Source organism: Cryptomeria japonica, chromosome 3 (genome assembly GCF_030272615.1).
Source record: "Cryptomeria japonica chromosome 3, Sugi_1.0, whole genome shotgun sequence".
Taxonomy (NCBI): Eukaryota; Viridiplantae; Streptophyta; class Pinopsida; order Cupressales; family Cupressaceae; genus Cryptomeria; species Cryptomeria japonica.
The window spans coordinates 728,124,231-728,268,409 of record NC_081407.1 but is presented as its reverse complement, the minus strand read 5'-3'; the positions used below and the strand labels follow the sequence as shown (position 1 = coordinate 728,268,409).

The 144,179-nt window shown below is 36.5% G+C and overlaps 3 protein-coding genes across 4 annotated transcripts; 1 reads left to right on the top strand and 2 right to left on the bottom strand.

The window, feature by feature from the left end:
• Window positions 1-44,634: 44,634 nt before the first annotated feature.
• Window positions 44,635-46,862, bottom strand: LOC131032462 (uncharacterized). Its single transcript, XM_057963438.2, has 4 exons — window positions 46,509-46,862; window positions 45,377-46,365; window positions 45,166-45,256; window positions 44,635-44,937 (listed from the first exon to the last, which is right to left on the bottom strand). The coding sequence occupies exons 1-4, from the start codon at window positions 46,860-46,862 to the stop codon at window positions 44,635-44,637; spliced, it is 1,737 nt and encodes a 578-aa protein (XP_057819421.2).
• A 4,011-nt stretch (window positions 46,863-50,873) lies between these two features.
• On the top strand, window positions 50,874-126,577 carry LOC131032471 (AMSH-like ubiquitin thioesterase 1). 2 transcript variants are annotated; one of them, XM_057963449.2, is made up of 14 exons: window positions 50,874-51,120; window positions 51,287-51,351; window positions 78,551-78,611; window positions 78,710-78,913; window positions 79,055-79,161; window positions 80,455-80,560; window positions 82,588-82,634; window positions 82,791-83,097; window positions 83,301-83,390; window positions 83,602-83,664; window positions 83,835-83,909; window positions 95,644-95,706; window positions 125,632-125,684; window positions 125,774-126,577. In XM_057963449.2, exons 1-14 carry the CDS (start codon window positions 51,013-51,015, stop codon window positions 125,946-125,948), a joined length of 1,524 nt encoding a protein of 507 aa, XP_057819432.1. In that variant the 5' UTR covers window positions 50,874-51,012; the 3' UTR covers window positions 125,949-126,577. The 2 variants fall into 2 exon arrangements, with proteins under 2 accessions (XP_057819432.1, XP_057819431.1); XM_057963448.2 differs by having other exon boundaries at window positions 50,876-51,120; window positions 78,551-78,626.
• Window positions 126,578-128,725: 2,148 nt separating this feature from the next.
• LOC131032461 (uncharacterized) lies at window positions 128,726-129,142 on the bottom strand. Its single transcript, XM_057963437.2, has one exon. The coding sequence runs from the start codon at window positions 129,140-129,142 to the stop codon at window positions 128,726-128,728; it is 417 nt and encodes a 138-aa protein (XP_057819420.2).
• Between the last annotated feature and the right edge of the window lie 15,037 nt (window positions 129,143-144,179).

Genomic DNA, 144,179 nt, shown 5'->3' with positions numbered 1-144,179 from the left:
CTTTTGATTTTGTTTTACAATTGCCCCAATAGGTTGAGAACTACAATGCAAAAGACTAGCAAGATAGATCTATGCAATACAAGTGCCAAATTGGCCAAAATATGCTGAAAGTACAATTTCTACCCAAAATCGCTACAAACTGATAGCATATTATGAAAGTAGAGGAAATAGGTGTGGTAGGTAGGAGAAACAATAAAATATTCCACATGAGATGGATCACCCATCGAAGGTGGAATTATCACTCCATAATAAGTGGATATGATAGAGTAGTAACAAGATCAACACCATAAAAGGTGGGATTTCTCCTACACACTATCCTAATGTGGCACAAACACCCAAGTGTCTCATACCCAAACTACTATGATATGCATTATCCTAAGTAAACTTAAGTAAGGTGTAATAATATCCAAGATGAATAATTATTTACACCAACATGAAGAGTGAGGTAGGGAATGCAATTAGACAATCAACTTGGAGAATTTGAGTAATGAATTGATTCTTTTTGTGAAGAAAGTATCTATACATGAAATACAAGATATAATCAAAGAGAAAACAATTAGGACATTTATAAATTAGAACTGGAATTTAAAAACTAATGCAAAGAAAATTAACCAGAGAACACTATACGGAAAAGACCCATAACATGTTTGCAATCAAGTGAAATTCATAAAATTATAGTTGACTTTCATTTCCCTTCCAACTTAGCATTTAACAAGATTGAATGTTTGCACACACGAAGGGCTTATATATTCATTTCCAACAACATTTAAATCACTCATAGTTTTTAATAATTTCTTTTGTCACTCTATGAACTACAATTACAAAACACTTACCCCTTGCATGTGTTTCAAACTAGATTTCAAGATTTGTTGCTCACATTCTTAGCACATGTTGCTTTTTAGGTCTAAAGGTTATCTTTCACTTGAGTCTAGTTAGGATTTTTATAGGCCCTCATTGGTTCTTCTTGAAATTATGGTCAATCGTATTTAAAACAAATGGAAGGTCCTGTTTTTTTTGTAATTGTAGATCATAGAAAGGGACAAAAGAAATTATAAGAATGAATTATTCAAATGACATTGGAAATGAATATATAAGCCCTTCATGTGTGCAAACATTCTATCTTGTTAAATGCAAAGTTAGTAGGGAATTGGAAGTCAAATATAATTTCACAAATTTAGTTTAGTTGCAAACATGTTATGGGTCTTTGCCATGTTGCACATCAAGCGTTGAAAGTTAACGTGAAATTTATGAATATTTCTCATTTTTAGGGTAGTTCCAAAGTTTCCCAGTATAGTTTTATGGAGAATATAAGCTAGTATGAAGTTTAAAAAAATTGTTTGGTTGCTAAAGATTTTCAAAATCTATGGTTATAATATTATAGAAATTGGAAGAATAAGACCAATTTGCAAAAACTGCTCAACTACATAAAAAATCATAATTAGAACTCAATATAAAGAAAATCTCAATAAAAAATTTACAAAAATGCTTGATTGCATGGAAAACCTAGGGTTTCACTTTAAGCTAGAACACACCTCTTCCAATTCACAAGAGGACAAAATTTGGAAACGACTTTGTTTAAATTTTATGATTGATTTAAAAATAATTTGAGTCTTCTTACAAAAAATGATGACAACATATGCTTAAGAGGGAAGAAAAAGAGCATATGGAGGAGATTCCAGAGAGGCAAAAGAACTATCACAAGGTGGAGAATAAATGGCTCACTAAGTACAACCTCACACAAATCAAGGCTTCTAGATGTATGAAATAGATTTAGAGATAAAAAAGTACCCAAGTTACTATCATATGTCACAAAAGAGGCATCATGATAAAATATAGTTGCAAAGGAAGTGATCTTGGTACGAAAACGAGAAAATAAATTCATGATAAAAAAGATGAAAGTGTGTATGGGAGGATGGTTGGGTATGATAATTAAAATAAAGAGCCAACCCTAATCAAGATATTGGAATGAGACAAGAATGAGGTAGTACCAAATTTAAACAAGTTTGAAATAAATATATTACATTCATATGTAACAAAAATAGAGATTGCAAGAAAGGTAAAAAACCCTAGGGAAAAACCCTAGAGACATTCAAAAGTTAATTCACAAAAAAGTGTAAGAGAAAATACACATTATTACATAAATATCTAGGCTAATTAAATAAATAAAGCAATTAAGCAATAATTAGTTCATTGATAAATGAGTTGTGATTGGAAATAATAAGTACTAAAATTAAACATAAAAAAACATAAACTAGGCTTTGGAATTTTGGGATCGATGAAGATAGGCGAATGGTGGTGTTGTGGATTCGCACAGGCTAGGGCTTGCCCAACTTGCATTTTTTTTTCTTTTGTTTCCTGCATTTTGGGGTGGAGCTTGGGGTTTTTGGTTGTGGTGAACGTGTGGGGAGGGTTGGTGTGGGCATGTAGGCTGGTTTTGTTCCATTTTGGGGGTTTTTATGCTACTCATTTTTGGGTGGGTGTGGGTTTCTCTTCCAACAATAGGTTTGTTTTCTAATTTCATCCTCTTAGGCTTGAGGAGTGCAAATGTGATTTAGTTTGGAGGTTTCTTTCTTTTTCCTTTGGGTGGGGTGTTTTCCCATAATTTTGTTTTTTTTAGTGTTAACTCTTTTGATTTTGATCTAGGGAAGCGATCTATCCATCATAGAGAGTGGGGTTTCTTTGAGCTTACTAGCATCTAGTAGTAAGGGCTTTGTAGATCCAATTTATTCTTTGCATGCAAATTCTAAGGAGCAGTTGAACAAGATTTCATCTGGCAATGGTTCTTCCTCAGCAAAGGGTTTTCCAAGAGTCAAAGAAGTGAATGGTTTGGAGAGATGCCAAGATTTTTGTATTTTGGTAATTCAGCCAAAAACGGTCGTGGAGGATGTTACGTATTTGTGCAATCATGCTCTTATTTGCAAATTTGTGGGGCTCTAACTTTTAGATGCTTGTTCTGGAGTCTTGGGTGTGGGGAGTCTAGAACCCTAAAGGTGATATGGATCTAATGATGGTTACAAATAACTACTTCCTACTCTCTTTTTTGTGCATGGTGCATAGGAAGAAGGCCTTTAAAGAGGGCCCTTATTTTTATAATCGAGTTGGGCTCTTCATCAAGGCCTAAAATGTAGTGCTCAATTCAATCTAGGATCTTCTCTTGAAAGTGCTTGTATGGGGTTGTCTTCCTAGGCTCCCACTTGAATTTTGACGAAGTGATATTCTTTACTTGATTACTCTCTTACTAGGCAAACATATCAAATATGTGATTTAGACTCAAGTTAGGAAGGTAATCTCTTATGCCCAAATTTGTGTTGAAGTTGATTTAAATAACCCATTACCAGATTTTGTAGAAATATGCCTTGGAAGTTGGATCCTCTTCTTGGATTTAACTGGTAGATTATGGAACACTTCCATTCAGATGTTGGATGTGCCATGAGTATGGCCACTTACAAAATAAACACCCTCATTCTAATTTGATAGCTAGTGTAGCTAATGTTCCTTCTAGTTTGGCTCTTATGGTTGATAAAGGAAAGGATCTTGTGATTGATGGGGGTGTGAATAAGGAAGAGTTTATTCTAGTTAAGCCTTGTAACAAGAGGATGGGACAAAATAGAACTTTTAAGGATAGGCAAAATGATGAGACATTTAACTAGTTTGATGCTTTGGATGATTTGATCCAAGAAGAGGGAATCCCAATTGGGTTGCATTCTAGTGTTGGGTCTTTAGATGTAGCTTTGTCAGAGGATGGTAGGAATGATAACTAGAATTTTCCTTCGGTGGATCATGAAGATAGGCAAATGGAAACAAATTTACCCTATCATAATCCAGATGGTCCAATACCAAGTGGAACTCTTGTCCAAAAGGATGTTAGTGCTATGACGAATCCTGCCTCTCCTCCAGAGAAGGAGAGATTTGAGCTCGGTAAAAACAATGGATCCCCTCAAGCCTTGGGAGTGCACCAAAAATCCATTATGAAGGCTCCTCATGAGAAATTATCGAAGGCAAGATGTAAGACAGGCTAGGTTAAGGTAATGCTAGTTTGTGAGATGCTGGTGGAATCTGGGTCAACAAAGACTATTGAATCCCACTTCTTTTAGTCTCATAGACGATTTTCATATCTTGGAATGTGAGGGGTATGAATAACATCCCTCAACAAAAATGTTATTTGAGAGTTAATCGACTCTCATTCTCCAGACATTGTTCTTATCCAAGAAACTAAGTTAGGTATGGATGACTTGTTAAACAAAGCTCCCAGAATCTAATCTAACAGCTCTTGTGAGTGTGTTGGGGTACATGGTAGCTATGGGGGTATTGCTTGTTATTGGAACCCAAAGAAGATTATTCCTTTGTGGTGGATTTTGAGTTTCTCCTCTATTTCTTTGGTTTCTTCTATTTTTTATTCTAGTGAAAATTGTCTTTTTACTAATGTCTATGCTGCTGTCGATCTCTGGTTCCCCTTCTTCCTTGTATTGTGGCCAATCTCAACTCTAGTCTCACATTAGACTTGCCTGATCTCTGGTTCCCCTTCTTCCTTATATTGTGGCTAGCAACATTAATGCAATTTCTATTTTACAAGAAAAAAGAGGTGGTTTAGCTAGGTTGGACCATTCTACTAATCTCCTTAGAGATAATATGAATTTATTGAATTTAATTGATGTGAAATAAATTAATGGCATCTTTAATTAGAATAACAAGAATGGAGAAAAGGCTATTTTAGATAGGCTTGATAGGTTTCTTATTTCTAGCTAATGGTTGGGTGATAGGTGAAATACAGGCTCTAAGATCTTAGAGTGGAGAGGCTCAGATCAATAGAAAATCAAACTCTCAGTTATTTCATTTTAGGACCTCAAAAAACGCTTCCTTCAAGTTGCACCTATGTAGTTGTGGGATCTCTCTCTAAGACCTAATGACTAAATGGTGGCAAGAAGGGAAGCCTACTCATGGTAGGGCTAATTACTCTTTTGCTAAAAGAATGTTATACATGAAGTATAAGTTCAAGAAGTGGAATAGACAATGCTTTGGTAAGCTTTAGGCCAATAAATGGCTAACCCAATCTCATCTTAATGTTATTACTTATTTGATCCAAGATCAAGGATTGACCTTGAATTTGAGTAAAGAGGAATCAATAGCTATCAAGGAAGTGGAAGAATGGGAGCTTTGTGAGGAGATTTTTTGGAAGAAATTTTTTCGCATTGTTGGCTTCAGGAGAGAGATGGGAAGGCTTTTTTAATTCATAATTCTATTAAGGCTAGGAGGAGTGGTAATCTTATTACCTCTCTCATGTCCTTTGAAGGCTCCCATTTATCTTGAAAGGGAGATATTTCCAGGGAGGCTTCTCAATATTTCTCTACTTTGTTTACTAAAGACTCCCCGCAAATATTGATGCAAAAATCTCTATTTTAGATTTTTTTCCTTCATTGGTTTCTAATGAGATGAATGAGGCCCTCATGTGTCCCATCTCATTGCAAGAATTGGAGGAGGTTGTATTCCATATGAAAAAAGGTAAATCCCTAGGTCTTGATGACTTTCCTATTGAATTCTTTTAGGAATTATGGGAGATTACCAAATTGGATCTCTTAGAGGTGGCTCAAAAGTTACATAGGAATAAACAAATGTTAAAAGCTATGAATTCTACATTTCTAGCTCGCATTCCTAAGAAAGATGATGCAAATAGTTTGGAACAGTTTAGACCCATTGATCTATGTAATGTGACCTACAAAATTATCACTAAATTGATAGTCAAAATACTTAATCCATGCCTCAAATATTTGATATCTAACAAGTAAGATGGTTTCATTGGTTGTAGGCATATTCTTGACAGGATTGTGCTTGATATGGAGGTCATTCATTCTATGGTGTTTTTTAAGGAGAAGGTGATGTTTATCAAACTTGAGATGGAAAAAGCTTATGACAGAGTTAAATGTTCATTCTTACAAAGGATCCTTCTCACTTTTGGCTTTGGGGGTGATTGGGTTAATTAGATCTTGAGTTGTGTTACATCCTCCTCCATCTCAATTCTTATCAATGGGGAGCCGCCATAGTTGTTCAGTGCTTCTTGAGGTCTTCGACAATGGGATCCTCTTTCCCATTATCTATTTATAATCACAACATAAGGATTGGGTAAATTTATCAAGTCTTGTGTCAGATAAGGCTTGATTCAAGGTTGGAGCTAGAGAAATAGTATGCCTCCTCATTCTCGTCTCTAGTTTGTGGATGATACAGTCATGATGGGTATGACCAAAATCAATGAAGCAATGAATTTTATGAGAGCCTTGGATACTTCCTTGGTTGCCTTGGGCCAAAAAATTAATGGAGATAAATCTTCTATATCTTTCCTTAATACCCCTCAACTTATTCAAAGAAGGATTGCTTGGATTTTTAGATTCAAAATTGGCTCTCTACCTCTAGTTTATCTTGGGATTCCTCTAGTCGTTGGAGCTCAATGCATGGAGTTTGGAAGGAGTTTTTGGATAAGTTTCATATGAAAGTTAGCCATTGGACTTGTGGATGGATTTCATATACTAGGAGAGTGATCCTTTTGAATTCATTGGTGCAGGCTTTGCCTATTTACATGTGTTTTTTATAGGTTGCCCCTTATAGCTTCGTTAAAGAGTTTGATGCTCTTTCTCATTAATTCATTTGGTATAGAAATTTTCTCCCATTAAATTGGATCCTGGTTAAATATGACTAATTTTTCGATTGAAGTGGGAGGGAGGTCTTGGTCTCTAGCCAGTGGGCATAATTGGTCAAGCTTTAGTTGCTAAGTTGTACGACAATGGTGTACTTGTCTAGATAATGAGTGGGCTAGAATTATTACTCATAAGTACCTTCAAGGTGTGAGAAGCTCTATTGTACCTCAACATAGCCTTGTGGGTAAACGTTCTATGATCTGGGACACACTCAAAAGAGGAGGAAAGCTTATCAAGGAAGGCTTGTTTTTATTTGTAATAAGGGTGTTGATTCTCTTTTTCTACTTGATTCTTGGGATGGTTATCCCCAAATTGTTTCATAGTTCCCCCACCTCCAGTCTCTTTGTAGCATCCTATCTGAAGATGGCTAGACTAGGGTGGAGGATTTCAAAACTATTAATATTACTAGAAGGATGCAAATGGTATTATGGAAGACTATCAAAAATTTGCTAGGATATTGGCATATAGGTTATGTAGCTCCTTGAAAGGGGGGGTAGTTTGGCCTATAATGCTGATCCAAAGGGAAAATTCTATGTGGCCTAAGATTATTTGGAGTTGGATAGACAACTCGATGGGCAAGTTGGTGTTCCTTGGTGGAAGCAGGTCTAGAATAAATTCTCTTGTCCAAAATGTAATTTTTTCTTGTGGCTAGCGGCAAAAAATAAGTGTCTTAGGAGAATTTTCTAAAGAGGGCTTTCCAAGGTTCTTTTATATGCGCTCTCTATTGTAATAGTGAGGAATTCACTTCACATATTTTTTTCCAATGTCAATACTCTAGGGAGTTTTGGCATTGGTGATGGGAGGTAGGGCAACATGCTCGTGTTCATGCCACTTCTTTAGTTGAATTCTAGGAAAGTCTGGGTAGACCTTTGGCTAAGACATATTTTATTCAAGTTGCTTGGGCTATTGGCCCTCCATTTAGTATTTGAAATATTTGGTTGGAAAGGAATCACATGATATTTTAGGATTGCAAACTAGTGGGGATTACTTGTGGCAAAATATTATTAGTAGGCTTTAGGAGACTATTTCTACTAAATGTGACCATTTTATGATAATGGACCCTAGTGATTTTGCTGTTATAAGGAATTTGAATTTGTGGGGTAATGGTTTGCATTTTTTTGTTGGTAGGAAGCCTCAATCAGCTAAACAAAAGATTCATCGAAGAAGGAGATGGTCTCCTCCTCTTGTGGGAATCTTGAAGGTTATTATAGACGAGTTATCCAGCGAGAATCATAGACAAACAAGAATTAGTGGCAATGGTAGAGATGATGGTGGTGGTGTTGGGTTCTTTTTCTTTGTTTACAAAGGAAATCACTCTAACAATCTGATTGGAGGCTCTTGCAATTTTGTTTGTTGTTGAGAGAGGGAGATCACTCGGTCAGAGGAAATATTATTTGCGAATTCAACTCACAAATTGTGGTGGATTTTCTAAATGAGAAAAGACTAGAGGGAGTTAATTGACAACTAGCCTTAGTGGCAAGTAGATCTTGAACCTTGATTATTCTTTGGATTATATTTCTTTCTGTCATATTCCCAGGGATTGGAATAGAGTGGTTGATTTCTTGGCTAAGTGGGATTCTGAGTAATTAGTGGGTTGGGATGTTGTTGACTGGGGGTTAATAACCCTAGATTATTCTGGGACTCTAGAAAATTTAATCATGGAGGATAGGAATATGTAATGTTTCTTTTGGATTGTTCCATTGGGAACTTATTTGGGTGGTTGTTTTGTGTCTTTGTTGGGCCCAAGGCCTTTCCTAGTGTACTTCTGGCTTTATATTGAATAATTTTTTAGCGCTTTTAAAATGAAAAATTAAATAAACTAAATGGCGATAAATAGTTAAAGTTTGAAGATGGGAAGATGAAATTGAAAATGCTTAGAATTGATTTCCCTCATTATAGATTATTAGGGCTTGCTCGAATGGACAATTGATAATCTACAAAATAAATATAACTTGATCTAGTTTAGATTTGTTCTTGTAGGCTTGATCTTTGTATTTATGGAATTGAACTACAATGTGAAACTTAATGTTGGGATTAAGGTGTCTCAACCTTCGAGTCCTAGCACTGAATATTTAATTATTTGGTGTAGAATTGATTATCTTAAAGTATTAACTTTCTTGTTTTCCATATCACTTTGTGGGACCTCTTGGTGAGGTGGCATCATACATGGTAGGTGATGTGTATGACACGATCCCTATTTTTAAGGAAGTTGGTGCTCGCTCATAAGGACCTATTTTTAAGGAGGTAGGTTTCATAAGTTTCTATTCTAGAGCTAGATAGATTATGGCAACTTTCTATATTAACAAATTATGATAGTTATAAGAGTTTGAATTAGTAGTTTTCATAATATGAATGAAGAGGAATTAGTTGTGAGTCTTGCATGTGAAGAGGAAGCTTTTGCTTGGAAAAGTATGCTTAACAAGTTGAGTTGATTGTTTCTAATATAGTAGGTGACAATTAGAAATAATGTATGTTGTTATACTTCAATGCTGACATAGTAGGATAAGGCTAATACCTTGCATTTGATGTAGATTGATTTTGTGCATAGAGGAAAGTTTAGGATGTCTTTCATGTCGAAGATTGTGATATTTGATTTAGCAAGTTAGCTTGGACTAGTGCACGTTCTCTGTTTTGTAGTTTGATGCATGCAATGTTTGTAGAGACGAAACATGGTAGACCTGGGTGCTCATTCTTGTGTTCTATATATACTTGTTGTGTTACATCATTTTGTAGTGTGGGTTGTTGATTTTCAAAGATGCTATTATGCTACCAAAATTATTCTAGAATCTTGTTGTATTGTGAGATCTCTTGAAGAGCATTGGCTTTGATATTGTATTATAATTGTTGTTGTTGCTTAATAGTATAACTGACTTGGGTATTTTAGAGTCTGTTTTTTTTCCCTACAAGGATTTTTCCCATGTAAATATTGTGTTATGATTTTATGTGTTTATTGCATATCTATTTATGATATTTTGTATGTTCATATGAAGCTATAGATATTAAGGGATTTATTAAATTTTTGCTTTTCTATCTTGATTAGTTTGGTGTAGGAAGCATATTTCATGCACCTGACTTCCTTTCATTAATCTTGTACCTATATTTTTATTTGCAAATCTACATAAGGATTATAGGTTTTTATGAACACATTCTAGGAAATCTATTATTACAAGAGTCATATTCTCACCCGTTAAACTTGTAGTCAAACTAGCTTTATATATTTGAGAAAAAAAATTGGAGACAACAAACAAGCATGTAATGAACCTAGGATGACTTGTGCTAAAGTAATCTCTACTAATGATGCTATATTCATTTATCCCTTTTGCAAATCAAATTCTAATTGTGCTCAATATATTCATAGCTGGTATTTCATGATTTCTAAATGAATGAATTCTTTAAATATAACAAACTAACATTCAAATCAACACCAAATATGTTTTAAGTTGGCTTATAACAACTAGTGAAATAGTTAGTACAAATGCTTTTGGATGTATTGTGTGAGTTTTTTTGTATTGACATTTTAGATAACTCTTAATGCTTCTAGATATAACAATGTGACCTAGACATACTGATTATTGGTGTTTATGAAAACCTTTGAAAAATCCACCCCCAGTCAAACTAGCTTTATAACTTTGAGCAAACAAATTAAAGATAACAAACAAGGTTGTGATAAACCTAGTATGACACTTCCTAATCTAATATTTGATAATAATGCCATGTTCATTTTATCCATTGAGCAAATTAAATTCTAGACATGCTTAATAGATTCAAAGGTGGCCTTCATGAAATGAATTCCTTAAATATAACAACACAACACTCAAATTGACACCAAACATATTTTAGGATGGCTTATAGCAGCCGGTAAAATGGCTAGTACAAATGCTTTTAGATGTAATTGTGTCACTTTTTTTGTATTAACAATTCAAATCACTCTTAACATTTGTTTAGAGCTAGATGTAACAACATAATTTTTTTATTCATTGTTTTGAATCATAAGTATTGATTTAAAAATTGACACATAATTACATCCATAAGCATTCTTGATCACTACTATGAACTACAAAAATATTACATCTCTTAGTGAAAATTATTGACAATGTATAAATTTGAATTTAAAATATTAATATTTTAGGGTTCAAATTAATGGTTGTGTTAGTACCTTGTGTCAAGTTTGCACTAAATGATTTAATTTGGGGTGATGAACATAGGTGTTGGAACTTGTCCTACATCTCCCCTTAGGATTCGTGACATGGTTTTAATAGCCTCCTATGAGATCCTTAACTGGAATGGTAGCAATTTCCTAATTAGGTGTATCTTTTGGAAAGAATAACTTGCTCAACTCCCTACAAGTGGTATTAGAGCGAGGTTGTAGGTTTGAATCATTTCGGCTAATGCTGAGAGGGAGATTGTTGGAACATGTCCAACGTCTCTCTTCAGGATTCAATGCATTGTTTAACAACCTCTTGTGAGATCCTTAACTGGAATGGTAGCAATTTTTTAAATAGGTGCATCTTCGGGAAAAACAACCAATTTATCTCCCTACATTGTTAGACAGTTCAAATAACTGGAAGACAACTGAAAGGGTGGGGGGTGAATTAGTTGTCACAGATTATCGGAACCATTAGCAATTTAAAATTTAATATCGGAACCTAAAACATTAATACTGGAATAGCAGTTAAAGAAATTAAGCATAAACAATAATCACAGAATAAAAGCCATTCACATAACACCAATATTTGTATGTGAAAAAACCGGAAAGGGAAAAACCACGGTGGGAAGCCTACCCACAGTCAGATAATATTTTTGCAGTAAGTATGTGAATTACAATTAAGGGGCCTTCATTTGCAGGAAGGCCAACAGCCTAAAGCACATTGCTCATCAAAAAAGGAGCCTCACTGACTATATAGAAATCCAGACTACAATCCAAAGAAGTGTTGAACTGCAAAAGATAGCATCTCCTGTGCATGAGTACAATTTCGGTTAAGCTCAATACCAGAGGACTAAATTCTCTTACATAAACCCAATTCGATCTCCAATGATCGACCAACTCCTCTCCCTGAATGATATTACATTATTCGCAAATTACATTCCTTGACCATGACCTCATACATAACCATGATGATCTACAATGAGATCTTACATCTATATATACAAATCCTTGACCATAAACAATCAAGTCGGCCACCAGACAATAAACCAATTATATAATTACAAACCATGTTGGTCTTAAACCAAACAAATAATATCCAACACATTAGACATCCCAGAAAGACATCGATAGGTCCAATCCACACGTTACATTAAAGTCGGTCCATAACCTAGATCAGTCGGGCAATGATCTCCATCCGCCAAGTCTCTAACATGATCACCAACAACATCCTGAAACTCCACAAGAAGCTACACCAATACCGCGTATGCAATTCATCAAAGATCTTCACAAAAAGCTCTGCCGGTGAAACCTTTGCCGGAACTAGAAACTAAGCTTCTAAACAAAGAGGATAGCATCCGATCACCAGACCAAAACCAACTGACCAAATATGAGAATGAGTATCATGAACAAGCCGATTCCATCACCAAACTATACCGGATCATGTCAGACCCAGATCAACCAGAAACCACTCAACCTACCGAAACCAGAAGGGTGTCGGTAAAGCATCCAAACAACTAGTGTTGGCATCAATGACAAAACATCAATGCAACACATAATCAATTACACCAAATGGCCAACAATCTCCCCCTTTGGCATTGATGGCAACACTAGATGTGTAAAACATCTAAGTACCAAGAAATGCCAAACAAGTCTCCCCCAAATGGAAGATAGCCAACAATCTCCCACATACAACTTTGAATGTCAATATCTCTCTCTTTACTCTTTCTTATTCATATCTCTCCCCCTTTGACTTTTTCTTTTTCTTTCTTTGTCTTTTTCACATCAATATCTCCCCCTTTGACATCAATGCCAGAAATCTGACAAAAATATCAAAGCAAAAAAAAACATAAACCACTGAATCACAAAGCTGACTACTCCCCCTGAGTAGTAGCATCCCACATTAATGTTGAAATGAATAGTATCTCTGATAGTGCATGCCAAATTGATGCCAAACCACATCAATCAAGTCTCTATCGGAGGGGAAGAAACTCTCAATCTCTCTCAGGTACTCAAATGATTCCTTGGGCAAAGGTTTAGTGAAAATATCTGCAATCTGCTCTTTAGTGTTCACATAAACCAGTCCAACTTCATTTGCTTCCACCTTTTCCTTCAAAAAGTTATACTTTATAGATATGTGCTTTGTTTTGGAATGAAATATCGGATTCTTTGATATATCAATAGCAGCAGATTTATCACAGTGAATAACTATCGTACATCACAATCCACCTTTATATCCTTCAAGATTTGTTTCATCCATAAAAATTGTGTACAGTTAGTAGCAGCAACAACATACTCAGCTTCAGTAGTAGATAAAGAAGTACATGACTATTTATTGTTGATCCATGAAACCAACTTCTTTCCGAGAAAGAAAGCTCCACCTGAAGTGTTTTTCTGGTCATCAAAATTTCCAGCCCAATCAGCATCTGTATATGCACATAAAGTAAAGTTGTCATCCTTAGGGTACCATAAACCATATTTTGATGTACCTTGTAAGTATCTAAAAATCCTTTTCACCGCACTCATGATTTTCTCTAGGATCACTTTGAAATCTTGAAACAATACAAACAACATTCATAATGTCAGGCCTAGTTTGAGTCAAATAAAGCAAACCTCCAATCATAGATTTGTATTTTGTAGGATTTACTGGTGCAGAAACATCTTTTCTTGTCAATTTCTCACTTGTAACCATAGGAGAACTTACCGGTTTAGAATCTCCCATACCAAACTTCAACAATTCCTTAGCATATTTAGTTTGACAAATGAAAATATCTTTGTCAGTCTGAGTAATCTGCAAACCTAAGAAAAATTTCATCTCACCAATCATAGACATCTCAAATTCTTTCTCCATATTCTCAGAAAATTCTATGCATAACTTATCTTCACCTCCAAAATTAATGTCATCAACAAATACTTCAATAATCAGTATATCATCATCAGTGATCTTATAATATAAATTACTGTCAACATTGCCCTTAGTAAAACCAAGATTCAAAAGATATTTATCCAACCTTGCATACCAAGCTCTAGGTGCTTGTTTCAATCCATATAAAGCTTTCTTTAACCTGCAAAACATATTTGTATCATCTGATAGTGAAAAACCATTAGGTTTCTCAATATAAACTTCCTCATCAAGATCTCCATTAAAAACTACACATTTAACATCCATCTGATAAACCTTGTAGTTTTTATATGCAACATAGGCAAGAAATAATCTTACAGCTTGAATCCTAGTTATAGGTGCAAAAGTTTCTCCATAATCAATTCCTTCATTCTGAGAATATCCTTTATAGACCAATCTAGCCTTATTTCTTATAACTTGACCATCCTCATTCAATTTATTCCTAAAAACCCATTTAGTTCCAATAACATTTTTATTTTTAGGTCGGGGAACCAAGGTCCATGTGTTATTTTTCTCAATTTGATCTAATTCTTCTTCCACAGCTTTCAACCAATATTCATCTTTGCATGCCTCAATTACTGATACCGGTTCAACTTGTGAAATTAAACATACCTCATTAGTTGTCAGTCTTCTTCTTGTCATCACTCCATTGCTCTTATCCCCAATGATCTAATCTTCTGAATGATTCAATCTCACATATCTAGGACTCTTCTGACTTTCTGTTCCTCTTCCCTATTCTTCAGTTACCATAGAATTCTCTGATACTGTCGGAGTAACTGGTTCAACACTCTGTTCTGGCAAAGGTGCTATTGGTTCAGATATAATTATTTTCACTGCCGGTTTCTTCTCATAAACTCTGATTTGACTTCTGTTCAACTCATCTACTTTGACATTAGCACTCTCCACAATTCTCTGCAATCTCTTGTTATAACGTCTATATGCTTTGCTTTCATTAGAATAACCAAGAAATATGCCTTCATCACATCTAGGATCAAATTTCCCAATGATATCATCTCTCCTGATATAACATTTACTACCAAAATTTTTAAAATACTTAGTTGTAGGTGTAATGCCAAACCATAATTCATAAGGTGTCTTACCGGTTTTTCCTTTGATATGTACTTTGTTGAATGTATAAACCGTTGTGCTCGCTGCTTCTCTCCAGTAGATATGAAGTAGACTAGCTTCCATCATCATTGTTCTAGCAGCATCCAAGATAGTTATGTTCTTATTTTCCACAACTCCATTTTGCTGAGGTGTCCGGGGAGCAGAAAATTGTCTTCTTATACCATGCTTCTCACAAAATTTATTAAACTCGTCGGATGTGAATTCTCCACCATGATCTGACCTCAAACATTTAATTTTCAATCTTGTCTCAGTTTTCACTTTAGCCTTAAAGATTTTAAACTTTTCAAATGCTTCAGATTTTTCTTTTAAAAAAGTAACCCACATCATTCTAGAATAATCATCAATGGTTAGCATGAAATATCTATCACCATGAAAACTTTGAACTCTAGCAGGGCCACACAAATCAGTATGAATAAGATCAAGAACATCATTTGATTTATCTTGTATACTTCTAAAAGAGGTTCTGACTTGTTTACCCATTTGACATTCTTTACATACCGAAGTATAGGGCTTCATAATCTTAGGTATATCCCTAATTGCCTTAATGGAACTGATCTTCACAATGCAATCAAAATTCACATGACACGGCTTTTTATGCCATAGCCAACTCTCATCAATCTGTGTAATCAAACATGTCTTCTCACCAAAGTTCAAATGAAATATATTAGCTTTTGTCTGTGTATTGGTTGCAATCTCCAATCTAGATCTGTTAATGACTTTGCATTTTCCATCCTTGAACTGTAATTGAAATCCCTTATCTACCAATTGTCCTACACTCAAAAGATTATGCCTTGAACCTTCAACATAATGAACATTGTCAATATTGTTCGTACCATCCAATGATATAGTTCATTTTCCTTTGATCATACATGCTTTGTCATCTCCAAATCTAACTAGACCGCCATCAAATTATTGCAAAGACAAAAACTTCACTTTATCTCCAATCATATGATGTGAACAACTGTTGTCAATTATCCAGTCATCTTTGTCTTCAATTTTAGCAGCATGTGCCTTCTCTTCAGGTACATTCTCTTCTCATGCCGGATCATCTTCTTTGATAGCCAGGAACACTCATTCCTTCCCATTGTTGGAACCACTAGCAAAGTCTTTTGTCGATTCATCACCAGAATTAGTAATGCCTTCCTCATCCGCTATGTAGTATGATTTGTCTTTGTCTTTCCTATATTTATACTTGTTCAGATATCCAGGGTTAGGCTTAAATGGTCTTCTAACTCTTTCTTCAAATATTGAATTCCTTTCAAGACATCTGGATGCAAAATGACCAATCTTATTGCATGCAAAACATTTAAAAGGTGTTTTTCCTTCATACTTACTAATTATCGTTCCTTTAGGTACTCTTCTAGCAAATAGTGCTTCAAGTTGCTCAAACTCATCATCTTCTCTCTTCATATCATCTAATTCATTTTCATACAAAGCTTCCCAGTCTTGCTTACCGGTTGTAGATGTAGATGCATGAAAAGAAGGTTCAGTCTTCACAGCTCCAGAAGGTCCAATTTCTTCAAGCTCAAAAAAAGATAGTTTCCCAACCAAAGTATCTCTGTTGACAGATGTATTAGCTATTGTTCTCAACTCATTAATAGCAGTAGCCTTCATTTTGTAAGCCGGTGGTAGGGCTCTGAGAACTTTAGAAACAATTTCATCTTCGCTCAGAGTTCCACCACAACATTGAATTCTCATAACAATCTCATTTACCCTTTCCATGAATGCAGTAATCCTTTCATCTTCTTCTATCTTCAGGTTTTCATATCTCACCCGGTAACCATCAAGTTTAGCAATCTTCATTGTAGGGTCACCTTCATTAAGAGTCTCAAATTTATCCCATATAGCCTTTCCAGATGATTTGTCGGTTAATCCCATTATTTGTTGATCAGAAAGTGCACACAAGAGGGCTTCTCTTGCTCTACAATCATTCTCAAGCTCCTTGTCCAGGTTTGTCGGAGGAGGATTGCCAGATCCCAGATTATAGGGTGTGACACCATTCTGTGTGATCTCCCAAATCTCCTTGCCAAGACATCTCAGATGAGTTTCCATCTTAATCTTCCATACTGTATAATTTGTTCCATCAAGCCTTGGAATATCCCTTCGAAGGATAGCTCTAGAAGGACTGGATAAACTTGAACTGTTAGTCGCCATAGGATCTTCCTCGAGCGGTTAAGCTTTCTGCAGAAAGGACCAAAGCTTTGAGGCCAATTGTTAGACAGTTCAAATAACCACAAGACAATTGAGAGGGGGGGGTGAATCAGTTGTCACAGATTATCGAAACCATTAGCAATTTAAACTTTAATACCAGAACCCAAAACATTAATATCAGAATAGCAGTTAAACCAATTAAGCATAACCAATAATCACAAAATAAAAACCATCCACATAACACCAAGATTTGTACGTGGAAAACCCGGTAAAGGGAGAAAGCATAGTGGGAAGCCTACCCATAGTCAGATAATACTTCTGCAGTAAGTATGTGAATTACAATTGAGGGGCCTGCACTTGCAGGAAGGCCAACAACCTAGAGCGCACTGCTCATCACATAAGGAGCCTCATTGACTACATAGAAATCCAGACTACAATCCGGAGAAGTGTTGAACTGCAAAAGATAGCATTTCTTATGCCTAAGTATAGTTTTGGTTAAGCTCCATACCAGAGGACTAAATCCTCTTACATAAACCCAATTCGATCTCCAATGATTGACCAACTCCTCTGCCTAAATGATATTACGTTATTCGCACATTACATTCCTTGACCATGACCTCATACATAATTATGATGATCTACAATGAGATCTTACATCTATATATACAAACCCTCGACCATAAACAATCAAGTGGGCCACCAGACAATAAACCAATTACATAATTACAAACCATGTCGGCCTTAGACCAAACAAATAATATCCAACACATAAGACATCTCGGAAATACATCGATAGGTCCAATCCACACGTTACATTAAAGTCGGTCCATAACCTAGATTAACCGGGACCCCAATATAAGTCCACATGCTGCAACAATGATCTCCATCCGCCAAGTCTCAAACATGATCACCAACAACATCCCGAAACTCCATCAGAAGCTGCACCAACACCACTAATGCAATTCATCAAAGATCTTCACAAAAAGCTCTGCCGATGAAACCCCTGTCGGAACCAAAAACTAAGCTTCTAAACAAACATGATAGCATCCGATCACCAAACCAAAACCAACTGACCAAATATGAGCATGAGTATCACGAACAAGCCAATTTCATTGCCAAACTATACCGAAGCCTACCGGATCATGCCAGATCCAAATCAACCAGAAACCACTCAACCTACCGGGACCAGAAGGGTGTTGGTAAAGCATCCAAACAGCTAGTGTTGGCATCAATGACAAAACATCAATGCAACACATAATCAATTCCACAAAATGGCCAACACAATAGTCCATCTAAGGGTCATGATCAATCTTTGGGAATGAGCAATAATGAGTTTGAGATATGATATTGTCATGAACCAAATTCACACAATAATGCACAATGTATAGATTAATTATTCTATTTAGGACAATCAAATCAAATCAATCTAAAAAGTAAAGAAAATGATATAAGTATACAATTTTCACTGTTATATTTCAATCTATATACTTCTTTTTTTATATTGAATCAAAGCAAGATTACAAGTGATAATCAACTAAAAAAGATAGTTGAAAGGATATATAAAGGACCTTCAAACATACATGATAACTTACAATACAAGAGAGATAATTACATAAGCCCACAAAAATCGTGCCTAAGAGACCATACATCAAGACTTCAATTTGAACACTTTACAAAGATCTATTTTGCAGTTGTTCTGCAACATATTAGCCTAATCTTGAATTTGCTGAAGTTGAGCCATGGCCAAAACATTTCTTCTAGATAGATCTGGAAGCTGTGAAAACAAAAAAGCAGCCTAAAAAACTATGTCGGAGTAAAGCTTTAAAATACTAGTTTTCAAAAAATAAGTGCTTGAAAACGTATTAGTAAACCTAGCCTTCCAAATATGTCTTAAAATCACTTGTCTCATAGAATCAACAATACAATTATTATGCAAACCAAGGCCAAAGAGAGCTTCCTTCCAATTCAACTTATGATGAAAAATAGCAGAAAAATTAGTAAAAACAACATTCCATTGTCTTTTTTGCAAAGGGGCAATCCCAAAATATATGTTTCATATTCTCACTGCCTGGGCAAAGGGGACATTTAATTGGTTGAACAACAATACATCTTAGCCTATCTCTAACTGGCAACTTATGATGAAGAACTTTCCAAGCTAGCAATTGAGTGTCAACATCAGCTTTGGATTTCCAAATTTGTGCAATCATTAATATATGTTTCATATTCTCACTATCTGGGCAAAGGGGACATTTAATTGGTTGAACAACAATACATCTTAGCCTATCTCTAACTGGCAACTTATGATGAAGAACTTTCCAAGCTAGCAATTGAGTGTCAACATCAGCTTTGGATTTCCAAATTTGTGCAATCATTAAATTCCACCTCTTGGTACTAAATCTGCATCTCCATTTATAATTGAGGTGAGGAATGATCACAAAATGAGGCAATAGATGGAGATAAATTTTCTTTAAAGGAAGAAGGTGGAAATGAGAAGAAGCAAGTCATTTTCAATCCTTAAAATAATTGCATTCCCACAACGTACAAAGTTTTATGGATAACTTAGGGGGACCAGATGATTGCACAAATATCATAAATTCCCTATACTTGATGTTTAACTGAAATTTCTCTTTGATTTTCATCCAAGGAGCCCAATCAAAGGTATCAAAATCCTAGATATCTTTAAATTGTTGAACCCTTTTTTATACAAATAGTAGGCATGCTTTGGAAAGCAAACAGCTAGTGGCTGATTGTGATAAGTAATAAATTTATTCCGCCAAATTGACAAAGAAGCAAAGTGAAAACCCCACTATAAGGAGTTTCCATTACATTGTAAAAATTGACAAACTTGTTGCCAAGCCTTCCAAATAGACTGTAAAGGAAAAGGCCTTAATTTTGAAAAAGGAAGACATCATAATTTTATCAAACCAATTAACAGATTGTCATTTTTTATACTTTTAAATTTTAATTTTTTTATACAATTTTTTAATGGAAGGTTTATATCAAATTCAAATTATTTTTACATTCTTGTAAAATCATAAACATGAATCTAAATTAATATCTCTTAAACTAAAAATCAAAGATTGAGAACTTTTTATTATATTGATATCATTTTGAATGAAAGTTAGCCTTAATATTTTGAAAGTTAAAACTTAAGAAAAACTAATTCTTTGTACACTCATTCAAAACTATTTTGTAACAAGAGATGCATATGCATCATGTTCCTACCAGTGATGTTAATGATATTGTTTTGATTATGTAAATGTATTTGGTTGTAAAGTTGTTAATTTAGTGTACTTTTTAGATTTGTTTAATATGTTGAACATTAATATAGTGTTACAAAATGTAAATTTGTACATGGCATTATGTATATTTATCTTATTTGTAGTGGTAAGTGGATAGTAGCATACATGAAGAATATTTGAATTTGTGAAATGTTTTAGCAATAATAAATGAAGTACAGATTGAGAATGAGTTATTGAATTAATATTTGTGGTTGGTCTGGTCATACATTGTGACCATAATACTCAATTGATATGACATTATTTGAAATAAAAAATAATGGTATATCAGGTACTAGAGATCGATCATTTTTCTTGTCCCTTTGTCATTTTGTACCTGCAAAGTTATTGTTGAAGTATTTGTCAGAGAACATTATTTGATTTTGTAAGCAATTGCAAAATTTGAACATATGTAAGTAGTAATCGAGATGAATAACGAAATGTATATTTACCTTTCCATTTGTTATTTTGATTCTTGGTGAATTGAACTAGCATTGATAATAAGATTGCTCTGATTTAATGTGAAGTGGCCTTTTACTGAGAAGTCGTGCAACATAAAAATTACTGTTGATTTGTCTTCTATTACTCCTCATATAAAATATTTTGCAGAGTGGGTAGCAACAACTTGATTATTGATTTATCTACAGGAACAATGTAGTGTTTGCTTGTTTTGAGCCACTAGAATGGTTTTCAGATACAAAGAGTAGACATAGTTGACTTCTTTGTCACAACCAGGACAGTGGGAAGTTTTCCCATCAAGGCTGCCATAGTTGTCAAATTTGTAGTTGTAGTTTGGACAGTATACATGGAATGGATTGGAGAGTGGATTGGCCACTTACAAAGTTCCATCAACCTGTAGCATGTGTTAAAATATTATTGATATTGTAATGAATTGTTTATTTAATTGTAAATTTAGAAATATAACAAATTAAATATAATTACCTCGAAAGTTAATTACAATATTCGGTTGAGTTTTTCCAATGTTCTCTTGTTTGTCAACTTGCAAATGAATGTGGATTGAGATGAATGGAGGATGACATCTTTTGTGCGTTTAGCAATATTTTTGAAAAGAATTGTTGGAAATTGATTTTTGCGCAGTTGGTCTTGCATTGTTGTAAAATGGTGTTCAAATTTAGAATGCAAATGTAACTATTTGTCATTGGCAACAAAAATAAATCTTTTTGTTAAGTTATAAAAAATGGAAAAAAAAAGAAAGCAAATTTCAATTGAAGTAAAATTAGAGAAAGGGTAGGAAAGATATTCACACCTTTGCCTTGTCCATGTCGGAATCACCATCTTGATATCAATTGAATATTGGAAAGCTATTTTTTTTGTAGCCAATACCAATGCACCTATTGTTCCAGCTGTATAGGAATTTGTGCTTGAAAGTAGTTGTTTTATTGTAGTACTTGGTATGAAGTTGTATTCTTTGCAAAGCAGGGGTATGTTGTCAACAATGCCTATATCTTTTAATATGATAATACAATCACAGTCTCCACGATTGTAATCAGTTTTTGGAGCAATGTCAAAATCTGATATGGAAATTGTTGATCATTGTAGTATTTTGTCTTCGAATTTCTTGACAAGTTGACCAATTACATTTAAGGTAATTGTCATTTCACCTTTCACATCTGTTAGTTCAACATGTAGCACTTCTCGTGTTTTTGTGGCTTTATCTAATACAACTTTGTAAACCACCATGACATCACCTTCAAAAATATTTCTAGCTTTTTGAGCATTGAGATCTTCTATGGATATGGCATGTGGATTTGTAACCTTTGATTTGTAATTAAACATGCAGTGTAATTGTCTATTTTGGTGTGAATGTAAAATTAAACCATTTGACATAGTCTTCATAATTGGTATTGTCAATGTGCGAATTGTTTTTGTTCATGCGATCCTCCTTTGCAATGGTTGTATACGTAGTCAACATTTGTACAATGATACAAAGTTTCTAAGGTATACCATTTTCGTATGTAGTGAATTTTATTTGGGGGAATTCACTAGTATTTTTTGTTGGCATTTGTATTGAATAAAATGTACAACAAAATTGCAATGGTACGAGAATTACTTTTCAAAAAGATTTATGTTGTAGTAGCATTAGATCAAAACATGTCTAATTAGAATTATTTGAACATTGATTTTGATAAACATGAAGTGTAAAATGTGGTTCTTATGAAACACTGAGTTACATTGTAGTATCGATAGCTTAAGAATTGTTTTGATCAATTATTTCACACTTTATAAAAATTGGATCATGATCAGTCCAATATGCTTTTGATTTGTAAATATAACATGTTTGTATGTCAACATTACTCCATATATGATCAATTAGTGGTTTGTATAGATTGTTTAATTTATGCAATTGAAAGTAGATGCCATTGTTTTTTATGTAGTTTAACAATTTTTGTTTTTTGTTACTTTCTATGGACATGTCAATGTTTAAATCACCTACTATATATATATATATATATATATTGATGTATTTGCAAAAGAAAGTACTTCATTTGTTATTGTTAGAACTTCTATAAGTGATATATTATTATTAACTAATATATTAATTACCAACGAATAATTATTTAAAATTAATTTTTTTATTAAATATTATTATTTAATACAGTAATACAGTAATATACATCAGCAATGTGGCTGATTAGAAGTGGCAGCAGATCCTTCATACTATAGCAAGACTCGATACCTCATATACATCATGATTACATGCTAAATAAGATGTCGTACGATCCTTGCATCATACTCCTTGCATTATGGTGCTCGAAAGTATTTACATCACACTCAACAGATCGTATTTATACACCTGTGGATGGATACTCTGGCAAACCGTTTTTCAAAGACACTAAATGACAGATTGTGGTTTTTTTTAGATCGCAGAACATGTCCCTAGTCAATGCTAATATGTAGTATGTAGCAGATGGTCATTCAAATAATACGTAAGTAGTATGTGTTGAAGATGATCGGTTTCATGAACTATTAATCCATAATCATAATCATTGGTCACGAAACGTTTGTGGGTATAATTAATTATATTCATCAAAAGGTATGTTGGATCGAAAGATGGCAATCGGTGTTAAAGGTTGAAATTTGTTCACAAGAAGAATATGATTCGTACTAAAATATTATAAATGCCTCTTCAAAATGCGATTAATAATGAGGTGCAATCAAAATAAACAAGTTGTTAAGGGAAAAATAAAGGGACACAACCTTTCTATGAAAGGTCATAAGAAAGATATAAAGAAAGGAAGTAGAAAACAGAAACCCCTGGCAGAAAGGATAATCTGAATAGGAGGCAAATTCTTAAGCATCGGGGGCTATCTCATCAGCAATTCCCATTGAATCAGCTTGTACCAGACAGCCATTGGACATATTCTTGTGAGTATTAAACAAGGAACCAACATCATAACAATTGCAGGTAATATCTATTTCACCGTATTAACTTCATACCAATATAATCTTCGATTTAAAGTAATCATTCCATTTGGGACTACCACGAATCAGATTAGTTCATAACTGTTATTAAGTTACAGGCAGTAACATATTTGTTCTTGGGGGTAGTGATGTACCTAATATGAGCCCGATAATGTTTGTATGCAGAATGTAATATTAATAATATTAACATAAACTACAATAATACTAATATTAAGGCATTCATACTTAATAATTTCACATACTGTGGCAGACCAGATCTGTCTGCCACTATAGTTACTAAGTGGAATAATGATTAGTGACTTAGTAAATGGGAAGTGTTAGTAATTTATATTATAGGGAATATAATCTGATTTATTTATTTTATATGTATATATACAAAGGTTGATTAATCAAAAAATATTTTATTAAGATATTCTATAGTAAAACATATAGTGTAGTATTATCTGAACTTAAATATATATATTTATATACAGAAACAATAATTTGAATGAACAAATAAATGTAAGATTATAAATCTGATTGAATTATCAATTCCATATCAGAAAGAAGATTATGTTATCACTATTGAATTCAGGTTAAGATGGTTATGTCTCCTAGTCAATGTAGTTTAAGTCATAAGTATGTTAAGATGGATTAATTCTGGTTAAAACTTGCCTAAACCTAGTAAGGGACATTACAACCTACAATACATATGTAAGTGTTGATATATTTGCAAAGGAAAGTACTTCATTTGTTATTGTTAGAACTTCTATAAGTGGTGTATTAGGTCTTGCATATATATTAGATATATTGATAAAAGTTATTGTTATTGTTATGGCCTCAACATTGGTTGTTTTGTGCTGCCTTGCTTTTGAAATGATTACGTTGTTTTTTATATTGTTTTTTATAAAAGTTGTTACACCATGTATATGATGTGTTGAGTAATAGTTAAAATTTGGTAATGGATTGTTTAGGTCAGTTAGTTGAATATGTGTTTCTTGTAAACAGAGAACATATGGGTTTTCTTTGTGCTATTGCTTTATATATAAAATGCAGTTTCCTAATTTTTGATGGGGATTGCAGATTTAATCATTTTATTTAAGAATTGTAAATTTATTATCCTGAATTGAATTGGATGGAATCATATTGAAATACAAAACAGATGGAAAGGATTGTGGAATTAAGTGTGCTATTGTGTCATTTAGATTTTGTGTACTTGTTTATTGTGGTGATGGTTTAATTGTTTTCAGGTTTGTGTTTGATTTTATCATTTCTTGTTAACTTTTGAATTTTTCTTTTTATTCTTTTACTAAAAGATTACAACGAAAAAAAAGAAAAAAAAGAGAGAGGAGGATACCTAAATTGAGCATGACTGTAAGAGGGAATCTAGAAGAGATAAATCTGATAGTAAATCGTCAATTTCCTTCTCACATTTTATCCAAACTTCGGAAAATATAAGAGCCATTATATGCTTGATTTGGAAGATGCTGCCATTCCATCAGCACTATTCCATCAGCACTAGAACCCAAAAGAAAACTAAAAAGTATTGTAAAGATCTAAACTAGATTCACGTAGAAAACAACACAGATATCCTTATGTTAAAACATGCATCCAATGGAAGTTTACCAATTTGATACAATTTAGGGCAATGTTTAACCAGCATCTAGGATGCACCTTTGATTATATTTATTAATTAATTGAAAATCAGAATATAATAGCTTTTTTAATTTTCAATTAATTAATAAATAAAATAAAAGGTGCATCGTAGATGCTGCATTGACATTTTGACAACTTAAAGGGTACACCAACGTACATGTCTGAACTCCTTTGATGTTCTTGAATACTCTCCAGTATGCAAACAGAATGTTCTGATGGTTCTGGACATTCTGCATCAACCTGCTGTTGGTTTGCACCAAGTAATTCCTGAGGGTTTCCGTCCTCAAGTATACAATCTGAAATGCCTGTAAATTTTTGTCTGCAAGCAATTGAAACTGCTTAAGTAACATCAACTTTCTTGGAATGTAATTGAGTTTGTTTTCTCTAAAGATGTGTTCTCTTTTTCCTTCAAGCTTCCTGTACTCACAGCTCCTGGTGATCTCCCATTTTTAAATAATCAATCCCCAATTAGTGGCGGTGAACTGACAAATCACTCCCTTAACTACAGGTTGAATAAGTGTGGTGCCAACACAATCACAACTGCCTTATTCCAAGCACATGCATTCCTAACTGGATTCTGGAAGTAACTACATACTTTTTGAATTGCTACTCCTTGCTGGCAAACTGCTCAATCAGCTAAAGATTAGATAAGGGGACATTAAAAGTACTATTTTAAATTTACTTTACGGAGGCAACCTAAATTGAGCATGGCTAGTAATATAGTTAAGCTACAAGAGAAAAGTCTAATAGTAAATCGCCATTTTCTTGCTCCCCACATTTATGTGAACTCTGGAAATATAAGAGCCATTATATGCTTGAATTGGAAAGTGCCACTATTCCATCTGGCACAAAGCTAGAAAGTACCACTTCAGACATACTATAGAAGAGGCTATCTAATTTGAGCATATTCGCTAATAGTGAGGCTAGAAGATATAAGTCTAATATTTGTTAAATTTGTTAATTTCTTGAAAGTGGCAGTTGAGCAGATAATCTTGCATTTTGAAGTAATGATCAATTTATAGATCACATACATCTTTAGTGCAGTCTATTAATGAGGAAAACTGAAGAGTCACGGAGAGATTGGTATTCATTTCGATTTTTAGGCTGGGGTCTTATGGAGGGGGCTTCCTAAAAAAATTCAGTGGGTGCTGTTGAGATTTTTTAGGATTATTTTAAAGCAGGTGGTCCCATGAATTTTGTAGTGCAGTTCAGGCTTAAAAGTTTAAGCTCCAAAATTTATGGAAGCTAGTGGTCTCATTCATTTTGTTATTTTAGCATATTTAATTCAGTAAGTAATAAATATAAAAATAAAAAAAATTAATTGATAAAAATTGAAGAACTTCAGATGCTTGACAAGTGGCAGGAAAATAGCCAATTTCTAGAAATCCGCAGCCCTAAAAAGTACGAGCTTCTATTTTTTAGGGAAAGATTCCAATTAATGTAGCAATTTCTTTTTGACTTCATGAGACCTCTAGCTTCTTAAAAATAGATCCTGAAGCCCCCATAGGACCCACCCTTAATCTCCCATTCCTTAAAATATTAAGGAACATTTATTTTTTAGCTCAGAAAATCAAGATCAAGACTTTCTACTTCCAAAGCCTGTAGAACACACCACAGTTAAAGTCAAATGTGGATCAATAACTGGACTCCATGTTTGCTTCTAGCAACTGAATTCAGGATTATTCTCATCCATAATGACTTTGGAAAAGTCTGTTCAAAATCCTAGCTAGAAACCATATTATTTATTTTTGACTCTTTTAAAAAGGTCTGCAATGTGCATAAAGCTCCTTTTTTGCTGGGGAAATTTTTTTTTCGCTGATTCTCTAGTATTAACATGTGATTTCTTGGTCAAATGTTTGTGGTTCGTATATATCTAGACTATAGAAACTACCTAGCATGCTCAGAGTACTGCTGATGTGATGATTGTATTGTTGATTGGCATATACAAATTCAGCTTATATGATGCATTCCGAGATTTTTGCTTATTTACTTTGAGAGTTATTACCTTCTTAAATCATACATGTTTATATTAATTGGGTGCTTTTTATGTTATGTATACCATAACCCTTGTTACCACATGGATGATTCATTAATGTAAGATGTTAAAATGCAGAAAAAATTCCACTCTTTGTTCAAGTAAGATGGTAAAGTGCAGAAACATGCCAATCAATCCCATGCTCTTTGTTCATATAAGATACTAAACTGCAGAAACATACCAGCAGAGATTTGATATTCTGTTGTGTTGTGCGTGTCGCACACACACCCCCGTCTTGGACAGGGGACCCCCCATTTTGTGTCTGGTCTGCCCGCTAAATCTTAGTTGCCCAACAATTCTTCCTTAAACACATTCCTAGCTAGCAATTTAGCCTCTTCCTTCGAAGTTCCTACAGAAAGTAAGATAGCAACAAATATGACAGAGATACCACAATTTACCTATTAGATTTGCTTGTAGTTAAAGAGATCTTCTCCCATGATCTCCTGGACAATCCTAACCAACAAATTGTCTAATTCCAGTAAGATTTTATTCCATCTCTCCAGTTTAACCACTCCCCTGAAGGCCATAAGCCATTATCATTTGTAGAGACAAGTTTCAAATTCGACTCCATTTTGCTATGAGAAGAAACTGAAACCTATCCAGTCCTAAAAAGAAGGGTTTGTATTTGGAAACTACCAAAAGAAATCACGATAACAAATCCTGAAAGGCAGCGTGACATTTCTTACATACTTTGGCATGAGTGGATACTCTCATGTTGAATTTAATAATTGATCATACGAAATCTATATAAAATAATCATGTATTAATTCACATCTTAATGTTTAACAAGTGGGCCTCACTATCTATTTTACGAAGGAAGCTATACCCACCAAAGAAGGAATATTCCTTTGAATTCAAATTCAAAAAATGGTGCGAGCTTCTTCACTGCCTCCGACTTAACACCAGTTTATTAAATTATAACCTTGATATAGTTACCGTCTGTTCCCAAATTGGCTAACTTGTCAGCGTCCACATTTCCTTCCCTATAAATATGATTAATTGTAAGCTCATCAAAGAAATCTAGAAGTTCTAATGCTCTTCCCAATTTGGAATTGAGTTTCCAATTTGGAGGTTGCCTAGTTCTTAGAGTATTAATGATAATCTGAGAATCACCTTCAATGGCCAGTTTTTTGATATCTAAATCTATACCCAAAAGCAACCCTTGAATGACCGCATTTATTTCTGTCATATTGTTTGTAGTTTTTTCAATTGAATTTGCCAACTTTGCACAAATAGACCCATCTCAACGATGTATAATACACCCTATACTTGCTATACCAGGGTTGCCTCTAGAGACTCGATTGAAATTGAGTTTTTGCCAACCGAATTCTAGCCCCAACCATACACATTGCTCCCTAAGTTTCTTGCTTTCTACCCCTCCTTTCCCATATTGGGGAGGGATTATCATTTCCTAATCATGTTATCCCAGTTAGAAAAGTGTCTATCTTCTATCCTATCATATCTTAGTCTGTTGTTCGTGGTTTCTACTATGGCCGCTTCTATCTTATTGAAGAGATTAATGGCATCCATCTTTTTTTCTTGGAACAACTTCTATTCCTTTCTTTCCATAACTCCCATACCATAATGGAGGGAACTATTTTCTATAAGTCATTACATAAGCTATTCTTACAAATGACAGCCCATCCCTTCATGACCTGTAATAAATCATTTGAGAATGCAGTTTCCCAGTTTAGCTTACCACGTAGCCTGTTCCAACATTATGAAGAGTAGGAACAATTCAGAAGTAGATGATTCATTGTTTCCTCATTGTGCTCACATAGGGGGCACCTAGAAGGACCTTCATATCCTATTTTTTTAACCATTCTACAGTTAAGATCCTCTCTTGAAGTGGCAACCAAAGAAACATTCTTGCCTTTGGAAGACACTTTCTATCCCAACAAAGTTGTATTGGAAGCTATGTTATTTTCCATTATTGAGCTTTGATCAACTCTGAGTATCCATCTTTCACTTTATACTCTCCTGTGTTTGAGCCTACCCAAATTAATTTATCCTCCCCTTTCTTAAAGGTAAGATTTCGATTGATTAAAATATTTCTTAGATCTTGTTGTTCTTCAGTTGTGAGAGGTGTATTAGCCAAATCTTTCCAATTCCAACCTAAGGTCGGCTCCCCATTAGGGAACTCAACGTAATCCTTTAAATGCACCCCCCATACATTCTCTAGTGCTTCTATGATTCTCGAGGATATGTCAAGATTCTTCAAAGCTTCATATCCCTCCCACAAGTCCTTCCAAAATAAAGTTTTGTTACCATCCGCTATATCCCAAGATAAATTATCCAACATCAGATTTCTACAACCCAAGATAAAGTTCCATACTCTTGAGCCTTGGGGTGGGTTTGCTGATCTAAATATATTACACGGATCTGATCCATTCAAGTACTTCTTTTGTAGGATTCTTGCCCATTTTCTGTGCGGTTCCTTATACATTGTCCAAAGTAATTTAGCCACAAGAGCTTTGCTTTGTCAACTTAGATTCCTAATCCCTATACCGCCTAAGCTTCTTGGTCTACAAATCTTATCCCATTTGATAAGTGCTAATTTCTTATCAACCCCTTGCCAATAGAAGGTTCTCATTTTCCTTTCCATTTTAGCTTTTGTCCCTTGACTCAAAGGAAGGCAAGACATTTGAAAGGAAGGTACGACTGATAAGATTGATTTTAGTAATATGGCTATGCTAGAATTGGTTAACCACTTATCTTTCCACTATTCCTCCTCCTTTTTTTTTTTTTCAATTTTTCCACAACTGGATCCCAAAGTTTATTAACCATGCTACCCTTTTCTAAAGGTAACCCAAGGTATCTACTGGGAAATTTCCCTTTGTTGAAGCTTAAGATGAAACATAGCGATTCCTCCTATCGTCGAGTTGTGTTAAAAGAGAAAATTTCTGACTTATTAGCATTGATTTCTTGACCTGATGTTGTAGCATATTGATCTAAAATATTCCTAAAAGTTACAGGCTCCAACTTTCTTCCCTCAACAAAGAGCATTGTGTCATCAACAAATTGTTGATGAGTGATATTAGCAACACCTTCAGTAATTTTAATGCCTTTGATTTGTCCCAGAGAATGGGCCTTGCTAATACATCTACCAAAGGCTTCTATTGCCTTAGACCTCTAGAGGATTCAAAGTACCCTTCAGGAGAGCCATTGATCAGAATAAAGAATCTAGGATAGGAGATACAACTAAAGATCAAATTGATCAGTTGCTTGTCAAAACCAAATGCCTCCAAACACTTGCATAAAAATCTCCAGTCTACTCTGGCATGTGCTTTTTTAATATCTATTTTGATTAACATGCTAGGGTCTTTATTATGTTGAATCGTGTGAATTGTCTCTTGGGCTATAATGACACCATCCAGGATTGATCTCCCACGTACGAAACTAGTTTGTTCTTCTGATAGAATAGAAGGCAAAATAAGCTTGATTTTGTTAGCTAATGCCTTAGACAAAACCTTATAAACTGTATTGCATAGTGATATTGGTTGAAAGTTATCTAATGCATCTGTATTTTCCTTTTTTGGGATGAGTGCAATAAATGTATTGTTTATTTCTTTAATAATTCTACCTGATTCCTCATGTTTTTGATAGCTTCCCACATATCCTTGCCTACAATATGCCAACATTTCTAAGAAAAGTCTGTTGGAAATCCATCCGGCCCTGGAGCTTTATCCAGATGTAGTTGGTTGACAACTTCCTCTATTTCAGCAAAGGAGAAACTATTGTTAAACATTCTATTATCCTCTGCAGAGATGATTTTGGGTACACAGTTGAGAAGTTCTTGTTGAGATCTTAAATCTGAATTGTCCTAGTTATTGAGGGAGGATTTAAAATAGTTAACTATTTCAATAGAAATTTCTCCTGGGTCTTCCAAAATGCCACTGGTCCCCCTAATCCTACTAATCCTATTGATATCCCTTCTGTACTTGACATTGTTGTGAAAGAACCTTGTGTTTTTGTCACCTGAACTTAACCAATTTTCACGACACTTCTGCTTCCAGAATATCTCTTCTTTTGTTAATAAATCCTCATAATCATGTAGTAGCTCTTTCTCTTTAAAATACTTGTTTTGATCCATACCCTCCTTGATGATACTTTCATTAATTTTTGCTGGATCTGCCTCAATTATTTTTTTCTCTTTAAAAATGTTTTTAAAATTCTCCTATTCCACCTTAGCATGTCCAGTTTTATCTTTTTGAGTTTGGATTTGAAATAATACATTTTAGAACCTTAGAATTGTTCCTCGTTCCACCACTTGTCAACCTTATCTATGAATTCCTTATCTTGAAACCAAATATTTTTAAACTTAAAAGGGCATTTTCTAGGCTTCTTTTCCACTGATAGCACCATCTGGATAGGAAAATGATCAGAGCCTGCCACAGTTAAGATGGTCGAGCTCATTGAATGTTGGAATGTTGCTAGATCTCCCTTGAATAAAAATTGATCCAATTTCTCTGCTATATAATTTGTTCCTATCCTCCTATTGTTCCATGTAAAGGAACCATTAGTCATCCTAATATCCAACATATTGTTATTATTGACCCATTCCCCGAACTCTGTTTGTGCCTGTGATATATTCTGCAGACCCCCTGTTTTTTCTGTAAGACTTAAAATAGTATTAAAATCCCCCCAAGAATAATATCACTGTTTGAATTCTGTAACATAAAGGAATCTAATTCTTCCCATACATTTCTTTTGCCTATAGTGCTAATTGGCCCATATATATTAATGAGCAAAAAGCTAATTGAATTATGTAAACTGTTTACTCTCCCACACTGCCAATGCAGTTTATTAGTAATCAGTTCATACCTAATTCTTTTAGGGTCCCACAATACTGCCAATCCTCCTGTAGCCCCTGTAATTAGGTTATTCTCCACTTTCCACAAGCCTAATTTCATTTTAAGGGGTCTCTAGTCCTCATCCCTTAACTTAGTTTCCTGAATCATCACAATATCATATTGGAAGAGAGTTAAGTTGTGCTTGAGCAGGCGCTGCTTGTTAGGGGCATTCAATCCCCTATCGTTCCATCTTGTAATCTTCATTTCTCATTGGCAAGGCACTTCCCCTTCCCAGCTTGAAAAAGATCAGTGATCTTTGTCTGATCTCTACTTCCCCTGATTTTGACCTTAATTTTGTGAGGGATTTCCTTCCTTTCCTCTTAGGGGCTGACCCAAAATCCAAGGTCTCTTTATTCAGACAAGATAAAGCTATTCCTAACTTCATTGGATTATCCATACCCACTTCATTAATCAAATTATTGACCCGGGGTTCACCATTAGATCCATATTCTCTTTGGATTCTAACTCCAGGATTTTTGAAATAATTTCTTGCTTCCTTTTAGCAGCTTCTGCACTATTCTCATCCTTTGAATCATAATCTGAATCAGATGCATTGTTTATACCTATGAGATCATAAACCGCTTCCAAATTAGCAGGATTTGTTTGGGGGCTTCCAGATCCAAGTTATTACGATTTGCCTTCTTGTCCTCTCCATGCATATCTATGTCATCTCGCTCATCCTTTGTACCTCCAGACAACAAAGTATTTGGACCCATAGTTGTTGCTCCAGTCCCTTCCTGAGGAGGTTGTGACACAACCGAGCTATGTAGATTTTCAAACGCACCCCTAATCTCCTTATCTCCCTGACATGCAAGCTCCACCCTAAAACCTCCTCTCTCAATAACAAAATTAATATTGACTCCCGAGTCAATCAAGGGAGCCTTGATTGACGGATCCTTAACCAAATCTCCTGGTTCCGAAATCACATTGCCAAAAATGGCTCCCTCATAAAATTATGCTTTAATGTTGTAAGCCATTTTGGCAGTAATTAACTCCAAAGGTGTCGGGAATTTATCATTATAGTCCATATCTATGAGTATTTTCACCTGCGTTGAACTCATGAATTTTTCCTCCAACCTTATGAAAGACCCTAACGCATTCGCTATTTCTACTAGGGCGTCAAAATTCAACAATTCTACAAGAAGATAAGGAATTTTAACCCATTTGGGAAATTTTTTAGGTTTGTAGTCCAAGGGATTAAAGTTCAAATGCTAATCTATGAAGTGAAAACTGTATCCTTTGAAAATAATAGGCTTACCATATAATAGTTCATTCTTTAGCTCCTTAGATTTACATTTTATAAAGATGAAATCATTCAACAAGACATAAATACTTACCTGTTGATGGTATGCCCAATACCACCATTGCTCAATCTTGACGATCAACTGTCTGCAACCACTCCATTTTGCAAATAAACTAAAGCTTTCACAACTTTCCCAATAGGTATTCATGATTTTATTGTGAATCACAAAAGTATCTCCTCTTATTGTTCCTTCAGATTGCCTGTGGGTTTTGTTGAATTGGTTCTTTGTTGGAGCCGACTTTGGATCTGTTTGATTGTTGTTTTGCTTGTGGATAGGAGCCTTGTTAGGGTTAATTTTTTTATGCTTGTTGTGTTGCTTAGGATTTTTGGCGCCATGTTGTTTGGTGGGCATGACATTAGGGCCAGGATGTCTGTAGAAATTCCCATTGTTGCCTTTTTGACCCTTGCTGGACTAGACCAAATTGTAAAATCCAGACTGCAATGGGAAGCGTTGAGATAGTTTCTCCACTCACCTTGTTTTCTTGGATTTAACAATTTGCCATTTTTTATTTTTATTCGGATTCTGAGATTGTTAGCATTTATCTACCCACCTGCCATTCGAAAATACCCACTGAGACTTGTAATTATCTGTATTTTGCCTTGAATTAGGGTGCCCACTGTTGAACTTACGCGAACACATTTCTGTTGTCCTGCTCGAGTTTGGTCGCATCTTAATTTAATCTGACAATTTATTATTTAATATTTTAAAAATAAAATAATAAATTAAATTAAAAGTATTAAATAATTTAAATATTTTTAATCCGGTCAACTAGTTATAATAAGAGTTCTCAAATTAGATATTTATATATATTACTTTAATACATACAATATAATATAATATAATTAATCATATTAATATATATTTAAAAACTTATATATATATATATATATATATATATATATATATATATATATATATATATATCTTGATATAGCATTTTATATTAAATAAATTATGCTTCCCTGGATCCCTCACATAATCTCCCATTTGGATACTATTTTCCTCTAGCTATAGGTCTATCTCTCCTGTTATCCCTAACACCTTGTACACTTATTGTATACCTGTAAGAAAGGGCGCCAATGAAATTGTTGTCACACTTATGAAAAGATATTGGATATCATATAATATTCAATATTTGATATAGTCTGATATCTGAAACCTGGGCCACACAAAAGAGGACAGTGGGCCATTTTGAGCATTCCAATGGTCCCTATATTCTTTTTGCAAGCGACAAACACGAGTTTCTAGACAGTAAGAGACAAAATTATGCTTTTTTTAGAATCTTTGACACAAATTTGTCATTAGCAATCATTTTTTAGCATCTTTGTGGAGGTATATTGGGGAGCAGTAGTCGTTGAAAGCAATAACGTAAAAGAAAACTTTCAAAAGAAATTAACAAAAAATTTTAACTTCAAATACAATAATTTCCAAAAGAAATTAAAAGTGTAACAACAACATAAAAATACAATGTCTAGAATATAACAAATTATTCATTTGATTTTCTTTATAACCAGCTCATATTCTAAAACTTAACAAAAATTACAACCTTAGAAAAGATTAACAAGCTTTTTCCACACATAAGCAATGCTCTCTTACTCAGTTTTCTAATCACTAACACATCTTATTGTGATTCAATCTAGACTCCAAGAAGACTTTTGTTCATATGTGTATCAAAAAGAGACTAACATAATAAATCTAAAAGAGCCTTGTAAAACATTTTGACCATGTTTCGCACTATTGAAACTAACGAAGAAAGAGTGGTGCCAAATACTAAAATAGAATTGATGAAGACCAAACCAAAAATGGCACAATATACACTTAATCATTTATGGCAAAGATAAGAAAGACATTCATATGCTTTCTCATATGTTGTTGCAAAGCCCAAATGGATAGGAGTAGAAGGTGGAGTTAAAGAAAGAAAACAATAAATTGGAATTTGGACATGGTTGAAAAGAATTTGTCAATTATCACAGGTTACAAATGGGAGATTTTGTTGTGTTCAAATACACAACAAAGTCGTACATGGAGGTTGATATGTTTGGAGGACTCCCTAGGGTATGCTCTAGTCCTTGTCGTTTCATTTGGTGCACCAACCATATCATGGACCTTGTAATTAGATGTGTCAATGGGATGATCAACATGCTATCCAAGAGGATCTAAGCATATGTGCTTGCACATAGTGTATGTGACACACAAACATGTGGAATTAAGGAGGATGTGTTAATGCCACCCAATCCACTGCCAGCATCAAGGTCATGTGGGTGAGCTAGTGTTGCCGTCTGACAAACCAAAAGGCCACTTAAAGAGTGAATAACCGATATGGTATGTGACGCTACCCCTACAATAATATATGGAGGTTGTACTGGAGGTGGGCCAACAATGCGAGGAGGGGGAACATATGGGCCTTGTACTACTCAAACTGCCCTAGGTCTATCCTGCACATACCTCCACCCACACCCTAGAAATGTTTTATGTCAAAGTAGTTGACATGCTTACTTAACACAAACTTGACATATAATTTTTTAATGAAATAAAATGGCACATTGAGGTTGTTGTTGGGTGGTCTATCAAAAACCATCCACCAACAATCCCAAAAGTTATTTTGGATAAATCATTAACACACCATTTTATGGAAATTTTTGGTTTCTTAACATCAACAGGTTGTTTAGTGTGGGTATTAACAAATAGGGCAGCTATTTCGACTTTTGATATTTTGAGGTTCTTCACCTTGCTATGGGACGATCCATCTGCATATTGTTCCCTCGTGGCATCTTACCACAAAAGAACTTCATAGTGCTCGGTGTTAAGGGTTTCTACATTAGAGATGATTGATCGTAATGTGACTATCATTGGGGATAAATGAGGTATCCTACTATACACCTTAGAAATGCTCCTCAATTGATCCAATTTTTTACCAATTAAATCATGAATTGAGGGGGGATTTTGGTGGCAGAGAATTTGGTGGTTGCGGGTTTTCATTGTTGTCAACCATATTACTTGATTGAAGTTGAAAATTCATATAATTAACAAATTTTAAATAACATAGTGTATTTCAAATAAAAAACCTAATTTCTAACTAAAAAATGGAAAAACAAATAAAAAAATGCAAATGAATGATAAAAAACGAAGGAATACGAAAAAAATCATACTTGATGTTGGTAACTAATAAAATTTTGTTGTAGCAATCAAATATCTGATTATTTCAAATATTGAATTGTTAGAAAACTCCAAACCCAATATATTATATATATATTTTTTGATTGGTAATATTTATAATTTTATTAAAATTAGCTAAAACAGTACAATAAGAAAAAACATCATCCACCCAAAAAACCACCCTCTGTTCACCAAACCACCCTACCAAAAACATGTTGTTCATCAAACCAAAAACTCATGAACCCTACCCCACAACTACTGTAGACAAAATGTCCAACTACACCAAACCAAACTTAAATTGGCATAAACTGTTCAAGATGAAATTAACTGAAAGCAACTAATTCAACAATAGCAAAAGGAAAATTGGTACCAAGAGGTGCCCTTGTCCGCTATGCTTCATCTTTTAGTCTCCACTCAACTACATTCGGTGCACTTGAAGCGTCCCCCAACCTATTAATTCCACCAACCACCCCGCTACCCAGATCGTTCTGCCTTGCTAACTCCACTGAAAGATGCTTGGTAATTGGCCGCCTCCTCTGCACCTCGTCCACCATCCTGTCTTCCTCTCTTGCCTCACTGATAATTTCCTCCAACTCCATGATTTGAACATAAATTATCAATCCTTCTGGCCCTCTCCTCGTGTCATCACAAAACCTACCTTTAACCTCCTCATGGTGTCACAGGAAGGGAATTTTCATGTGTCTACCCCAGAGCTCTGCATTTTCCTTTGGTATACCTTCATAAAAATTGAAACCCCAACCCGGGACTGCCCACTCCAGTAAAGACTCCATCTTTAGAAGGTAGTCTCTCAAGACTATCATCATCATCACCTTTTTGACCTCCTCGCATGAATAACCCAAGTATAGACCCCATGCCATGATTAAAGAGTAAATGTCCACCCTCGAACGATATCTGTAGCCAATGACCGCCACCTCCTTGCCAAGAACCAGTTGAATAGCTCTCAAAAATAGGGGATCTCTCGCCAAAAACATGTTTTCAAGCTTCTTCACAAGAATAGGACCCCAGAATGCAGGCATCAACCTAGAAGATTTAAGGGTGAAATAGCTTCCATGTTGGAAGCCTCACCAAATCGTTGAGCTTTGCAAAAAAATTGTAATCCCAACCACCAAACTCACTCAATTGCCACATTAAATTAGCATAAATTCCATTTTTAGCTATTAAAGAGGCATGCACCACAACCGTTGCCATTGCAGAAGCATTCGACATTAATTGCCCGTAAAGCATGATCCAGTCTCAACTCATTAAATTAGATGCAAGCCACATGACGCACATGTCAAGTATGCGATAGTACTGTATTTGGCAAGTCGTCTTAACTCCATTGAACAACGTTGTCATTACCATCCCACCACCTCACCTCATCCTTGGACAACTCACAAGCCATGTTGGACAGGTTGTCAACAACAACATTTCCACTTCTCCTTACATGGAAAACACAAAAAGTCTTGGAAACTTTTTAATTTTGCATAGATAACGGTGATGAACTTATTCAATTTCCAGCATGAGGTGTCTCCTTTCGTAAGAGCATTAACCACCACTTGGGAATCCCCCTCCAAGTGGACTTTCAAAGCCTTCATATTCACTGCCAAATCAGTAGCTAACAAAGTCGCTTGCACCTCTGCTTCATTATTAGTTCCATCTTGTAATCTGTTTGCACCTTTGAAGAGAACCTTCCCTTCATCATCACAGGCCACACACCCCGCTCCTTAGATGCCCAGATTACCCCTCGAAGCCCCATCGAAATTAATCTTAACCCAGCCCCGCTCAGGTTTTGACCAACTCACCTCTTCAATACCAAGATCGTTGCACAAAGGATTAACCCTAGGGAACCCATGAACAGGTCTATTATATGTTATATAATATACGATATATATTATGTAATATATATATATATATATATATATATATATATATATATATATATATATATATATATATATATATATATATATATCGTATATAATATAATATATGATTAAAAATATCAGATATCTAATAATATCATATATTTTAAGATATTCGTTATACTTTGGCTTTTGCCATGGCTACATGTACTGACATCCAAGCCAACCAAAAAGTCAACACATATTTTTCACGTTTTTGGGCAAATGGAAAAGACATTTTTTTCATATCACCACCTTTTGGCCCATGATCCTGCACATACCCATCAATAGATAGAGAGGAAGAGGGAGTGATATTGATAAAAGGAGAATATAGATAGACAAAGAAGGATCGATATATATATATATATATATATATATATATATATCGAAATAGATATAGAGAGGAGCAAGAGGGAGATAGAGAGAAATAGAGAGATAAAGATATCATGCAAGATAGATGGAGTGAATAAGATAAAGAGAGATGAGGGGTGGAGATGATGATATATTGATACCAAGGGGGAGAGAGAGATATTGGAGATAGAGATGGAGTGAGCAAGAGTGAGAAAAAAAAGGTGATAAAGACATGTAATAGATAAAGGTTTAGAGGGAGAGAGATAGAGAGAGGTAAAGATAGAGATATAGAGATAGAGATAGGAGTGAGAAACAAGGAGTGTGAGTTAGAGAGAGGAGAAGTAGATATATATAAAAAGAGGGAGTCATGGAGAGAAAGGGAGAGATGGGGATAGAAAAAAGGAGAGAGAGAGAGAGAGAGAGAGAGAGAGAGAGAGAGAGAGAGAGAGAGAGAGAGAGAGAGAGAGAGAGATACAAGAGGTAGAGAGAGGAATAGAAAGGAGAGACAATTTAGATATAACTTGTGAAATATAGAGAGGGTGATGTTGGTATTATGGATGACTTCATCATGTGTTGCATTGGTTTTGTCATTGATGTCAACACTTATCTTCTTGGAGGTCTACATTGTTGATTTGGCACTATGGTTATATTGGTTTATTGTTGAATCGGCACATTGTGTTCACCGGCATGGTTAGTGGCTTATGCACAATCATCGATATATGTTCACTAGCAGGATATATGGTTCATCGGCAGTGATGATAACTTGTTATCATTTGGAGATCATTTGGTTATGTCGAAGACATGGATTGGATGTTTGGATTTGGTGTTTTGCTTATTGGTCTAATCGGGTTGACAGATTTGCCTTTACTGGCAGATAAGTCTAGGTTATGGACTGGTACATGATATCTATTCCAGATCAGCACGACACGTCTTGGAAATGGTTTATTGATTGGATAATGTGGTAAATGTATTGAGCTGACATATTGTATCGCATCAAGACTTATTTGTAATTGATTTAATTGTAATATCTTTAGTGAACCGACCTCATGTATAGGTCTTAGGTTTTGTATATATAATTGTAAGATCTTATTGAAGATCATGTGCATGGTATGAGTGTGTGCAAATATTGAAGAGCGAAAATAAGTAGATCCTTGTGCGAATCACATAGACATTATCTGAAGGTTGAAGGAAAGGTTATGAAGGTGTTTGACACTCATGGTCAGAGCTTAAACTGGTACTCAGTGCAAAATTGCAAATGCTATTCTGAAGCAATACATTGTTATTGGATTTAACCATCCAATCGTAATCAGTGTGACTCCTATTTTGTGATTGAGTAGTGAGCTCTAGGCGGCTGGCCTTTCTGCATGTGCAGACCCCATTTGGCTACACTTACTATCTGCAATAGTATCATCTAATTGTGGGTAAGGTTTCCCACCATGGTTTTCCCCCTTATAGGGTTTCCACATCAAAATATTTGTGTCATGTGTTGTGGATATTGTTTCTCTTTCTGTTTCATGCATTAAGTTATACCGGTACTGTTATAACTGTTAATCTATCTTACCGATATTTAAATTTGGTTTACCGACACTAAGTTTCAAGTTGGATTAATTGGTTTTGGATCATAATTTATAGACAACTGGTTCACAACTGATTCACCCCCCCTCTCAATTGTCCTTCCTGGTTCCTAACAGGTGAGAGAGAGAGAAGGAGAGAGAAAGAGGGAGAGGGAGAAATAGAGATTGAAGAGAGAGACAAAGAGGTGAACATAAAGATATTGGAAGTGATATATATATATATATATATATATATATAGAGAGAGAGAGAGAGAGAGAGAGAGAGAGAGAGAGAGAGAGAGAGAGAGAGAGAGAGAGAGGGAGATGGGGGAGTGTATAAGAGAGAGATAGAGATAGGGATAGGGAGGGAGAAATAGGGAGCTCATGTTTGTGTGAGTGAGAGATATATATAGAGAGATAGGGAGGGAGAAATAGGGAATGTGTGTGGGTGATATAGATATGAAGATAGACATAAAGAGGGAGAAGGACGTATTTAAATAGATAGAGGGGAGGAGATAGGTACATAAATAAAGAAAGGTTAGAGGAGAAGTAGAGAGATATAAAAAGAGGGAGATATAAAGATAGATACAATGGGAAGGGTAAAGGGGGAAGATAGAGATATAGAGAGAGGTGAGAAGATATAAATAGGGTAGAGAGATAGAGATGGCGATGATGTTCAAATGACATGCTACCCTAAGCATAACTCCCCAAAGACACACACTATCCTTAAATTATCAACATGAAATGAGTACTCAAAAGTTAGTTTCTCTCTCTTTATGTCTCGCTCTAAACTTTTAATTAGGTTTTAAGTTGAAATTTATTTTATTATATAAATAAAAGCAAAAATTTAAAGATAACTATTATATAATAAATTTAAATTTCATATGACAAAAAAATATAAATTCAATTAATTCTATTATCATTTAGTTATTGTTTGTAACTCTATGAGAAGACAAAAATAATTAAATTAAAATTTTAACTTAATGAAAATTTAACCCTAAAAGAAAAAGAGAAAGATGATTAGAATAAATTAATAGAAAACAAGGTAGAATATCCTAATAAAAGAAGATAAAATTAAACTAAATTCTTATAAAAGAGTATAGTAATAAAAGAGAGTTTTTTAATTCAAAATATAATTATTATTCTACCATAACAAAAAATTTAATAGGACAAATAATTATAAATCAAATTAATTCTAATAAATCTTAATTATTATTAATAATTTCATAAAAATTTAAAGGCAGGTATATCCTTGAGAACTTGGTGACCTGTTGGGAATCACTTGAGTGGGCTAAGGTCTCCAGACAAAATGGGGCAATGCTCTTGATTGATTTTAAAAAGGCATATGATAGAATAGAGTGGGGATTCATAATTCAGATGTTAGTAAGTCTGGGCTTCCCGGAGACATTCTGCAAGATTATGCAAACACTATTATGCGATGCCAATGTTGTTGTTGATGTAAATGGGAACAAATCTGACAATATTACTCTTTCCAGGTCAATTAGACAGGGATGTCCACTTGCCTTGGCCTTATTTGTTTTGGTTGCTGATGCTATGCACTATATTCTAAAGGACTTTAGTATAACCCGTAGGGTCAAAGGAATTTTTTTCCCTAATAAAAAAGAAATCATCAATGTTCAATTTGTAGATGATACAACTATTCTATTCACACTAGATGAGGAAAACTTATCCTCTCTTCTTCATAACATTGAAATATTCTGTAAAGCCTCAAGCAGTAGAATTGCTCTCCAAAAATCTACCTTGCTAGGTTGGACCGACTCCCCTCCTATCTGGATGTCTAAATTTGAACTGAAGTGGGGAGGACCGAACACTATCATCAAATATCTGGGTATTCCCTTCTCTATCTCCCCGAATCTGAAAGAAATGTGGGAGTGGTTCAAGAATAAGGTGGATAAAAAACTCACCAAATGGAACCGAAACTTTCTCTCCCTGGCAGGTCGCTTCCAGGTCTGTCAAAAAATCTTGTCATCTTATAACATATACTGCTCGTCATCTTGGCTATTCGGTAACTACCAGTTCAACTACATTAAAAAATAAATCATAAATTTTCTTTAGTCAGATGGGAAGGGTAACAGGAAACAACATGCTGTCAAATGGGATTGGTGTGTCAGATCTAAGCTGCAGGGAGGTATGGGCCTCAAAGATCTTAAATTCCATGGAATTGCCCTGGCTGCCAAATGGATTTGTAAAGCCCTTGATGGCCATGAACCTTGGAAAATTCTGGTTAGACACAATATTCAGCGTTCCACCCCAAAAATGGCAAAAAAATGGAAGAACTTACCCATGGGAGACTTGATTGCTGGTAATTTTGAGGTCTCCTCTGCGGGTTCAGAAGTCTTCATGTCTATATGGAAGGCTTGGAACCATGTCAAACAATTCATCAACAATAGGAATATTATTGATAATAAGGGCTCTCTCAACTTGGGAAGATCTATATGGTGGAATACTCTTCATAATGGGAAACAATTGGCTTGTCTTCAAGGATGTTCTGCCCTAAAATGGCACAACCTAGGATTGGTCACTTTTGAACACATTTTGAAAGATGATACTCTGATCCCCTGGGAGGCTCTAAGCTCCAAATTTAGCCTTCCCATCTCCCAAGCCAGAACCTATAATGTCCTCAAAACTGCACTAGCTCCCATCCTCGACTCTGTAGATATTCTTGCCCACCTTAACAACATCTGGTACCTCTCCTGGGATTCAAAAAAATGGTATGCTAGTCTTTCGACGTTCTGGTCTAACCCGACTAAGCCAAAAAAGAAATTTTTTGCTTGGAAACTCCTGCTTCATAAATTGCCACTTAAAAATAACAATGGTGATCCCCTACTGTGTAAACTCTGTCGACTCCTTGAGTCTGTGCCTCATATTTTCTTTGAATGTCATTTTGCGAAAGAAGTCTGGAAGCTGTTTGACATCTCAGTTAATAACAAATGTTTTTCTATTGAAGAGGTGGTACTTGGTTATGTTAGAGGTGACAAGAACTGTGCTAATCTTTTTTGGTCCGTTCTCTCCTTGGAAATTCTTTGGATCATTTGGAAATCTAGGAATGATGATGTGTTTATTGGAAATGGTAGATACCTCACCGAGTCTCTTAGGAGACTCATTCGCTACCTTGTTGCTATGTAGGTCACAGTGGTTCTACGACTGGATGAAGACAAATTTGATAGATGGCTGAAGAACGGAACAACTCTTGTATTCATCCGAGAGCTCTCCCATGGCTTCACCTGGGACCATATGGGAAGCAACACGACACATTTTGAGTAGGCGCTAATGAGATCTATGCAGGAGATGGAGGCAAGACAACATAGGGAGGACTTTATTGAGCTGGAGCTGGAAGGTCTGGTTTCCCACCCCTTCAGAGATCAATTTGCTGAAGGAAATGTGCTAGTATGGTGTGAGGGGGAGCTACGTTGGACTACGTGGCTCCCCCTATGGGTGACAATAATGATCCTGAGTCTTCCTTTCTATTTAGCTAGTTGTCTATCCTCTATGCTACATTTTTGTTATGGGACTCATCTTTGTAATTTTGTATCTCAGTTGCATCCTATGTATATGTCCTCATAATATGGCCTGCGATCCTTCCTGACATGGTTCTGTCTGCACTCTGTGTTTTAATTTGCTAGCTGGTTGTGTGTTCTCCAGCCAAGACTTCTGAATTTTGTAATGATGTTATATAATGCTTAATACAAAAAAAATTTCATAAAAAAAATAAAAAACTTAAAATAAATTTTAAACTTAATAAAAAATTAATAAAAAAGAAAGCACCTAATTCTTTCTTTTTCATTTTGGAAACAACAAAAAAAAATTCTAATAAAAGAAAATAATATTAAAATACATTCTTATCAAAACAAGAAAACAAGAAAATAGTAAAAATAGATATTTTTTATGCACTTTTTTAATTAATAATATTAAAATATATTTTTAACTTTTTTATCATAATAATTTTTTTTATATTAAGAATAAGGAGATCACAAAGTCAACAAATACCACCGAGAATCAAAGTATCAGAGGACAAGCCTCACACAACAAAAAAGACGAATGCTATGCACAACCAGACTGATACAAAAACTAGACTAGAGCATAAAACAACATCTAATGCAACACATCTTCAAAAGAGTCCACCCATGCAGTCCACCCCAAAGCACCTTCCATCGAAACCAAGTTCTTTTGATCTTGGATTTGCTTCCACATGTATAACATCTCTCCAGTAGTACACTGAGGGTTTCTTTTAATTTCCTTGCAGATGCGATCAAAAGTAAGGTTGAAATTGCGGATATTGTCCAGGTGCAGCCTCCAGAAGTATCCATTCTTAACTTCGTTAGTAAAGAACGTAGCATGTCCATCCCTAAGCAACCTTTTGAACTTAGCTTTGTTAACCGTCATAGTAATTTGAATCTGCGAAATTTTTTTGAAATAAGTGAGACTTCAAAAAGACTCAGTAAGCAATCTGGGGACATTTTGAAATCTTTCTTCATTTCTGCACTTCCAAATTTGCCACAAAATGTTAGTTGAGAGAATATCCCAGAACATATTAACATCTTTTTTAATATTAAAAATAAAGCCAGTAATAACTTCAAGAATATTGAAGGAAACAGGGATAGAAATACCAAACATCAACCAAACCTCTTTAGCAAAAGAGCACTCAAAGAATATATGTCTTCCCGTTTCCGGGGTTCTGCAAATGCTGCACATGTTAGTCTCAGAGAAGTAATTCCTAATAGGAAGTTTATTAAGAATAAGTAACCATTTAAAGAATTTGATTTTAGGATCTATAGAACTTTTCCAGAGATTGTCAAAAATCTTATTCCAAGAATGAACATCCAAATTAACATACCAAGTATCATTAATGTGCTTGATAATGTCATTATTGATGTTAATGATGGAGTAAATGTTTTTAGATTTAAGCCCGGAAATGATAATACCACCAGGCCATTTGATTTTTTGATAACTATTAGAATCAACATGGCAAACATTAGGAATACTCCTGCTGGCCCTAACAATCATATTATACGTTCTCTTATGAGAATCTGAGAGATTAAATTTACTTTTAAGCTCATCCAAATGAATAAGCCTGTCATTTTCAAAAATATCAATAAGCTGCTTGATCCCAAGGTTAGCCCAACATTTGGCAGAACAGCCTTGGGTAAGGGCAAGGGGCTTATTGCCAAGTTTAAGGTTCCACCAAATGGACCTCTCACCATGGAGGGTCTTATCATCAAAAAAATCCTTATTCTTAATGAATTGCCTAACATGGTTCCAGGCTTTCCAGATAGACTTGAACACAGCCGAGCCTTGAACAATGATAGCGAATTCACTACAAATAAGATCAGTAAGAGGGAGATTTTTCCAAAATTTAGCATTCTTAGGATAACCCCTTTCAATATTGTTACGAATAAGAACTCTCCAAGGGTCATCCCCCTCCAAGGCATGAAAGATCCATTTGGAGGCCAAAGCAAGACCACTCAGTCTTAGGTCTTTAAGCCCCAAGCCCCCAAAGAGTTTATCCACATGACACCAACTCCATTTAACAAAGTGAGCCTTGTTATTTCCTTTCCCATCTGACCAGAGATACTTCCTGATAGCCTTTTGAATTTCCATAACTTGGTAATCATTAAACATCCAAGCCGAAGCATAGTAAATATTGTAAGAAGAGAGAATCTTTTGACAAACTTGCACTCTACCCGCAAAAGACAGAGACCTGTTATGCCACTTATTCAACTTATTATGAATCTTATCTTTAACCCAACTCCACATATCTTTCAAAGAAGGATCGACAGAAAAGGGAATACCCAAGTATCTAACAATATTTGAGGGACCACCCCACTGAAATTCAAACTTACTGAACCAATCAGGAGGATGGTTATTCCATCCAAGACAAATAGACTTGGATTGGATAACTTAGCTCCAGAAATCTTACAGAAAAAATTGAGTTTATGAGTCATAGCAACAAAGTTATCTTCAGAAACCTCATGAAAGAGAGAAGTATCATCAGCAAACTGGCAATTAATAAGCTCCTTGTTATCAGGAAGAGTGATGCCTTTGACAGCAGGGGATAAGGTGTTATCCCTAAGAATATAGAACAGAGCTTCAGAAGCAATAACAAAAAGGCCAGGGGCAAGCGGACAACCTTGTCTAATAGATCTACCTAACGGAAAAGGGGTTGATAAAGAACCATTAATATCAATTTGGGCATGAGCATCTCTAAGAAGCATTTTTACAATGTCACAGAAGAAGGAAGGGAAGCCAAAAGCATCAAGCATCATACTAATAAAGCCCCATTCAATTCTATCATAAGCTTTTTCAAAGTCCAGTAAAAACATAGCAACATTCTGATTAGTATGCTTAGCCCAATTGAGGGCTTCTCAACTAGTAATCAAGTTCTCAAGAATATATCTTCCTTTAACAAAACCAGTTTGGGTAGGGCAAACAAATTTAGGAAGAACAGTTTCCAACCTTCGAGACATGATTTTGGCAAGAATCTTGTAAGAAACATTTAAAAGAGTTATAGGTCTCCAATTTTTTAAAAGAGCTTTATCACCTTCTTTAGGGATGAGCTTGATGATCCCAGAATTAATCTCCCTACCCAAAGTACCGACATCAATAGCTTCGTTATAGATGTTAAGAAGGTCTTTGCAGATCCACTTAATATTAGCTTTATAAAACTCCACAGGGAGCCCATCGGGTCCCGGAGCTTTATCGTTGCTAAGAGAATTGATAGATTTTTCAATTTCCTCCAAAGATATAGGCTGTTCAAGAACAAAGGCATCATTATCCGAAATTCTTTTGGGGATAAGGTTCTTAGACTGATCTCTAAGAGTCCTAGCTTCCTGAGAATCTTCAGAGGTGAAGAGCTCTTCATAAAAAAGAGCAAATTCTTTTTTAATATCATCAATATTAGAAACCATTTGATTATTAATAATTAATTTATCAATAGTCTCTTTAGCCTGTTTCTGTTTAATGAGATTGAAAAAGAATTTACTACCTCTATCACCAAATTGAAGCCAGTGGGCTCTAGAGCGAATTCTGGCTCCTAAAGCTTTTTGATGTTGATGTTTTCTCAGCTCATTTTTAGCATAAGCCAGTTGATGGCAGAGATAGGGATCATCATGATTACTTTGGATAGCCATCTCAGCATTGTATAAGTTATTGTTAAGCTAGGACTCCTTATGTCTGTAATCCTTGGCCTTCTTTTGGCCAACCGTTCTTAACAAATTCTGCCAGGCAGGAATGTCCAAGTTCCACCTATCGATAAAGGATAAGGAGGGGTACTGATATTTGATTAATAAATCTAATAATTGAAATAGCAGCAAGAATGTCTTCATCTTTCAACAAGCTAGTATTGAGAATGAATTTATTATTAGCCTTATTACCACACGAAGGGGAGTGACCAAGATTGATAGAAATATAGATCGGGTGATGATTCGAAAGAGTAGTAGGAGAGACCAGAACAATATTATTAATTTTATCCAGGATCACAGAGAAGAAAATATGATTAAGATAGAAACGGTCCAATCTAGAATAGATTCTAGCTTGACTTTCTGATAATTGCACCAAGTAAACCAGAGCCCAGGATTATTGTTCTTATTCCCAGATAATGGATCAAACAGAGATTTAGAACATTTAAAATTACTCCAAGCAAGTCTTTCCTACTCTTTCCAGGAGAAGGGGAGACCCCCCATCTTATCTTCTTGACTTTCAATCATATTAAAATCACCACCAAACATCCAAGGAATATCTGGAAGTAAACAGAGCCAAGACCAAAAATTGGATCTTTCATTATAATCATTGGCAGCATAAATAGAGCAAATACCAAATTCCATATCATTATGTTTAAAAATTAACTAAATAGCTCTGTTACAGGGGGAAAAGTCAAAGCCGTTAATTTTAGGTCCCCATTTAGGGCTAACCAAAATCACAACTCCTCCTTTCCCCTGAGGGTGGTTAGTGCAGAATTTGAGAGCATCTTTCCAGATATAGTTTAAATTGGATTCAAGGGTGAATCCAGTAGATTTGATTTCTTGCAACATCATAATATCTAAATTATTCATAGTACTGAGAAAGTTTTTAACCACAAATTTTCTATCAGGACATTCAAGTCCTCGAATATTCCATGAAATACACTTCATTGGGACAAAATTTTAGGATTGGACGCATCAGAGACAACTACATCCTCCATAGGAGAGGCATCATCAGGGTTAGCTTGATTCTGCTTTTTATTATTCTTAGGTTTATTTTTTGAACCAAGCGGTCTTCCTTTCCTCTTTGCCATGAGGATATCCTCATTATCCGAGAGCGAAGGAGAAGCCAATTCTTGTTCCACAGACTGATTGGTGACAGACGATGCTGGAATGACCTCAAAGAAGAAATCATCAGAGATTTCCTTAAAATCTTTAACAGGGACCTTAGGATTAGGGGTTTTAAAAACATTTTGAGAAACCTTAGTGGTTTCTTGCGTGCCCGTATCTAACAACGGGGTAGAAAACATAGAAATTCCCTGCCCATTTTTATCATCCAGAGGGATAGAGGACTTTGTAGAGTCCTGAACCTTATCCATCAATTTTACTGATGAAGGAGGCGGGAGTATTTTTGAAGCCGCATTATTTCTGTTAGATCTATTTTTTCTCTTTTTTGTAACTTCTTGAAATCCATCGACATCCACAATGCCAGTAACAACTGCATTACTAAAAGTAGGTAACGGCAAAGAGGAGGAAAGAGACTGGGAGGAATTGATAGGGGGAGGCGAAGGGCTAGGCTTAACAGAGGAAGAGGGGATCACTATGGAAGGGCTGTTTGACGAAGATGGGTTTTTTGGGGTTTTGTTTTTGATGATAGGGCAGTCTTTTCTCAAATGCCCCTCTTTCCTACACAGGAAGCACACATTTAAACCCCCTAGGGTTTCGACAGGGCAGGATATCTTTTCTTTATCAATCTCAATGAAAAGTTCTTTGGGTAAATCATGACCATGTTTTAAAGCAATAAGAACCCTAGCATCGAGATGGGGAACCAACCTAGCTGAATCGTCCATTCGAAGAAATTTGCCAAGGGGTTCAACCAGGTAAGGAATAAATCGCCATAAAAAAGGGGGTATATTCTTAATGAGAACCCATCCGGGGGCTGAAAGGGCGACTATCTCATCTAGGTTAGCTTCAACATTCCATGCCAGGGCTCTAAACGTTGTGTTACCAATAGATCAGTATTCCTTTTTTAAAACCGCTACCTGAGAATCATTGTTATTAAAGAAAATCACAAATAACCCCTTTTGTATCTGTCTACAAAACGAAATTTGAAAACCAAGCTTCAGATTCCAGTAATTGTAAAACCAATCATCTAAAAACTTTCTTACAGGAACCTTGTCAATTTCTACCGCAGAGAAGAAAATGGCAGTGTTCCTCAATCTTTCTTTTTCCCTAATAATCTCCGCTAACATTTCTTGGTTCGGGGTAACATGAAATGAAGAATTGTCCTCAGATTGCTTACCTCCTGTTGAGATCTCATCGCACGAAGGTGAAGTAAAACGGGCTCCAGAAATAATCGCCGGGGAGGATTTAGTGACTACCTCCAGGAAAGACCGCGGCTTACCACCTGCATTGATGTTAGACCTGGAATCATGGCTACTACTATTTCCCACACCATTATTTGTGTTTGCAGAAACAAGTGTGTTATTCGGCACAAGGCCAGTAGAAAACTTAAATGCAGGAGAGGAATTAGCGTTTAATGAGGTCAGATCACACCTGTTTCCGTCCGGATTGCCATTAAGGTAGTTGCTAGAGTTCGCCACCTTGCCACCCGTATTACCTTCGACTGTCGCCATAATACCATTCTCCGCAGTTAGGGTGCCAGCTGGACCCGCCGACGGATCACCATCCGGCATACCGTCGACTGAAAAAAGAAAAGAAGGTAGAAAAGCAGGGAAGTTCACAAATATCCAAAAGCAGGGAAGTTCCTTTTTATCATAATTTAAAAAAATAAAAAAATATAAATACAAACATATGATTAACATCAATCAATTAATTGTCTTAAATTTTTTTTACATATTTCATATAAATAAAAAAATGCCTTCCATATAATAGTGAAAAAATATTTTAAAATAAACTATCCATAAATTTATAATTACCTATATAGTAAATAAATAAAATAATTTTAAAATAAAATAAAATATCTTTCTTTAAATAGATGTAAGAAAGGTATCTATACTAGGTAGTAGTAATATATAAGTGACGGCCTAAATCAGTTTTTAATTAAAGAAATTAAATATAGAAAAAAATAATTAAAGACATTAAAAATAGAAAAAAACAAAACAAAAAAAAACAAGATTTTTAAACCATTGATACAAATCCCAATGGTAATGCGTTCGAGTTCCTAGACCAATCTTCTGTAAACAAATTACGGAAGACATATGAAAGCTGAAAACCGCAAGTGGGCAGCAGAAAGACGAGAATTGCAGCAGTTTTTAGTACTATTAAATCGAAAATGAAAAACGCTCTAGACTTGGCTTACACCTCGCAGAAAGTGGTGGCCGTGGACAATCGAATTCCTATCCGTTATTATTATCGAATTGCTAGTAATCTCATCAATCAGGCAACAACCGTACCACTTAAACAGAATTACAAGCAATAATTTCAAAAATTCAATACATAGCATCTTTCTATTTCTTTGTATTTTGTTAATGAATTTTCTAGGAACGGCTTTCAGGCGATGTTTTATGTGTATTGTTAACTGTGAATTATGTATAAACTACTTTCAGGCGAGGGTTTATCGGGAGGAGAACAATATTGTTGATCTCTATACTATATTGATCAGGTTTTCCAGGTGATTTACTTCATCGCATGTTAACTTTAAATACCGTAGCTTGGTTCATCATTTTGACAATTATTTTATGCCAAGCTAAAATTCACCATTTTTTTTTTTCAATTTTTGTAAATTGTGTCACGGGGATTTTTAAGAAAGATAATTTTTGTTTTTACTGAACGGAGCGCTGCTAATTTTTACTGATGATTAGGTTTGACGGTTAGCCAAGCTTCAGTGCTTTAGGTGATATTTAGAATCACAACCTACTAGGCAGCTTGCTATTTGGTGTATGAGACCTTATACTCCACGAATTTCAAATTGTTTTAATCTCATTGCCAAGCTTGGTAATAAACCAATCCTTTTCAGCCCACCTCCACTTCGTCAGCTTTTGCTAATTACATTTATGAGTATTTTCTACTGGGATAATTTCACCAAATTATTGCTATTTCTATGAATTGTGTAAGCGAGTTGCTTAAAAACGAGTGCAATTTGAATCATTGAATAGCTGCTATATCGAAACCAGTAGCCGAGGGCTTAGACATGAGATTATCAACATAAATGTCAAATAATTGCAATTTTTAGGACTTAAGTTATCTGCTTATAGGATTTGTAAAGGGTTTACTGCTAGAAAATGGAATAATGCAACACAGTCAACTTCATTAAGTAAAAAATTTGGTGGGTTTTTAATAATATTTGTTGGGTTTTATTAATTTTTGTCCTTAAAAAAATTATTTTCGGGTTTTATATTTTTTGTCGACAAAAAAAAATTATTCTGGGTTTTCACAATTTTTTGCTAAAAATTGTCTGTAGGTTTTTTTCGATTTTTTCCTTAAAAATTGTTTCTGAGGTTTATAATATTTTCCCTTAAAAATTATTCTAGGTTTTGCTTGATTTTGTCCTAAAAAATCATCCGTAATTTGTGAAGTTCGCGTGGGATTTCGGTTGTCTAGGTTTATAATTTTTTCCACACAAATTATGACGGGTGTTCCTGTTTTAGAGTTTTTTACCATTTTTTCCTCAAAAACGGTGATTTGTAACTTCAGTTTTTAGGGTTTGACGGTTTTTTCCACAAAAATCGCGGTTTCTTATAATTGTTCTATATTGCACCTAGAGTTGCTAGGGCAACGGTCTGCACAAGGGTTTACCGATTATTCCTCAAAATTGTGGTTTCAATTTGAGAAGCTGTTCTTGGTGTCTTTGGCTACAGGGCGGGACAATTTTTTATGTTTTCCCAACATCAGGTTGGAAGGTTTCTGGTTATCTTGATCAGTAACATACTGCAGATCTAGCGAGGGTCTCAGTAGGAGCAGAGTGTTTCGAAGAGAAAGGGCAGTCTTCTTTGCGTTTGTGATCAAAAGACTTGCAAATTGTCTTCAGTAGGGTAGTTCGTACATTAAAGGAGGGTATTAAAATAATGTAATATTCTATAATGGTCATCTTGTCTAGTTTTTTTAGTTTCTATTTTCGTCTTCAGTTAACGATTTTTTCTTTTAGAAACATCGTCTTTGTAAATCTATCTAACGAGCCTTCGTCTCCTTTGTTTAATACATCGATTTACCATAGTATGGCATGAAGGCATATGTGAAATTGAGGTCAATAATCATGCTCTCTTTTCGTATGAGTCATAACCTTGCACCGTAAGATGATTTAGATATTTTGATTCACTTTTTTAAGATCATCTGTTTTGAGCGAGGGAGATTTAGAACTTAAATGCTAAGCCACACTTATGAGGTGCACATGTCCAAATCAAGGTCTATGATAGGTTCCAAATGACTTTGGGATGACACCACATCATCGAGGAATCACCCATCCAACAAATGTTAGAAGATCAAGAGAATGTAGCCAGTGCTCTTCGGAGGTGCTTTGTATCCTACATATGGGTTGCTTTGTACTTATATTTTAGTTAAGATTACTTTTCACTGAGGGTTCTTTGCAAATTGTATTGTTTTGGGTTATCTATCAAGTACCACCACAATGGAGAACAATGAGGATTTGTTTATAGTTATTTGCATATTTAAAATGAATGTTATGGGATGCTGTTTTGCTAAATGTATAATGATCTCCATTTCTAGATAGTATCAAGTGGTCAAATTTTATCAAAGGTCAGTTAGATTCATCCTTAACAACATCTTTATGAATTTCCATGCAATACACTATTTGGCTTCCAATTTTACATTAATTAGGGGCATTTCCTGTTTAAGAAAATTTATCAGAAGTCTAGCAAAATTTTCTTATTTGGCCTAGCATTTTGTTAAGCTCCATCTTCTTGTTCAGTCAATTCATTTTTGAGAGGTTGTGTGTTGTACTCATATGAGATCTTCGTATTGTATTAAGTTTAAAGTTAACATCTATTCTTCCCAAGTGCAAGTCATGGTTAGGTCTTGTCAACTTTGTTTTTTTGTGTTGTCCATGTGGCTCTTTTTAGAATGTTTGCAAGATAATGGAAAAGAGTTCTTTAAATCATTTGTCTTGGCGAAGAAAGAGAGGTTGTTGTAGGAGAGATTTGCTAAGTTTGATGATCAAAATGCACCTGATATAAGAAGAAGTTTGAATTTCAAGTTTTTGAAGAGAAAGGATGCACCCTTATTAAGGGGAGATTCAACCAAATTCAACTCTATAGTTTACATGCAAAGGTGCATGCCTCTGTAAGGTGGAGTTGTTAGAATCAAGGAACACTTTGGGGGGGGGGGGGGTGAATTAGTGTTCTGCCGGAGATCACACTCAAAAACTTATCCTTTATCCACCGGTTAGCAATGTATAACAGTAAAGAACATAAGCAAGCAATAAATAAAACATAGATCCACAACACCGGAAGTTTTACGTGGAAACCCGGAAAGCGAAAAACCACGGTGGGGCTGGAACCCACAATATTCATATACTATGGCCAAGAGTACATAAATATTACATAGATGGGGAATGCACTTGCATTTAGGCTTATTGCCTAAAGCTCACTGCTCAATTACAATGACCTGGAAGGCTACAACCTTCAGGGAAGTTTCACTGACTTACAATTTAATTACAATGAGGAAATACAATTAAAGAACTCTGAAATAGCATCTAACAATGCAAGAATGAGTTCCTGTTAAGCACAAGATCTCTGACTGTACTCGCTCTGCAATATGCTCTGTTTCTGTCTCAGTCAGCTACCGGATCACTTGGGAATCAAATGCGCATGTGAAACTGCGCTCAATCGCACCAAAACGGATCACCACAACAGTAATACTTTAAAAACCAATCACCAATTCAGTCTTATATATCCGATCATATCAAAAATAATCTCCTCCAAGTCGGCTATCAAAAATGTAATGTGTAGCTTCAAGTCGGCTTCAATTTCTAACAAAACATATCACTGGACCAAAACAATTTTCCAAAATGCTTCACCAATGTCGGCCTCATCATTTCACCTCAAACTTGGTCACCAAAATCATCGGAAATCTTTCCGGACCAAAACTGCACTGGAATAATCCTGATTTACCGGTTAACTGGCTACCGGTTAACACTTGCTTCCGGAAAAGAAGAATTACGACCACCAGATCAAATCTCCAAGAAGAGTTGCCATCAATGACAACCCTAAACCATAATTCAAGCATCGGAAATCACCGGATGAGTGTCAACTGCCAACAATCTCCCCCTTTGGCATTGATGGCAACACCTATGAAAAATGGCTAAGTGTTGAAACCTGTGAAACCTATACACCGGATCAAGAATGAAAGAATTCTAAGGCTCCCCCTTAGATCAAAAACCCAAAAATTTGCAGAAATCTGTACACTCCATTCACACTGTACATTTTTCACCTTATCTCTCCCCCTTTGACAACAATGCCAAAGATAGGGTGTGGATCAAAAATTACCCTATATATTTATACACACCGGATGACTAGATCTATACATACTTGAGTACATCTGCATATGTGGACTTAAGAAATCCAAAATAGGTATTCCAACCTGCCCGCAATTTTTCCAAAATTGAGACAAAACCATTCAAAACATAAGCATGGAATTCTATTGCATGCAACTCAGTTGGTGTCTCCTGAGTCATATTTTGAATACATTCCATCTTATGGCACACCAAGGTGTCTAATCGGGGACTAACTAGGTTCCGGAGTTCACCTGCCCTTCTCTGCATCTTGTCCTTCTTCTCCAGATTACCAATCTATCCCGTAAGAGTCAAAATTTGACCTTCAACATTTCCGGTCAAGTTTACGATGGGATCATATGCCTGCGAGATCTAGATTAACTGACTTCTGCAAGTATCTATTTGCTTGTCTTATTTAGTAGTAAAATTTGTTAAAGTTAGACAAGACTTATAGATCTTACCACCTTCCTATAAGGCCTCATCAATCAATTTCAGTTCTTTGTCTAGCTAGGTCTTATCATTTTCAATCATTTGCAAAAATGTTTGTATTTTGGCATCTTTGAATTTCTCCATAGCCTGTTGGGCTAATGCCTTGGTTAAGGAATCAAACTGCGTTGATATATGATCTACCAAGTGCTGGAGCTTATCAGATGAACTGGCATCAACATCAAGTTGCAATTCCGGTACCACTTGTTCTAAAACTTTAACAGTTTTCTCAATGAGTTTCTTCTCTTCGGACTCAAATTGTGCTAACTCCTGACTAGCTTGAGCTTGAAGAGCAACAACTGCGATCATTCTTTCAGTTGGAGACATTTGGTTAAACGACTTGTCAAAACTGATGTTAAATTGAGGAAAAGTCCCTTGGTTTTGAATTTTGGAAGTGTCAATTGCCATAAGGATTGGAGTTTCTGATACTTTTCTTTCCCCCTTGTCCTGTTTTTATTGCTTCTCCTCTTGCTTTTTCTCTGCCTCATCCAGCCCTGCTTTGCCTTTATCCTCTATGGGTGCCTTATGTGCACCGGTGTCACCACTTGGTGCACCAACCTCTGTCTCAACTGATTTATCTTTTGCCTTATCAGGCTCAACCTCTGCTGTATCCAAAATTTGTTGCTCTGTAACATCCAGTGTATCCTCCATCTTTTCTTCATTTGGCACCGAAGGGATCTTTGTCTAAGTGGCTGTATCTTGTGAATCTACTTCCGGAGGGGAAGTCATTTGTAGCCGGTTCTCAGTGAGAAATTTCTTCCCTATCTCAATGGTTTCTTTTCTAATTTCCTCCACTCTTCCCACCACAAGGCTGTTAACTCAATGTTTGCTTTTAAATTCCGTTTTGTTCGCTTGCAAAAACAGCCTATCTATCTCTTCAACAGTAATATTGGTCCACTGATTGAGTAGTTCACTTTCTTTCATTTCTTTGTCCATTTGACTTGCAGATTTTCTTCCAGCATCAAGAAGACTATACAGATCTTTTGGAAGATAGCGTTCTAATTCAATTAAAGTTTTTCTAAATACATCCAAATGTAACACTATAGCTTCCTCAATCTGTTTTTTATCGCTATCATCTAGGTTTTCATAATATACAAAAATATTCTTCAAGTTCCCATCCTTGATAATTTCATCAATTAATTCTTGAGCAGATAAAGGAGGAATAATATGATACTTGGTCTAAGTAGTTTCCATCTTACCAGATTCAATCGCTTCATCCAAGTCAGATTTTACTCTCCGTCCTCTCTTTGGTCTGCTGGATGGAACAGGTTCAGATTTCACTTTTTTCTCTTTCTGCCCTTTCTTTTCTTCATCGGATTGAGGCTTCCAGATAAGAAGAATTACGACCACCAGATCAAATCTCCAAGAAGAGTTGCCATCAATGACAACCCTAAACCATAAATCAAGCATCGGAAATCACCGGATGAGTGTCAATTGCCAACATGAGTTGAAGTCTTGTTCATAACTTAGAAGAATTTGCTAAGTGTTGTTGTCAAGGGCACACTTGACCAAAAAGATGAGAGTCATGTTTCAAATTGAATGTGAAGGTGTACGTATGAGATTGAAGGGTGCACCTTTGAGAATGAGGTGTAGATCAAAAAAATGGCTAAGTATGGTGTTGAGGTACATGCCTGAAAAAGGTAAAGTCCAAAGTTCTAGTTTCCATTATCAAGTACATGTGGAAGTGTGAGGTGTGCACACCTATGAGAGTGAAAATTGAAAACAAAGTCACCATTTAGAGGTGTGTGAGGGTGTCAAGTGCACACTTGATAGTGGAGATAAAAAAGACCCTTAAGTTTAATATTGTTAGATGTGTACCTAGGGGAGAAGTGCACACCTCAACAAAGAACGAGTGAATTCAAAATGCAAACATAAAAAAATCCTTTGTCAGTGCATGTTTGGGGTGCAAGTTTACACCTTGCCAAGTCAAATAACCTTGTACAGAGGTACATCTTTGGGAACGAGGTTCACACCTCATCAAAGAACAAATAAATTTCAAAATTCAAAGTTTTAAATCATATTCATAGGTACACTGTTAAACAAGCAAAAAAAAAAGAGAAATTGTAATCACACTTTAAACAAGCAAAAAAAAAGAGAAATTGTAATCACACATATAGGTGCTCACATGGGGTACGGGGCTGCACCACAAAAGGGCAGAAACAGGATTTTCAAAAATAAGATTCGTGTTCTGCTGTTAGGTGCACACCTGGGATCAGCAATCAGATGGAGAAATAAAATTAGCTAAAAATAACAGAAATTGCCAATAGAAAAGCAGTGGTTTAAAAATGAGTGGTAATTTGAGATAGAACACTCTTTAAATAAAGCTTCTTTGCTACCAAGAGAATGATAGAAATTGAAGTTTGAATGGGCCACAGTGGAAAGGAATAACAGAAATCAACAGAGCAGATTACAAAAATCAAGCTTTCATCAGCAACAGAGCAGGGCTTCAATGGTCTACAGCAGGCCACAGGGCAGATGGTCTCAGCAGAAAGCAAAATAAGAGCAGAACACAAAAGAATAACAGCAGAATTCAAAATATAGAAAGTAGCACAACAGACAAAGGCAAGGCAGGTCATGGCAGAAAGGTTTTATTTTTCAATACAACAGTGAATTCTAACAGGAAATTTTGAAGAAAGATCAGGTTTATAGGAACAAACAACAGTTTTCCTCCTTCAAATTCTTCTTTCTTAGAGCATTTGATATGAAAACAACATATTGTATCAAAAGAACCCTAATCAACAGTCTATTCAAGTTCTTCCTTTTTCTAGCAATCATGAGCAAAATCAAATTGAAACCAATTATCATAAATCCTTTTTGTCATCAGAAAAATCAACGTTCTAAAAAAGGTTGAACCCTAGGGAGTTTTAAAGTTTTTAGAGCAATATTTCAGCTAGGGTTTGTTTGGAGAATCGATGGAAGAAAAAGTTGTTTAGATTGAAGGTGTTATGTAACATACACCCGTACTTTTTTTTTCAAATGTTAGCTTCAACTGTAAATGAGATGCATAACAACTTCCTTTCCATTTTCTGATCACCGAGATTCCTAGAAAGGGCAAGGTGAGAGCATACAATGTTCAAGATCACAATTAAGTTATTAACTGAAAAACAAACTACTGAGAGGAAAGCATCATGTGGCAAGTTGGCCAATAAATGGCTTTTTTATTTTTCAGTGGGAAAGCTTATATAATATTGGAAAATAAAAACAAGCTTCTTCCACTTATCCAATGGTGACCATTTACAATAAACTACTTATTTAGTGGGGTAATTATCAACAATAACCAGATAAACCCATTGGTGGTACTTGTTGTGACGTTTTCACACATTGCCCCATTGCAAATGGGGACCCCCTACTTTTTTAGGTCCTCTCGGTCTTTGGCTTTGTTTTTTGGGTCTTTTCGCAGCAATTTGGTCAATCCTCTAAGTTTGTAAGTGTTTGGGGGTCAATTTGATCAAGTCTGCAACTCGTTTGAGCAATTTTGGCCAAGTTTGGAGCTTGTTTTGTCCGTTTTAGGGTTTTGCCCTTCAGACTTGGATTTGAGGCCTTTCCTTTAGGGTTCTGGAAAAACTAAATGTTGCATGGGAATCAGGGCCCTTTAAGGAACCTACCCGTGAAATTTGAGCAAATTTTGAGCAACTTTCTATTTTTAGAAAGTTCCTATTTTTTAGGGATTTCATTGCCTCCCGGATTGGTCTAATTTTGCCAAAAATCAAACTTACTATTTTTAGTAATTTCTATTTTTAGTGTCTCTGTGTCCTGTTTTGTCCTAACTCTGACATTTTGAAAAAGTTTCTATTTTTGGAAAGTCTATTTGTGATAGGTCCTTGCAGGCTGACACTGAAGACCAGATATGCACGATCATTTGTAAATCTGGAAAAGTCAAAGAGCAGGCAGAGTGATAAAAAATTTGGCTATGTGGGAATCAGTCCAGGAATGGAAAGTTTGAAAATCTTCTAAGTTTGGAAGATCACTTCAAATTCACAGATGTCATCTTGAATTTGGAAATGTCCAATTTGAGTAAGTCTGGAAAGTGAAGATGGTGAAATTCCTTCATTCAGTGAAATCCACGCCTAGTCCCCAGGTAGGGCACCAAATGGAGGTTACCTTGGAAAAATGTTAAAAATGAAAAATCCTTCATCATGTGGTTTTAGCGCCTAGGTGTGCAGTTGGGCATCAAATTCAAGTGCTCTTGGAAAAATTGAAAAATGTGAAATTCCATGCCAAGGTGGAATTAGCTCCCATGTCTGGAATTGGGCGCCAAAAATTGATAAAATCCATCTCCAAGGAGGAATGGCGCCCAAGCATGAGGAATGGCACCAAAATCACCAATGCATGGAAAACTTAAAAGAAGTGAAATTCCATCATCAATGGAAAACAGTGCCCATGCATAAGGAAGGGCGCAAAAATGACAGAGTCATGGAAACTTAGCAAAATCCAAAATTCCAGGACTCAAGTGAAACAGTGCCCAAGGAAGGAATCTAGTGCCAAAATGCAAGGGTCAAGGAAAATTCAAAAGTTACAAAATTCCTCCTTCACAGTGATTCAGCGCCCATGCTAGAAGAAGGGTTCCAAAATGACGGAGGCAAGGATAAATGAGAAAATTTGAAATTCCTCCACGAAGTGAAATCCACGCCCAGGTCAAGAATGAAGAAATTTTTCCAAAGTAGACAGGGTATGGAAAACTTGAAAAATGTTGAATTCCTTGGCAAGGGAGGAATGGTGCCCAAGTAAGAGGTTAGGTGCTAAAATGGAGTGGTCATGGAGAATGAAGAAAATCCAAATTCCTTCGCACATGCTAAATTGCGCCCATACCTTGGTCAAAGCGCCAAATAGAGGTCAACATGGAAAGCTTGGAGAATGTTGCATTCCTTCACAAGGTAAAAATCCCGCCCAAGTCAAAGGGCGCCAAAGGGAGCAAGGCGTGGAAAATAGGTAAAACAATGAATTTCCCACCAACATCAAAATAGCGCCTTGGCGTGAAGTAAGGCGCTAAAGTCAGTTTGCCAAGGAAAGTCTCCAAAATTCATGAATTTCCTCCATCAAAAGTGAATTCCACGCCCAAGTTGGAAAATTGAGGAAATTTTCTAAGGCATGAAAATCCAAGGGTCAAGAATGAACTAAAAAGGGAAATCCCCTCGGTAAATTTTTTTGAAAAATCAATTTTTAGATACCAAATCTTGTCAAAATTTGAAAATTTTAGCAGATTTGGACTCGTGAGATAATTCTCTCTCTCCTGGACCCGAGGTGTCCTAAATTTTAGGAAAGTTCCTAAAAAAAAGGAGATGGTGGAAAAACGTTGAAAACTCTCCCAGAGCAAGGAAAGTTCGAAAAACTTCAAGAAAATTGTTCATGGATCAAATTCTTCTCTCCTGAAGTTTTCTCTCCCCAGGGGTTTCTTACCAAGTGGCAGTTGGGTCAGCGCATGTTGAGTCAATGGAGAATCTTTTGCATGCAGCCATCATGTAAAGGTATAGTGGCAACACACTTATTGTTGGAATATTTTGACCAAGTGGCGGCTCGCTCAAATGCATGTTGAGTGCATGAAGAATCTTTTGCATGCATCTACCATATTTATGATAGATTGCTTCCTCATGTCACCGTCGCATGGAGAATGATGGGCATTTATTTCTACATGGGGAATATTCATTATTTTTGGGCGAATTTGATGTAAGGAGTGCATTTAATCACAAATGGATGCTAATTTGGGCTTATTTGAATTATTTGTATGTGGGCTTAATGGGTATTAATTGCTGATTCCCACCTTGTTGCACCTTGAGTGGAGAATCTTTTAGGGTGAAACCCTAATTAGGGTTTGCATGTAGCCAAGGCATCAAGCCTATATAAAGGGGTGACCCCCCCTCATTTGTATAGAGGGAGACTTGTATGAAATTGTTGCAATATGTTTTTGAGATAATAACAGTGAAACATTGTTCTCTGATGGTGTCCACTTTTGTTATTTTTCAAAACATGCATGGTTTCACCTTCCTTACTTAGAGTAGAAGTAGTATAGTGCTTTGATTTCAATGGAGAATGTAATGGTGTTTGATGAATTTCCATGGTTCATACTTTTTTCATCTTGCTGATTGTAAGTTGCAGTGTAAAGTTAGCTTGAGCCCCCCAAATTTGTGCTAAGTTCAATTGTGAATAGTCGTTTGGATTGCGCCATGTTGGGTATTCAAATGCACTTTCTCAATATGAAAATTCTTCAACATCCTCAGAAGATTGCACTGGTTCTTGTGGAGTTATAGTTTATCTTGGCGAAGAAGAGCTTGGTTTATTTGGAATTTGTCCACTAAAGCATTATCTATTGATATCACTACCCTTAGGAGTAGATTTAGATCCTTCTAACCCTTTTCCCCTTTAATTTCAGTTCATTCGAAGCAGAAGCATCAGAAAATTGCTATATCCAATGATGAAGTTCCAGCCACAACAAAGAAGTGAAAGAACGATCCAAACGTAAGGCCCCTTGGATTACTAGTAAAACACATCAGCCAACCGAGTCACGTCCGTTGCACGAAGGAACCTTGGAGTTAGCCGTTTGATCTTATCGCAATCTTAGCATACAATCGTACTTTGATCAAGAGAGAGTGAAGTGACCATTAGGCAACTTTATTCTGTGTTGGACGCTGTCATAAAAACACATCAACAATACTACCATCCCGTGTTACAGTTTAGAATGCATGAAAGAGAAAGGTTTTGATGGTATGACCATCTGAAGCATTACAAGGTTAGTACATTTACATCATAAACATCATAATGAGAGAAATCATTGCCAATAATATGAACTGAGGTAAAATAAACTGCTGTTATACCCAAATTGATGGTAAATATCATGTACCCAACAACCCAACAATTGAAATAACAATGTGATACCTTGTAAGGATGGATCAGAATAGTAGAACAGGTCTGAAAATGCCCTGATATCATGCCATAATAGTCTGGTCATAGGTTAATCACTCAAAAATCACAACCAAATGCACACCCAACTCGCTACCAATGAACATGGGCTATAATCATTAGCTCCAAACACAATGAACTTCACCCAAACCCACCATAATATCATAGGCATAGTTCAACACTTGTATGATCCTCTTTAAATTTATTCCTTCCAACTGGACATTGTATGGCCTGGCATAGAAGGATAGGACGGCCAAGAATGAGGATATTGTATATTTAGAAACATCTCTTCCTAATTGCCCTTAGAAAAGTCTTAAACAACTTTGCAATTTGATATGAGCACATAGAAAATCTGCGACTCAAACACATCAAAAGAATCCATTTCAGCACCACCCAAAATTGAACTCCAATTTGTAGCAATGGTTATTCCTGAATGAAAGCACACCAATCTAGCTAGAGGGGGTTTCGTCCTCAAAACTAGAAATCTTGAGAGGGTTTTTTTTTTAACACAAAATTTGGAAGAACTCTAGGTTCATTCCAATAGCATAACATTAGCATTCATTAGTCTATCCCAAAAATGAGCTGCAACACCTCCTTTTATAGATTTTGTAGGGAAAATAACCAATTAAAAATTATAATAACTCATTTATCCCTCTAAATGACCTTTTGAAATATAAAATATCATTTCATGTGAAAAACCCCCTTTATTTCGCCTAGGTATCCACTTTTGTGGTACATAAACATCTTTTAAAAAAATATAATACTTAAGCAGCTACTGTATCAATTCAACATTAGAAACTTAAGGGCATATTTAAATTTTTTTCACCTGAGTTGCAAAGAGCATTGTAACAACATCGGAATCCAACTCTGACCACACCATGATGAAACTGAAGTAGGATGGTGATTGAAGACAACCAAGTGACTTACTAAAAATAGACACTCTTTCCAAGAAGTTTGCAGAACCCTCCAAATGTCAGAAAACACTTCTGGAAGTGTCACAACACTCCACATTGTCATTTGAACTCATTGCTATAAATGGCAACCTTGAAATACTGAGTCTATGCTCTTCAAGAACTTTAGAGTCCCTTTTTCCTTACCAATCAGCCTATGAGAGCTCAAAAGATGGGCTAATTGTCACCAAACTGACTAGGCCTAAGAAGGCGACTTTACAATCCTCCCTCTCCAGAATTGTTTGTCCCCAAACAATTGCTAATTTGGATGTTGCAATATTTGCTCACTCTCCCAAGTAGCATCCTCCATAGATAAGTTCTTTCATTAAACCAAATATTCTTTGTTGGTGTTCTTCCTCAAAGTAAGCTCCTTGAAATCAATGATTGCTTCTAAAACAAAAACATATTTCCCTTCTTCATCCAAGGGGGGCAACTCGGTAGAAGCAATACCATTATGTCCAAGCGCCTTCTTGAGGTGTGACACATGGAAAACATTATCCACCTTGCTTCTCTCAGGTAACTCTAACTCATAAGCCAGTTCTCCAATCCTCTTAGAGATTTTGAATGGGCCGTAGAAATGTGGCTTTAGCTTCGACTCGGAGTAGATGGCAAAGATGAAGCCACCCCTACAATTCTATGGCGCTGCCGCTATATGAATGAGAAATGGGCACTGTAATTTAGTTGCGGTAGTTTCCACATCTGGGTGAACAGGAATTGGTTCCGTGATTCATTCTTCTCGAGAGTAGATTTCTTGTAGGGCTGCAACCTCAAGCAAACCATATATCTCCAACTTCAAATGCACCCTTTATATGGTGCTGATTTGCATACAACTTTTGCTGATTTTGAGTATGCTGGAGGTTCTCCTTCAAAGATTTCATTATACCTTGACTCTGATGCAATAAATCCGTAGCTTAGGGCACTCTACTACCACCAAACAATGAGTCAATGAAGCTAGGAGCTTCGTACCAATATAGTGCCATAAATAGAAACATCTTAATAGACATATTATAGTAGAATTACAACAATAACCAAATAAAGCCATCTTAACCCAAGCTTTTTGCTGCCTTGAAATATAATTTCTGAGGTAACCTTCCACCCACTTGTTGACAATCACTGTTTGCTCATTAGTTTGTGGGTGATAACTGGTGCTACGAGTGAATTCAATCTCACTTAATTTGAATAATTTTTGCCAAAATCGACCTAGGAACTTGCTATTCCTATCAACTTACAATGTTCTTTGGCAAACCATGCAACTTGAACACTTCTCCGAAGAACAAATCGACCACCTAAATTGTTGTAAACATTGCGAAAATAGAAAATTGCAAATTTTTTCAACAAGTCAAAAATAAAAAAGATACAATCTTTTGCTTGCACTTTAGATAGACCAGTAATGAAGCCCATTGGGATACTTTCCCTTTTTTGATTGGGAATGGGCAAGGGCCACAACAAACCAACAGAAAATGTGTGCTCATTTTTGTTCTTTTGACACACTTGACATTCTTTAACATACTTAAGGACTTAGTCCTTTTGCCCTTTCCATGAAAATCTTTCTCGGAGTTGTTGTAAGTCTTGAAATTTTTTTGGTGACTAGTCAAGGGAGCATCATGGGAAATCCTCAAAATCTTCATTATGAGCCTCAATTTAGGAACAATGAAGATTCTTTCTTTGAAGAGAATCAATTCATTAACCACTTTGTACCTTTCATCCTGCAAAGAACTCTCCAAAATACTGGTGGCCAAAAGGATTTTTAGCATACTTATGAGAATTTGCTCCTTCCAATCAACAATAATCTCCATCATGGATCTCAAATGTGGTCTTCTTGACAAAGCATCAGCCACAATGTTTTTCTCCCCTTTGACACATTGAACGGCAAAATTGTAAGCATGTAGCTTACTAACTCATTTCTTTTGCCTATCATTGAGGTCTTTCTAATTAAGGAAATACTTGAGGCTATTATGATTACTTTTAACAATGAAATTACCACCAATCAAATATTGTCTGAACTTTGCCAAAGCATGCATTATGTCAAGCATCTCCTTATCATAAATTGAATAGCTCTTTTCACTCCCTCTTTATTTTTTGTTTTCAAAGATAATGGGGTGCTTATTTTGAACTAGTACAACACCTATTCCCACTTTGGATGCATCGCACTCAAGCTCAAATGTGACATTCCCGATTAGGAGTTGGGTTGTGTTGTGACGTTTTCACACATCGCCCCATTGCAAATGGGGACCCTTGCTTTTTTTTTTTTGCTTTCTAGGCTAGTAGTAGTCTTTTGCTATGAACCTTTGCATTGAAGAGGTATAGTGGATCAAGAGGTCAGAAGTTAATCAAGTTTGTCTCTTTAAGATGAATTAAGGTTCGACACTTCCTTGGCCCAGCCAAGGTTTTATCACTTACAATTCTCCCAGCATTGTCAGTGGGTGCCTAGGCCCGATCATTCTCATTTCCATTCCCCACCTTCGTCATCACTGTTCCTCCCTTCCATTTATTCCCATTCACCCTCACCTCCCTTTCCATCCTTCCATCTCATTCACTTCCCTACCTTCACATCCTAAACCTCCTTATCCATCTACTTTCCACTTCCTCTACTCCCCTACCGTCAACCACCTAACCCTCCTCCCATCCTAGCATACTCATCCACTACCCTTTACCTACATTTCCACCTACCTCTACTTCCATCCACATTCTCTAGACCTCTTCATTTCCCAACCCATACTACCTCCCCCTTTCCCCCTTTATTCCCCTAAACTCACCTATCCTAACCCACATCCCATAAGCCTTTACTTCCCTTATTTAGCCTAAACCTACCCTTCCATCCTACACCCTATCCCATCCCATTCCCCCTCTTTCTCCACGTAGCAGCTACCCTTAACATTTCCTACCACTCCCCCCTCATATTTCTCTCCACCGTATCACATTACATGTTGGGCCCCACACACTCCAAGATGGAGAATTAAATAAGTTTTTTCCTAAGGACTCTTTGCTGGTACCCACCAACCACTGGCTGAGAATGTAAAATCTGTTTTTGTTTTGATATTGCATGGGCCCCACCAAAATTTTGAAATGAAAGAAAAAAAAGTTATTTTTAACACATTTTGAACAAAAGGAGCAGCCACCTCATTACTCCCCTTGACCCCCTAATAGCTCCAAACACATGCCACGATGAAACATAATGCTAGGTGTGGCAACACAAAATGAGGAGCTGGCCTTTGAGTGCAGATATGTCACTCTTATAAGGATAGAAGAGGTAAAGAGACACATCTTTAGCCTTAACGCCTATATAAGAAGGTGTTCTTGTTCATTTTGAAGCATCATTAAAGCAATCAATAACGTCCTGCTCTGTGAATTCAAAAGGCCAGCGAACTACATTCTGATTTGCATCTCCAGACCTACAATTTTGAAGGGCAAATTTATCTATATTAGCAATCTTAGCATCAGATTTTGATCATTTCATTGATCAAAACACATTTCTAAGAAAGGAGTGATTGATTTGAGGAGTTTTATTTTGACTTAGAAACATTCTCAGTCCCGTTTGAAAGTAACCTAAGCAGGATTGTGTGAAGTCACATTGCACCTACAACAAAGTCAGATATTTAAAAATGGAAAATAAGTAAAATTAGTATGTATTCTATGTATTTGACACACTTTTGTCTTCTTTGCAGGTGATTAAGTAAATGACAAGACAAGTAATCAGATTCAAAAGGAGAATTCGGGAGGTGCAGGCCTGAGTAAATTCATCGACAAGTTCAGGACTCAGTTTCATGAGCAGAGATAAAGCAAACTCCATCAGATTTTTTTAGGACAGACTTCTTCCATGATCAAAACCAAGGCAAAAGTTGCATCCAAGTGAAATCCGGGCAATAACCAGACCTAGAGCATCTACTTAAAATGTCATTTCCAGACCTGAAAGGGTTCCAAAATGTTCTGAAGCAAGGATGGAAGGCTGGAAAAGATGACCATTCAAGGAAGATTAGTAACAGCCAGCTGGAGATAGTGATTTAAATGTACTTCCACTCCATTTTGGGAGGAGATTTGGTGAACTTAGGCGAATGGAGAACAAAATCTTAAGCATCTATTGTACTTTACCTTGACTACAACCTTGCATCTGCTCATTGATAAGGCATGAATTATTGATGAAGGGACAAACTGATGAAGTAATTGATAGAATGCTGCTGGAGATGGCAATTTGAACCTATGTCCTTTGCTCAGGAATTTAAGCGAATTCCCTTGATAAGACTGTCCCTTGCTCAAGAAGGAGAGCGAACTTCGTCTTCATGTTCAAGGGGAGGAGAGTGAATTTCAACTTCATGAATTGAGCTAGAGGAGCGAATTCATCTTCATGATTTGACATGGGGGAGCGAACTTCATGTGATGGTTGATAGGAGCGAACTTCATGTCTTGAGCATGAAGAGCGTACTTCATCTTCAAACCTATGGGAGTGTACTTCATGTGCCAGTCAAGGAGAGCGAATTTCATAAGCTTGCTAAGTGGTGCGAATTTTTACTTCATGAATTCTTAAGTGGAAACGAATTTCTTTCATATGCCCAAGGAAGATGTGCGAGTCTTTATCTTGAATAGTTCCGATTTTGAGTTGAAAGCAAACTTCATATACCTCTCCCGCAGAGCGAAATTCATCCTAAGACTTCATGATGAGCATTGCATGATGCATTAGAGTTGAGTGAGTGAGCGAAACTGATTGAAGGAAAGTTTATTTTTGGTTTGAGATTCACCTAATGTGTTTGCCTATGAGAGCGAACTTCATGTGCTTGCCTCCAAAAGCGAACTTCATGTGCTGGCCTTCAGGAGCGAATTTCAAGTGTAAAGGCTATGAAACGAACTCTACTTCATGTACTCCTAATCGAGAGCGAATTTGCAAGATTGCTTATAAGACCACTACCTTGAGCCGATTTGATGTTTGGAAGGAGTGATTTTGAAGATGAAAGGCGAGATTTGAAAGTAACTTCATGAGCGAGTAAATTGGAGCGAACTTCATGAGCTAGCAAATTGGAGCGAACTTCAGGAAATGGAGTACATCAGCGAATTTCATAAATTGATGCATTTGAGCGAATTTCATAAATTGAGATAGATGAGCAAACTTCACCTTCAAGCCTAAACTTCATGACTTGAGGAACATGAGCGAACTTCATGAATTGGGGGACATGAGCGGACTTCTTCATGTTGGAAGTTGAGGAATGAAGGAAATTTGAGAGCAATTTACTTCATGTTCAAACACTCAAGAGTGAACTTCATGTTTGAAAGAACATGAGCGAACTTCATGTTTAAGGGTATATTAGCGAACTTCATAAACTCACCTACATGAGCGAACTTCATGATTGGAGGGATATGAAGGGATATGAGCGAATTTTCCTTAAGAGCTTTGTTTGGGTATGTGTATAAGTGTAAGGATTAAATCAATGAAACAACAAAAAGATTGAAGAGAAGTTCATTTGAAATTCATTTCATCTCCAAGGCCTCAAGAGCCTCAAGAACTTCATGTTGAACTTCACAGAATGGAGGAGATGAGCGAACTTAAAAAATGAATCTATATGAGTGAATTCCATGTTGAACTTCAGGAATTAGCTCATATGAGCGAACTTCAAAAAATGAAATTCAAGTGAGTGAACTTTACTCCATGTGTTCCTAGTTGAAGGTGAAGTTGCAAGATTGGTTACATGCCTACTACCTTAAATTGATTTGAAGTTTGGAAAGAGTCATTTTGAGTTAAGCTCATATTATGAAAGAAAATGGAGAGTAAGTTCAAAGACAAGGACAACTTTATGAACATCAAGGGTGGAGTAAACTTCAAGAGCCCCTTTCTGCGAGCGAAAACAACTTCAAGTGCCCCTTCATGAAGACGAATTCTCTTTATTTGCTCTTATTAAACCTGCAAACCACATGAAATCACTTAATTACATCAAACTAGGAGATTATATGGAAGACATATATATATATATATATATATATATCATGTGTATTTGATACTTGCTTGTTTGTTTTGCAAGAGATGAAGAAAGAAATAAGGAGATCACACAAGAGGCATTCACTTACACGAAGACATGATCTACAACATCAACAACATGAAGGGAGTCACAAGAGAAAGAATTCCAAAGAAGAGAAGCAGTGACGACATCAAGAATTCGTTCTAAGGCACACCAATACTTCAAAACCAAGATCTATACCTTACACTTCCGTGGTTGAAGCCTTCGAGAGGATAGTTTCAGAAGAGTTAATCAAAGTTAGAAGATCACCGTCATCATCGTTGAGGCTGGACAATGTTGAGTATCAAGAAATATTCCTTCATGATGATCTATCAAGCCTACAAAGTGCAAGTTAAAGGTGGAATCGTAGTCATCATCCCAGTCACTATCTCTACCAATCAAAGGAGCTCCACATCAGCATGTCTAGATGCGATGTACCTGACTCACTCATGATGGCACAAACTTCGAGACACCTACCTCTATTATCTATTGGTCATGCCAAAGTGTTGTAATTATTTCATTGGCCAGAACTGAGTTTGTTGTAACAAACCCTAATTAGGGTTTTCATTGTAAAATCTCAGCCATTGATCTCAAATTGATCTAAGCCATTCATTGTAATGAGCTCTCAATATAAAGCTCAAGCTCATTTTTAAAAAGGCTAATAGAAAATAGTTAGTAGCAGGAGGAGAATAGAATAGAAGATAGAATAGAAGCTAGAATAGAGTAGGAGGAGAAGAAATTGTTGTTGAAGACTTGTAAATGAGATACTCTTTTCATTGAAGTTATGGTGAAATGTATTATTTCAACAAGTCTCATGGTTTCTACTTCTCATTTTGTTTTCATGTTAATTAGATTAAATGGAGGAATTTGTTGAATGCATTTATGTGGAATCCGTTTAGTCCATACCACTAGCCTCTTGTTGATTGTAAGTGTGCCTTGTGTGGTCAACTTGAATACTATGCTTTTAACTTCAAATCGCTATACATCCATTGTTTATGCATTAACTTGAATGGTGAGTAGTGTTCGATGGTAATGATTTGAACATCTTTGAAATGTCCTTAGAAGATTGCACTGAGCTTGTGTCAAATTGTTCAAGTTGATGGTGAGACCTCGCCCAGTAGGATTCCAGCTAATCATTCAACTATCTTCTTACATTCTAGGTCTTAGAATAGACTCTCTCAACCCTTTCCTTTTGCCCTTTTTTTCAACTCAAGTTAGTTTAGGATAGAAAAGCATCACAAGATCGTAACATCAGATGATCAAGTTCCAGCAATACAAGCGTTCGACAATTCAACATAAGTCCCTTTGTGATACTAGCAATCACATCAACCAACTGTGCTTATCCACACGTCGTGACCTGACATACCAGAACCTTGGAGTTGTTTCAATTGATCCTTAAGCCAATCTTCAACATTTGAGAAGCTTTGGTCAAGAGAGGATAAGATACATTTGGGTATTTTATTCTGTGTTCGCATGTGCATAAAAAACACATCAACAGGTTGGCTTTCGTATTTGCTAATGTTTCCAAATAAATAAATAATAAATAAAATTATTAATAAATGTAATTATTGAATACTTTTAAATAACGACTCTTAGGCTGACTTTGTTATGCTTGGGCTGTTATTCTCCTGAGGCTGACCTTGGCAAGAATTGGTATTTATGTGGGTTGATATTGATAACTAAGGCATCAAAGAGTTTTTTAGTGTTCTGTGCATTAAATGAATGCAATAGCCATCTTAGATGCAAACTGGTTGGTGGGATGGAATCCCTACCAACTTTACTCATCAAAGCATTTCATTGAGCAAAGGCATAACTTCTTGGATGCCAACCTGGGATGCTACTAGTCGGCTACAGGCTAAGGTGATATCTACAACATATTGCGGCAAGCATTTTCTTGTTGCACGTCCAAGATGGCAATAAGGCAATAGGAGTCGAGGACGGATTGCGTTTTATCATTACAAATAAGAGGAGTCGGGCTCCATTGGAATGCATATGGAGGAGGTGTAAACTCAGCCTATTCAATGCAAGGGAACCATAGAGTGTTTAAGATGCACTAATATCTCATGTGGTTTTGTTTGAGCATGGGATCACGGACAGGTCAAATGTTTAGGGTGTCGAATTTGCCAAGACCTTAGGGCACCGTGGTCAACATTCCTATTACTGACTGTGCCTTAAAACACAAGCCTATAATTGGTGATTGATCAATCTCAATAGTAATCAGTGAAGCCCAACATAGGGAGAATGAACAATATTAACTCATGTGGCCCATCTTATATATAAATTTATGAGTTCCAAATTTTGTATGTCATTCTACTATAAACAATCAAATATATTCACTTGCAAGATAGTGTATGTGTGTCAAAAATGATTGCATGAATCTGATTATGTTTCAGTGAGTAAAATAGTCTGAAATTCTTGTTTTACTGAGTTGGTACATTAATCTGGAGATTAGTTTAGAGATTGCAATATTAGTTACTATGATAATTTGCACTGTTTCCTACCTGGTATATTTCAGTGGTATCAGAGCTTGGCATTCTACCAACCTGTGGATTGATGAGTTACAGAGATCCGAGATACCAGTAGCGAGAAAAGAATAAGGCCATTGATGATAGGGAAGAGGCAAATCCTCAAGAATGTATTAGGGAGACCAAAGAGTTCCAAATCAGCATGAGGGATACCATGATGGAGATGGTTCAACATTTAAGAGGAATGAACTGACAACTAATTACTAGAAGACCTATACAAAATGGAGTTGAAGGGAGTAGTTTTGGTGGTGAGAAAGCTTCAGCAAATATGAAAACTTTTATGGTTAAATTTCTAGAAAAAGTGGGAGCAACAAGCGGTGAGGAAGAGCAACTTGACTAGGAAGGTGAAATGACAAGGATCCATGATGAAGACAATGCTCTAAGCATTTCCATACACAAAGTTGTAACCTTCACATAATTCTATGAGATGAAGACAAGGAGTGGGCATAGGAGGAGAAGGTATGAAGAGAGGAAATACATTCAACACCGTTTGGGAAAAATCTTTATTCCAACATTTGCTGGATTCGTTAGCTCCTTAGCAAGGGCTTGGTTGCAAAAATTGGACACATATTTTTCCTTGAATCCAATGTTTGAAGAAGAGGCTATCAAATTTGTCACCTTGCATCTTGAAGGAGTGGTTCAAGAATGGTCGTATCATGGCATGGACTTCAACCAAAGATTGATAGAAAGGTTTGATAAGAGGGATCCAAAAACTCATTTTAGGGAGTTAGCACAGTTGAAGCAAGAGGGTAAGGTGGAAAACTATGTAGCAGAATTTTAGAGGCGTGCAATGATGATTTCCGATGTGTTGGAGAGAAGGCTTATAGTCTTCTTCGTTGACGAGCTAGCCGAAACCATTAAAGGTTTAGTAAGGGCATTTAATCCGAGCTCATTGCAAGAAGCTATCAAGAGAGCTCTAAATTTTGAAGATTCAGTGACCAAGGACAGATTTAATTCCAAGCCTATTTTGTCAAAGAAACCTTTTTCAGAAGAGTATGGTACCTCCCAAAGACTTACCTCCTAAGCCAAACCAAGTGGAGGTGTCTAAGAATGAATTGTGAAGGAAAGAGCTATGCTTCACATGCAGAGAACTATGGCAATTGGGGCATAGGTGTTTGGGGAAGGGACAGATACACTATATCGAGGTAGTCTTCAATGAGGGCACACATGATGCAACGTGGGAAGGTGTGAAAATTGTTGGGCATCCAAATCTAAAGTTGCTTGAGGACAAGCAACATTTGGGACTAGTGAATTGTGATGTTCCTGATTAGGAGCTAGGCCGACTTTCTTATTTGCTAATGCTTTTTAATAAATAAATAAAGTATTAAATAAATAATAAAATTATTAATAAATCTAATCATTAAATAATCCTAAATAACGGCTCTTAGGCCGACTTTGTTATGCTTAGGCCAACTTTGTTATGCTTGGGCAGTTATTCTCTTGAGGCCGACCTTGGCAAGAATGGGTATTCATATGGGTTGATATTGATAGCTAAGGCATCGAAGAGTTTTTTATTGTTTTGTGCATTAAACGAATGCAACAACCATCTTAGATGCAAACCAGTTGGTGGGATGGAATCCTTACCAACCTTACTAATTGAAGCATTTCATTGAGTGAAGGCATACCTTCCTAGACGCCAAATTGGGAGGCTACTAGTTGGCTATAGAATAAGGCAATATCTACAATACATTGCAGCAAGCACATTCTTGCTGCACGTCCAAGACAACAACAAGCCAATAGGAGTTGAGGATGGACTGAGTTTTATCATTGCGGATAAGAGGAGTCGGGCTCCATTGGAAGGCATATGGAGGAGGTGTGAACTCAAGCCTATTCAATACGAGGGAACCATATGGAGTTTTAAGGCACACTAATATCTCAAATGGTTCTGTTTGAGCATGGGATTAGGGATGGGCCAGATGTCTAGGGTGTCGACTTTGTCAAGTCCTTAGTGCACCGTGGTCCACATTCTTGTTACTGCTTGTGCCTTAAAACACAAGCTTATAATTGGTGATTGATCTATCTCAATAGTGATAGCGAAGCCCAGAACAGTTTGAACAAACAATATGAATTCATGTGGCTCATATATATATATATATATTTGCTTGCAAGGTTGTGTATGTGTGTCAAAAATGATTGCATGAATCTGATTATGTTTTGGTAGGCAAAATAGTCTGAGATTCTTGTTTTACTGAGTTGGTACATTAATTTTGAGATTAGTTAAGAGATTGCAATATTAGTTACTGTGAGATTTTGCACTATTTCCTACCTAGTGTATTTCATTAGAAGGCTTGGAGAAATCAGGCATGGCCAAAACAGGATATGTGCTCATAATTTGCTTGAACTGATCAAAAGTTTTTGGCACTGCATCAGAGCATACAAATGCTCCTGTTTTGGTAAGATGAGTGAGTGGGGCAGCCAATTGTGAAAGCCTTTCATAAATTTCTATAAAAGCCACAAAGACCAAAGAAACCCTTCAACTAAGTGAGATTTGTAGGTGAAGGCCAATCAAAATTGCCTTGATCTTTTCTTGGTTATCACTTACATGAGCTGATCACATGACCATATTATAAGAGTTGGAATATTCCTAATTCGCGCTTGGACTCCTTAGCAAACAAAGATTCAGCCTCAAGGATACCCAAAATTTTCATCCAAATGCCTCAAGCACCTCCCAAGTTTTATTGAAAATTAGGATATCATCAAAAATATGAAGACAAACTTTCTGAAAGCTGATTATTAAACACCTAATTCATACAAGACTAAAATGTTGCAAGAGCATTTGTTAGGTCAAATGGCATAACCAGAAACTCATTATGCCCAAAGTGGCATCTAAATGGAGTCTTCTCAATGTCCTCATGAGCCAGATCTGATGATCCAGATCTGAATAAGTGGATGTGCCTCAGTAATTCTCATTGAATAAGTGACCGTTACTTCTTTTAGAATTGTATATGCATCTCACTGAATAAGTGGTTTTGGCTGGCTTGCCACTTGATGCTTCCCTTTCAGTTATTGCTTTTTAGTTAATTGTAATCCTGAACATCGTATGCTCTCACCTTGCCCACTCTGGGATTTGGGTTATCGGAAAGTGGAAAGGAAGTTTTAATGCATCTCCTTTTCAGTTGAAGCTAATAATTTAAAAAACTAAAAATTAGGCGTGTATATTACATTTATGGGAAAAGTAATAAACCGAAGATTGAAGTGGGAATCACATTTTTCAGTTAGCCTACTTTATGACAATGCTTCACAAGATTGGAATCTAAAACATTGCTTCTAGTTTCATTCATTATGGCCACCACTTAAAACTTAAAAGTGAAGACGTCTTTGATGACATTGGTTTTGAGCCTTAGATACCTCTTCCTTATTTAGACTCCTGGATGTACAGCTGTGATCTTACTTTCCACCCACAAGAAAGTAATTGTATGTACCATGTGAAAAGGATTGACCATGTTGGCCATTTTGGTACAATGATACTCCTTTTTCTCATGATCGGTTTACCCAGTACCATTGGTAAGATTCGATCTTACCTCTTCTTTAGGTCAATAAATTCTTACAAGCACGTGTGAAAACGTGTTGGGTATCGATGGTTTTAGACTCTTTAAATCTAGGAAGAGTCTAGAAGTTTAAAGAGATCTACAGTTGTTAGGATATGCTCTTCTCGTGTGTTTTGATGTGATCTAGAGAACTGGAAATAATATTGTTTTTATGTTTTTGTTGTACTTTTGTTTTAAGTAATATCAGATGTTGTAACCATGGTTTTAAGACTTGTGGACTCGCCATGGACTCGCGAGTCCATGGGAGCCACGAGTCAACTCGCCAAGGACTTGCAAGGCGAGTCCATATGAAAGACTCGTGAGTCTTTTGCTCGGACTCGCACGGGTCTTTTGCTCGGACTCACGTAGCCCAGAAAACATGCCGTTTAACCAATAAAACTCAGCTTTTTTTTTTTCCCCTCATTTGGCATTTTTGCTTGGTTATAACAGGTTTGTAGGGTTTGAAGGAGGAGAGGAAAGAATATAAAATCAAATAGAAAGTGAAATAATCTTTAATAGTTGTATCTATATTTGAACCCATATCCATGTCCTTGCAACCTTGTAAAATAAACTTTTTCTTTGTGTTAAAGTGTGTGCCAGCCTTTTGACCAATGTGATCCAAAAAGATGCACACATAATATTATTTAGCACGATTGTGAACCACCTCATAAAACATTGTAAAGATTGTAAATAGCATGTTATGCCCCCTATTTATACATTGTCAATTCCCAAGAGCAACATCTACGTTACTACCTTTTATCACTATTAATTGAGCATAACTAACTAACTCTTTGTAATATAACTTATGATGCCATTAAAAACCATGCCTAAACCCAAACCAATCTGACCCTATTCCCAGAAGAGGGCTTGGCTGCCTAGGGCGCTTGACACCACCTCCTTAATGTAGCCCAGATTACCGGAACTCAGTCCATTCACCCTTGGGGCCTGCAGCCCAGATTTTAGGAGGAGTCCTTTCACTCTTGGGGTTTTCTATTGAAGTGGTTTTACTCTGCCCTTCCCTAGCAGCACCCATCTCCCTCGGGGAATAGAAGGATTAGAATAGATTTATGACTTGGGACAAAGTTATGGCAATATCACTTTGTACTATCGATGTATATTATGACTGTCATACATATTGTAGTCTATATTAATTTTACTATTAAATTCTGCATAAGAATATTATCAGGCTGCATATGTTAAGCATACATATTAAGCACATCCCCATGCATACCATCAAGAACAAGGATGTTACTGCCTGTAACTTAATAATAGTTCTGATCTGATCTTATCAATGGTGATGTCCTTTCAATGTGAGGGAGAGGTCACACCTCTTCCTCATGTATACCCTTTGGCAAGAGACACACCCTTTCACCATCAGCCCCTTTTGAAAGAGTGCAATTCTTCATTATTTCTGCCCTTTGAAAGGGACACAATCTTTCATAATCAAATCTGCACTTCTTATTTAAATCAGATCTGCACTTCTGATTTTCAAATTTTCCTCCTCTCAAATGAGGTTCTCTTCTCCCTTTTATATCTCATTGTTGAGGGAGTCACAAATTTTCCTTCCATGTCTTTTGACCATTCATTAATTTAATAAAATTTAATTAATTATATTTAATTATATTCTTTTATATTTTAATTTAATTTTTTTAATTTTATTCTTTATTATTATCATTATATTTCAAAGTAGGGACATTACAGTCCGCCCCTCCCAAATTTGCTTGTCCTCAAGCAATGTTGATTTTAATTTTCTCAAACTAAGTCATCTACCAATATGAATAAAAAACACGGAGCATACACATGAAAAACATGAAGCATACACATGAAAAACATGAAGCATACACATGGATATTTGCAAACATGAAGCATACATGTAAATACACGTATTGTTAGATTTTTTTCTTATTAACTAGAATGATTCATTGATTCATCTTTACCCTGCAGGATGGCAGGATCATAGTTCTGATACCATTTGTAATGTCCCCTATTTATACATTGTCAATTCCCAAGAGCAACATCTATGTAAATAGGGGACTTGAAACTTGAATATTATCTTTTTTGCAAATTATGAATATGATATTACATTTATGATTTACGATATATCAATAACAGAATATTTATTGGCATTGGCAATTATGGATTTATGATTTATGATTTATCTGTTATCATTTATGTATCATTGTATGGGAAAGTTACATTGTATGTTTGAACTGTGAACACATATAATTTTGATGTTTGAAGTTTGAACATATATATATATATATATATATATATATATATATATATACGGACGAACCCGTACCCGTACCAAAATTTTATTTTTTTTGCCGAATCCATGAATCCGTACCTGAATCCGAACCTGAATCCGAACCGGAACCGGTAACTTAGAATAACAACTCCACTGCAGTTAGCTCTGTGAATATTCAGAAATAGAATAAAAAATAATCATATGATGGATTTATTTTGCTTTTTTCTCTTATTCAATCAAGATCATGTTTATTCACTTGGATTTTGGACATGTGTAGGATATTCATAGTCAGGGTGATTTTAACCCAATTATTTTTTAAGTCTTGCTATCTTGTTGAATCTGGTAATACCATGTTATATGGACTTCACAGTTGGAACTTAGGATAAACTTCGGGTCAGAAGTCTTCCAAAATGATTTACCTGAACTATGGTTAAAAAGTGACGTAAATGGGATTGACCCAATCGCTAGGGCCTGGTAGAGTCATAGAACTTGTAAAAAGGAAGAATTATTTGGAGTCATTGATCTATGTAAAACTCTTCATTGGCATTCATACACTTCTTTTATTAACAGTTTAGTTTCTGAAATGACTTATCTACACTACTGTTGTTCTTGCATTACAAAAAGTGACTTTAAAATGGATTAGCCCAGCTGCTCTGTCTAAGTTTCAAGTTATAGAACTTATAAATGAGTCATTTCGGGTAATTGATCCGTGTTAAATTGTTTATTAACATTCATTCTCTTATGATTTTAACAGTCTAGTTTCTGAAACCATACCTCAACATCAAGATTATCCCACATATGCTGCCAAGGAGAAGGTGAATTACAAGGAGGTAATCAATTTTTTCCATCAACATATATAAACAGCTTTTACAAAATATTGTTTTTAAAACATCCTTTTTGCTTTTTTAAATAGAGACTACAAGAAATTGTGGATGAATTGGAGGCACTAAAACCAACAGTACAAAGACAAGTTGGTGAACTGAATAAGAGAGATGCAAGTCAGAACAATAGTCAAGGGTATGATAATGAATATAATATTTCTGCAAATGACAAATGTGGCTCTTGGGAGTTGCCTAACCCCAAAAGTCAAGTTTATCCAAGATATCATAATGAAAAGGTATAAAAGTCAAACAAATACTTTTTAATGCTTTGGGTATTTATATTCTGAAAGGACAATCACAATTAATATTACTTCATTTTTTGCTGCTGTTTTTTAATCAGCAATAACACAAATAAACATTTTAAACTTGTTCAATAGGATTGTGGAAGCACTGGAAACATATGTATGCCACAAAATGCTTGGGGAGATGACAACAAAAGCTGGCGGTTGAGTTCTAATCAGATGGAAGTGCAGATGAACAAATTGTCAGTTCTAACGTTTTTAATAAAAGTTACAGTTGCAGGTTGAATGCATGCAACAGCTTAGGAGGGAGTTGTGCTCTGGTGTATATATTTATAATCAGTTAGAAGAGTAGCTGAGTAAAATTCTCAATACTACTGTTTATTGCTATAATGTAGCTTGATTGCATGGCATAGCTAAGGATTTTCTCTTTGATATATTTTTCTTGTTTAGAAATAATTATCTGTTTGTTTGCATAAAAAGTATAAATTAAATTAATAGGCAAGTGAACATAAACTAGGGCTTCTGGCCAGATTGTATGGAGAGAGTAATTTGTTTTCCTTTTCATCTATGAACTGTTGAATGAGCCTAGAGAAAGAAGAACCAATGCATTTTTATCATTGTAAAAGACTATGGTGTAAACTTTAAAAGTTTATACTCTGAACAGAAAAAAAATTCATCACTCGGTTGTAATGCTGTCTGAAAAGGAACATTTAGATTTTTAGCTAGTCCCTGTTAAAAACTTAAAAGCGTCTACCATAAAGCGTATCCGACCTTAGCTGATTTTGAACAAGATGCTTTCTCAACCATTAATGTTTAAATTGCTGTTGCCTTGAGCAACAGTAGATATAATTATCAAAGTATAAATCATATCCACATTAGGTTCTGCTAAATGATCCATGAATATTGAATGATGAGGAGACACATCCACATCACACTTTAATTAAACTTCACTCCATCTAGTGTCATCTTTGTGATTGCATGTTATACATGCAATATTAGTGGTTACAAGCCAATCATATACCTAACAAAAAATTCTGAAGTCACAAAATTACTTAACACGGGCATATTTTCTATCAACAAACAACTATTGACAATTTGTTTAAGATAGTGATATGGCAGTGCAACTTAAGGCTCTTTGACATTGTTGAAACTTGAAACCATTTGCTTGACAGTGCATAATAGGATATGCAACATCACCACAACACTTATTACTAGATGCATAATCAAACACTTATTTTAGTGAGAGTAATTTTGCTGTTCCCCTAAAAGACCTTTTTATCAACATATTGAAGATTTCGATTGTTAATGTCTTGCAATCTGTTCCATATATTGATGTTTATGTTTGAAGGTAAAAGAAAAGATTCAGTAGCAGATGTTAACATTGATTTTTTTAAGTGTAGTGGCTTCACCAAAGAGGCTAACATTGCGCTTTGTCTAAGCATAATGGTTTCAGCAGCAGATTGTACCTTATTTTTTCAAGAACTAAATTTTTATCATATCTGAATCTGCCTGCACCAATGGTGCTGGTTTTACAGGTATATCCATGTTCCTAAACCTAGAGAGGAAACTCTATCAAGGCACTCATTCCTAAGATCGAGTTGTCATCAAGGAAAATGGGAACCCTCAGATTCTGATAAATGGGTATGTAATCTGAAAAACTTGAAAGTGTTAAATGATTCTTAAACAAAAAGTTACTTCAATATTTTCAAGTGTACATAAAGCATGTGAAATCAAAACATTGTTACTCTTGATTAAATGAAATTTCTCTTTCTTTAGATCCAACAATCTTAATTCCTCCAGTGCTTTTTAATCGCTTGTTTTTATCCTAATTGAATTATTTTGAATTGATAAATAGACATGTCTATATTGGATCACTTTTGCTTTGGTACTTTGTGTTTCATTTATTTTCTAATGCTTTGTGATGCAGATGAGGATCAGGCACCCAGTAAAGGGCAGCTAATCCTAGCAGCCACATGCATACACTTACTCACAACCACTAGTTAATCCAAGTATGAAAAGAACTTGTACTCAGTTAAAACACACATAATGGAAGTAAATAACATTTTTATTATCAAAATCAGATTATCTACTGCCTTGCAGGCATATAGTCCAGAAACATTGGCTCATGACCTCCTTCTGTACCTCATATATAAACATTGATATGCTTTAACGTAGCCAATCCAAGGAAATATCTCAGCATTATTCTATTACAATCTCTCATGAAATTTGCAAACTTTCTTTTATATCTTCATCTTTTATCTTTTGTCTGAGGATGAGGGTATTCTTTTGACTCACTACTACACTCCTCACTGCTTTCTGCAGACATAAGCCTCAATTATTATAAGCATAAGGCACTAGAATAGGTAACCACCCTCGCCTCCCTGCCTGCCCCAGCTCCCCCTAGCCAAGTTAACTGTCATCACACTAAATGTGTACATTCAGGTATAAGTGCCACAAATAGGGTCTGACAGAAGGAGCAGCAGTTGTAAAAGGAGGCAGCAATTGAACTGCCAACAGCTGCCAGACAGGGTTAATAAATATCCACTAAAAATCAGGTGCCCAGAAATTGCTCTTGATCTCTTTAAGAGGAAGAATATTCAGGGAAATGCCAGTCATAAGTTTTGTAAGTGCTTGACAGCAGCAGTCAGACATTTACTAGACTTGAGGTTCATGTTTAGAAATATTCTGACAGCTGCCAGCAAATATAACTGCTAGAACAGCCACACTATTTTTTAATTCTGCTGAATCCATTATTCATAATCCTAATTTGAGGGCCCAGCAAGGAAAATAATTAAAGAAAATTTGAATGCCTCTACATCAAGCAAACAGCAGCCAGAACAAAAGAAAAACTGCGATAATAAACAAAAAAAGGGATCTGCAACACATAGAAGAAATAAGAAGGCAAAAATTTGCTTGAAGAAAATCTTTTTGGGTGTCCAGTATAACACAAGCCTTAGAATGTGCCTACATTAGTTTGGCTTCCGTCCTTAAACGTTGATGCTACTTTTCGAGTCTTGAATCCCTGCAATAAATTAATGTATTCTCACTTTGTTGTTTTCTTAAAAGTTGGATTTGTTGTCTCTTGATGTATCTGAATTATTGTACATTGTAGGATTAAACAAATAGAAGCTCCTATCTGTCTGAAGATCTTGTTCATTGAAAAATCATTTATTGTCTAAATGATATGGGGAACTGTTGACGTGTGTTTTATGCACATGCAAGCATCAGAATAAAATACCGAAGTACTTTACCCTCTCTTGAACAAAATCACCTCAGATGCTAAGGGTAAGATCAACTAAAATGATTCCAAGGTTTCTACAGTCAGGTCTTGACGAGTGGGTAACTCAATGGTCGATGTGAATTGCTGTTTTCACTTGGGGACTTACACAATTGTTCAAATCTCTTTGGCCAATGTTATTACTTCAGATTATTGTTTTTAAACATACGTCATGGGTGGTGTTAAAATATAAAACATGGAGTTATTTCTTTAGTACTCACTATGCAAATTATTTTCGTTCACCTTTATTTGTTGCATCATTGGTTTACTAATTTCTACTCCCCCTGCACTGCAATATAGACACAACCTTATTCTTTATTTATACATAAATAATTAATCAAATATAGGAATATTTGAATTAATTAATGAGCATTTGTGTGTACTGTTGCAGGTTGAATATCCTTGCAATTTTGATTTATCTCTAAGGGAAATTCCAAGGTTTCTATTAATATTCCAAGTTAAGAATCATTTACGATGCAAATAGAGTATTAGTTTAGTGTTTCATTTTGTTGAACAAAATGTGAATGTTATAACTTGAATCATGAAGCTTGAATTCTTTTTCATTTCTTCTTTGTTTCATGTCCATATAAACAGATTTGATCAGCTTGGAGGATCTACTCTTTCACCAGGCAACTATGGCAATGTAAACTTTGGTGTGAATCTTGCTCAAGAAAGTGGCTCCCACAGTTTGTCTGCTGTCCATAGTTCGGGTGCCAATACTTATGTCCACGCTGTTAGACAATTTCCATCACCTGTACTTTCAATTGTACAAAGTTTCCCTCCTGGTCACAATCCCGATGCCCATGTTTCTTCTTTTACTGTTGTTGACCCAAGAGTTGGATCTGTGGAATCCGTTCAAGATGATCTATCTCAATCCACAAGTCCTCAGCATGTGCACATTGTAAGTCTGTCAGATGTTCATCCTACCAGTTTTTTTATGGAGCTTTATTTATTCTTTCTATAGACTACACAGACACTTTGTGCAAGTGCATATTCCATATACTTGATGGGTTGTTTTATATAGCTCATTTTGAAGGCTAGGAATTTGCAATTCTCCTGTTAATGAAATAAATTGATGAGTTATTTTTTGTATGTGATTTGCAGTCGCCAGAAATGATGGAAGTTTTCTTGGAGCTTGCCAAATCCAATACCGAGAAAGATCTGGAGACATGTGGTATTCTTGCAGGTTCACTTGTAAGCTTCTAAACTGCTAACTAGAGTGTTAGAATATATTTAACTAGTAACTTTTTACTGAAGGAAAATATTAGTACTCTAATATATCAAGTTATCAACTAGCATATCGCAATATGCCTACCCATAAACTGTTTAGTAAATAGTGGATTACACTTGAAATGGGCTCATTTAATTATACATGCTTGACTTTTGGGATGTTCTGTTTGGGCAGAAGCAGCGAACATTCTATGTTACAACTCTTATAATTCCAAAGCAAGAGTCAACTTCTAATTCGGTAACTTTTAAGTGAATTTTCATGTTGTGTATTATCCCATGCTCTATTGAGTGCTGGAACACTTCTACAGCAAGTTTGAACTGAAAACTAGCTTGTATAATTAAACTTTCCTACTATTTCTGTGGCATTCATTGCCTTTGCTAATTAGTTCTTCTCCTGGGGTGTGCCAGTGTTATACAATGAATGAAGAAGAGATATATGCAGTCCAAGATGAGCGTTCTCTTTTCCCGCTTGGATGGATTCATGTATGTAGTTTCTGTGCCATATTCATTTTTCTTCGGATTTTCTGTGATGTTTTCAGGAGCCTGTTTACAACCTTGTTTTTATGGTTCTTTAATTACTTTGAAATTGTATTCATTGTACTGGAGCTGTCTAAACTTGAAAGTAATACTTCTAAAAGCTTCTGAAATTTTGTTAGTTGCTTGTTGATGCTAAGAATTTCTGGCCCTTCTGTTGACCTTCTGGTATTTTTCTGTAATTTTATCTCAGTACTTTACCCTTTCTCTTCCTCCCATTTTACAGTATTCTCTGTCTCATCCCAAGATATTTTTCTGGTAAAGTACTGTGTTTCAAAGATAGGAATTTTATTATCTTCTGCTCCTTTAGTAGCATAACATATCATCTGAAAACATTGTATCTGAATCCATAGGAACAGAACAGATTATTTGGGAGTTTCACTGAAAGGTTGAAATCCCCTTGAGGACTATCACAGGCCTTTCCCACCATAACTGGCAATAGGGCCTTGTGCCTGCCTATGTGTCTCCCCAACTGCGATTTTTGGTGTGAGTGGCACCCGCTGCCCACGTTGTTGGAGGGTGAACTCACAAAAATGTAGCATGAATCAAAAAACAGAAAACATTGCGGGTCGCAGGGAGCTGTCATTTCTTTGTCAATGCTTTATTTATATCATGATCAAGTTTGATGGTTAATTATTATTTGGAGAGGAGGGCTGAACTTGCTGCAATAGTATGGATATGAATTAGCTCAAAATCAGGAATATAGCAAGGAAGAGCCTACTCACTAATGGTTACACAATGCAAACTTTATTTTGAAATAGCCCAGGGCTGGAAGGATCTTAAGTTTCCATTTACTGCTGCTGAAAATTTGCTTGAATAGATGGTTTATTTTTATCTTAATAATTAATGAATTTGATAGATAATATGTATGAAAAGATCAAGTTGGGTAATGTGCTTTTTGAAATTTACTACCCAAAGACCATAAGTCATCATAACAAGGGGAGGAAGGCCTAACTGTTAGTAAGAAATAAATCTTTTTCTCAGATGCCACAAAAACAGGATAAGTCAATACAGCCATTTTTTATTGTGACGTCTTTACAAGATATCATACACCTTTACGCAGTTGCCATTCTACTTCCAAAAGTTAGAATTTCTTTTACTAATGCATACATACTTCAAATATCTTTACTATTGTGTTCAGTAGACACACAATATTTAGAAGTAGAAGATCTTATTTTGTTCTGTTAGGAATGAGAGTCTGTCATTGTCTATCTTTAACCTTAAATTTAATGTTGCCTTCAAGTTGGTCTCATAATAAATAATACCAACTCTTGTTTCATGTAAACCTTGTTTTCCCTCGAAGTCCTCACAAAGAATGCAGGATTCTGGAGGTGCATTAAAGGGTTTCATTCTGGAAACATGTGCAAAATGTAGGCTGCCATTATCCAAACACTGCAACTGATGCATTACAACTGAGCTGTCAATATGATATATATGGTTCCAACACTGATGCATGACTCAGATTTTGAAGATGGTAATATTAAATGTACCAAAACAAAAATTTTGCTGCTCAAATTTGGCAAGAACATTGGAGACTATGGTATTATTTTTTCTTTTGCTGTGCCACTGCAAGATTATAACAAAGAGCAGAGTATATCATAATAAAAAAGTTGCAAGTTGATCCTGCCAAACTTACATAAAGGCCTACAAAGCATGTCTTGCAGGAAGATTACTTTTAACAGGAGCTCTTGAATCATGTTTATACAAAGTAGAAAACAGGGAAATTCGGGGTAATATTTGACTCAAAGAATCATGAGGTAACAGAATGTAGGGAGAAAATTGTCTCAATCTTAATTTTCAGGATTGAGATACATAGACAGCGGTTCCTTGATTGTTACTTTCAAACAATCAACAACTCCATTATGATTGCATGAAAAGAACTTCTTGAAAATTGAGTAATACTGAGCAATTTTCAGTTTGCATGGCTTTTGACTGAAATTAGTCCCAAAGTTGGACAGAATGAGAGTCGGATGTACATGATCACAAGCAACATGAATGAGGAATTATCAAATTCAGCATTGGATATGGGTAAATCCTTAGCCCAGTGCATTGAGTGCTCAATGAAGATGAAATTATTTTTATTGCCTTTCCTAGGAGTTAGAAAGGACCTAAAATATCATATATGACTAATGCAAAAGTCTTCATAATAGAAATGAATCCACCTTAATAGACATTGTAGATGGTACTATGGACAAGTCATGGCAGTATATGGCCAGCAAAAATGTATCTCGAGGTTAGCCAATACCTTTGTGAAAGAGAATTTTCCAAAAATGGGTGAAATGTGGAAAGACTTTGCATAATCTTGTTGTAAACTGAGAAGAACAATGAGTTTTGAAGGTTTGGTTTGGCTGGGAATTAGATCAAGTAAACAAGTCCATTCATAATAGGATATTCCTACAAATAACAGAAGGTGGAGGGAAGGTTATGCATGTAATTGTTGTATAATTTGTTATACCATTGGATTTGCAATCTCAGTATTTGAATCTTGTGAAGAGTAGACAAATCTGAAGATGTGATAATTGTGGATAGATGTACTTGAGGTAAGGCATCTGTTATATTATTTGCCATTCCACACAACAATAAAATTGATACTTATTTTCTTATAGTGCAAAAAGTAAAACCATCATGACATTTATAACTTAAATGCATAACTGATGTCATAAATGCAGCATGATTGATTCTGATCTGATTGAACTTAAGGACTAAACATATTGGTAGCTCAGGTATTGGTTGAAAAAATAGATCAGTAACTTACATCATTGAAGCATCTCTAATGAATATAAAATGTCAAGAAAATATTGAGTCAAAAGGAGGTTATGGCATAGCTTACTTCATTTGAGAAAAAAGGTAACTTCATATTAGAGATTCAAAAAAAGCAAGTATGTTTTTTTTAAAGTCTGTATACGAGCTGAGTGGAGAGGAGAGAAGAATTTGGAGAAAACAACTGTTGTATGTGTAATACTCTGGCTGCCTGGCAGTCTGCATACATTTCTTTATAGATTGTATAAAACTTCAAATTGCATTCCAGTAGGACTCATTATAACACTTGGAATGTTCATAACATCATCCTATGTCGACTTAGAAATATCATCATCAAGATATCAGGGGCAGAATCTACAATAAGATCACCTACGCTACATATTTATCAATGTTTGAAAAGATCTTGGTGCAGAATTCAGACCAAAGGGCATGGATGTGAACACATGATCTGTGAAATATTGTTTTTGGATTGTTTCCTAATTGACCTAAATGCCATCAATGAGTATTTTTAACTGTTATTGAGATGCTGAGTGTCAACATAGAATTTGCTGTGCCAATTTTTTTTGGCCAAGTTTTCAAGCTCAAGTGCTTTAGATGGTTTGATAATGTCATCTCTTAACATATTTAGTAATAGATGAGATGTATGTAGCAAAGGAACATTGTCAACTACAGTTGTTGGAGCTCTCTGAGAAGCACACAGGAAATACTGAGAGGGGTGGGGGTGAACTAGTATTTTAATCTTTTTATAAACAAATTGCAGAAGAAAACACACAGAAACAACCCTTTTGGATAAAAAACCACGGCATCAAATAAATTTCATTCGCTCAAATGGGCTCCAACCCAGATTACAAAAGAGAGCACCAACTCTCTGCTTTTACTGAAGCATCAACTCCAGATAGAAATACCAACTTCAAAAATGAAGCACCGACTTCACTGAGACGAGGCATCAACCTCAAAATCACCAACCTCAATATCAAGGGTAAATGACACAATCTGATAAATCTGCTGCAGAAGACTCAGGCTCATCTAGTCAATTCAGATTTTTGTCTTCAGCTCACAAAAACAAAGTTGCATGGACACGGATATGGTATCGGATACGGATACGGCTATTTTTTAAGACCCCCAATATGGATACGGCTGGACACGTCATTCATAAAAAAACACATACACATATATTTAACACAATTTTCTAAGTTATTCGAGGAGATTTTCATTACTTCAAAAGCAATATAGACACATAATTGCTACATAAATAATGATAAGTAGATTTAACATTTTACAATATGCAAAAATAGAAGAGTTGCATTGGAAGATAACCTAAAAAATGGATCACTGAAATAGAAAAACATTTCATTTGTCTTTCTCATTTGGTGTAGGTTTTGTTAATACCATTTTTTTTTTTTAAATGCGTTAATGAAGTTTTTTAAAATTAAATTTAGGAAGATTTACGTCAATTTTGTTTAAAAATCAAATCACATTAGTATTTAGCATGGTTGGAAATCAAGTATTTTTGGGCATGCGTGGGTAGAATATTCGACATGTATCTGGGCTGTATCGGATACGTATCCGTTTCAGAAACGGGAACGGATACAGGGAAACGTGTTCCCGGGGAGGGGCAAAGGAGTTTCCGGCAACTCTGCACAAAAAATGATATCAAGAGAACTTTATATCTGCACACATGAACCTATACTTTCAGACCAGTGAAAGTGTTGATCTCCAATCAGGTTTCATTTACATCAAAACTCATTTGATGAAAATATGTATCTTGTCTAAAGATCAATATGATCAGTAAACACCAACGACATCCTCTAAGCTCATCCCACACAGCTCTCTGGAAATCTTGTTCTCACAGAAGAAAAACCATCATCGATGTCAAAAAAAGAAAATCCTCCGATTAAAAAAAGCATCAGATTCTTCTACTATGCAAAATTGTATTTATCACTGCCTTGTCACCACAAACTGACTCCACTTTCTACCTCACCGGTGCGACATTCATTACAACCGATATCACTCAAAAATTAATTTTTAAACAGTAACACACCATATTTAATAACCAAAACAAAAGCGCTTCACCACTTCCATTACTTCAAAACATACAGCCTCAAAAAATATCACGAACCTATCTATTTGAACCTTATCACTCCACCAAAAAAATTTGAAAGCAGCCTCGATAAAATTCTTTCATATCTTTTTCGAATCTGACAGTCCCACGTTGCCACCAAGACGAGATAGTCAAAACGTGGTCATCACTGTTGAATGTTGACAGTAAAAAAAATGCTATTAACAGTTCGTGTTCAAAACAGGACCTCAACCCACTCTCGTCCTACTTGGCACGGTCCAAAAACATGCTGACAAAATTGAAAATTGACAGAAATCTTCAGAAAAGATAACGCAGCACAAATACGGGCCACGATATCAAACACAAATAAAATATTTGTAACCAAGAATAGATATCGCCACAGCCGCCTTATTTATATCTGAGAAGCATATTAAAAAGAAATAGAGAATCTCGTGCGTTGGCAGGCGAAAGCCATCACACCAAAAATAAGCACCACTTGCACGTCCTTAATTGAATGGTGACCACATCTTTAAACTATTTACCTTCCTTACTTAAAACGCTACACCAATATTATATTCGACAGCCAATATATTCTACCACATATCTGGCAGCTACTAAGTCAATGCTGAAACTCAGGTGAAGCGTTACACAAGAATCACTTCGAAAATAATCACCGTGACTTTTCAAACATGACATGGCAAAAAGACTGATTTGGCACAAGTAGAAGATGTGGCAAATAATCTGATGCAGCTAACAAGTAAGCTCACACACAAACAGCTCCAGCAAGCACACAGGTAGCTCAAGCAGGCAGTCAAGCACCTCAAGAAGGCAAACAAGCAGCTCAAGCTGCTCAACTAGATAAGCAAGTAGGCAGTTTAACCAAAATTCATAATCAATCGATTAAGCCTTTGACATCAATGACAAATATGTTAATTTTAGCACTTTCAGATTAACTAAGACTCAGAAAATCAGAATTTACTTATTAGTTAGATTCATTTATATTTAGAGATTTATAGTTTCAGATTTAACACAGCAAGAAAAATAAAGAAATAGAGACAAAACACAATTACCCTGGGAAAACCTCCTAGGAGGAAAAACCCAGCCTGAAAAGATCCTCAGATCTGATTATGGATTATAGTTATGCAAACAATACAACACTTATCTCATGTGCTTTTGTAGGTTCAGATTTTGCTGTAACTGAAGGTATGGTAGATCACGGTGGCTGCCTTCAATATTTACTTGATGAATGCTGAGATTGTCTTAACCTAAGTTGCAGACTTTAAGAAGTTCACTTGATTCCTTGTGATGGATTTCGCATCTCCTTCTAATGGCAGAGGTAGGTTGCTGTAGCTGTCATGTCTTTCGCACCACCTTCAATATCATATATTTCGCACCACTTTAACCATGCAGATTGCTTTAAGGGCAGATCACTTATGACTTCTTGGAGTTCGCTTTAGGCATGTAAGTTTTCGCATGAAGAAGCAGATCAGATTGGTGATTTACAAATGAATCTTGACCTCTTACTTATATGGAGCGAACTTCCTCAACTAGGTTGGCCCTTGTAAATAGTTAACTTTTAATTATTTCATTTATTTGCCTTTTAATAGGGTCGGCCCTATTGGATAGTGCGCTGAGTGTTTGTTGTTAAAGCGTGGGGAATAGGGCCACGTTAAGGGGAAGAGGGGCCAGGTGGATTCCAATGTTGCCTACGGCAATTTGAATCCGCCCTTTCCCTAATTAATATCAACAAATCCAACACTCTTCATGTCACCCCAACTTTTGCAATCTCCTCCCTATGTTGGTAGATGGTTTGCCTTTTCTCTCATGTAGAGTTAGCTTATCTTCCAAACTCAAGTTTAAGAGTGTGCCTCCAACAAATCATGGCATTCACAAGCTGCTTCTATTATGTTTGTCTTTATTTACAAATTTTAAGTATTGTAAAACCTTAGATAATGGTTGACTTTTTACCATACTCTATATCTTCAACCATAGTTTAATGTCCTAGCAATACAACAATCTTCAAAATTCCTCTAGAAGCTCTTCATAAGATTGTTACTAAAGCTTTGCACTTTGCATCTTAGGGCCTATGCAACATTCTTAAAAGTGTTTCTAATTGAAAGGAAAGGATATTGTTCAGAGAAGATGTAAAGTTGTTTCGAAACTTTCAATGGCCATTGATCTGTTTATGATCATTTGAACATAAATTAATCTGGAGAAGTTTGCAAGCATAGGTTGTATGTACATATTTGTTGGGCTGGCTGTGCAATGGGCTCTATCATTCTGTGTGTGACATCACTATGACCATTCTGTCTTCTGCCAACCTTAGGGTTTGATGAGTCTCTCTAGCTCCATCAATGGTGCAATTGGTAATGATTCTATTTTCTACATGGAGGAAGGCATTTTGATACACCAGATTCATGATCAAGATGTATGTACTTCATTACATGCCTTTCGACTTTGCGTTTACACCTTTTTTTGACAGTAGATGAATCATGGATAGGCCCTCATATTAATGTCCTCGTCTATCTTTTTCCTTGTCAATCTCATGAAATAGGATAGTGTATACCAACTCTAAAACTGTTAAGACAAACAAATGTCTAGGCAACATTCTACAGATTTTATGTTGAAATAAGAAGGAAAGGAGAGATGGTGGGAGGGAATATTATGATGCCAACCAATGGTGATGTGCCTCTGTTTACCTTCATTATATTGGAAATATTACCCCTGGAAATGAAGATGGCAGATATCGAGTTCTGAGCCTAGTTAAAATTAATATTTTGAATCAAACATCACCTTTTGAATGAAGATATCTGTTATTGTTAATGCATGATAGCCTCGGTAAGATAAATGATTGAATGAGAGATAAATGAAGTCTCTCATTCAAACATTTATTATCGTGAGGGGGCACAATCAAGTGATGTCTTGATCGGCCATGTCCAAAAGACATGGCCGGTCAAGGCATCGCTTGACCGTACCCAGCCCACTACATATACCAAATGAAATGTGTGAGAATGTACATTGAAATAAAAATGCTCCTCCTCTCTTGCAACATAAAAGAAGACAATCAGATTTATACAACAATTCAGTGATAGATAATACATAGAAGAAGATAAATTTTAATTCTGATCCACAAAATTAACATGGTATCAGAGCGAGGTTTCCTTCTATAAAGCCTAACCGCCTGAAGGAAGATCCGATTAAGATCAGATTGATATCTCCTTGAAAGTCTCGAATATGGCCACATTGCAAGAACTTGTCCTCTCAAACTCAAACTACAAGCGTCCCTTGCTGAAGTCAGAAATTGAGACATATGTTCAGAAAAATATGTTCTCTAGAAGAAACTCAAGATACCTTGTGATTGAGAGGGAGCTTACTAATCAAGATTGAGCACTTTTGAGGTAAAAATTGTAAATATTGATTATTATTATTAATACTAATAATTATTTTATGGGCCTTGTGTAAATCATAAGGAAGTGACGACTTCCAAATGATTTCCACTTGTATTTTTGAGGTTATTGGAAGGTGACGATCTTACAATAACTCAAGATTGTGGATAGAATCGCCGACTGAGGCAATCCACGTAAGAGCTTGTGGATAGAATCGCCGACTGAGGCAATCCATGTAAGAGCTCATGGATAAAATCGCCGACTGAGGCAATCCACACAAGAGCTTCTGGATAGAATCGCCGATTGAGGCAATCCACACAAGAGCTCATGGATAGAATCGCCGATTGAGGCAATCCACGTAAGAGCTCGTGGATAGAATCGCCGACTGAGGCAATCCACTCAAGAGTTTGTGAATAGAATCGCCAACAGAGGCAATTCACATCTTGAAACTATGGTCCCAAGATAAGCATCATACGATTTATGAATATTGCTCCCAATACTTTTTACATTTATCTTACCTAGCTAAGAGGGAGTGTTAATGCATGATAGCCTTGGTAAGATAAACGATTGAATGAGAGATAAATGAAGTCTCTCATTCAAACATTTATTATCGTTAGGGGGCAAGATCAAGTGATGTCTTGATCGACCATGGCCAAAAGACATGGCCGGTCAAGGCATCGCTTGACCGTACCCAGCCCACTACATATACCAAATGAAATGTGTGAGAATGTACATTGAAATAAAAATGCTCCTCCTCTCCTGCAACATAAAAGAAGACAATCAGATTTATACAACAATTCAGTGATAGATAATACATAGAAGAAGATAAATTTTAATTCTGATCCACAAAATTAATAGTTATAACTTATCAACTATGAAGACCATCTAATTTTGGAGTCATTATAGTGTACATATACAAATGATGATGACAATGTAAACATTTAACACTGAAATAATTGCTGATATTAAAATGAGGTAAACAATAGAGCAATTTCAATAATAGATTATATGACACTAACACTCATTCTCAAACTTTAAAATTACAAACTTGCATTGAAACCAAATAGGAATAGGGATTTGTTTACGTAGACTGCTGATTATTGTCATGGGATAATAGGAACAATCTGAGCGGGATGGAAAGCAATCATTTTCCTTGTTGGAAGATTTTTTAAATGGTTTGTCCAAGGTAGAATGCATCTGGTATCTTGGATGAGTCCTTTTAATACCATGTTTAGGATCATAATTTTTCTATTAATATCTAGATTGGAAAAGAACATGATATTAGAATAATATCTTTCTCTTTGTGTTATTAATGGTCATTTAAGTTGTTTCTAATTTCGCCTCTAGTTAACGATTGTTTCTTTTAGAAACATCGTCTTTGTAACTCTATTTAAAGGAGCTTTGTCTCCTTGATTAATTGAACAACATCGATTCTTTGAAATCCATATGCTTTTGCATCTATATTATGGTATCAGATCCTTTGGTTATTTTCGAAATAATTTTTCAATTAAAAATTCGTCATGAATTTTTAACAGTTTTTTTTGAAAAATTTCTTTGTTTATTCGAAATTGCTACTTTGGCAGTTCGTTTTGGTTGCAGCTACTAGGGTTTTTTGGCTATTTTCTGCCCTCTCTTGCGACCCGTGTCTCCTGCATTTCACGCAACCACGCGACACGTTTTTTTCCCACCTGCAGATTTTTTTCTGCCATTTTTGGACGGAAATCTGCATTTTCGTGGTGGGTTTTTCGAGATCTCAATTGGGTCGTCGTCAGAATTTTTGGGGTGCTTCGATTTTCGTGCCTCGATTTTCGAGCCAGCATATCCAAATTCCGACAGCAGATTCTTTCTGGGTTTTTCGCAAGGATTTTTGGGTTGTCTTCGGATTTTTCTGGGTCAGCCGGAATTTTTTTCTTGAAATTTGTGCCAGCCGTACTTCATTTTTTGAAGTCTATACCTGCATCTGCCTCTGTTTCTGCATTGGGATTCAAATTTTTTGAATTCCGTGTTAGCGCCTCTTCTCAATTTTTAGTTTTTCGTGCATTGGGAAGCGTGCAAGATGGCGTCATTGACCAACTTGATGTTGGAAGGCAGTTAGGTTTTGTGCACTTAGCATCTTCTTAGTACCTTGTTTTTCGTGCCTCGAAAAGCGTGAAGATGGCTAACGGGCATCGATGTTTGTTCCGGTTTTTAATATTTTTTTGCCTAAAAAAAAATTCTGATGGGTTTTAATATTTTTTCCCTTGAAAAAATCTGTGGGTTTTAATAATTTTGTCCTAAAAAATTATCTGTGGGTTTTTTAAATATTTTTTGTCCCTGTTAAAAAACAATCATGAGGGTTTATGATTTTTTCCTCAAAAATTGTACTTTGCTGCAGTCTATTTTTCGTCGCACCTGGAGTTGTTGTGCGAACATTTGCACTAGTCTCTTATTTGCAGTCTATTTTCGGGCATCTTGCTCATCTGCAATAGTTTGGAGGGTTTGCCGATTTTTTCCTCAAAATCGTGACAGCTGTTCTTGGTGTGTCTCTGGTTATAGGGAGGGACAGTTCTCCAACATCAGGTTGGATGGTTGGTGTTGTTTTGGGTATCTCCAAAAGTTCTACAGTTTCTGGGAGGGTTGGTGGCAGACTCATCTCAAGTGGCAGAGTTAGTGGCAGACTCTTGTCTTCTGTTGCAGCGTGTTCTGAGAAGAAGGGGGCAACCTTCTCTGTTATTTCTCTTGGTAGTTAGAACGATGACCATTAAGGGAGGGTATTAGAATAATATCTTTCTCTTTGTGTTATTAATGGTCATTTAAGTTGTTTCTAATTTCGCCTCTAGTTAACGATTGTTTCTTTTAGAAACATCGTCTTTGTAACTCTATTTAAAGGAGCTTTGTCTCCTTGATTAATTGAACAACATCGATTCTTTGAAATCCATATGCTTTTGCATCTGTATTACATGAGTGGTATTGCAACCAATTGACATGAAATGAAAAAAATTCAGTATCTAAATTTTACAAAATCCTTGTGCTGGATCAAGAAACACTTGAAAACAAAAATATACTTAGGTATGCAGTCTGATGGGTGAAAACAATTTGATGATTTTAGGAGTATTAAGCATTAACTATGAATATGCATTAGCTTCTTTATTTTTTAAATAATGTTCCAACCTTAAGTTTGTATTATTTATATACAAGGTATTTGTGTGAGGTTTCTTTTGTTATTAAATCATAACTAATTAGTTGTCATCATTCTTGTTTTCTTGCCCTATAAATGCTTATAGAAGTTTGTATTCACACATAAAGAACCAAAGTTTTAAAGCATGTTATTTTTTCAGGACAGAAGTTTGAAGCATGAAGTTATCATTTTTCGAAAGCATTCAAAATTAGTGTATATGATGTCTATAAGATGATTATAGTAAATCTGTTTTGTTTTTTCTTGTCAGTGTCATTATTTCATTGACTTACTATATATTAATTTTATTGAATTCGATTGCAGACGCACCCTACACAGACTTGTTTCATGTCCTCAGTTGACCTCCATACTCAATATTCTTATCAGGTAAAAATAATTTAGATTGTAATGTTATTCTCATTTTGTTGGTCATTGTGGCACATCATATTTATTGGACCTATGAAGTGGGAATGAGTATTCTTGGAATGTTTGGAACTGCCAGAATTTCAAAGTCTAAACTTTAAACATTCTTGATGAAAATTTGTTTGTGTAGACAACAATTTATAAATTGCTTTGACAGGGGTAGAAAGTTATCTCCTTTAGATCATAAGGTGGTCAAGCTTTTCTTATTTGATTTACATTGGTTGAACCATTTGGCAGAGATTCAAAATAGACGTAGCTGTGTTTGCTACCTGGCTTCTTGATTATGGTAGATTTGAAATAAATTTTACCTGTTCTTTACAAAATAATACACAACTTGTTTCCAAAATAGGACATCGAAGGCAGAATTTCTTTTGAAGAGTTTGCATTTATAGTAGATTACAATATCCATTTTTCTTTTTGACACCTTTGCAAGATATAAAGAATGTCAATAACATTCCTTTGAGAGAACTGATTGTGTGATACCATCTTTCTCTGGAGAGTTTGACACAACAGATCAATAGAATCTATGGAAATAAAACAAACAAATAGATCATCATTTCCTTGTTGCCCTTGCCAGTTTTCCATAAATACCAGGTGCAGAGTGCACTTCAAACTGTGGGCCAGACAGAGAAGATGATGTTGTAGTTGAGCATGGTAATGGTCAGCAAACTGCTGCTTAGGTTGATCCAAATCTTTCTGTCCCATCACAGCCTTTAGGCCCTTAGGGTAATTAAATCGGTGTTTCTCCAAGTTCTAGAGATAGGGGAACATGGGGATGGATTTTGGGGACATTTTCTTTTGGATTTGTGGACAGCAGGGAGATGGCTATTAACATATATCAAAAATCAATATTTCAATTTTTAAAATACAAATAAACACTACCCAAAAAATAACATAAACAAACCCAGAGAAGCTAAATTCCAATGAGTAACTACAATAACAATTCACTGATTCTATAATCTTACATAAAATTAAACACTTTTTTATAGAAAGATGCCAAAAAAGGAATCAAAAATCAGATTCATCTTTGGAAAGATATTTGGTAACTGCTCCTCTTGCACTCCTTTCTTCCTCTTTTGGTGAATTTAAAACAGCAACGGGCAACAGTTTAAAAATCATTTTTGAGTTGAGGGCCCTTGTGGGTCTCTCTTTTAGGGTTGTATTTGTTTTATAATTTTTTTTTCTTTTTTTTTTTGCTGTTTTAATGTCTTTTATATGGGGTCTGTAATGTCCCCACTTTTAAATAGAATTTAATAATAAATAATAATAATGAAATTAAAATACAAAAAAATAATATTTAAAAGAATATAAATAAATATTATTAAAATTTAATTAAGTTCATGAATGGTCAAAAGACATGAAATGAAAAGTTGTGACTCCCTTAAACATGAGATATAAAACGGAGAAGAGAATCTCATTTGAGGGGGGAATACTTAAGGGAATCAGAAATGCAGATCTGATTTAAATAAGTATAGATCTGATTTAAATAAGAAGTGCAGATCTGATAAGACAACAATGAGGAGGCATGTCCCTTTTAAATGGATGTCTCTTTTCCAAGAGATGTGTCTCCTCAATAAAATAGGATAGTATAAAAGGATATGAAATGAAGAGAGGAAGATAGAAGGAAGGATAGGAATTAAGAAAGGTTAATGGAAGCATCAATAAATAATAATAATTTCACAGCAGCGGCAATATCAAATCAGACAATAGCATCAGGTTGAACCAGAGCAGGGTTGCAAAATGGCAGACCTAGACCAGAAAAATAAGGAGATTAGGGGCAGAACAAGAAGATCAGATTTTAAGATATAAATATGTAAATTGAACTCAGCAAGATAGCTACTAGAATCAGCGAATAACTGGGATGGGGAAGAGAAGATATAGCAGTCAATCTAAGAGGATAACAGACTCAGAAAATACTCATCAATCAGCAAATTATAAAATTACACAAGCAGAATCACACAAAAGAAGACGTTCAGCAGATGGAAGAAGAAATAATTCTGATAAAGGAAATAAATGAATTTCAGATCAAACCTCTATTCATCCAACAGCATATACATCAAAGGAATTAATCTTTAGATCAGACTTAAAACAGCAGTCTGATATTATTTTCAGATCTGCCCTTCTCAGCACTCTATACTCTCACAATCGCTGGTGGTATATATATACAGGTTGCTTATGCATAATAGATAATGCTTAAGTGTATGATTATATGATAGAATATAAGATATGCTTGATTGTCTGAAATCCCTCTTGTGGGAGAAGGCCTGAGGAGTAAGATGGCAAGCAGGCTCATAAGGAGGTCATCCTAGTAGGACCACTGTGACCTAGAACAAAGAGGGCGCTTACAAAGTCAAGTAACCCCCTACAACCTCCCCTTGATCCTGCAAGAGGGCATGTGTCTTCAGGATGATGAGAAATGAATGGGGAAAGTAGGTACAAGCCACCAAGCAAGCAAGAGGGCTGTGTTAGACATCCCCTTGGGCTTGGTGTAGATTTCTCCGGAGACTCAACCCCCTTGTGCAAGGTCCCACACTTCGGGGTGTTTCCATGTTTCACAAGGTTGCTAAGTTGATAGCTCAGCAAGGGTGCAAGCTTTTGTGATAACAGTTAGGATTGAAGAAAACACAATTCATGAGATAAAAGTTGCAACCACAAACAACTAATCATGAAATAATATCCTAATCACATATCAATAGAGATGCAAAGATGAAATGAAAACAACAAAATACTCAAACCTGGCATAGCTCATTTCCTTCGCATGGCTCCATTGTCTTTTTTCTCCAATTAAATGGATATGGCTCTCATCAACGAATGCAAGTGTATTGAAAGCAAGATGGTGACAATATGATAGCAATGATGAAACGATTCGAACAACATAAGGATACTTGAAAATGTGGTTGTTGTTGAAAGAGAGGAAAAGGCCCTCGATTTATAGCCTTTCAAACAAGAAATTGGAGGGACGAGATTAAATGAAATCAACGGTGGAGGATTGACTTCATGAAGCGCAATTAGGGCTGATTAATCGAGCAAATTAGGGAGGGAAAATTGCCATTCGAAAAATAAGGAAAGAGGAAGGCTAGAAAAGAGGAGGGAAGCTAGAAAAGAGGAGAATGACAAAATAAGTGTCATAGAAAGTTATGACAAATAGAGGGAAAAGTGGGAGAGAGATATGGGGAAAATTAATAAATATTTATTTATTAATTTTCTCCAAATCTCATAATTAGCCAATTAAATAATAATATTTAATTGTGACACCAAAAAAGGGAACTATAATAAATGAACTAATTCATATATCCTAAAATAAATTAGTTAGGAAAAGGGGGAAATTATTAAAGAATTATTAAACTTTAGGTAGAAAGAGAGATGAATCGACATGATTAAAAATGATGATGAACATGATCAATGGAATAATTGATAAGGACCAAAAATTGATTAAATTGATTAGGATAGGGACCAAGGCTGAATCAATCAAAATTGACAAGGATTGATGAAGACTGACAAAGATTGACATGATAAATGATGATTGATAATTGATAGAGATCGATGACGAATCGATCAAAATTGATGGAGATTGATGATGATTGAAAAAAATGATGCAAATTGATTTGATAATTGATTGAAATAAGATTGAAAATGATTGAAAACAACCCTAATAGACATTTATTAGGGTTAAAGGTTGATCATGATCACAGATTGAGAATTGAGATTGACATCGACAAGGCCCAAATTGAAAAGATTGAATAGGATCGAATAGGAAGAGAAATCAAAAGAATGACACTATGTTGACAAATGATAAAGACCAAATGTGCAGCATAGAGGAAGTGTTAGAAAGCGCGAAAACCTAAAAGAAGGTAATGCGGACATGTTAACATGCAGCGATGCAAGCGTTGACTATTTTTTAGTGTCTACAGGGGACAAGAATGGGCACAAGGATGGGATGTCCCCTCCAAGTTGCCAAGTCCTTGGGAAACACATAGATCTTGAGGATACACCCTCATGGAATGTTGAATTGAAAGTGAAACCACATATTTAACAAAGATTTTTTTTGCAATACAAACACAATGGCACTAGCAACGATCAAGTTATTTTGTTGCCAATATCTATCTTTGTTTGGACATGTGGTAATTGTTATGGGTGGAAATTGATCATCACATCCTTCGTTAGGATGATATCTACCATATTTGTTACCTCTAGGAGATGGAGACTAAGGAACGCTTCATTTTTAGATGCCTCGTTTACTATGAGACCTAGGGAAGACTTGACTGCGTCTTTAGATACTTAGGCAACAATTTATCTACTTTCTTTATATGTTAAAATTAGTCTCAGTCGTAACTCTAAACAAAATCGTATTCTGTTTATTAGCGCCCAGAAATTCGATTTTATTATACTTGCGATTTAATTGAGATTTATTTAAGTTAGTATTAAACTAACATATTAGTTTGCTATTGTGATGTTTGGTTTAAGTAATCCCGCCGGTGTAGAAGGATCCTGGCTCCACACAGGGGTCACGACCCTATGTGGAACCACGTGGTTCCACATAGGATCACGACCCCCTGCGGAGGCATGATCCAATGAAGACAAGTGATATTTATCCGCCACCCTTTGTTGAATAAATTGATAAGTACGATACATCCTGTGAATGGTAGAAGATATAATTGCTTGGTCTTCGTATCTGTAGAGGCAAACTGATAAGACATAAAAATCAGTTTTATATTTCTTTAAATCAAATGTTAACAGTATAAATTCATTGTCTCAGAATTTTGATTGTTCTGAAAGTCATCACAGTCTATTTACATTTACATGGTATCAGAGCCAGGTCCAGGCTAGGAGCCCCAAGCACACAAGAGGTGTGGCTTAAGGGGGGGTGTTGGTGTTGGAAATAAGCCACACCCAGACCGACGATGGACTGGTCTAAGATGGGCCAGTAGCTTAGTGGTAGAGCACTCTAGCAGCATATGGAAGGTCCTAGGTTCGAGTCCTTGCTGGTCCATGTCTCAACATGGTATCAGAGCCTAACTACTTAAGATCCGAATAGACTAAAAGCGAAGTTTACATATCAAATCGAAGATTTCTAAAATGGCGAACACAATCAGATTCGAGGACAAACTTGAAGGAGCAGCAAATTTTGTGGCTTGGAAAGTTAGAATTATGATAGTATTAAAAGAAGACAAGCCCGAACCTGAAGATGAACCTGAGAAAACTGTGTGGAATGAAGGAAATGATAAAGTTGTAAAAATTGTGATAGATGCAGTAAGGGATCACATAATACCACTTATAATAAAATATGACAATGCTTATGAAATGTTCAAAACCCTTGAAAGGACATATGAGATAAACAATCCGAGCAAAACCCTAGCTCTAAAAAGACATTTGAACCACATAAGTATAAATAAAGGTGAAACAATAAACTCATACTTCATGAGGATAGGTTCACTCAGAGATCAACTGCAAAAACTTGATTATCATGTCGAGAAGCAAGAACTATCAATGATTACCCTAGACGGATTACCTGAATCCTGGGAATCATTCAAACAAGGCATAAATGCAAGGGATAAATTTACAGAATTTGATCGACTAAGGGATGATTGCCTCCTTGAAGAGTCAAGGCAAATGAAAGGGGGAAATCACAAAACTAAAGATGAGGACCTCCACATTCTGAATACCGACTCTCGTAAGAAAGGCAAGAAGAGAAACTTCAAGAAGAGAAAATCCCATCATGGGAAAAGCTTTCATAAGAAAGACATGTCAAAAATCCAATGTCATAGATGTGATCAGTACGGACACATGTCATTTAATTGTCCTGACAAAGTAAAACAGCAGGCATCATTCGCCAAAGCAGAGAGGAACACAGAACTTGAATCTGAGAAGTTTGTATTATATTCAGCACTATCAAGTCAAGCTTCAAACAAGTCTAACACTTGGGTGATAGACAGTGGATCGTCAAGACATGTCACCGGATTCAGAGAATTACTAGACTCAATGGAAGAGGGATCAAATGAAGAGGTAACAATAGGGGATGACTCTGCACATCTTGTAAAAGGTGTCAGGACATGTACAATCAGACTGAAGTCTGGAATCTCAATCCAACTCACCAGGGTACTATTTGTACCAGGCATCAAAAGGAACTTAGTCTCTATCTCTGCACTTGAGGATGACGGATATAGAGTCTCATTCATAGAAGGAAAGGTAATGGCATGGCCAAAAACATCCACCTTCAAAAGAGCACAAGTGATTGGTTACAGACAAGGGCACCTATATGAATTGTGTGATGAGCCAAATCAAACCTTACTTCATGAAGTCATAGATCAAGCAGAAATTTGGCATAGAAGACTAGGGCACTTACATTTTCATGCTCTACCCTCTATGGAGAAATTAGTCACAGGACTACCTAAACTAAAGCCAATTCATTCAGATGTTTGTAAAGGATGTGCACTAGGGAAAAACACTAAAAGCTCTTTTCCCTGCAGTTCTAGAAAAACTAAAGGAGTACTAGAACTAGTTCACTCTGACTTATGTGGGCCTATGTCTGAACCATCACTAGGAAACACATTATACTATGTAATCCTTGTAGATGATTTTTCTAGGAAAACTTGGATTTATTTTCTTAAAAGTAAAGAATCTGAAGATATTCTTAGGAAATTTAAAGAGTTCAAATCTATTACAGAAAATCACTCTGGTAGGAAAATCAAAACTCTTAGGACTGACAATGGTAGGGAATACACATCAAAAGTGTTTAAAGAGTTTTGTAAAGATGCTGCGATTAAGAGGGAGTTCACTGTACCCTACAATCCTCAACAAAACGGGGTTGCTGAAAGAAAAAATAGAACAATAGTAGAAGTGGCAAGGGCTATGTTGTTAGATCAAAACCTAGAAACTGCACTTTGGGGAGAAGCCACTAATACCGCTGTATACATTCAAAACAGATGTCCTCACTCTCATATTGGTGACAAAACTCCTGAAGAAGTCTTTACTGGAATTAAACCTGATATTAGCCATCTCAAAATATTTTGATGTCCTATTTATATTCATGTACCTAAGGAGAAAAGAACTAAATTAGAACCTACTGGACAGAAAGGGATTTTTGTAGGATATAGTGAAACATCTAAAGCCTACCGAATATTCATCCTTGGTCAAAGACAAATAGAATTAAGCAGAGATGTCATATTTGAGGAAGATATAGCTATTAACAAAACAAGGAGTTCCATCACACCTGAAATCCCAACTAATTCCATTAATTTGGAAGAAGATTCTCTTTTTGAAACTCAGAGGGAGCATCCTGAGGATAACACCTTGGAACTTGAGAACACTACAACAGAGAATCCCTGGAAGAGACCACTATGGGCCACTAAAACAGTACAAGAAGCAGAATCCTTTGCAGCACCTAGGGGAACATTTAGAGAAAGCAAAAGACCTTCAAAGTTTTCTAGCTATGTTACTCTAATGACAGACCTCATAAATGTTGAACCTTCAAGTGCCGGAGAGGCTCTTAAACAACAAGTATGGAAGGATGCCATGATAGAGGAATACCAATCTATCTTAAAGAATGATGTGTGGAAAATTGTGCCTAGACCTAAAGGAAAATCAGTTGTATCTTCTAAATGGCTCTTTAAAATTAAGCATGCTGCTAATGGCAGTATAGAAAAAACATAAGGCAAGATTTGTTGCTCGAGGCTTCTCACAGAAGGAAGGAATTGACTATGAAGAAACATTTGCACTTGTTGCACGATACACTTCTGTCAGAACAATCCTGGCTATAGCAGCATCTAAAGGATGGAAAGTTCATCAAATGGATGTAAAAACTGCATTTTTGAATGGAACAATTGAAGAAGAAGTATATCTAGAGCAACTTGAGGGATTTGAGGTAAATAATGCTAAAACACATGTATGCAAGTTAGAGAAAGCACTGTATGGATTAAAACAAGCTCCCAGAGCATGGTACGAAAGAATTGACAGTTACTTATTAGAGATAGGTTTCTCTAAGAACATTGCTGATCCAAATCTGTATTTCAAAATAATCAAAGGTGAAATGTTGATACTCATTATATGTAGATGACTTATTAATTACAGGCGAAAATAATCTCATTGCAAAATGCAAACATGAACTAGCTTCAAAGTTTGAGATGAAGGATTTAGGTCTACTCCATTATTTCCTTGGATTAGAAGTATGGCAAAAACCAGATGGTATTTATCTAAATCAAGGTAAATACACCATTGACATTCTGAAGAGATTTGGAATGATGAATTGTAAGCCAATGCCATCTCCTATGGAAACAAACCTACATAAACTAAAAGAAGCTATAGCAGATTCCAAATTTGCAGATCCAACATTATACAGACAGATTATTGGATCATTAATGTACCTAGTCAATACCAGACCTGATATATGTTATGCAGTAAATGCACTCAGCCAACACATGGTTGAACCCAAAGAAATACATTTGGTTGCAATAAAGCATATATTGAGATATCTACAAGGTACCTTGGACTATGGACTGCATTATGAACACACTGCATTGAACCTACATGGATACTCTGATTCAGACTGGGCTGGAAGTGTGATAGACAGGAAGAGCACTTCAGGATGCTGTTTCAGCTTAGGATCAGCTATGGTATCTTGGATCTGTAGAAAACAATTAGTCGTAGCTCAGAGCTCCACAAAAGCTGAATATATAGCTGCATCCATGGCAGCTAAGGAAGCCGTATGGTTGAGGAAATTGATAGTAGGACTGTTTGGTGAAAGTCTGAAGCCTACTATCATTCATTGTGACAATCAGAGCTGCATTAAACTTTCAGTGAATCCAGTTTTCCATGATAGATCCAAGCACATTGAGATCCCATATCACTATGTAAGAGACATGACAGAGAGAAAGGTGATAAGACTGGAGTATGTCAATATAGGAGATCAGACAGCTGACATTCTCACCAAACCCCTAGCAAGAGTGAAAATTGATCACTTTAGGAGGTATCTTGGTATGGTTAAAATGTAATTGATGTCTAAAATTTATGTAAACTTCTTGGTCATATATTTGAGTATATGAAGTATGTAACCTTTCCCTGTGTTCATTCCTAAAGGATGATGATTCTTTAGTTAATGAACACTTGTATTTTAACATTGTAAGGTGACGATCTTATAAATGTTTGGAAGATCATATAAACTGAAAATTAGACAATTTGAATATCAGTAATATGATAAGTTATAGTAGACATTATGTAAGCGGATTAATGTTAGTGCACATACTATAACAGGGATATCAAAGTGAGTATATCCTTAGTATCACAGGCTGATACTTAAAACAAGGATATCAAAGTGAGTATATCCTTAGTATCACAGGCTGATACTTAAAACAGGGATATCAAAGTGAGTATATCCTTAAGTATCACAAGCTGATACTTAAAATTGGATATCAAAGTGAGTATATCCTTAGAATCACAGGCTGATTCTTCACACCTAGGTGATGTAATTATCATGAGATTAGTGTTGAGCTAAATTAAGTTTTAGGTCTATACTCCTAAGACTAAGAGGGAGTGTTAAAATTAGTCTCAGTCGTAACTCTAAACAAAATCGTAATCTGTTTATTAGCGCCTAGAAATTCGATTTTATTATACTTGCGATTTAATTGAGATTTATTTTAGTTAGTATTAAACTAACATATTAGTTTGCTATTGTGATGTTTGGTTTAAGTAATCCCGCCGGTGTAGAAGGATCCTGGCTCCACACAGGGGTCACCACCCTATGTGGAACCACGTGGTTCCACATAGGATTGCGACCCCCTGTGGAGGCACGATCCAATGAAGACAAGTGATATATATCCGCCACCCTTTGTTGAATAAATTGATAAGTACGATACATGCTGTGAATGGTAGATGATATAATTGCTTGGTCTTCGTATTTGCAGAGGCAAATTGATAAGACATAAAAATCAGTTTTATATTTCTTTAAATCAAATGCTAACAGTATAAATTCATTGTCTCAGAATTCTAATTGTTCTGAAAGTCATCACAGTCTATTTACATTTACACGGTATCAGAGCCAGGTCCAGACTAGGAGCCCCAAGCACACAAGAGGTGTGGCTTAAGGGGGGGTGTTGGTGTTGGAAATAAGCCACACCCAGACCGATGATGGACTGGTCTAAGAGGGGCCAGTAGCTCAGTGGTAGAGCACTCTAGCAGCATATGGAAGGTCCTAGGTTCGAGTCCTAGCTGGTCCATGTCTCAACATTATATAATTAGATTAGTGGTGCTTGGTTCTTTTGCCATCCTCCTTTGATTTAGATCCCTACAAGGGAAGAGCCTAGAGGTTATTTAGATCCTTTGGTTCTTTGTGATTGTCATTTCATAGTTCAACTTCATTTAATAAGACAAAGTTTACCAAGTCAGCCACCACTTGGAAGGGGACACAATGTTCGCAGCTAGAGTTGGTGGGTAATCAGACATTTTTCTTGTTAATCAATGCTGTAATTTACTTCTAGCCTTTTTCATGTTATGAAATCACCAATGTAACATTTTGTTGGGTGATATTATGCTATCAAATGAACCGAGCTTAATGTTTGTTTACAATTATTCTTGGAGAAAGGTAATAAAGAGCGACCAATCTTATTAAGCTTGTGGAAAAAGACTGTTTTTAACCAGCACCAAGTTATCTATATATTGAAAAGATTGATTTGGGTTTAGTTGGCCTACTAGTCGAAGGGACCATAGATACAAAGAAAACGACCAAATGTGATATGTGCTAGGATGGTGCAAGGCGAGAAGGATGATACTAAGCTTCTAATCATTAATGTTAAGAGTAGAATTTGCTCAGAAATAGAGAACTTCTTTAAGCTAGAGATCTTTACATGTATATTACATTAGGATTTAGGGTCTTTAGTGAGGCTAGTTGAATTGCATGTGTAACCTTATGTAACTGCTAAATATCTAGAAATAGAATACTTTTGAAGAACCCCAAGTGGGTACTATAGAATCTCTAGTTACTTGCCTAGTGACGCTAAAGAGTGAAAGTAATTTAGATATTTAATATTACAATATATAGCGAACACAAATAATTTTAATTTCAATTTTATTAGTGCTCATGAATTCTTGTCGTATTCTCCATTCACTTGTGACACACTGTGTGTGTAAATGGTGACCACTTTTGAAGTTTAGCTATGCATCTAAGTTTGGAACAAAAGTCCAGTTGAAAGCTTCCTTTAAAATTCATATCATAATCACTAGTGTTTTTTCTTAAGCCATATATAGTAATTAATGTGCATCAAAAATTAGGGGATGAATCTGGCCATATTTTTTCAATCTGTTCACCGCTAGAAATATAAATCACGAGTTTTATTTCCTGGGAAAACAAGTCACAAATGTGTAGAAATGTGCTTCCACTTATTTTTAGGATTTGGTAAAGGCATTAACACACTCTTTGAAGTGTTCCTTCAAGCTTTATAAAAGGTAGCATTTCATATGTCATGGCCAAGATAGATGCCAACTTGGTCTATGAGATTTCCCTTGTGGAAGGCAATGGGGGTTTTTCTTTCCATTTACCATATATATATTCTTTAAATTTTATACTTTTGGTTTTTGACATCATGACTAAGCATGGGAGTAAGCTAGACCTTGCCAATCCACTCACACTAGGAGTAACCAATTATGATATTAACTTAGCATGTGTTAAAATTTATTGATATATTAAACTACCTCCATATGGTTCTAGTAAACATATTACTTTGTAGCTTTCTAAGATTTATGCATATCCATGTGACTAACTAAATGTCTTTCTATTAAATTCAAAAATGACTTCATATTTCTCTCTAGCAACATCAAGAATTAGAATTCTAAAATCTATTTCTCTTCCAAATAATGCATTCCTCGATTTCGAATTCAATATTCTGGGTATCTCTTATCTTGTTCTTATGTTTTCTTACCTCCTATGGTAGGTTTCCTTGCACATGAGATTGAATTTAGCCAATAAATCCATGCAAAGGTGTTGTCACCATATTCAATCACCATCATTTTATGGCATTTTTGGTCTAAACCATAGTTGACAGACTCTGATTTGCCAAAACCTTGGCAAACCCAAAATTTGTAAGTCAGCAAAAACTCAACAACTTAAAAATTTGCCTAGATTTCTGTACAAACAGATTTAATATCTTTATAATTCAATGATAAAATGTATCCAATGAGTCCACTAATGAGTGCAAAAATGTTTTCTAAGTAATTTGATTAATTTGAATACAAATTGAGTACAAATAACATCATCACGCAGAAACTTGATATAATAGATAGTTGACAATTATTATGAATTAATGATGATTTCTTTTGAAAACCATCATCATAGTTCATAAATAACTTATTGCAAATACAACATTTCACATCTTCCTTTTCCCTAATCTACTGAAAACTTGGGGAGAGGTTGAGGTTCTAATCCTTGGAGTCTACTATGGTTCCTCACTCGATGTAGAAGGCTATGCTTGTCGCTCTAGCTCAACCTCCATCTTGCTGGTAGATGGAAATGACTCCTCTACCTCATCAATGTCATTCAATCCTATAGCTTCTTCTGTTGCACCCACATCCTCCGTTGCCTACCTTTCAAAAGAAAATTTTTCATTTTTAGTAAACAATGGGGGTTGCTCATCGTGCCTTGTCTAATCACTATAAGGATCAATGTCATCCAAATTAATGACTTCCTTCGATTTGTCCTCTACCCTTCTTGGGGGAAGACGAATGTTGTATTGCACAAAGACAAGGTCATTGAGGCATTTTTGAGTTAACTTGTTCCTCTTCTTCATGTGCATGGCCTCAAACAAACTCCAATTGCGCTCATAGTTGGATGCACTACAAGGTTGGCACAATTGTGGAGGGCTAACCTTTGAAGATTTGGTGTATTTGCACCCCAATATGTCTACCAAGTATCTATAAAATAAAATATTAAATAGTTAGCAAACAAACCATATTTTATCAAATTATCAATAGTTGTAAATTTGAAAATTGTAACTTGTAAGATGCATGTGATGTAAAGATTCTAAATTTTATTACTTGGTGATTGAGTGGTTCTTCCTTAGATAGCTAGTTCTGAAGCAAAGAGCTTACCCTTATTAGTCTAGGAATTGGCACTTCTTGAATAATGAGCTCTCACCTCAACCTGGGGTGTCATCTTCTACACGTGTGTCATGAGACCTTCCATAACCTATCCATTAGGATTTGAGAAGATATTGGAATGGAAATAAATAGGGTTGGGGAAGTACCCTACTACATGGATGGGCTGGTGGAGTTGATCGTTTCACCTCTAATCAATGATCTCCCAAATGGGATAAAATTTAAGGCTGCCCCATTTGTAATAATTTTGGATGGACTCTTTGGCCCTTCATGGCCTCATAAATGTACCCCATTGTGTTTTGATCCCCATCTAGCAAATAGAGAACTCTAACCAAGGATTCTAACACCTACATTTTACAAATACAAAAAGACTAAGGTTACAAATTTATAATAAAAGAGTAGAATTGTCAATTAAAAAACAAAATATGCAATTTGAATTTAAAATCAAATTTTTGGGGTTACCTTCATGATTACCTTCATGATCTTCGTATCGCTTTGTGCAAAACGATTATCAAAGACTATCCTTGCAAGCCTCTCACTTTTAGGCTTCTTTAATTACGATGAGTCTCGCCATGCTTGACTTACAAGCATTTGTTTCAAGGAGGTCAACAAACCAGTAATGCTTTGCAACATTAGGAAAATCATTGCGAACCTTGTGACACCCGATTGCACCAACTCTTTCCCTTGGGTGTGATCTCTTATCAAATTAAGAATGCAAGGTGATTGTAGATAAATTTTGTTATGCTCCTTGCAAAATCTACAAATGATATCACCCAATCAAGTTTGCCTATGTCTTCCAAAAGAAGATCAAGGCAAAGCGCTACCCAAGGTGTCCAAAAGAGTGTCTAATGCTTGTCTTGGAGCAATCTTCTAGTCGCAACAAATGCTATTGCATTATTAGTTATGATTTGTACCACATTCTCTATGCCCATCTACATGACAACTTCCTCGAACATTAGACAATGTTTTTGCATTTTTTTACTTTGTTAGAGGCATCAACCGATTTCAAAAAGATCATCTCACCATTTGAAGCTACTAAAAAATTGATAATGGTGCATTATTTCCCATTCGTTCACTTAACTAAAAGAATAGTGCAGACATATTTTCTCCATTGCTTCTTTTGTTCTCCACTATTACCTTTGATGCTTCAATTGCATGAGTAACCTACACGTACAAAGTGAAAGTACAAAACTTTAGTTTTAAGAAACAAAATAGCCTAAATTCAACATAAATTACAATAAATTAATCAACTTAAATTTAGCCTAAAATTTAACATAAATTACTGTAAATTAACACAAACTAACCAATTTCCTGCTTAAGTCTTTATGAGAATGTGCTTTATATCCTTTTCCTACAATTGTCAATGCAATTACCAAATTCTCCCAATAAGGAATGCTCACAATGTTGAAAGGAATGTTGTTGAAGTACCAAAAATCAATACATGCCTCATTTGCTTGTTCATGCACCTCCTTGTTCCACCCTATAGCTTCATATGACAGTTGTGCTTCAATTGTGTTTTTGGGCACAAAAAAGCTACGTGGTGTGTGTGTAGGCCTAGGCACTAGGATTCTACTTGAAGTAGATGAAGTGGAGGCCGATGTGCTTCAGATGTGTGGACCATGAAAAGAGCCCATAATGCGTTGATATGTAGTATCTTCATCTATTTTTGCTTGCACTTGAGGACCATGACCACCATCTATGGATGTTGCTATGGCTTCCCTTGTCTTCTTCATTTGTAATTTTTTCTCTTCTTTGAATGAAAGGTGGGTATTCATCTCTTTTTTTATCTCTTTAGTGGTGTTGATACAAGGCTTGGTATCACAATGGGTAATTCTTTCAAGATGGTATTTGAGGCGTTTTATATCTACATGATATAAGTATGTGCATCTCATTCAAATAGCTGTCCCAGGTTTTGGTCCTTGTACGACATATTTCCGAGGGTCTCTAGCTCTAGCAGGATGAGTGCTTGTAACAGACAGCGACAACAATTGGGCAGAGCTTGAACCTGAATTTGATCCATAAGCTTCTCTATTTTCCATTGTTATGATGTATTTTACCTACACATACAATGTGAAAGCACAACATTTTAATTTTTAAATACAAAATAATTAACCTAAATTCAACATAAATCACTAAAAATCAGCATAAAATTAGTTTAAATCAGTAAAATTTTCTATATAATCTTAACATTTTATTCTTAAAAAAGGTTAAAATAAAAAAAAACAACTTTTGTTTGCAGAAAACAATTTATTCATTAAAAAACACTAGAAAAATGGAATGAATTAAATGTCCTTTCCCACTTTTCACATGGCAGCGACAACACTCTTGCACCGTAGTGAGAATATTACTTAGTTGTCACTGTTGTGTGAAAAGTGGGAGGGTGTTGGGGGTTTCAAAGAAGAGAAATCACCCTCTCTTGCAATGTTTTTTGATGTTTTTATCTCACTTTTCAATGCAACTTGCATTTTATCCGTGTCTCACAAGTCTTGCGCTCAAACTTGTTGAGTTTTTGGCAAGTACTCATTGAAAAGGTACCAAGTACTTGCCAGAAATTCAACAAGTAAATTTCACGAGTTTAGTTGGCGATTACTTGTTTTCGATTAAATTGGCCGAATGCTTGTAGAATTTGCCATCAATGAGTTTTCCTACCATAAAAAAAATTCAATCCTTATCCTGCACCCTTGGGAACCTGTTGGTGTTTGTTTTATCATCTACCAAACATTAGAATAGGATACCCGAAGGCATTCTATCCTCTCCTGAAAAATCACTACTGATTCCTAGGTCTATATGTGCGAACAAGCGACTTTAGTGAAATAGCTTCTTGGGTAGTGTATGCTGAAAATCTCAAGGGGGACTTACGTTAACAAATGTTTGTTGAACTGTTGGACTTTAGACAGATTCAACAATTTTAGGCTCTCTTTTATTTTTTGATTTTTCGAGATTTAGACTTTCAAAAAGGGGAAAAGGGATAGGGTTTGAGAAAGCTAATCTAATCCTACGAACTTCGGAGACGGTATCAACTGGGTGTTCTCAGGAAACCACACTTTGCTTCGCCACACTGAAGACAACTACACAAAGCGGGTGCAATCTTCAACGGGTTGTGCTTGTGATCGAGATGTTGGGATGCACAGAGAATGGGCTCAGACTAACTTTGCACAGTGAAATGGAAATCATCCATTCACCAAAAGTATGAGCAGAGATACACCGTCAATTAACACTTATCAAATCCTTCATTCAATGCTAATAACATGAAAGAAAATCTAGATTAATTTTAACTAATTGTTGAGGAAATTGAAACCATGCTAATCATTCAAACAATAGGGATTACAAAGCCTTAAGAGAAAGTGCACATGCAATATATTATTTGAAAATGACCTTCATGCAACAATATGTCAAAAACCTCACACTCTCCAAATGAGAGGAGGTAACCTTATATAGTTTTTCAAAAATAAACGAACGATCGAGATCAAACAGTGATCAAGGGTCCAGATTGAAAGCTACAAACCCTAATTAGGGTTTCCCAAAACTCTACGAGTTTGAAAGAATGAGAAAGTGACATGTGGCACAACTGCTATTCTCACTGAGGTGAGCGTCCAATTTCCTCTTTCGCAGATTCAATGTACCTGGACACGATAAGCCTGACCTCCTCCATAGTGACACTTGGCAAGCTTCCAATCTGGAAGTCAATGATGTCCACATCATCGGTACATGTGGCGAGGATGCTTTCCCACTCAACTGCTTGAGCAAGAAAGTTCTCATCGATGAAGAGAAAATTTGTAATCTTTGAAAGATCGCCCTTGTCAATCATCCTCGAGTCTTTGAAGAAGCTCGACTGAATCCTGGCTCTCAAGTTCTCTGCCTGCAAATGCTTCTCCCTTATACTCTCTTTCTTCCAGATCTCTGATGCTACATGAAAAACCTTACTCAAAATCTCCTTGACACTCTCCTCTGTTTCAAAGCACTCAGTCTCGGATTTCTTCAAAACTTCAATCCGAGTGACCAAAGCATAATACCAGGTGTTGAAGTCATACCTATCCCCAGCCTGTATGACACCTGCATCCACTAGACTTCTCTTCGACAAGCCTCAGATAACCTTCAGATGTGGAAGTATTTCATCCTAAATTTCCTCCACATCTTCCCAATTTGCAGCTAGGTCCTAGATACAGCTGACCAACGAAGAGGCAGACTCATGTGCTGACACTAAGTTTTCCACAAATATATCAGCCTATGCTGAAGCATATGAAATCCACTCCTTGGCCTGCGTGAATGTGCCCTTCATATCCTTGTAATCCTTCATTGACTTCCGCTGAAGAGGCTGTGGAGGGGTGACCGGTATCTCATGGTTGAGTGGCCTGGTAAGATGGAGAACATACTTCCTCCATTGCTGATTTTCTTCCTCAACCTTCTTTCTCTTCTCTCTCTCCTGAGCTAAACTCGCCTTGAGGGCGTTACAAGAGTCGTCAAAGTACTGGACTTCTTGGTCTTGGGTAGGTTTACCCAAGTCTATAGTGGTGATCTTATAATCCTCTGAGGCAACATTGTCCCTAGTTTTTCCTTCCTTTGGCACCGCTATGTGAACTGTCCTGACTCTTGCACTGTCTCTTTGAATCAAAGAGAACTTTCTGGCTGGCTTGGGTGGCTTGATTATGACTGGCTCATTCACCTTCTCCAGAAATGTTGTTGTGATCTCCTCAGAATGGGCTTCCTTAGGGACCTTAGCGCTTATCCTTTCCCTCAACCAATCAGGGATAGTTGACTACTCCACAGTGTTTTGATCAAACCCATCATCTGCCCTTCTTGGTTCAGTAACTATACCATCCAAGAAGACTAGTGGAGATGCAGGCGTTTCAACTTCTATAGCTGCATTTAAAATTTGCTCTCTGTTCGGACTTTGGACAACTGCTTTCATTATTTCCTCAATTGAAGGAGAAGGCACTCTCACTCCCTTATTAACCATCCATATGTCCATCTCCTGCTCCTCAACTGCATTCTGATTAGGCACGGCATATGCGGCACTCAGGATGGAATGACCTTCGCTGGACTCCCATCTCTCCCCTACAACCTTCTTTCCTATTCCCTATTCAGAGCTTCCAACTAACTCCTTCCTCTTTCGGGACTTAACACTCTCTGGATTCCGAGCATTGCCTGTAGACATACAAGGGTTGGAGGATAGAGAGTCATCTACTCCCATCAAGTCGTAGGTTAGGGCCACACCTTTAGACTTCAATGGTTTCGTCCTTTCAGAGGTCCGCCATTTAGAATATTCGACCACCGACCTCATGAGGTCTACCAAATCTGATTTCTCTTCTTCTGACCAATATATCAAGGCTAGTGGTTCATTTTTCATCTTTTCAAAGCCTGGCTGTTGAAGTTCAAGGCTATCTTCTACTTGGTCAGCAACTCTAAACACCTCCGTTGCTCTTACCATGCTCAAGGGAATCCTTGACCAAAATCTCTTCCTGATCTCGAAACTATCGGCTGCGTTAGCCCAATAATCTTTTAAATCAGCTCTGTGCTCAAATGTCATCCCTTCGACTCTTTTTATTTTGTGGAACGGATCAAAATTCTTCCTCGCCTTGTACTGATAAAAAGGGTACCAAGCCAGCTCCTTTTCAGCAGTGGCGGTAGCTTGTGATGGCGGACATGTTTCCAGTCCATTCCCAATCATGAGAGAGGAGGTTCCTGCCTTCTTCTGCTTATCTCTTTGAATTGCCATATACCCCTCCAATTGCCTCACAACTTTGAGTAACACAACTCGGTTGGTAGGGTAAGCTGGAAGCTTATAGGGAGATCCGGTAAACCCTTGAATTCTAATGTAAGTGAACTTTGGGTATTGGATATACCAATATCCAAATCTACTGATGAAGTCCATAGACTCTTGAGAGAGTCTCTGATGTAGTCCTCCTTGCAATGTTCATGTGATGTGCATGAGAAATGTGTCATTCACCCTTTTAAAATGGAACTTTTCTTCCATGTGGAGTTGGGGATAACAATCATAGACTGGAAACTAATTTTCTTTGTTTCCCACTTCCCCTCTGCAAGTAAGACCTTTGTATTTGTAGGTTCTAGCTAGGGAATAAAACAGGTACGAACTCATGAAGAAGGTTCTATTTGCTTCCAGGTTCTTCAACTGGCTATCCAAGTTATTACTTATCATTCGAGCCCAGTCTATCATCTTCACTTCGTTCATTATTTCATTTATAAAATAATACATCTAGGGTTTGAATGGAGCACCTTGAGGATTCCCCATTATCCTGTTCAACAGGACGATCATATCTCTGATATCTTCCTTGAAGTATGCTCTCACTAAGCTCTTCCTCTGTAGTTTGGAGGCACCTTTCCTTGGCTTATCCAGCCAGGAATGATTGACGATGGCGTCATACTCCTCCAAGTGGTCTTGATACACGCGATCAACTTCATCTTTGGTCACATGCACGACATTGTGATACTCCGAAATTCTGAAGGCTTCCCTGATGGCCTCATCGCTGATGTTCGCCAATATTCTCCCATCAGGTAAAACAATATCCCTACTGGCGAGGTTGTAATGCCTAGCACATTCAGCTACTAACTCGTTGCATTGCATGGTAGGGAGAAAACCAGCAGCATGCACGATGCCACTCTTCATCATCTTTCGTGTTGTCATGGTAGGCACGAGGTTGTCCAAACCAAACATCCGTTTCTTGAACTCCCTCAGATTGATGTGCCCGAGGTTAGTGTCACTAACATTCTTCCATTTCGAAGTCATCCTTGACTCGGGAGGAGCATCTTTGTCCACTTGAAATTTCATTGTGCCTAAAATCTGTAATTAAACAATGAAGCTTAAGTTAGAAATTGATTCATAAATTCAAGATAATAGGGGCTGCAAATGGCTGTGTTTGGAGACTTCATCTTATTTTCATACTTAGCCAAAAAAAATGGATTTTCACATGTAAACTCTTCAATCCTAGGGATAATTGCGATTGCAGTCCAACACAAGCGTTATAGCTTCAAAACTTTTCTTTACTTAGCCAATAAAATGATTTTCCTTCACTAAGAATTCGAATAGATCCACTAAAATCACTTTCAATGACTTTGAAAAAACTCAGAAAATGCAACAAATCTGCACTGTAAATTCAACTTCACCTTCAAATAGACTGAAATAAGGCTAGAAGTCTCTCAGAAAACTCAGAAAGAATTAACAATTCTCCCTTATACCAGCTGGCTCTACTCCAAAATCTGTGAATTCTTTGTCAAGAAGCTTGCCCGATTGCAAGCAATATCAATATTTTCTCCAGATGAACTCCAATCTGCAAATACTTCTTAATGTTTTCCTTAGCTTGCTAAGAAATTTCGAACTTCTTGGTGTAAGAATGAAGTTACAAAAGATGCATTTGTAGTGAAGTTGATTACCTAATTGGAAACACGCAAAATATCATCCAATTCATGTTTCTAAATCCAACTTAAATCTTGGGAAAGTTTCTCATCCAATTCTGAGTTGTGTTGTCATCTTTAGTTCGAAAATCTTCTACTTATGCAAGTTTCTAAATTGTTTTTAGTTAATAAATTCGAACTAGGCTTATAAATTAGTATCTTCCAAAAAGTTTCTAATTTGGAACTCAGTTTGAAAATCATCTTGATCTGCAAATATCTTCTTTCTAATTTCAATTTCAAATTTCCATTTTGATTTTCCAGCTCGTTAATCTTTGAAAATCTCAGTTTCCAATTTTCTAAATTGATTATAAGTTCGATTTTTGGGAAGATTTGATGACATCACTTGGCTTCTTGTTGACTTTATTTGACTCCCAAGAGTAGGGCGGAGTTTTAAGTGTTCAACTTCATACTTGGGCGGACTTTTGGAAGGACTCTAACATGTTTGTTTGCCTCCAATTTCATGCTTGGGCGGACTTTTAGAGCTCCTCTTCATGGGCGACCTTTCTCCTTCTGACCAATCTATCAAGTTTGGGCGGACTTTCATTACCTTCTCAAGGCATAGGGCGGAGTTTTGAAGCTATCCAAGGTGGACTTTTCACTACCTTCTCAAGGTATGGTGGAGTTTGGATGCATCTCCAAGGGCAGACTTTGGAGAGTCCACAAGACATGGCGGAGTTTGAACATATCACCAAGGGCGGACTTTGATGCATCTCCTAGGGTGGACTTTTGAAGGTCTTCCTTGGGCAGAGTTTGATGTTACCTCAAGCAAGGCATAGGGCGGAGTTTTATGCTCCCTCTTCATAGCCTCTCCAACATACATGGCGGACTTTCGATGCACCTCAACACATGGCGGAGTTTGGAAGGCATTCTCCTTGGGCGGACTTTTGATACATCTCTTACCTTGATCATGGTTGGGCGGACTTTTGACTACCTTTACATGGCGGACTTTAGGCATTTTCCATGATAGGGCGGAGTTTTGGGCTTACTTTTCAAGGCGGACTTTGGAGGGACAACCTCTAAGGCGGAGTTTAGGAAGGTCTCCAACATGGCGGACTTTGAAGGCTTCTCAAGGCATGGCGGACTTTAGAGTGACCTCAACCAAGGCAGACTTTCATACTCCCTTTTCAAGGTGGACTTTGATGGTCCCTCTTCATGTTCTCTTTACCAAGGCGGACTTTAGGAAGGTTTCCTTGAGCAGACCTTAGGCACCTCTCCAACATGGCGGACCTTGATGCTACCTCCAACATGGCGGACTTTTGTGTGACCTCAACAAGGCCTAGGGCGGAGTTTTGAAGGTCTTCCTTGAGCGGACTTTGATAATCCCTCTTCAAGGCGAACCTCTCCATTGGTAGCATCTTGGGTGAACTTTGATGCCCCTTCCTTAAGCATGGCGAAGTTTTGGAAGGACACCAAGGGTGGACTTTCTTCCCTTCCTTTGCATGGCGGAGTTTTTAGTGTTGGCCATCAACATAGGGCGGAGTTTTGTGCTCCCTCTTCATGGCTTCTTCAACATGGCAAACTATCTATCACCTGCTATAACACTCAACATCACTAATTAGCCAGACTTAGAAAATTTTGGAAAATTTCAAAATTTCACAATTTAACCAAATTTAACCAGATTAACTTGAAATTTGAAATCCACACTCATGTAAACCATTTGAAGCATCATGACCCCTAAAATGTAGGAAACTAGCTTTTTAGGGCAAAACTTGGAAATTTTGGATCCCGGTCGAAGCAGGTCAGTGGGATCAGTGCAAACCCTAGGTACCCATTCCGAAAAAGCAAAAAGCAGGTATCCCTAAAAAATAGGGAAAACTTTCTAAAAATAGCCATACCGAGGATCGGGCTAAAAATGCCAAAAAACGAAACTTCCTAAAAAATAGGAAAAAGCAAAAAACAAACTTTCTGAAAAATATAAAGTTGTTCAAATTCATCCAAATCAATTGCGATCTTCGTCCTTTGGCCTTTCTAGGCACTTCGACGGTATCCAGACTCTGTTATCACTTGGCTTGCAAAAACTGACTTTCAATCTCTAGGACTCGAACCGTTCAAAACTGAGGCGGAAGGCCACGGGACACTAACAAAAACCCTAGAAAGCAGGAAAAAGAGAGGGTTCCCATTTGCAATGGGGTGATGTGTGAAAAAGGTCACAACAGAACCCTATTATGAAATCCACTGAGATGCTCTCCCATATTGATTTGGAATAGGTAGAGACTGTAATAGACCCATTGGGAAAAGTTTGCTCAATCTTATTTTGCTAACAAGCCATGCATTCTTTGATGTGCTTAAGGATGTCATCTTTGAGGCTTTTCCAAGAAAACCTTTCTCTAATGTGTTTGCATGTCCTAAAATACCTTGTGTCCTATCAAGGGGGTATCATGGAATGCCCACAAAATTTAAACTTTCAACTTTTTGACTCATGGACAAGATAAAATCGTAAAACTCTATCCTTGTAGAGTATGAGCTCATTTGCTACCTTGTATCTATCATCTCACAATTTTCCTTCTAGGCTGTTATTAGGAAAGACATTCTTAGAATATTCTACTAAGATTTGAGATGTCCAATCAGCTGAAATATTAGTCAAATAACATGAGTGGGTTTTCTTGACAAGGCATCGACTACTATGTTCTTTCCTTTGACATATTCAATACCAAAGTCATAGGCCTACAATTTACTCACCTAATTTTGTTGTTTTTCATTAAGGTCCTAGCTGATAAAGTACTTAAAACTATTGTGGTCTATTTTAACCACAAATTTACTATATTTTCCTGAATTTGGCTAGTGGACGCATGATGGCCAACATCCCTTCATTGTAGATTGAAAACTTTCTTTCTGCCTTTTGGAGTTTGTAGCTCTCAAAATCTATTGGATGCTTATCTACTCTAATCTTTTTTTTAGATGTATCACATTTCAACACAAAGGGAAGAGAGAAATCAAGAATAGATAGCATAGAACATGACTCATCATCTCCTTGAGCTTCTCAAAAATTTGTTGTGCTACATTGGTCCATGTGAAGGCCCCCTAATCAATTGAATTAGTTAAGAGTGCTCCCAATTGTGAGAATTTGTTAACAAATCTCATGTAGTAGTTGCAAAGTCCAGACTCCAAACAATCCTTTCAAATCTGTTAAAAGTCTTGGGGGCAGCCCAATCCATTATAGCTCTTATATTTTCTTGATTAACTTGAGCTCCTTGAGCATTGATAACATGACTTAAATACAAAATCTCTGTCGTTCCAAGCTCACACTTGGACACTTTTGCAAATAATGCTTGTGCTTCCAAGATGCCCCAATACTTCATTTGAATACCTCAAATGGTCCTCCCAAAACTTGCAGTAAATAAGGATATCATCAAAGAGACAAAGAAAACTTCCTCAATTGCTAGAACACTTGGTTCATGCAAGATTGAAAGGTGGCCAGAGAATTAGTCAAACCAAATGGCTTGACAAAAATTCATAGTGTCCAAAGTGACATTTGAAATCTGTCTTGGGAGTGTCATCCCTTGAATCTTGACTAGAAGATAACCCAATTTGAGGTCTATCTTTGAGAAATAGATTACACCATCTAGCTTATCTATCTTTTCATAATTTTGTTGAAGGCTTTGTAGTCTATGTACATCCTCATGGTTCCATCCTTCTTCTTAATCAAGACTCTAGACGAAGTAAAGGGACTTGAACTAAGTTTGATGTGATCCATATCTAAAAGCTCCTTAATAGCTTTCTCTATTGCTTCCTTATGCCTTTTGGGATGGCGATAATTAGTAATGACTAGATTGTCCGCTTCCAACTCTATGGCATGCTTTGAATATCAACATGATAAAGATTTCTTGGCATCTAAAGAAGTAGTGAGAGTTATCAGTTTTTTATTCCATTCTTTTGGCAAAAACAATTCTAGGAGCTCCATTTGACATTCCTTGGAGCAATACATTCTTCCCATTAGCATGAAAGTAAAGTTCCATGGTTTGAAAAATTTGAATGAGTTTTCCAAGGCAATGTAACCATTGCATCCCCAATACTACATTTGTATCTCATATGCCAACGATATAGAAGTTATTTGTTACTTTGTGACTTCCCAAGGAAAGACTCAATTGGGAAATTTTCTTTGTGCAAGGTATGGTGAATCCATCATCAACCATCACATTGAATCCTTCAATATCTTTGGCCTCAAGACTTCTCTTGTCACCAAATCCTCATCAATGAAGTTGTGGGTTGCCCAATTGCCAACTAACATTATAATCCTTTGCCCATGAAGAACCCCCCTACAAACCCTAAAGGGGTTATATTTAGGAGTACCAAATAAAGTAGCAACCTCCTGAAAACTTCTTCTTCCTTCCGTCTTCCAGGTTTTAGTTTATCTTCCTCTTTTTTGATTAGGTTCCTCAGCTCTAGATTCTTTATTTGAAACTATTTCGATGTAATGCACTTGGTCATGATTGAGACACCTATTAACTGGTGTCCATGGTTCCTTGCAAGAGAAGCAAAGCCTTTTTTGTCGTAACTCATTCTTGGCCTCTCTCTTTTTTGGAATATTCTTGGGCTGATTAAATCCCTTCTAAAGACAAAGGCCTATTGCTTCCTACAATGATAGTGGATCAAAAGTCTTTACCAAAACCTTGAGGGGCTTGGATAGATCTTTTACGGACAACATAGTTAGCCTCCTTTTAGAGACATCAAGAACCATTATGGGCAACTTCTAAAATTTAGTCACATATGTTTCAATGGTAATGTATTATCTAAGTCAGGCCAAGTTATTGAAATGGACTTAAAGGTTTTTTTGTCAAATAGCTCAATTGATTTCTTGATGAACTCATCATAGGTATTGATTCGACTATGACCCTAGGTGACCAACCCATGGTACCACCATGTCCTAGGTGACCAACCCATGGTACCACCACCCATGAGTAATGCCTTCGAGGTGAAAAGTGGCAAACTTGATGGCTTCCTCCTCAAACATGGGTTTGAGTAATTGGTAAGTGTCTAGCTTCTGAACCCATGCCTGAGTTTTACACTTGCTTGACCCATCAAAAGTAGAAGGGTCATCTTCCCTAGTGAATGTTGCAAATCTGTGTTGTGCTAGTTTGTCTAGGGTCTTGGTTCAAGTCTAGATCCATTCCTCGTTTTCTTAAAATTAATAAAATTTGTAAGAGACATCTCTGCTTGAATCTTCATAGGAAGAGCCCTATGCATAAGAAACAATAATATCATCTAGCATTGGATACTACACTTGCACTTTTGGTGCTTCTACCCTGTGTAGGAAAGTAGGCTGGAAGGTCTAGCTTTGGAATTGATAATTGTTCCATTGTTGTTGTTATTGTAATTATTTGTTGAAGAACCCCTTTCACCATTTTAATTTTGAATAGGCCTTGGAACATTTAGGTTTTGCACAATCTAGACTCTAAATCCACTGAGGCATCATATTTGTCATCTAGTGTTGCCCTTGGATAAGGGCATTAAAGTGTGCATTGTCTTTCTTTTCATTTATCATGACTCTCTTATGTCTTCTGAGTCCTCTCTGTCAGAAATTCTTTTATATTTGGACCTTGGCACTCACACTAATGTTATATTGATTAGGCCTTTCATCTTTCTCTTTGATAGTATTTGTAGTTTCTATCATTCATGTGGTGTGATCTTTATCAATTGTTGGTTTCTCTATGGGCCAGCAGGATCACCAGCTTTGATACTATTGTAATGTCTTCGAAATTTTATTTTATTTATTTTCACAATGAACAAGCATGGAACTTTCACACCTTTTGATCACCAAGATCCTGACGTGGGCAAGGTGAGAGCATATGGTGGAAGGGTTAGAATGATGGCAAGCTGCACAATTCAATATTGCAACTGTTACAAAATATGGAAGTAATGAAATATTAATTCTGGTGGCAAAACTTCCAAATCTGGTGGTAAACTGCACAGATTAAAAATATAATAAAGTTAAGTGATGGCATAACCATCTAGACTCAATACTGAAATTATCAACAATTCTAATATTTTTGATGGTAAACTGCATAGAAAATTACAATGAAAATATTATTCTAATGAAATAAAATACTGATTGTCAATTGTAGAAAAAATTCAAAAATTGATAATGAACAACAGAAATATTATGTCAAAATATGAAATAAAGATCATAACCAAGTGTATGCAGCTTTCCTTGAATGGTATGTTTGCTTTAGAAGTACAACAAGTTGAGTAAATATTAGATTAGCAACTTTTAAGGTTGTGACTTCCTTTAGCTTTGTATGGAAGCAATATTTACTTCCAAAAGTTAAAACATATTAATATCTGCACACAATTTGAATCACAACCTTCTTAAAAGGATAGGCCAAAATAAAGTTCAACACAAATTATTCCATATTAATCAGCACCTTTAATGAGGTACGGCTGGGGAAAATAAATTGTATGACCAACCAATAAAATAGCCCAACATAATATTAGATTTAAGATGTAAATTTGAATAAAATAGATATTCAAAAATCATCTAAATTTGATACTGAAAATTTCTTACAAACCAAAATTTGTAAACTTTTCAGACAAATTGTGGAAAATTGGACCTAATTGTAATATATTTTGAGATGCTTGAAATGAAAAATGATAGGGTAAATAGAGATGAACCTGATTTTTTTGATGTTGGGATGGCTTGTAGGGACCATAAGAGGTGTCAGGGTTTTTGAAAAATATATAAAGTCAGTAAATTTTTTCTTTTTTTGGACTTAAAACTGGAGTGAGCACAGGGGATCTTAGGATGTCCTTAGGAAGGCATGGTGTTTCCCTTGCATAACCAAATGTGGGATATGCCTAGGAGACATTCCTCTTGTAGAGGGGGTGGGATGGGGTGGCCCCTTTTAGGGAAACATCCCAAAATAACTTAGGGAACACTGCATATAACTTGTATTTCGATAGAGTGTGAAGAACTTGTTGAAGATGGTTCAAGTGTTCTTCACATGCTTTATTGAAGAAAAATATTCCATCACAATAAACAAACAAAAAAAGAATTTACAAAGTGGCATATAATGTCATTCATTGTCTTGCATAAATGTCACCAGAGAACTGGTCCATTTGAAAGTTACAGTGAACCATTCAAATAGCCTTTATTTGCATTGAATGTACTTTTATGTGCATTTGAAGGTTTAATGGGAACTTGATGACAAGCTGACTTAAGATCTATCTCAGTAAAGAACTTGGCATGACCATGATGTTTTCAATGCTATGTAGTTGGACGACTTCCAATTCCAATCCAAGTTGAGTATTACATCATGTGATGCTCTGATAGAAATCATTTTGAGTCTTCCAAACAGAACCTTGAATTGTATCAAATTATCAACCATTACCAATAAGTTCTTGACTATGGGGATCCAATTTCATGGACTTCATTAGTGGTTTTCCCAGCCTTGTGTGGCTGTGCACATTTTAAAGTGGCAATTGTTTCGTCTATAAGACTATTAGTGTTACAAATATTGAAGACTTGTTATTTAAGCATGTTTGTAGCAATTTCGGGTTGTCTCTTACACATTTCAGATTGTGACTTATACTTGTTTAGTGACTTTTGGCATTTATTGTAGAAGCTTTTGGGTTGTTATCTGTGTTTATCTCCATTTCATCAACAGGTACATGGCTAGACCAAGGTTTTTAATCACACATTAGACCATGTTCTCTGCATTCCTCATTATCAAAGCGGTTGAATGACTATAAGCTACCAGTATTCTATAGGACATTCTCCTTTCAAAATTCATGGATTTCAAAATTTGGCACCTTGTGAGATTCATATTGCTCTTTTAGCTACTAATACGTTGGACCAACCAAACGAACACGACAGCTTCTTCAATAGCAAAGCAGTTCAACAACAATACACATGTCATTTAGCATAGCTACAACTGATCTATCAATCTTTCTTCAAGCCATTCTCCTTTCAAAGTTTATGGGTTTCAAAATTTATTGCCTTGTGAGATTCAGGTTGATTGTCTAGTTGTAAATATGAAAGACAAACAAAAGGAACAAGAGAAAACTTCTCAACTTGTGCAAAATTTTCCACAGCCTGACACAAAAGTTAAGGACATTCTTTGGTTAAATTAAGCCAGATTCAAGGCACTTCATGAGTGACACTAAGTACCTCATTCATTCCAATTAGGTGATTGCATGTGGCTTTATGAACAAGGTTTCACAAAAAAGATAATCTGATACACCCATCAAGTACAAGCCACACACCATCTTCCAAGCAGTTGGGCATAATGCCTTTCATGTAGATCTTCCAACTACTTTGGTATCCATTATATTGTCAACAACCAATGGGCAAAAATACTTTGCCTAATGTTTGAACTTGCACCGATGGAGGGGCAAACCACTACCTAACTTATTAGTCATAGGGGCACTCTACCAATGCAAGCCAAGCTCTTCTTCAACTGATTTTTTCAAAAGTAGGTTCCAAATGTCATGTAGGAATTGGGAATCCTGTCATCATGAGGGAATTAATGATTACATCCATTAAGTTAGTAGTTAAATATAGTTATTTAGAATAAATCAGTTAAAATTTGTGGAAACTGCCTTTCTAAGCTGCAACGAGTCCTTATTGGAGAGATTGGAAGTGGAACAGTGGAAAGTCTGTCTTTTATAACTATGGGTCTAAAGCTTTGTATCATCAAATTGGGCATGCCATGACCCTGGCCTGTGTTTAAATAAGCAGTGGCAAGCCAAGGATCCAGAAGTTAAATGGGAGGATGTTGCCAAGCTATTTGATTTGCAAATACATCTTTCAAGAGAAACGTTTTGGGGTGGCTCGTATTTCATTGAGAACTAGGTGTGAAGCAAGGTTGGGCAAAGTGGGTATCACATGCCCGTTATTTTCTTATGGGGAGAGAGGAGACAGTTGATCACGTCCTTTAAGAGTTTTTCTGCAGCAAATTCATTTTGATTGTGGCCTCAGTCGGAATTCCATTGTTTCTTTATCAAGAAGCTCGGCTATGAGACTCTTGGATGATTAGGTGCAAAGCCAAAAGCATTTGACATGCTGTTCGCTTCTCAATGAACTTCTTGTGGAGAGCACATTGCCCATCTACCTTTAGAACTCATAGATGTTTAAATATATAGAAGAGAATCTCACCCTGGAGAAGTTGAGACTCTTCAAGCAGGAACTAGCTTTGCTTTGTTAAAAGTAACAATGGATTTGTAAAGATGTTTACTCTTGGCTCATTAGCTCACAAATTGAGATACTCGCTTTCCTTACTTTTGTAGAGAGAGATCACCCTGTAATTATTTTTCTTGTTTGATGCAGACTTACTCATTTTTCATTTATAAGATGCATTCCCCTTCCCCCTTCTCTACCTTTAAAAAAGGACTGCATTTGCAAGTTGGTTTATGGAATTATTCCATGAGTAGATTATGTTGATTGGTTAGTACTTTTATTTGTTGCAGATTATGTTGCCAGAAGCTATAGCTATTGTTATGTCTCCCACAGATTCATCAAGGTATATGATTATCGATATGCATAATTTATCAAGCAATCTTCCTTATTTGCAGAATCCAGTTTTTTTGATTGGTTGATCTTTTCATGCAGAAAATACGGGATTTTCCGTTTATCAGATCCAGGGGGTATCACGATTTTAAAGCAATGCCAGCAGCGTGGGTTTCACCTTCATGAAGGGCCTGCTGATGGGAGTCCCTTATATGATCACTGCTCTAATGTTCTCATCAACCCAAAACTTAAGTTTGACGTGGTCGACATTCGCTAATTAGAAAATCTATCAATAACATATCTAAATTGTGCAAAGCCCACTAATCTTGTGTGGTGTGTGGTATAGTGTTGTGTTTACATGGTTCACTGTATATAGGTTGTAAATATCTGGAGTATCCTGGTAGAACTTTTACCACCGAACTACCTGAGCTATTTGATACTTTTAGTAACTGCCAGATGCTGTAATGTATATCTGCGTAATTTGGAACTAGTTTATGCCCACACTTTCAGGTCCAAAGTGCATTTAGGCCTTGACTGGTAGGAAAAGAAGATTGTACGTGTTCTGCTCAAGTAGATTCAATTGAATGTGAAGTACTGCACAAGAAGATCTGTACTTGTAGGTTGCAGAAATCAAATTACCGTGGTGAGAGTGTAGAAAAGGAAAAACACATATAGAACATTATACACATGAAGATACTATGGAAGTATCTTGTTATAATTACCGAAAAAGTATCTAGTTATAAGTATTGAAATATGAGATATCCAAAGATGGACTCTGTCGGGGAATACAAATCAAAATTCTGAGAGAGAACTGAGACAGATCAGTGATGGGAATGACTTGTATGATACATTATGACATCTTACCCCTGCAGTTATACCAAATTGGCAGTATCTATTTTTGTTTAACTCTCACAGTCGTAAAATGTCTTGCATCTTTATAATAGCAGTAAAATTCTTCACTGCAGGAGTAAAGGTAACAACGTGGTTACTTTTCAGCCACATCATGGTAACCAGAAAAAGTTCGTTATATTCACGAAAGAAACTCTTTTAAATGGTACTGCAAGATTGCTCACAACTGTTAAACACACTAATAGCACCATAAAAGGAAGCAATTATATATTATATTTCAGGTTTTGGGGTATAAAGGTCCAACAGCGTTTATTTTTGCTAGTTCTTCATATGAGATGCTTATGATACATTTCAGCTATCCAAATAATAATAACGTTATGATATCTGGTTGTCGACCAAAAAAGGTTTATTTATCTGGTTATCATTTTGTTTAATTATAAAAAGATATTCTATTTATATTAGTAGTCTTAACTTATTAAAATATTTCACCCGCTATAGAGTAGGAACCTATCAAAAGAAAGCATTCTTAAAGTACGATGAAAATAGTTAGAGAATAAAGTAGAGATATGTAGATGAAGATGGAGATAGAAAACAATAGGGAGATATGGAGAGAGACGATAAAGGGGTAGAAAGAGATATAAAAGATAAAATGAGAGTGGGAGAGAGAAATATAAAGAGAGATGGGAAGTGATATAGAAGAAGAAGGAGAAGAAATAATTTTAACGTCCACGAGGCTAAATATAGCCTATGGGACAGAACATTGCAGCCCTTTTCTTGTGCAACGTGATGATGAGAACCCCTAGCTTCCCCACAAACCCCTCACTAAATAAATTGTCCCAAGAGCTGACCATAAGAGTGTTCTCATAGTTGTCCCTGTTGGCCTTGAAAGCCTCGCATTCTAGAATGAAGTGTTTTTTTGTTTCAACCTTACCCGAAGTGCAAAAAATGCACTCTTTCCTCCCAAGATTCTTTAGGTCTTTTCCAATGTCCAGTTTCACATCGGGAGCTGATGAGAGTTAGTTCTTAATTGAGCAATGAGGATTTTGGCTTTCCACGATAAATTTGCCCCTATGTACACTTTTTGTAGATGGTTGTAAGAGGGGTTAAGCTCTTCAATATAATATTTTTTCTTTCTCCCTAGCTCTTTAAACCAAGTGCGCTTGTGGAACTTATCTATAATATAAGCCTTTATCTCCTTACCATTTGTGGGGCACATGTTCAAGTAAATATCCCATTTTCTAAACCATTTGCGAGTTTGCTGCATCCAAGTCTTCTTTCTTTTGCATAATGCATCATAGAAGACGATCTTAGACCATCGACCCTCTTCCATTTGCTCAATTCTTTTCAAATAACAAATGAGTCTCGTCAAAGCAATTGCCTCTATAGGCGCAGCCCCCACTTCACTCAACATGATATCATAGGGAAGGGAGCTTTTGAGTTTGAACTTGTTTGTAATCAAATGCTTTTGGATCTGCTCAATTTGTTTTCACTGTACATCAGAGGTGTTGCTGGCCCACATTTCACAACCATAAAGTACAACCGGAAGAACTAAAAGCCCAAAGAGAGTTTGGGTAGTCTTCCAATCCCATAACTCTGCCTCTTTGCACCTATTTTGGAACGTATAGAATGCTTTCCAACATCCCAACATTCTCTTCTTTCTGCAGCCTTCCCAACTTAGATTTTTGTTGAAGTCAATTCCGAGGTACTTGTAGTCTGTCACTTCTTCAAGAACACTACCTTCAAAGAAGAACTTATGCTAGCTATACTTTCTTTTATCAGAAAAAACCATCACTTTCGTCTTGCTGATGTTGACCTGCATACCAACTGTTCTACAAAACTGTTCAAGAGAGTGTAAGTGCTCTTGTAAAGCAAGAGTAGATCTAGCAATCAAAATAGTGTCATCTGCATACAAAAGGAGCCTTATCACAAACTTGCCCAGCTGAACACCATCCCCTTCCTAAAGGTTTAACCATTCTTCAAATTTGTCAATGTGTTAGCCAAAGAGAGTAGGGGACAAAGGGCACCCTTGCTTGACCCCTATTATGCTCCTAAAACTTTCGGAGATGCCAGCTGAAGTTCGGATTTTGACTTTAACCTCCTCATATAGCCTATGAACAACAACGCTAAGATGAATAATAACCCCTATTTCCTCCATTCTTTGCCAAAGCTTATCCCTAGGGACCATGTCAAAAGATTTTTTGAAATTCACAAAGCAATAAAAGGCTTCCTCTTTTTGCTCCCAGACTTTTCCAATGATGTGCCTAGAGTAATACCATGATCTACTGTGGAATGCTTAGGTCTGAAACCTGCTTGCCCTTTAGCACGTTTATCACTTTTTTCCGCCCACTTGTTGATTTTGTGATTTATCATATTGCCAAATAACTTCGCAAACAAAAGATTTATCATAACGGTTCTATAATTGGAGGGATTATTGACATCACCACTCTTGAAAAGAGGTATTGCTAAGCTAGTAGTCCAATCATAAGGGAACCGTTGTTGAATGATGCTATTGAATTTTTTTGCGATGTGAGGCGCAAAAATATCTGTACCCCACTTCAAATACTTCGCTTGAAGTTCAACTAAATCTTTTGCTTTACCTGCACCCAACTTTTTGATACCCATTTTGATATCTTGAACAATGAAAAACTTGAATCTTGCTCAATATAGAGTTGCTTTGCATAATCGAACCATTGAGATGATGTAATAGTGTTTACAATTTGCCTCTTTCACGATTGAAGTTCCTTCCAAAAAAGCTTGGGGTTCTTTTTTCCAAGGAAGATTAACTCTTCTCTCCTTAAGACCATGAAATCGGTTTTTTTCTTTCTTAAAATCTGCTTATAAACTTTGAGATTGATTTGTTTATTATTTGTCTTTTTCAAGGTTCTCCTAGCCTTTTTGCATTCTTCATCAAACCAAGCATTGACCGAGAAGCAATTTGTTTCCGCTTTTCTATTCTTAACTCTTTTACATTCCGCAAGCGCTTTATGAATTATATTTATAAGCTCGGGACTACGAAGCACATGAATAGGAATTTTCTCCTTCTTAAAAAGCCTTTCCAGTGCTAATTGGAAGGTATTACAATTTTTTTGAGTTAACAAAATTCTGCCCTTTAAAGGAGATTGCGGAATACACATTAATTTCCTCCCAAGCTGAACCTTTTCAGTCCAAGAGAAGCTTAAATAAATTGGTTTATGATTAGAATTTAAATCCCAAAGCTGTTCACCAATCGAAACTTCTTCCATTTTATCACACAAGTCATGTGAGCAGATGGTATAATCCACTACATTTGCACCGTTATATGTATTACAAGTAAAATTACCAGACCTCACCCATCTAGCCAAACCATTGCAAATGACTAGATTGAATGGTCCACATAGAGTAAGAAGCTGCTCCCCCAAAACATTCCAACCTTTACTGTCTTCTAAGACCCTTGTCCGTTGATGAATACTTTCTTCTCTAAGCCACATGGGATTGCAATCTTCCCCATAACAAGGAATGTTGGCTTGTACACTTGTTGTCCTAGCATTGAAATCCCCCACCAAAAGGACTTCACCAAGCTATGAATATTTTGCTATATCCTTTTTTAAAAGCTACAAAAGGATCTTTGTAATCAAGGCCACTATTCTTGTAAGTTTTTGAAAATTGCGGAGCAAAATAGCATGTTGCAATATGAATAAAATTACCTTTTTTTGCGATTTTAAACCAAATGACTTGTTTATTTGAGTCTTCTCTTTCTAGTTGAATAAAACGTCCTTTTTTCCTTCACTACAATCATGATACCCCATGACCTTTGCCATTCCCTGCTGCCTTGTTCCACATTGACATCTTCACATACCCTTCAAACAAAGGTGTGTTGCATCCTTCATGCTCATGAGTTTCTACGAGACAAATCATATCTCGATCTTCCGCAATAGGCCCTAACCCAGGGCCATGTCTCCACGGGTAACCTCTGCAATTCCAACAAACTAAACTTGGGTAGGTCTTGGTTGCTATTTGTGTTGGCATGTAAGGCTCAAAGTTGAGTCTAACTCCTCATTAGCCCATACCGACTTTGCTGGTATGCTTTCTACTAAATAATTTGCTGCCATTTCTTTACTACAAACTTGTTGTTCTACTTTAGAATGAGGCCCAAAAGAGGTAATAATTGCTTTGCCTTTGTACAACCATGCTCTTTTACCCCCATTTCTAGTTGTTCTAACTATAGGCATTTCCACCCTCCTCTCTTCTAGTTGCTTAATAGTTAAATCTTCCTCTAAAGAAAAGCGAGAGCCCCTTAGAAGTTGTTTTTTACTTAGAAGAACTTGTTTGTCCTACATGATTGACAAGATTATTCTAATGGGTCTTTCTCTTTCATCACTGAGCTTACCTACCCTCCATCCTTGGCATATTCACCCTTGCCAACTCAACTTGTCTTTTAAGAAATCGCTGACCAACTCAAGAGTACGTTCGTTTCTCCCATAATCCTTCACACCTTTAATGATTAAATTTGTTGGTCTCACTTGCCTTTCCTTGGTTTCTTTGCTTTGCATACTGTCAACGCGAGTGTTTAGCTCTGCTACTTTATTATCGAAATTGCTAATAACTTGTGTGCAAGATTTGAGATTTTTATTAGTAGTACCTCCTTCCTTATCTCCTTTTTCAGCCTTACTTGCACTTTCTTCCACTTCATGGGTGTTAGTTTGGTCAACTGATTTTCCTACAATCTGAGGTGATTCACAACTCAACACATCTTTACTTTTCGATACAGATTCTTTCGTGGCTTGCCAAGCAACCTTCATGTCTTGTCATTCGCTCTTTCCAACCAAAATCGCCTCTTGCAACAACATTAATTACTCATTTAAAAACAATGCTAATTGCTCTTTTAAAAACTTATTACTTTCTGTCAAAGTTTGGTTTGCAACTGTTAAAGCATTGATTTTGAGATCCCTTTCCTGCCCTTTGCATTCCAAAATCTCTAGCCTCCTCTTGGCCCTTAATAATTCTTGCACATAGAGATCAGATGACCAAGTGAGAGGTGTGGAAGAGGGACTGTAAAAGGCATAATCGTCAATGTCCTTGCTGCTTGTGGACCTCCTGATATGGCCTCTTTGTACGGGAGAATGGATAGAATATTGTTTAGTACGAAGAGCCAAAATGTTTTCTTTTCTTTGACTGTTCCCATTTTAGACGGGCACGTCTGCGTTTTAAAATACCTCGAAATTGTTTAGCATTAAACCAAAATCATTTCCTTGCTTTAATTGCAGAAACAACTTTCACTTGACCTAAGAGGTTTGTTTCAATACAACTGGAGGGATTTTGTTTGTTCAACATGTGTGAAGGTGAAATTGTTTCCATTGTCATGAAGAAAAAGTAAAATAAACAAGATAAAGACCCAAGCTAAATACCTGTCTATCTATTGGAGACAACCAATAATAGTAATATTCTGCAAAATGCAACAATGGAGCCCACTACAGTAAAAGAGATGTAAACCTGATTGACTCACTAAAATAAAATCTTGCTAGAGCCCACTGGAGCCCACTGCCTAGCCTCGAATCCCAACCCTGCCTCTGTCTCTGCTAACAAACATAGACCTTGTTGTCCCCATTAAAGTCATACCCCTATGTCCATTTCTCTGCAAATATGACCCATGGCTCATGCCCCACTAGTGCAGAAAATCTGTTCCTGAGACCTATTGAAACCCTTGAAACCCGTGCTGTCCATTGTCCATTGTCGCTGAAACTCGTGCTAAACTTTGTTGATGCCCTCGCTCTATTCACTGTCACTGAAATGCTAAAACCCGTGCAGATAAACTTAAAAAATCCCAGTTAAGAACGTGCAGATATAGACTAGCCTCAATATATTATTCCCATGCTCGGCAAATATAACCACACCCGGGCACCTTCAATAAGAGTCTATGCCTTGTATTTTGAGCCGCAACAAAGTTGGCTGGAATAGAAGAATAACGGTTGACACAAAAAATTAATAATGCTTTTTTGACACTAGATCAATGATAGAGAGAGGTCGGCCAAACAATGAAATATCCAAGATCTGTCTCCATAGAGGCTGTATGGTTTTGTCGCCAAATAGTGGTATGGCTTACGCACAATGGATAAATATAGAGAGGGATATGGAGAAATAAGAGATGGAAAGGAAAAGAGAACAAATAAAATATTATTATAAAATTGAATATAATTATGATTAAATTATTTTAAATAAATTAAATTTTTAAAATTAAAATTGTACTACAAATATAATATTTTTTAAAAAATAAAATAAAAAAATCAATGGATTAAAACTTGAATCAAGAGTAGGGGTTGGAAGGATAGGCGAGGGAGGATGGCTCGGGTCGCTGTCCGTGGTGTTGTGGCCGTGTCGAGCTAGGGTTTTCCCTAGCTCGCTTCTTGCTTCTCGACATTCTATGCATGGGAAGGATTTTTCTTTTTGCTGCGCTTGTTGCTACCTTGGTGGGTGTGGGGTGCGGTCGAGGGTGTTTAGTGGGCAGGTGCAGAGGTTGTGTGTGCTGGTAGAGGTGTGGTGTTGGCTTCTGCCCAGTTAGGGTTGGATCGGACCCGTGTTGCCCTCTTCCTCGTCCTGCTTCCCCCTTTTTTGAGTGACACGAGTGGGGTGTTTGGGGTTGGCTGTGGCGGGTGTGGGTTTGGCTGCGTGCGAGTGGTGCGCTAGTGTTCCTTGGGGCCTCGCCTCTCCTTTTTGAGGGGTTTGTGTTTTCATGTAGGGTTTGTTCATGGTAGAGCAAGAGGTCTGAGGTGAGACTTCTGGAGTCACAAATTTTGGATTTTTGTGGAGCTTTTGGAGCTAAGGCATCCTCCCTAGTAGCGAAGGGGTTTAGTAACAATTTATTTTCTTTTGATTCGGGGGGTTTTGGGATGGGTTCTTCAAATGGTTCTCGCATTCTGAAGGTTAATGGGTGCTTGGAACGATCAAAGGAGACACCAAAGTTAGTCATTCAGCTAGAATGGATCGTTGATGATGTTGCATATTATTCAGAGCATTCTTTATTGTACAAGTTTTTGGGATTGAGGGTTTCATTGCAATTTTTGGAAACTTGAGCTCAGCGCATGTGGTCACCAGAGGGTGAAATGGACATCATGCTTCTGGCAAATAACTACTTTATGGTCACCTTCAACTGTATGACAGATCACAATAGAGTGTTTGAAGGTGGGCCTTACTTCCATAATCGGACTGGTTTATTTATGAAACCATGGCACGCAGGCTTCAATCCTTCAGAGGAGTTGCCAAATCGGGTTCTGGTGTGGGTTCGGCTCCCCAGATTCCCGGTTGAATGCTGGAGGGATGACATCCTGCATATGGTGGCTTCGCTCCTAGGGAAACTAGTTGGCCCTTCCCAACAGACTCGGTTAAAAAAGGTAATGACCTTTGCCCGCATTTGTGTTGAAATTGATTTAAGTAAGCCAATGCCAGATTCAATGGATATATGTGCTGGACCTTATTCTTGGGTGCAACAATTTGATTATGAGACCCTCCCCTTTAGGTGTCATCTTTGTCACGAATATGGCCACTTATAGCGTATATGTCCTAGATCTAAACCCAGTGCTTCTCAACCTCCCCCGTAGCCGAGTGTTCTCCCGTATTAGATAATGGTAACACCCCTACTTCCGATGGTGCTATTGGGGCTGATGGCTTCATTCTTATCAAGTCCCGTAATAAGAATAGGGGTCTCAAGAGAACTTTGAAAGAGAGACAGGAAGAGGATTCTTTCAACAGATTTGATGTTTTGGATGATCTTAGTCAGCAGGATATCATTCCGGACTTGCTGTGTTTGGACCAGAGTATTGTGGCTTTAGGAGAAGAGGGGGGTGTTGTAGAGGCTATTCAGACCCCGCTGGATCCCAGTACTTTGCAGATGGACATGGATACCCAACAAGCGACTCGGGAGAAAAAGGCTTCTGATGTGGAGGTGAAGATGGATGATGCGGATAATCATGATTCAATGCTTAAATCAAGTCCAGAGGTGGTAAAGCGTAATAAGGCTTCTTTCCAGTTGGGTGTTCTCCAGAGGGACCTGAAAAAAGCATCATCAGATAAAACATCTAAGCCAGGTAGAAAGAAGGATTTGGAAAAGATTAAGCTGATGGGGGAAAGCTTGGTTGAGTCAAGGTTAGTGAAGACCCTAGATTCTTATTTTTTGAACCACCCGAAATGATAGTTCTCTATTGGAATGTTAGGGGCTTGAACAATGGCCCTCAATAAAAAGTTGTTCAGGACTTGGTGCGAGCTCATTCTCTAAATGTTCTTTTTCTACAAGAGACCAAATTATCTGTGGATAGTATGATTGTTTTGATGCCAAAGCTGTGGAGAAGAGGAGATTGTCAGTGTATTGGAGCTAACGGTTCTTTAGGAGGTGTGGCCTGCCTATGTGACCCTTGAAAGGTTCACCCTCTCTGGTGGATGGCATCCAAATCATCTTTATCGATGATTGTGGCCAGTCTTGAGACAGGGGAATCTATTCTCTTCTCTAATATCTATGCACCTACTAACTTTCAAGGAAAACAAACAGTGTGGTCCCATATCACCTTTGTTCGTAGCTTGGCACCCCTCTACTTGTGGATTTTGGCTGGTGATTTAAATGCAATTCTAGAGCTGGAGGAGAAACGTGGGGGAGCAAGGCGGTTAGAGCCTTCTGTTTTGTTGATGTGAGATAATATTTTGGCATTGAACCTGGTAGATATCAAACCTAGCAATAGTCAGTTTACATGGAATAACAGGAGGATTGGGGAGAATTGCATTTCTGAGAGGCTTGATCACTTTTTGGTGTCTTGCTTCTGGTTTAGAGGTGGATAGTCTACTACTTTTGAGATCTTAGACTGGAAGGGGTCGGATCACTGGCCGATTAAGCTCTCTACTTCTTCTGCTTGGATCCCTCGATCCCCCTCCTTCAAATTTCAACTTGTGTGGCTACGAGATCCCTCTCTTCTAGATTTTGTGGTGTTGTGGTGGAGGAACGAACGACCTGCCTATGGCACGACGATGTACACATTCACCAAACAATTGCAATTTGTTAAGTATCAACTTAAACGCTGGAATCACCAGTGTTTAGGAAATATATTCCATGCTAAGGTTGTTGCCCAGTCAGAGTTGGATGCCATTACTAGGGAGATACGAGAGCTTGGTTTGACTGAGGACCTAAGCAGAAAGGAAGCTAAAGCGGTTAAGAATCTGGAAGAATGTGAGATTCGGGAGGAAATTTATTGGAAACAGAGGGCGAGGATTGAGTGGCTGCAAGAAGGTGATAAAAATATTGTTTTTTTCTTTCATTCGATGAAAGCTAGGAGACATGGCAATTCTATCCATATTCTTGTGAATGATAGGGGAGAACAATTGGCCTCTTTGAAAGATATCTCTAGAGAGATTGTTCAGTACTTTGCTTCTCTCTTTAGGGAGGAGCCGTAGGGGGGTTTAGAGGAGGAAGTCCAGGTCCTTGGTTGCATCCCCGCTTTGGTCACTTGAGAGATGAATGAACATCTCATGGGCAATGTTACTCTTGAGGAGATGGAGAGGATTGTTTTCCAAATGTAGAAAGGGAAAGCCCCGAGACCGGATGGCTTTCCCATTGAGTTTTTCCAAGAATTCTGGGATATTATAAAATTGGATTTACTTGAGGTGGTTCAGGAGTCCCAAAGGAACAAGCAGATGTTTCGTGCCCTGAACTCCACTTTCCTTACACTTATCCCTAAATGTGAAGGTGTTGATCGGTTAAGTCAGTTTCGCCCTATTGCCCTATGCAATGTCATTTATAAAGTTATCTCCAAGTTGTTAGCTGAAAGATTGAAAAAGTGGCTGAAGTATCTTATTTTGGAGGAGCAAAGTGGTTTTGTGGAGGGATGATAGATTTTGGACAGGGTGGTCATTGCTACAGAGATGTCAACTGCCAAGGGCAAGGCTATGTTTATTAAACTGGATATGGTGAAGGCATATGATAGAGTGTGGTGGTCCTTTCTTGGGAAAGTTCTTGGTGCCTTTGGGTTTGCTGAGGATTGGATCCAATGGGTTATGAGTTGTGTCACTTCTACTTCCTTTTCAATCTTGATCAATGGTGAGCCCACTGAACTATTTGGCGCTTCTAGGGGTCTGCGGCAAGGGGACCCCCTCTCCCCTTATTTGTTTATTCTTTTTGTTGAAGGATTGGGTAGATTGTTGAAGTTGAGTGTGGAGAGGGGTCTTATACAAGGGTGGAGATGGGGAGATGGTTTTCCTCCGCAATCCCACCTCTAGTTTGTGGATGATACTACTTTAATGGTATTGGCTATGATAAGGGAAGCCACTAATTTGCGTAAGATTGTGGATGTTTACTTGGTTGCTTCAGGTCAACTTATTAATGAGGATAAATCTTCTATCTTCTTTTCTAATACGCTAGGGCCTATTCAGTTGAGGATTGCTCAGATTTTGAGATTCCAGATTAGCTCTCTCCCCTTGAAATACTTGGGTATCCCTATCTCCCCAAGGAATCTTCCTAGGGAGTCTTGGCAGTACATTATTGACAAGTTTCGTTTGAAGGTGAATCAGTGGACTCATAGGTCGTTATCTTTTGTTGGGCGTGTTCAATTACTCAAGTCAGTGGTGCAGGCGCTTCCTATTTATAGATGCTTGATCCAAGCGGCCCCTATGGGCTTTGTTAAGGAGTTGGATGCTTTGGCTCGACATTTCCTTTGGGTAGGAAATTTGACTTCTTCAAAACGGAGCCTTATTAGGTGGGAGATTGTTTGTAATCTGAAGCAGTTAGGGGGGCTTGGTCTAAGGCAGTCTACTTTGTTGGGGTTGGCGTTGGCAGCTAAGCTGTACTGGCGGTGGTGTGTGGAGCAGGACCAAGTTTGGGCCAAGATTTTGGCCCATAAGTACCTTCCGGGAGTCCCAAAAGAGGATATCCCAAGGTATCCTCTTGTTGGGAAGGGCTCGGTGATATGAAATACACTCAAGAAAGGAGCTGCTTTGATAAAGGAAGGTTTATTTTGGATCAACAGAAAGGGTGAGGAGGCTCTCTTTTGGGCAGACTCATGGGATGACTCTCCTTCCATTATTTCCTAGTATCCTAATTTGTTAAACTTATGCCGGCAATTTTTGGAGGCTGGATGGTCAAGAGTGAGTGACTTCAAGTCCTTTTCTCAGAATGGGCAGATTGAGGTGGCAAGATGGAAGACTCCTAGTGAATGGCCCACGGTTGGTAGGGAGGAAGAACGTGGAGAGTTGTATAACATTTTGTCTCACAGGTATTGCAGCTCCCTCAAGGGGAAGGATAGATTGGCTTGGCTTTTGAATCCTAAGGGTACCTTCACTGTTGCTAGCAGATATCAGAAGCTGATGTCTCAAAGGCTAAATGGGGTGGAGGTTCAATGGTGGAAATATGTTTGGAATAAATTTTCTTGGCCAAAATGCAATTTCTTTGTTTGGACTTTGGCATTGAACAAATGTCTTAGTTGGGATAACATTCGTAAGCGTGGATTTCAAGGGCCCTCTATGTGTGTGTTATGTGGTACTGGAGAAGAGGATTCTTCTCATTTATTTTTTAGGTGCCCTTTTTCCCTTAAGATTTGGCATTCTTGGTGGGGTGTCTGGAAACACCCTTGTGTTCATGCTTCTTCCTTGGTGGAATTTTGGAACAGTTTGGGTAAGCCTCCAACCTTGACTCCTTTTCTTCAGATTGTGTGGTGTCTTGGGCCTACTTTCATTCTATGGCAGATTTGGTTGGAGATGAATCACAAAATCTTTAGGGGAGTAAAGCTTCTGATCCCACAAGTTTGGCATCGACTTGTGGGTATGATCTAAGAGACAGTGGAAGTGAAGTGTGAGCTGATGCTCCCTCTGGCTAGAGGGGATGTTGATATTGTGGATAGACTGGGTTTTGAGGGATTGTCTTCGGCCTCTGCTTGTGTCAAAAGGGGTAGACGTGTGAAGAAGAAGGTTCATAGGGAGGGTAGATGGTTGCCTCCCCCTGAGAATTTCCCGAAGATCAATACCGACTGCTCTTCAAGGGGCACAAAACTAGCTGGGATTGGTGGAGTTGGTAGAGATTGGACGGGTAAGGTTGTTTTCTTCTTTTCTATTCATAAAGGGCAACATGGGAACAATTTTATGGAGGGGCTTGCTCTTCTTTATGCCCTTGAAAGGGCCTATGGTTTGGGATGGCGTAAGGTGATATGTGAATCAGATTCACAGGTTATTGTCAATATGTTGAATGAGAGGAAAGTGACTAACATTAACTAGCAGCTTGCCTTGGTGGTTCAGCAGACTTTGCAGGTTAGTTCTAGGATGGAGCAAGTGTCTTTCATTCATATTCCATGTGAGTGGAATAGGGTTGCAGATTGGTTGACCAAGTGGGCTTCAGAGCATGGTGGGGATTGGAAGGTTGAGAGTTGGGGGAATCTTTCTCTTGATTGTCGCCAGGATCTAGAGAGGATCTTGGTGGAGGATATTGATGGTTCTGATGTTGGGTAATGTGGTTCTTTCTCTGGCTGAGTCTTGCACTCTGTGTTTCTTTTGCAATCATCTTTCCTGAGTTTTAATAAAGTTTTAATAAAGTTTTAACCCCTTTTTTCAAAAAAATAAATATTTAAAAGAAATTAAATTATATTAAAATTGTTAAAGCTAAAAGTAAGACTTTTTTATCGAAAAATACAAGTAAAACTAAATTAGGAATAAATATTAATATTTTATTATGTAAATAAATATTAAATTTAATATAAACATTATAAAAAGATATATATTTTTATATACCTTTCACATACATAGAAAACTATATATATATATAGAAATATTATAAAATTAATATTATTATATTTAATATATAAAAATTAATTAAATAAAAAAAATATAATTGAAAATAAATTATTAATTTCAATTATAAATTATTAATTTAATTTATCAAATATTAAAAAGCAATTAAAACTACAAGTTTCGATGAAAAAAAAAGAGGATTATTTTCATAAAACAAGCATATCCTTTCTTGGCAAATTGTATCAACTTGTAGGAGGATAAATGTGCCGTTAAAAATAACCATTAAGAAAAGAATGAGTTTATTACGATAGCTTGTTGGCTGTGGACCTACAAAGGATGAGAAAATGACGGGGTGCAAATTAAAAAGGCAATATATCAAATGGTTTAAAACATTGTAATGTACAAATAATACTATGTCATTAAATTTTTTTAGGTGATTTGATATTTGATATCATGAATTGAAATATGTAATATAAAAAAAACAAAAAAATTAAATTTTACACTTATTGTAACCAAAAAAAGATAGATAAATATTTTTTTTAAATTATTAAATAAGAAATTTAATTGCAGACTATAGAATTGTTTAAATTTTTATTTGTATGTATTGATTGGCTGTGTATTGATTTGTTAAACTAATTAAAAAATTAAATTGAATGGATGCAATAGTATCATGCCTTAGAAAAATTGTTCCAAATAGAAAATTGGTACAAATTGAATCTAAAATAAAGACAAGAATTATTATGTATGTGTTGTCCTCATTTTTGTTTCCAAAAATGAAGGACTACTACGGTGAAATTTTTATGAAAAATTGAAAAAAATTACTCTGTGGCACGCTTCCCGAGGCAAAATTTTGACTAATCCTTGGACTGGCTTAATCCTCAGTCCATTCTCGAACTACGTTTCGAATTTCGTCCAATTCTGGGTTCGTTTGCTATGCCTTTCCTTCAATTTCGGGTTTTAAAACTCAGACTGCAGGTGGAGAATTTTCTTCAAACTGCAAGTTTTAATGATATTCATTGTTATGGTCTTTGTAGGGGAACTTTTGATCAATTACATGTGCACTTTTATTTTAAATATGTCACTTGTAATTTATTTTAAGTTTCCCCTTTGATGTTTTTATCTTTTTATTGTTTTTTGGTCATTTTTTAGTTAAAATAGGGATTTTTTTGCTCAACTGCAAGTAAACTTGTAGTTTGTTCAAAAAACCCCTACTTTAATGGTTTTCACATGTAATAGGGATTTTAAATCCCCATTACATATGTGCAAGTGTTTTTAACTTGTTGTAGGGATTTTATTTCCCTTTTACAAGTATTTTTAAACTTGTAGTTTGCTCCAAAAAACCCGATTTTGCCTTGCAAATGCATTTTTGACAATTTTAAACTTGTCATTTGTCCAAAAAACCCTGATTTTGGCTTGATGAGTGAAAAAGTGAAAAATTAAACTTGCTATTTGTCTTAAAAACCCCGATTTTGGCATGAAAGTGGGAAAAGTGAAAATAAAACTTGTTATTTTCTCTCTAAAACCCGATTTGCTTCATTTTGGACAAATCGAACTTGTCATGTGTCTCCCAAAACCCGATTTGCATGAAAAATTGATTTGTTGAAGATTTCAAAGAAATTTTTTGTGGAGATTTTTTAGGGAGGAAAGGTGTTTTTGCTTCTACCCTATTTTCATGCAATCATCAACATCTTTCATGCCAAATGGAGGTTATATTGACTGGTTTTTGGAGCTAAATCAGCAAAAACGTGGTTCTTTAAATCCACATTTTGGGCGTTTTTACTTCATAAACCTGCAGTCTCCTTAAGTCTTTTGTCTTCTTCTACCTAGGCATGGAGGGTGAGAGGGTTTTCGCACCATTTAATGATGCCATTGGAGTTTATAATGGTGGCCACGTGATTCCCTTTGGCCACGTTTTTAACCTTTGGCAGCGTTTTCAATCATTTGGCGTCATTACTTCTTCTTCTACCTTAGGCGTTTTGCTCTAATAAACTTGGATGCATACTCTCATTGGCATTTGGTCCTCCAAGTTTAAGATTGCTGCTATATTTGGGGCATTTTTTTACAAAAAACATGATAAGGGTTTGACATTCCAGATTGCTCCTTTTCACCGGTTTTGCTTCTTCATTTCAAGAATTTTTGCATTATTGGAGAAGCATTTTGCATTTTTAAGAAAGGTATGTTCTCTTTCCTTTCTTCCCTCCATTTTATTATTTTCTTGTTTTCTTTATTTTTCGTTATTAGTTGCATTTTTGGCGTGTGATGTTCTTCCCCTATAAATTGGTTTTTGTGAAGGAAATCTTCCCCTTAATATGCAATTGTTGAATTGCATTGTTCTTCTCAAAATTCCCTCTTAGTTTGTATTCGGGATTTTTAATCTCGATTACAAGTTCGCTGGAAATTCTTGTTCTTCCCCTACGGTTAAGAAATTTAATCATTTTTTGTTAAAATTCTAAGCTTGAAAAGTGTGAAATACCCCTCCCTTGCAAATTCGGGTTTTAAAAACCGGATTACATGTTGAAAAGTTCTTCCCATTTTCATGAAAATGACTTTCCCGGATATTCCCATTTCTATCCATTCATGTTCCCCATATTCGTACTTTCCATTTCCATCATTTCCCGCAAGTCAAAATCTCATTTTTCGTCCATTTCTCCATTTTCGAATTTACAAGTGTACTTGTATTCGGGTTTTAAAACCCCAATTGCATGTATGTCCTTTCCAACTTGTATACTTGTGAAAATTCTCCCAAGATCCGAAATTGGTCAAAGTCAAGATTTTCCCATTTCTCCATATCTCTCCTCTTCCTCTCACAAAACCGTAAAATTCAGAGATCAAAGTTTTACCCATTTAAAGAAGGAAGAATGATATTTGCAGCTAATTATGATGTTGCCTTAACTCTTTTAAGTCTTCATCACAACATTCCAGGTTCACAATCAATGTCAGATTTGTCGGCATCGCCAACTCCAAAGAAAATGAAATACAAATATGATAAATACCAGAATGAGGTTGCACCTTCCCAGGTTTCTTCTCCTTTGGATCGCATCAGAGACACGGAAATAGGGCATGTTGATATGGCAGAATTCATCAACAGGGTAGAAGATCCACAGGATAACAACTTGCAGCGGCTGTTGGACAGCCATATCCATCATGCATCTTCCTTCCCAGTGGCTGCCCTAGAACCTGAGCTCGTTCTTGCATGTGCCCATCATTTTGACAAAGAGTCAAGAGTCATTAAAAATGATGATGGTGAAGCTATAATTCATCTTGATGTGGATACAATCGAGAAGGTCTTCAAAATACCTCCTGCACCTGTTTATATGGAAATCACCAAAGAAAGTGCAGCAGAGTATTATGTGAAAAGGGAAAAAGATTGCAAGCGACACATCAATAGATGGATCCAAGAGCCACGTCCTTCCTTCTCAAGATGGGCAAAGTTGTACCGTTGTGATTTCAAGTGGGAGATAGGAGACCCCATCACTCTTCTTAGCAGGATGTTGGGCCTTGAGCACTCCAATGTCTTTGAGCCATGGATGTATCAATTCATTATGTTCATATGGCAGTCGCATCACATTTCATGGGGTGAAATCATTAGCGATGCTTTGTGCGAACAACTTGCAGCAGTTTCTACCACTATGACCGTCTTCATGAATTCTTATTTGGTATATTTAGCAGCGTCACTTAGACACTTTCCAGGTCTTTCTACCAAGGGTGATCGCTCGCTTATACCAGTTTGGGAATATTATGACCAGTTGCCATTGAAACCTAGCAGACTGCATTTCAGAAGAGTCCAAGATGCATTCTTCGGATATTTCATGTGTCAGTTTGATGTGGATCTCAGAAACAAAAGAGTATCAGATGAGGCATGAGTCAAGGTGTCTGAGTATGGGTGTTTATTCCTGCAATTTCTTACCTTCACCTATATGAGGATTGGATGCTATGATGGACAACCATACATGCTTCCAAGATACCCAACCGATAAGATAATTCTTATGGAGTTGGGAAGACAGATCATGGCTGTTCATACTTTTCAGTCTGCTAGACACAAGGTTGGAATGGGGATCTCTAGCACAAACCCATTGAAAATTGGTCGATACTCCCTTGTCACATCTGTGAAGGCTAAGGCCATGGAGGCTGAATTGCAGGAAATCAAGCTTAAGAGGTTCAAACCTAGAGCTGATTTTGATTATAGAGGCATGAAGGAGAAGATCAAGAAATCCTTTGTTCATGTTCATCGCATTGAAGACATCTGGGTAGATCTCTGCACGGAAGCCGAAGTTCTGAAGATGGATTACTACAGGCTCACTGTTGAGCAAATTGTTGACTTGAACTTGGCAGATATCCCACAAGGGATGATTGATGACAGACATATACTTGATCCTGAATACACTTCACGAAGGGTTGAGGAAGCTCCACTTCCTTTGATCCAATGGTCACACAAGGAGTGCGTCTCCATCCTTGATAGATTTCAGCCTATCTTGGCCAACACTAACGCATGGCTGAAAAGTAATGTTGTTAGACTTATCAAAATCAAGGTTGGTAAAGAAGATGATTCTATAGGGCCTCTTGGACGGAAGTCTGAGATTCAGATTGATAACAAGGAGGGTGCTTCATCTTCAGACACAAGGATCAAGTTACGAGTTAGTCGTGCAGTAGTGCTTCCTCCTGATGAGATGACTACTCGTGGGAAGGAGAAATCACAATTCCATGTTCGGGTGATCGATCTGGATAATCCAGAAGAGGGGCAGCAATCTGACGATGCGCCTAAGTCTCCAGTTTCAGACTCGCCTCATGAGGTCATTCCTCCAATTTCCATTGAGACGCCTCTTTCTCCTCCTGATTTGCTCGTAGATGAGTCTCCTCAGAATGCAGTTCCCATTTCAGCATATAAGCCTTCTCCTGATCGACAACGAGAAAGTGTGTTGAAAGTTCCTGAAGA

Bases quoted from the DNA above. Each gene is read 5' to 3' on its own strand.
- LOC131032462 (XM_057963438.2), bottom strand. From the start codon at position 46,862: ATGTTTTTACTGGACTTTGAAAAAGCTTATGATAGAATTGAATGGGGC. The intron at 46,366-46,508 runs GTTTCTGAAGAT...TTTGAATTTCAG, and splicing joins ATACTTCTCTCTTTCATGAG to TGGGGTGGTCCCTCAAATAT. The intron at 44,938-45,165 runs GTTTGGTTGATG...AAAATTTCGCAG, and splicing joins AGTGCTCTTTTGCTAAAGAG to ATTCAAATTACTATGACGGT.
- LOC131032471 (XM_057963448.2), top strand. From the start codon at position 51,013: ATGAAAAACGCTCTAGACTTGGCTTACACCTCGCAGAAAGTGGTGGCC. The intron at 51,352-78,550 runs GTGATTTACTTC...TGATTTTAACAG, and splicing joins ATATTGATCAGGTTTTCCAG to TCTAGTTTCTGAAACCATAC. The intron at 78,627-78,709 runs GTAATCAATTTT...TTTTTTAAATAG, and splicing joins AGAAGGTGAATTACAAGGAG to AGACTACAAGAAATTGTGGA.
- LOC131032461 (XM_057963437.2), bottom strand. From the start codon at position 129,142: ATGGGTATCAAAAAGTTGGGTGCAGGTAAAGCAAAAGATTTAGTTGAA.